Here is a 107,821-nt window from a genome sequence, read left to right on the forward strand (position 1 = left end):
ATAGAAAAACAAAGGAAAACCCTAACAAAAGCAGAACATGAAGATAGTGGCTCAAGCCAAACAGCTCCAAAGCAGTATTACTACTCTCAGAATCCTTTGAACATGGGGGGGGGGGCAAAGAAAAAAAAAAAAAAAGCATTAATTCAAATTAATCAATTGTATTTTAAAGGAGCTAAGGTAGCACTCTGACTATTAGCTGATTTTTAGAGTGTATCTCAAATGTGTCATTCAGACTTCCGAAGACAGGAAAGATACAAATGAATCACCTTGTTTCAAATTAATCACCCTGGGATTAGGAGTAAAAATTTCAAAAGCACCTTAAAATGACATAAAAATCTAATTCCCATTTTCTGAATTGACTTAGGCAGTTACATCCTGAATCTAGTCAAAAGTCAATGGGATGATAGCTCCTAAATCACTTTAATGCATCCAAAAATGTAACACAACACTGAGCCCCTCTGTAGTCCTATTTGCCCTTCATTGGAGCATCCCAGGCTTCTGCATTTTCATCACTGATTTCAGTCCACATTTACCATATGTTGTGCTTTAATTTTCATTAAATATTTTGAAAGATAGAGGTTTCAAGCAGCGAGCTACTTGTTCATTCATCTTTCCTCACAGAAATCTAGTATAACTAAAACAGCAATTTTAGACTATTATTTTTAACTAATGAGAAGGGAAATGTTTTTCCTGATACTGACAGCAAAATCTGTCTGTCCATTTTTTATATTTTACATAATGATATAACAGGTCCCTTCTCTGACACATCTCAGACTAAATGTATGTTTTGGTCTCCTTCCATTTACATAGGCTTCTCATAAGTTATTAAGCAAAGGACAGACCAAATATCTTCTGAGTGCTACGGAGGTAGAGCAGTAGTTGAGCTATGTGGATACTACTACTCTTCTATCAACCAGATTATGGTAATGTCACCTTTCCACATCAGGGAAATCTTTAAACTTCTCCGTCCCCTTCCAGCCTGCATCTGTATTGCCCACTGCTGTCTTGTCCAACATGCAACACCATGCTGGTAGAGCTTCTATCAGTGTCAGATGCCACTGTGATACAAGCTATAGGAAATAAACTAGGCAATATGCATGGTTAGATTACACCTATTCACAAGAGGACGTGAATATAAGATCTGGCTCTCTGATACAAAAAAGATTAACTTTCTAGTGGTAGTGAATGACCACTTAGATAAGGTATTAAGATGGGGCAGGGAAGCAGTGAACAAAAGCAAAAATCACATTCAGATCTGAAGGAAAATGATATTCACGGTAAGTCAGCAGTAACCCTGGCTTTCAGTTCTTTTTACAATTTTTTTCCTTTGTATTGCTTACTTTTTAGTTCTTTTGCCCAAGACTGGATATTTTTTTATCCTTTTGTCATCTTACTCCAGCAAACACAGAGAACTTAGGGAAAAGGATCAGGGAAAGGGAAATTCCTATCCTGACATTTATTTCTTTAGTGACCTTGACAAAAGTCACTTAATTTATTGTTTCCCTGACTATAACAACTAAAACAGCAATGAAAATTCAGTCTTTTTCTAACATGCATGGCTGCCCTGTGATTCAGCCCTATCTAGTGAGCTACACTGGAAATCCTAGACAAAGTCAGCACAGATGCGAGCCCTAATTGTTACCGGCAATGCTCGCCCCTATTCTGCACACACTTTCTGCAGCGGTCAATACCTGTCCAGCAGCCAGCCATGGTGGGCGAACAGCAATCGCCAGAATAAATGCTGTGCCCTTTCTCCCGAGCCTGTTGCATCTCAATAAACTGCAGCATCTCTGGCAAATGGAGAATTCAAAGGGTGGTCCCAAAACAAGGCTCTGAAGGGCTTTGCATTCAGAATAAGACACTATGGGAGTATCATGATGACAGCTGCACTTACATCACTGAAAATAATTATTCTGAGCCGTGAACACAAGCTAAGCCGTAAGAATGGTCTTGTAAGCAAGGTCTGTTTTAATAGAAACATAAGTATTATGCATTGCAGTCTATTATAAATTGGTTGTAATTTTCTCCTGACACTCTGTGAATTAAACTAGTTAGGATACCAAAAAAAAATAACAAATGCCACAAAGCAGAAAGCAAGCTCAGTGTCTGAAGGTTAATGATTGCTCATGAAAGCTACAGAAATAAATTATCTGCCTAGGGACACTGTCACATGATCGGCACAAAAGCTGCAACAGCCGAAAATGTTTATGTAGAGAAAAAAAACACTGTCAGCATCAGAGGGCCCTTCCCCCACTGCTGTAGCGGAGTCCCGAGCCAAACAGCTGCTCCTGACTGCTTACATTAAACTAATTTGTGCTGCAACATTGCAGCTGCTTAATTTTTAGACTGAACTTTATCACCAATAAGTGTTACAATAACAAGTGATGCAGCCCTATCTCTGAAGAAATATCGAGTTCTTCAACAACAAAGGCAGTTCAATGTCCTGAAATTTGAGGAAGAATTGAAAAAAAGACAATGGCCAAAACAATATTTTAAATCATGGTGACCTACTCTTGCTTTTACTGGGAAAGGCTAATAATGCTGCCTCGTTTCTAAATTAATCCAAGGTCATACTGTGATCCCAGGTGCCAAGACATGTCCCAGTCCACCAGTGGTGAAGAACCAAATCCATGGCTGGTGGTAGCAAAGTAGTGGCCAGGTGAGGAGCTGGGGCTCCAGGGTTGCCCACCCTCCTGGCAGGCTTCCCCCAGCATTTTTGGATGGCATTGCAGGGCTGGGTCACTCACAGCCTTGCTTCAGACCACCCTCTTCCTTCTCTGGGGGCCTACTGGGCCTCCCACCCTTGGTCTGGTGCCTCAGCGCCTGCATTTCGCTCCCACCATAGGTTCACTAGTGTCTCCTTAAAACATTTTTTAACACTCAACATTTAAAAAGAAAAAAAAAAAAAGCCTCTCTCATTCATATCCTAACAGCTTGAAAGCCCTGACCTCCTCCTCACCCCTTCTTCTGCCTCCCCCCATGAAAAAATTTGTTCAAACACAGTCACATAGGAGGAAGTGTTTACAAAGAGGCAGCAGAGTGGTGTTCCTTGGGTAACAGAAGTGCTGCAATTACAGAATGTCACATGTTGTTCCTCCCGTTTTCCTCCAAATTATTTTTCTTCTGTTACATGCAGGGCTTCGTCTTTTGCAGAAGCAGACACTGACCTGGACTGGTTGTAACTTCTGCCAAATATGCAGGCACTGTTTTGCTACATTTTGGAATTCAGCAAAGTCCATGTGTCAGGCATTTGCTTGCACTCAGGAAACGCCAGTGCTCAGCCTGAGACCTCCCCGCCCCCCTCCCACCCCCAGTGTTTGGAATGCACCGAAACTTTGCAGTTTTTAATTAGTTTTAATATGATTAATGTTTTGAACCTCATATCTTGTTACATCCACTATGTTTGTTATTTTATTTTTTTTTTAAAGAAAAGACAAATGTACTGGTCTTAGTATCAAGGAAACAAATTGAGACAAAAACAAAAAACAAAAACCAAAAAACCACCACCAAAACACATCACCCAGAGAGCAGTTATTCAGTTAAGTAGAAAGCTGTGGTTGCTTGCAGTGCTAAAGGGAGTCACAGATGGGCTGTTTGCCTGCGTCCATGTGTGCCTGGGGAAAAGGAGCAGCAAAGGAATTTGGTAGTGCAAAGCAAGGGGTGCTCCAGCAGCACACCCCATTTTCAGTCTTTCAAACACCAGCTAGAAGAAGGAGATGCTCAATGAAACGATGGCTTCTTCCTTTTAAATGTAAAAGTATATAATAAATCCAGAATTCCTGGGGGAAGTGGTTTGGGGGGAGTGCATAGCTTTTTAGTTTTTATCAAAATAACATTAGTCAGACTTCTGCCCACTTGCAGGAGTTCATGGTATCTGGTATCTTTCATTCCACCCCAAATGTTTGAGAATAGGGGTGATCAGATAAACAGGTCTCAGGGGACTCTCACTGCTATTAATGGAACAAAGCTGCAAATGGAAAAATATTTTAAGAAGAAAAAAGTAAAGAAAAGAATAGCAAAGCCCTTGCACCCTTACCAGATCTTCCTCACAAGTTTGGCCTTTAGACCTTTAAAACTTTATGGATTTCTTAAAAGAAAACCTCTGAAGGTGTAATGTAGATGATAAGACTCAGCTACAAAATTGGAACTCTCATCTGTACAACACTGTGGATCAGTGTGAGGGAACAATTGCAAGTAATGTGAAAGAAAAAGAAGGAAAAACTACAAGAGGGAGCGGTTTGGACCAGGAGTTGTAGGACAGCCAAGGTCATTAGAAAGGGAGACAAACTTGTGTTTAAAGACTCTGTGGCCAAAGTCACAAATTAACAGGAAAACAAAGGAGGAATCAAGGGGGGAAAAAAAAGCATCTACCAAAGGGTATAGGTAGAGACTTATGAGTTTGGTTTCTTCAGTGGGAAAGAGCTTAAATATTCAATGAGACCAAAGGAAAATACAGGCATGCAAAGATAACCTGCAGAAAAATAGAGTTTTCTCTTTCTGAAATATAATAATCTCAGAATTTCTTTTTATTTTGGGACCAAAAACAAAACAAAAGTATTCACTTCACTCACATTCATTCTGGGGCCTCAGTCAGTGAATTAGTGCAAGGAAAGGCTGCTGTTCTCCTGTCCTCCAAATTCTCTCCTAAAACCTGAAAATGTTCCCAAGCCAAACACATATGTGTCTATTAAAAAATCTGGTTTCACTGAATCAACATCTCCCAAAACTGTTCAAAAAAAAATTCCAGACCAGCATAATATTCATGAGAACAATGAATACTCAGTCAAATCTGAGCACATATACACATTTATACAAATCACTTATGATTATACAGGGTGACCTTTAACTCATTTCTTTACCCTTTTTCATCCAGATGCATTCACACACTGACAAACTATTTTCTTTGTAAGTCAATCAGCCAGGAAAACTGTTTCCTCTATTTGCAGAAATTCCTATGCTCACCATCCAATAAACTTGTCATTCTGGAGTGACAGGGCAAAACAGCACATTCAGTAAAAGTCGTATGAGAAATTAACAGTGTAAAAACTAACTTTATCATGCATCTTTGACCTCTGCATATTAGTCCTGCTCCCTGGGACTTAGTTTAATATTTCAGGGTCATAAGAAGTTCCAGAAATCTTTGTTTTTCTTCCTCCACAAATTGCTTCTAAGGACCAAGACAGACAAAATCTATCCCAGAGAGAATTCACATTAATAAAAATCATAACTTAAAGCAGAAATGTTCCAGCCTTGTAAAGTACAAAAGGTAATGGAAAGGAGAAACCCCTACTTTCTCAACAGGTCCTTGTGCTTGCATCTAGCTCTTAAAACTTCTTAAAATATCAAATTTCAAATTCCCAATATTTAAAAATTTTCAAGGATATTTATGGCTCCCTCAGAGGCCTTGGATAGATATACAGGTGGAAACTAACACAGCATTTACAAGCAGAAATACGTACTTTTTTTTAAGCTAACTACTTTGAAACTATTTTTTCTGTTGGCACAGTACATATATCACAAGCAGTATATAAAGTGCTGTTAAATAACAGTACTATTGATATAAGCATGAAATGCTCTGCTGTATTTAAATCATTAATAATGTATCTGTACCAAATTCACACTCAATATAGACTGTATCATGATATAATGTATCCTCTCTTTATATATATGATAAGCATACAACTCTAGTGCTAGCCACCTAACACCAAGAAATTACTCTTTCCATTTAGATCCTGCACAAAATGTACCATATTTATTTTCCCCTTTAGCAAGAAAGCATGCCATTTTATTTCTTATCATCACATAAGATTAAGCAATTAATAGAATATGCAGTGATTTCTAATTCAGAGCATTAATGGTCATAATTAAATCACTTAAATGTGTTATCTTTTAGAAAGACAAGATGAAAACTACCATATGTAAAGATCTAATGCTGTAAAGTTCTTGTTTTGTACAAAGCTGAATGAATTTCAGCCATTAATTTTGCACTCAAGCTACTTCAAAATGTTTAGCAATAAAGAAGTAGTAAGGTTTAAGGATAAAGGAGTAGTAGGTCTTGACTTTACTTCTTTATCTCCTGAAAGAAAAAAGTATTAAGGAATAAAATTATCCACATAGACCTGTCTGTTTCAGCCTTTTGGACAGAGATGGAGCATTTCAACTACAGCTAAGCCATGCTAACAGAAGTAATTTTTCTTAATGGTCAAATATTTTCTGGGTCCTTTACTCAGAATCTGGAGAAGGTATGGCTCACTTTGTGCTACCCATCTCATCTGTGCCTAACTAGCCCAAGCCAGGTCCATTTCCTGAGGCAGACATGTGGGACAGCCAATTGATTCAAATCACAGCAACTATACTGAGGTTCACATTCTTGCCTCTACATTTCTGCACTTCATCTCAATTTATTTTTAAAAGCATCAAAGTTATGCGGCAGTTGTATCTTCCCTCTATTGTCAACAGAGAAGGAGAAATGTGCAATTCCAGTGTGCAATTCGGCCCATACAAAGCTGTGTTACAATCCTCCTAGATTTGCCCTTCTTGCTCCCTTTACTGACGAGGAAATCTAGAAAAATTAAGTTCTGATCTTTGACAGCTTAGTTAAGAGATAGATCTAATCTCTTCCTCTAAGAAATCTTAGTTGGAAAGAAAGCATTCATGGAAAATGGAAATTAACTTCTATAAGATTTTTCTTGAGGTCTTCTTCCTTTTATTCAAATCACATCTAACTAAAAAACAGTAATGTCACCTTTAGTCAGAAGTTTTGAGCTGTCAGTAACAGGATGTCACAGAATCTCTTGAAGAAACTCTCTTCAACAATCCAAGAAACCTTACTAGGCTCATTTTGGGATCTCAAGATACTGCTTCACGGAGGTACATTTTGATCAGCCATTCAGAAGATAATAAGGACGTACACAGTGATTTGAGGCAGGGATTGAAATATATACACGTATTTGTCTTAGGAGGTAAAGAACAAATGAGTGAATATATGTTATAACAGCTTCCTGAGTAGACAGAACAAGACAAGGTCAGGCAAGCACCTTCCACTGCAGACTGCAGCCTGTCCTTAGACATAGCATCTTTTTTTATACATAAGTTGGAATTGAAGAATTTCTAAACAGGTCACTTTTTCACCCCAGTAACAAAAGTACTGGAAGTGTGACACCCAACAGTGCCTTTTGAGACCTCCCAAGAAGGAAAAAAAAGCACCTTGGGGCAATCATTTTCACATCTGCTATGCACCAGGGTGGTTCAGCTGGGTGAACTAGGTAAAGCTATGCCTAAAAGTTGAACCGACCATTCACCTGTACTTTATCAATAGCCTCTAACTCCAAAACTAATAACGAGTAATGTTTGGACAGCTGGTAAGATTATTGGAGTTCTGCCATTGATTCTGGAAAAATGTTAGACCCACATCAGAGTGGGGTAACAAAATACCTCTTCATAGCAGTTCTTCAGAGTGTTAACCACAGAAGGGCTGCAGACAACCAGCCATGGCTTTCATTAGTCAGAAAAAACTAAAGTCCAAACATACAGCATCCCTGAAATGGACTCAACAAGCCCAGAACCTCAGTGACTGCCAGTGATCAGAACTGAGGAAGTGAAGACACTGACATCAGAGATAGTTACATTCTAATGCTCCTTTTCATTCTGAATGCAGTAAATGAAAACTACTAATCACAAAGATGAAGTGACGCATTTTCAAACTGTTTTTTCATCACAGGAGACCATCGTTTCTGAAGAAAGATGCCTTTAGACACTTGAATGCCTTTGCTGAAGGAAGCTTTCAAAAAGAAGAAGAAGAGACAAAACAGGGATGAGGAGGGGTGTTTTAAAAAAGCCAAATCACATATATGTACACAAAACCTGAAAAATCATTTTAGAAAGATTTCAAGACAGAAAACCATTACAATTTTTAATATATTTTTTTTTATTTCTCATGTAAGTGGCTATAATTTGGAGTCTATAATAATGCCAGGAAGAACGATCTACGATGTGAATAAGAAAAGTAAAAGATCTTCTCTCTATTTAGAAAATCCAACAAATCACAGTAAGTCAATGAAACAAGGAATGCAAAAAGAGGAAATGAACACCAGAACAGTCTGAGAGTGAATGTTATCACTATTACATTTAGCTACTTAGAAGAAAGGGGTTATGAAAAGTGCTCTTCAATGATTTTTTGCACTAGCATTTTTGAACAAAATCTGGACCTCATTCTCAAATTATTTATGAGGAAAACCTAACAATGAAATAAATATGTATAAAAGATAAAAAGGGATCCTCTGAAGTTTTATCATTTAAAATAGAAAGCAAGGGTATGTCCAGGTCTGGAAGAGGACATATAACAAACTACGTACATGTGAGAAAATTATATTTTGCCACAAATTTCATAATGGAATCTATTTTTCAGAAATACTGACTGATCAAAACTGAAGTATTTTTTGGCTACAATAAGGGCAAATACTGGCACTCTCTCAAATCAAAAAGTTGTAGAAAAAAATACTTTAACATCTGGTTCCTTTTTTTTTTTTTTTTTAATTACAAACTGTATTTTATCTTTTAAAATAGTTATCTTATTTAAAATTATTCACCATATTTTTAAAAACTTATTAAAATCAAAATGCTGTCTGTCACAATTTCCCTGCTATCCATCTTGCAGCTCAGGCCTGTCTAGTCCAACATGATGTGGGCACACAACTTTAAAATGATAATTTCAAAAAGAGGTTTGTGCCCTCAAAATGCATTATTTACCAAAATAAAGCATAACACATAAATATGACCCAGGCTCTGCTCTTTAATCCAGAAAAAAAATCTACTGAATCCAAAGTCTCATTTTCTGGATGCATAAGATCCCTCACTTCCAGACTCATCCTTAACCCGTATTACTGCATGCTTTTTCATCGATCAAGACACGTACCATGAGGAAGGAGTGTATACATTATACATATCCAAGCAACTAATATCTCGGAACGGGCTATGGGTATATGGTGCCTGGAGTCTATGGAAACACTGAGTCTACAAATGCTTTATACCATCCTTATGACAGCACATAAAATTCTCTCAGAAATGATGAGTATCAGCTATGAAAATGCATTTTAATATGCCAGGCTATAACTGAGAAAAGCAGAGGAGGGGAAAAAATTTTGCATACAGTACATTTTTCAGAAAAAAAGAATAGAGTGGTTTTCTACAATCTCATAAGTTTTCAAAGTATAAAGCATATTCCAAGTAATGTGTTTTCTCTTTGGGTCAAAATTGTTTATAAGGAGCACCTTTGTCTAAGAGTAGGTTGCTGACTTGGTAACACTGCTCAGAAGAAAATTCCTTCCCTTGCAAGTGCAGTAGAAACTGGCCTTCACCACAAATTGCCACCATTCCTAATGAAAGTGGCTAGCTGAATGGCTAACGAGACCTCTCATCAGGGAATGTTAATGGAGAGGAATCAACCTTATATGCAATAAGTGAACAATCAGGTAATGGAGTCAAGGAACCTTATAGGCAAGGTGGAAAATAAATGCCAGGGACTTGAGAAATCTAATCAATGCCTGATTAAGCTAATTGAAGCCTGGCCACTGAAAATTAATGATTCAGAAAATTGCTCCCAGAAAAGAAAAAAAGCAAAGATTGCTGGATCTCACATAAGAAACAGAAGGTTCAAATGTGAAAGCAGTTATCAAGAGATTAATACCTGATACCCAGGGTACATAAAAGTTTGCTATCTCACCTTTCGCCACATTAAATATATTGCTTCCCTGCTGCTTCTTCAAGCCCATGCACCCACCAAGTCTTTGAAGTCCATTATTTTGATTTTTTTTTTTTAACTGTAAGAATAAAGAGAGCACTAAAACAAAATGAAGAGAGCAGTAATGTTTTAATTACTCCAAAGTGCCTTCCTTTCCAACTTCAGTGCAAACAAAGGGCTTGTGTTCAAATTGCAAAACATAAAGTAGGGATGCTAAAAATAACCATGGCATGAAAAACAAAATATGCTCTAGAATGTCCTTAGATGCAATTGTCCTGATCCTAACCGCCAGAGTTTTCGTAAGTAAAACCGAATGTTCTTTTATACATTCTTACTGAACTTTATTTATTTTTTTAAACCTATAGCTGTATCTATTGATAGATCTATGGCCTCCTGGGTTTCACAACTACTAAGGAATCTGCAAGGGGTAATTCTTAAAGAGAAAGTCTAGTATCAGAAAACTTGCATTTATTACACAGGAGTCTGCGCCTCTACTAGGAAATTTTTCAAGGCAGTACAAATCAAAGAAAGGTTGAAAATTATTAGGCAGACCTTTGGCACAGGGAACTGCATGAGCTAGTGGGTAGGCAGGCAGGCAGCTTTAGTTCTGTTCCAGGCACTTGTAATCCAGGCACTTTGCTGAGCAATGAGCAGTGATACTCCAGTTTAAAACCATTAAGATGTAAAAATAGTTAGAAGTATACTTTTCACTAAATTGTGCTTTTCTTAGGCCCTGAGATCCCGAACCAAATTCTTGTGGTTTCCATGAAGTTCTGCTAAGCCATGAAAAGTAGATTGTGGACAATCTGCAAGAGCAACAGTACTACAACTCATCCATTAAAAGTCTGATGCAAAGAAAATGCATGCTTTTACTACTAGCCTTAGCATTCTTAAATGTATTCTGAACTCTTCAGATTATATGATCTGCAGTTTATTACCCATTTGAGATTTTTCACTTCTTTGCACTTACCTTTTTAAAAGCCACCCATGACAAAATTGAAGGTGTGACAGTATCTTTTGGAAGAGAAAGATTTAAGAATCACAACTGTAAGGCAATTCTGATTTCAGTCTGCCTCCATGGTGACATTGCTGCCAGCTTTGTTAATTCCTGCTGAAGTGCGTCCTCATTTCTTTGACCTTGATTAAATGACTTTGGAGTATGATTTTATACCTCACTGGTCCTCCATTAATAGACATACTTTCTCCCACATGTGTAATCCTGAGATACCCCAAATGTTATTTGTCCCCCCTGAAAAAAAAATACTTATTTATACTGAAGATGAAATTCCTTGACCTGTCAGTTGCTAAAATGCAATCCCTTGAAAAAAAGATCTTTTCAGCAGGATCTTCCTTAACTTAATCTGTCAGCTACCACTGCTCCCTCATTTGGGACATTCAAAGAATAATAGAAATTGAAACCATACATAAAAATCATAAATAAAAATCCTTTAAAATTAGAATAATTTGAGTTACGTCTCCAAAAAATATTTACTTTTTTTCTCATTTTGTACTTCTTTATCAACACATGATGCTTCTTTCTCACAAAATGACTTCGCTCAGAACAAAGATCCTAATGTGTTACTATGCCTAACTCAGCCATGCCCTGATGTGTGATGGCATACTTGCACACAATTAATATGCAGCTACAGAGATTCCCAAAGCTAGCTGAAAGTGACACTGCTAAGCAAGTCAGCAGTGAAACAGAGGAAATGGGTGGGGTTTAGGCATCATTGCAGCTGAGAGAGGCATTTTGCCAGGAATTGTAAATCCTATCAGAACAAAGGGAATGAAAAATTCACTCCTTGGAATCTTGGAAATCTACCGATTTGAACAGATATTTTGAATACTGAGGATATAAAATCTAATCTGTCTTCTGTGCTGATTCAGAATGAAGATCTGAATCTCAGACTTCTTCCTCCTCTAGATGTCTTTTTCAGGAAATTTACATGCTTTCATTTTCTTAGTTCACGCTTTGAAAAATATATCCATGATTATGTATGCAAACATATAAACTTGTTTTAATTGATCTTGTATTTCATTTACACATTTAAAGAGTTAGTGAAGTGCAATATTCCTTTAAGAAAATCATGCCAAATCTTGCCTGCCATATTGTCAAGTGTTATTTTTCTAGATTATTCTTTTTTTAATAACTGCATTTTTAATTATCCTGTTGGTTAAGTTGCCAAGAGCTGAAGTAAACCTCACTGGTCTGTGTTCTCCAGGATGTTATCAGGACTTTTTGTAAATACAAGAGTTGCTGTCCTCCAACTTCTGACTTTAATAAGAGAATGCGTAGTTTTATTAGCAGCCATTTTACCCTTAAGTTCATTAACATGTCCACTTATGATACGTCCAGCTGGATCTTTGTCCAACTTACTATTTTGCTCTCATCGGACTATTCAGTAATTCAGACTGTCCCCTTCCTGTCTGAGTGGAAATAAATCCCAAGTCTCCATCATACTGAAAATGAAATTCCTTGACCTGTCAGTTGCTAAAATGCCATCCCTTGAAAAAAAATTTTTCAGCAGGATCTGCCTTGACTTAATCTGTCAGCTACCACTGCTCCCTCATTTGGGACAATCAAAGAATAAATGAAATTGAAACTATACATAAAAATCATACATAAAAATCCTTTAAAATTGCAATACTTTGTGTTATGCCTCTAAAATTTTATGTTATTATTTGAACAGATACTACTGAAGTGAGTCTGCAGGGAAAACAATGCAGAACTGAGAACTAAATCAGCCTTCCCTCCTTAGTATATAAAGTACTGTAATTTAGAGATGTGGAGCTCAAAGGTTATTGAAGTAGCCCAGGAAAAGCTCTTCCATCTATTTGCATCTGCCCATTTGCATTCTTCATTTCCCTTAAGTTACTGCCCTGATTCAGGATATCTTCTTAATTATCAGTGCATCAGGTTTCTCTTATATAGCTGTCCAGCGTTTTCTGTTGATTTAGGAGGACATCAGGTCAAAAGCCAACTAAACATCCTGTTCCAAAGTAACTAAGAAAAGCATTGGCTGCTGAGCTGCTATCAACTCCTTCTTCCAGACTGCACAGTTCTCCTTTCCAATCTGCCAAGTGCTATTGCACAAGAAACTGTTTCCTGAAAATATTGGTAGTTTCAAACAAGCACTACGTCAGTTTGTAACAGTCCTATGGAAAAACATCAGTTTCAGTTATGAGGTATGGTTGCCTTCCCCAGCTGGCGTAAGTCTCCAAAGTTAATCAAGAAAGGCCATTTTCCAGATCAAGTTCGACATCAACAAGCTCGCAAAAATAACCATAGGAATCTCACCCTAATAGCATGTTGATGATTTATTCTCATGAAATCTTCAGTCTTAAAAATTCCTGGGACAGTTTCAGCAGGAAGAATTGACTGTTCAAAGAGAGCGAGTATAAAAGGACAGTAGATATGATCAAATTAAAATTTGCACTTGAATTCAAATGACTGCATACCATTTTTTTCCCACTATTTAGTCAACTTTAGTCAGATTTAACATTAATGTAGCAGCCTACAGAAATATTTACATTGTGCAGGTACTGATTGAGTATCGCACAGTAAGACATTTACATGAAGAAGAAAAAAACCACTTTAAGAAAAAAACACTTTAAAAACTGGAAAAACACCATATAAATACAGCTGAAATAAATATTTCTGTTCACTATAGAAAAATTAAACACTGCATCAGAACTATACAATGAATACACACATCAATGCTGTGATATATAACACTTTTTTTTTTTTTTTTTTTTTTACAATGAATTTTTCTTAGTCTTTACACACAACTACATTGAATGAAGTGGACAAGTTGCAGATTAAGAGTTAAAAAAAAAAAACACTTCCAAATTTATTATATATCTTCACTTTTATTCCATGCAGCAATTAAAAATGCCATTCATGCATGAAATGCCATCTCAGAACTGACTGATAAGATCACTTCCTTATCTCATTTTAGCTCGTCATTCCCCTTTGCTATACTCATTAAAAAAAAAAAAAAAAGAAAGAAAGAAAAAGAAAAAGACCAAGGAGAGGTGGGAATAAGTAACATTTAATAAATATATATTTTTTAAAAAGCATGTATATGTACATATATATATATATATTAAAATAATATATATCCAATGGTGTTTTTGCCTAGCTTCACCAGGCTTGTCAAAAAACATATTCATGTTTATTTGTAAACATCTGAATAGTTAAAATGAGCTGGCTCTGCATATGTAAGCAGCCTCATCAGGGTCCAATGAGATAAGTTCTGGGGGTGGATTATATTTTCATGTGCTGGTACACATTGGAGACAATTTCTCCGATAAGAATTTCAGTGATCTAGTAGAATATGCACGGGAACTGAAATATAAAATAATTACTAAGAATGCATTTCGCCTCAATCAGTAAAAGATAAGTCTCCAGTCTGAATTCATCTATTCCCAGCAAAGAACAGACTGATTCTCTGAACAATTTCATGGTGTATCCCAATGTTACCGCAAGTCTCTTGAGAGATAAGGATTTTCTTCTGTTAAGGAAATCAAGTTATTAAATTGGTCAAAGATGACTCTACCAGAAACGTATTCAAGTCTCCTTTAGTAATTACCTTAGGAATTTGTTTGAGAATCACATACAACATTTTGCTCAGTTTTCACAGATAAAATATACTGTGTACTAAAATTCCTAGGATTTTAATTTAATAAAACCCCAATAGTACTTAATTGAACAAGTTACTCTCTGTGCAGAAAAGAGCTCTGCAGGACCGACTCATTCTTTTACAGTGCATTAGTTAAATCACCTAGGAGATTTTTAACAGATGATGAAATCTAAACAGAAGCAGGAACTTCAGTTATCTTTGGATGAACATATTTAGTTTCACATTCTATCCTAGCACCAAGGAAAATAAAATAGTCTAAACACACTTCAGTTTCATCCGCGCAATTCAGTTGACATTTTTTGGATTTAAAGGAGCAGTACTGAACGTTTTTTATTAAAGCTGCAGTTATTTTCATGTTTCCCTGTTCATAACCTCCTTGAAATACAAGTCTGTATAATTTCTTCTTTTGCTGTCTTCTGACATAAACTAACTGCAGTTAGAATTTTGATTAGAATAGACAAATGAGTCGAAGTTATAATTACAACAAATTATAGAGCAATCTTCTGTTATACCCAATATCTTTTTTTTAATCATTTCCTGTGTTGTAGTCTCCCAATTATCAAGAGACTCCAGAAAGACTCTCAAGACATTGTGACAGATCTTCGTTTGAGCTGTTAACACTGAACTCTAATGAGCCAACAAAAATCAACACACAAAAAGGACAAAATCATATTTTTTCCTTTTCAAAGAATATTCCTTCCTTGTAAGAAGAAAACACAATGGATCATGACCAAACCTTCAAAAAATAAAATAGAGAGCTGATAATAAAATACACATAATGACAAGCTGGTAGGGAAAACATGCACGGAAATGGAAGTGAATGTTCAAGGCAATATTTCCTATGCCCAGTTTTTCAGTGCCTTTAGCAGTTACATTTTATTCTATAAAATTCCCTATTTTTTCAAATCTTGTCCAGCTTTACATTTAAAAAATGACAAGATTTTTTTAAAAAAATTGAATTTTAAAGAACAAATCTTGTCCAAGTTCACATTTTAAAAATGACCTTTCTTTATTTTCTTTCTTTTTTCCCTGATTTTTAATTGCAGAATTTTTCATAATCTATAAACTCAGTGGTTAAAATTATTTACTGTGCACTACCTAGCTTTAAGATCTGAGTACATAACAAGAAACTAACATTCAGAAATATACCAAGTGGAGCTAACATGCAAGCAAACTCTCCTCACAAAAAAAACATTCTGTTGTAAAGCTCAGAAAGTTCTTGACATCTACTGGAACTTTGAAGTAGTAAATGAATATCTCCTACACCTTCCTTCCCATTCCACATGATGTTAATGGTGTGACTTGCAAAGGACACATTCTGTGATTCTATGTGATTCTGTGACATCTGAATCCAGAGGCAGTAGAAGTTAGACTAACACGTGGAAAGCATTCAGATGTCTTCATTCCCAGGATTGGTATACTGATTTATTGTTCTATACAACTTTGTTAATTTGAGTCCAATATCGCTTTTCTTTATTGGCAAATATTGGCTTTGCCATCAACACTTTATGGAAGTCAACCTGCAACTAGAAAATATAAGGACAGATCTGTTCATCCCCTGGTAAAATAGGATAGAGTAGGTCAAACTTGCTTGTATTCTGCATGCATACATGGTAAAGTCTGGATTTAGATTATGATGGCAGCAATAATAAAGAATTGGTGCAATATTTACCAAAGGGCACTGTGAGGAAAATGGGAAAGACATGCTAGTGTTTCAGCATATATAGTTCTCAGATGTACCTTCCAAAAAACTGAAAAATAAATTGCTTGGTAGTGAGTATATTCAGAATGGAACCTCCGTGTAGAAATATGAACACAGTGTAGAAGGGAAGGAAGAAATATACCGCCACAAACATAATAACAGACACACAGTAAATAAATCTCCATCTGGAGCTCTAGTTTTAGGAAGTGGATAGTGAACTGTGGAAGAACAAATTACACTTACTTCCAAATATTTTCATAGACAATTTTCACACTAATATAAGAACAATGTAAATATTTGCTAAAATAAATCACTGTTACTTAGATTGCAGGCTCTCTGTAGTTTCTTTAACTTTCTGCCGCATGCCATGTTCACGTCGTCTATCTTAGTGTCTGTTTCTCTGTAGCACTCAGTGGAAATGGGGTCCCAGTGCACAAGTCCCTAAAACGCTTACAAATATTTTAAGAAATTAGTCTTGTCAGAAGAACTTGCACAATAATTAGGCATATTAAAGTACAAGAGAAGTTATGATTTCCATTGCATAGTCAGAGAACTAACACCCAGATGCTAGCTAGTTAAGTAGTCAAGTCAAGGGTTCCTTGACATCTGTCACAAAACCATTTATCCAACTAGCAATACAGATAAGCTCTTGTATTGTGGTTCTCAGTGCAAATCATGATGGGGAACAAAAAGATACATACTCTAGAACATCTGTTTAAGATTTCTTTTTAGTTGAAAAGAGGTCTTATTCAAAGATTAGCACCAGGAAATGAGTGCTATGGCTACCAGATTTCGGTTCCCAGTATTCCTATCTACATGCACCTTTACATTTCTGATCCCAGCACTGAAGGCATCATTTGAACATTCAATATTTCTACTGATAAAGTCAACAAAGGTAGTTGTGTAGCAGACACAACTAACTAAATTATGACCAAGCATAACATTTTTATTTTTTTAATTGAGAAAAAAAAAAATCACAGAGTTGTTATATTTCCATCTCTTCCGTTCAGGAAAACAAGTAAATAGCAACATGATTCTAGTTGCTCTGATGCTTAACAGCTATGGAAGTCTTCTTTGCTTCTCAGATTTAAATTTACCTGTTACTTGTCCATCATAATTTCCAAACGTAGGTCACATCTCCATTCCTCTCACTGCTGCTCTTATATTTAATTTTTTTAAAAAATGTGTATAATTTATCTGAGTAGAAACTAGAATGCTACACCCCATCTCCCCAGGTGAAAAAAAAAATCCATTATCAGGTTCCTGCGTAATGTTTAGGCATTCCTTTCAAGCATGCCTCTGAGGATGAATGAGAGGACAGGTCACAGATACGCATTTTAAGAGTCTCATTTACATCTAAGTTCCACATATAGAAAACTGGACTGATCTGACATGGTCTTGGGAGTGACTTAAAGGACTTAAATGAGACACAAAACAGAGAGCTGCCTACAAACAGCCAATAGGAAATATCAAGCTTGGGAACTTCAGTGGAATTCACACTAAATATGATCCATAGTCTTCCTGTACTTACAATAGGTGTTTCTATCATGTGGTGAATCCAAACTCCTAGTATATCTGTGCCAAGCTAGACTGCACTGCACATAGATTCCTGCTCAGGTCCCAAGATCACATAATCAGATTAGTAGAGAATGTGATTCTTGTTAATAATTCCTGTTTTCAGCAAGGCAAGCATCATACATGGAATCACATTACGACTGTTACAAAAATATAGCTATAAGACTATAGCTATAAGAATAGGGTTATACTATACAGGAACCTCCACACTGCATTCCATTCTGAAATGTAGATAAATGTTAGCCTATCTGACTTTCTTTCCCTCTTTGTTTATTTTAACGCCTCTTGTTACTCTAGCAAGAACTCACACTCTACTGCCCACAGAGCACTTCAAGAGTGAATACACTTTGTTTTAAAATATTGGGGCCTGACTCTAGGAAATTTTTTCAATCCAAATACACTTTGCTGAGTGCAAATTCAAAGCTTGGAGCATGGCCCATGGGGTAATGAACTCAGGGGCTATTAATCCACAGCCTACAATTTGTAAATGTGCAGATATTGAGTCGGTAGAAAAAAAAATAATTTTAAACATCTGTGGTATTCTTTCAATCCCAGATTAATTACACTGCTCAGATTGTAATGTTAGACAGAAATTTCAAGTCTCTACACTGCTATGTTGAGAATGCTATATTTCCTTTTGTGTTTATCACTGCTCTGCTGCAGTAGGTTTCCTGCAAAACACAAACTTGCATTCAGTTCTGTCCTACATTTATTCCACTGCTCACCTTGCCTGCCTTTTCTTTCTCTCTTTGTCTGAAGTCCTTCTGAAACTCTTTGTTACACAGCATTAATTATTATTATTACTCTTAAGACAAAGGCTGTGTACATACCCCCACATCACTCCATCAAAATGGTGATATAAATGAAAAACTAAACAGGCTGTTTAATCCTTTTCAGAAGCTAATAATTATTTTCAATCAGCAAAGACTATTCTGCCATTTCAAAGAATGATTAATGAGAGCAAATGTGTTTGTAATTTATTAGCAGCAGCTTGGGGGGGCACACGGGGGAAGGAGGGGAACAACTTAGAAATGGCAACCATAGCATCAACATCTGATGATGTGAAGGCACTTCTGCTCTATATTATAAAGTCAAACATGAGGCTGCCTCTTTTTTGATTTATGCTCTGTACAGTGATACCGAGTGCCTGGGTTTTATTCATGAATGGCTTTGTAGTTATTTTTTGTGGAACTTTCTTGGAAAAAAGAATTCCTTAGTATGTACCTCTTCCACAAGTCATTCAGACTTCAGTATTCATCAGAGTGTGTTTTTCTAAGAACAGAAGTATATCTATCACAATAAAACTGGAGGGAAAATGCAAACAAGAAAAACATAAGATCTATCAGATGGAAATATAAGCAGCATAGAATCCCTATATCATAACACCTGGTGAAATAACTTTATGGCCTGCACACAACACATTGTCTGAATACCGCAGAGATTCAAATGCAAGAAGAGAATATACCTGTGTTATGAGTGAGGAAACAGAGGTACAGCAAGGCTAAAAATTCCCTAAAACCTATCATGTTCCTACTTGCTCAGTTAGTTACCTAAGTACTTCTAAAATATGACTTCTAAGATTAGACACCCCTCAAAAAGGTCTCTGATGACTAAGATGGAACCTAGACAGAATCTTAAGTGCCTACACTGAAAACGAACTCATCTGGCAGTTGCCAGACTCAGGAGTCATTTTGCCATGAAAGCACCCTCAGGCACAGAACTTTCCCAGCCTAAGATGCAGTGACACCTAGAAACAAGAAAGGCAATTCCTACATCAAAATCAGTCAGAAGCTGGATTTCCCTAATAAGAAACACACAGCATTCCCGAGGGTACAAAAATTCAGCCTATAATATTGCATATATTCTTCTTAGAACAAAGAAACCATGGATTGTCTGCCATATGGACAAATACAGAAAAGCCTCATGATCCAAAACAACATTTTTGCATGCAAATAATACATGTTGGGAGCACTGACCATACCTTATACATTCAAACATCACCTCTAACTTAACCCATCCTTAGCTCCTGATCAGACTTTCTTGTAGCCTGAAAAATTAAGAAGGTGCAAGTTTGAGCTGATGTCAGAAGGATATGAGAGATCTGACACAAAGGTTGACCTTCAGTGTTCAACACAACATCCGCATTTTGAGGAAGTAATGTCCCAGCTGGTGAACTGTGTTTTAACAACTTAAGCAATATTTACTTTACAAAGGAGAAATGAATTAAATACCATGACCACTTTCTGAGAAATAAAAAAAAAAAAACCAACATTCTAAATAAATTCAAATTTATTTCTATTAGATTTGCAAAATAAACAGTTTCCATTCAAGTCAGCCATAGCTCATATAGGCACTGAATTTGCCAATGTTATATGGGTTATATTTTCCTAAGGATTAACTATTCTTGCAGCATTTTGCCTGTATGTTAGACACAGATACACTTCCTTCCCCAAATATAGCTGGAATGCAAAAAGGTTATTGTTCCACTTCACTCTTATTTATCAATTTATAAACAGTAAAGTTCTTAGAAATTTCTGTATGATTGGTTATGAATCACGGATTTCTGGTCCTTCTTTTATACCACAAGGTAATGTCCACAGCTGGAAGCAGAACGCAGTCCTCCTCAGATCAACATTCTGCTCTGATATGACAAATTTTGTGTTTTCATTCTGTTCCCTTTGATGCCTCTCTTTTCTCAAGCTTCATCTTGTTTTTATTCTATACATTGTATTTGGTTGAATTAGACTACAAAGTCTTGCAAAAGACATTGGTTTGAACAAGACTTCAAAAAATGGCTTAGTACATCTGGATAGCTCAGAGTTTGAGTGACACTTTAATATAACTGGATTTTTACAAAATGATGGACACCTGCTCTTTGAAAATCAGGCTTCTCTTAAGTTGTATGAAGATAAGCACCACAGAAGCGATGCACCTGAAACTAATAGACACTTCTGAAAAATCCTGTGCCTTTACCATGACTGATAGAGAACCATGTGCAGCATTCTTTTAAGAGCCACATTTCTGATTCAAGGGTAACAGCATCCCCAGTTTCATGTGCAACTACCTCATAGCGCACAGCTATATTAATCTATTCTGAATAAATGAGAAGAGTGCTAAATTTTTAATGAACAGTGTTTCCACCTGTGTCAAGATAATGAAAGAATATAAAGCTGTTCTTAGAACTTCACAGAAAGCAAGAGTAATTAGGTGCTAGCAGCACCTATAACCTTGGGCTGATTGCATCCCCACATTTTGTGCAGAGAGGATTTTTTTTTTTTTTTTGTATGACTCTATTCTTCTGAAAAGAAAATGATACATCACTGTTATATTGTTCAGGGGAACGGTGTCAGGAAAAAATGAAGCTCTAGTCCACAGATCACTCTGTACTCCCACTGTTCCAAAGGAACACTAAGGTTTACAGAACAAGGGACAACAGCTATAGAATGCCTATTCGGGCTTACACTCATCTCCCACCAAAAATAATCTCTCTGCTACAAAAGAAAGTGACCAGTTTCTGAATATTCATGTAATTATCACTTGAACTTCTGCATCTCATAACATAAAAATCTGAAGTGCTTTCCTTACCTCACTGCTAACGTATTGGCAGGGGAATGACAAACAATTCTCATGTCCACCTTGGCAAAAGCAGACTATCCTTCAACAAGTCTCTTGATCTGCCTTATCGTTCCAAACAGCTTGTGCGCAGTGTGGGTGACATGGTAACTCCTTGCTAATAAACAAAGTACAGCATCCTGCCTGTGACAGGACACTTGCATGCTTCTCTCAAGTCAACATGGTGTCAAATTTCTTTTGTCCAACTTTGAAATGCAACATGCTCCAGGAGAAAGTGTGTGTGAGCAACGATCATGTAACTCACACCAGACCACGACACTAGGGTGACACAAGTCACATTTATGAGGCAGAATGAATGTGCACCATCCTGCTGCCTAATGAAATTGAGTACATGAGTAAATCTAATGCTAATGAAGAATACCATTTATCAGAACATGGTTTATTAAGAGAGTGTTTCCATTTCTCTGAATTGTGAGAAAAGACCTTTACCTTGCAAGTCTGCAGGTGTCCTGGGACTGTTTAATTGACCCTTGAAAACTGCTGTGGATACTGAATTTGGAGGGCCTGCTGGCAGCATCAGCACTGTCCGTGATGATGTGGCTCTCTGACAGCTGGACAGGCCAGATGAAACTCTTCAAATGTGAAGTAATGTAATGATCTTTCTCTGCACACTCAAAATGCTCAACTGGACTACAGTGCAGTATTTTAATGGTGAGGGAATGAAGATATGAGAGGACATATTGAAATAGGTTCTACTTATCACTCAGAGCAGGTTTATCCTGGTTTTCAGGAATGCAAGAAGGAACACAAACCAGCTATCTCAGCTTACCACAGAGATGAAAATAATGTTATCAAAAAGAAAAATTCTCTCTAAAAAGTGAGGGGTAGTGACAGAGAGGTGAAAGGATGAAATGGAAACTGATCTCAATTAGTTATGTAGGGCATGTATAAGAAGAATCACTGAGACAAAAATGGGTAAAGGGCACAGCAGTGCAAAATACTGTGGTGTAGGAATACTTAAAACCGAACAAGCAGAGACCTTGACAGAGGACATAAGAATGTCTGAAGACCTGAATTAGGTTTTTACGCAATCTAGCATTAAAATAAGTAGATAGTGAATATATTCTAAAATGTGGTTTAAGCAAATCAGTGAATGAGAAAGAAAGATGCTGATCTAGCATCCACCTCTTCCAGGCTCAAACAATAAAGACATACATAGACTTAAATGGGCAAGAGTCTGGAATGCTGTTGATTCTAAATGGCTGACACCTGACAAGATTCAGTGATTATGAAAAATAAATTACTGAAAAATAAGGACAAAAAAATGCATGTCATCATAAGGTGTGTATCATAATTATAGAAAGATTCCTGCTTTAGCCTTACCTGTAAAAAGCAAACAAACAAACAATGGAACTGTGAAAATATGGAGCCTCAAGGCAACACAGAGGAGAAAAATCTTTGGCTGGTGTCAAAAGACAAAGGATTTGTAAGAGTGTGTGTGGCATTATTGTAGCTGTACAGTGATTTCACACTGATAAAAATCACTCGTGTTTTATCTGACAGATTTTAAATATAGAAACCTCAGACAGTATAGAGAAAAAGTTACATACACATTTTACTTGATTTGGAGGGAAGTTACTCTGCACATCAATCAACTGTACTAATGAACGAGGAATCAGACAAACTATACACAAGTAATTTTCTATATTCAGAAAATCTGTTTTTATGGATAGCTATTGTGGCAGCTGCTCTGGGGTTAATTCAATGTATATTTCATAAAAGACTCGAGTTTGACCATGTATTTCAGCACAACTTGTATTGTATGGGACAACTGTGCCAACACTACCTAGTGCAGACAAACTACCTTAGTTAAAACAAACAAACATTATGTCTGCAGTTTACTCAGAGTTATCTGCCTACCTTGGTGCAGTTAGAAGTTCTCACTGCAGATTAAACATGACTGCAAATACATCAATTCATAACTCATCACAAAAAGAGCCTGAGTCAGTCCTAGATAAAACTGTGGAGTCTTCCATAAAGGCAGAAGTGATAGGCAGGTTTATAAATAAAACAAAGACACACTGTTTTACAAAAACATACAATGCCAACTTAAAGAGGGAGATGGAATCAAACTGCAACAGAAAGAGACTAGCGATGTACACTCCTGTCTTCCCAAAGCTTTTGTCAAAAATACTTTTTCTTAAGCTTTAGACAAAGCACGTTACATTTGATACACTCTAAACTCACTCTTTTAAACCCTCACAGGGAACATAGACTCTACCAGGTTAGCATGGGTTAAAGTTGTTTTCACATCTTAACATCACACCTTTAAGTCTTTGTCTAGACAGAGCATTAGAATAGATAACTTGTTTGAGGGATGCAAGTATACAGCATTAGATAACAAACTGTTCCAGTAGGCATAAAGAAAAGGTAATGGTCTGACAATGAATTGCAGAAGACAGAAGTAACAAGCTGGGTTCCTTGGGGATGCCTGTCTAGCTCTCCGTTCTTCATTAAATGACCTTGAACAGTGCTGTCTGAATGTGACCAAAAATATGTGAAAACTGGAAACATCATGAACGTCTTGCATACTTAGAGAATGTTTCAGTTATTCACATTTAAGTTAGAGGAGACATGCTACAAAGCAGCATTCAAGCACCTGCACTGACAAAGGCAATGCCATCATGCAATGCATTTGAAAAGACTTTTGGGAGCACATCCCCTGCACCATTAGCTTGTATTAATCTGAGCTTCTCTGTACATTCTTCTCCTGTGCTCAGTGGGAATGCACAGACAATTTGTCTAAGCATCTGTAGGATCCAATTTACCTAAACATCATGGGAAAAGATAGAGGGAATGTATAAGACTCTGGAAGAACAGAAGCTGTTGAGCGTAGCTAGATTGCTAAGAAGTTGCATTTACATGTCTGATCTTCAGATCAGATCTCAACTGACATCAACCAATCTAGTAAAAGAGATGCATTCCTAAATTTTGGAATCATAGAATAACTTGGATTGGAAAGGACCTTTAAAGACCACATCATTCCAAACTTTCAGTCAAGAAAGCCTTAGGTATTAATGTTTTCTTTCCTGATAATACTAGTGGGCATACAGATTCACTGAACTGTTTGTTGCATGGCAATAACTATAACCCTGGCTAAACCCAATCAAACAGTGTCTGATTTGCATGCCAAAGGTGATTCAATCATATGAAAATACATTTCTTACTCTTTTTCTTCCTTTTTTTTTTTTTTTTTTTTTTTTTTTTTTTTGTTAAATTCATCTAAGGCAACATCTAAATTTTGCCTGTTATGTCTCACACATAAAACTAAACTAATCAGCAAATCATAATTTAGGAAAGTATTTCCTCATGGTTCTGAGCTAACAATGCAGCGAAAGCTAACCTGTGCAGCCTGGTTCCAAACTTGCAGTTTTTCCTTTGCTAAAACTATCAGGGCTTAGTATTGGATCTGCTGGATTTTGTTGTACCTTTCTGTATAAGTGACCATTTGGGCCCTAAGTAGTTTAACCACTCAAAGTATATAATAGCAACATACTCCCCAGGTTAATCATGTCAAATCATGTTCTGTGACACCCATGGTACCAAAACAGTATCACTGGAGATGTGGCAGATAATTGGGTGTTCACCTGCTACTTCAGTACCCTTACGTCCATCTGAAACAACATATGAGAGGTGAGATAAATGAATAGTGAAAGCTGATATTTCTTTTGTCCCTGAAGAAAAAAAAACCCACAGTCATATATATTTAAAACAGTCAGGAGTGAAAACATACACATATAAATTTCTCATGGTCTGAAAATCACCTGTAGGATTCTCCGTGCTTCAGAGATAGACAGGAAGGCCTGGAAAACCGTTCAAATACAAAGGGAGTTTCCCCATAATGATCCATGTTTGAGATCCAGCTTATTAATTGCGGCACAGTTTATCTGACTGTACCTCCCTCTGATTCTAAAAATAGGACTGTCAAAAGGCATTGCTGTATCAGCTGGTTCCTCTCTGCAAGTTAATCTATTATACAAGAAAGGACTTTACAAATGACTACATTAAAGACATCTAATGAAGTCAAAGCAGCTGTTTTAAAACATATTCAAACAAAATCCAGTCAATGAGATTTGGCCTCTGAATTTCATGTTGTACTATTAGGTATGTAAAAATGGAGCTTTTCAGGGAAATGAATTCTTCAATTTAAGTGAAAAGTCAGCCTATTTGAGCACCTCATTATACTCTGTATTGAAGATCTTTCTCATCCATATTATCCTATTAAGGATTGCAGTGATACCCACAACTGCATTCACTGGTGTAATAAAGGACATAAGCAGCACTTGTACCAGTGCTTTTGATGCTTCTGTCTTTATTCAAGCTTAGTTCCTATTTATCTCATCAGAAATTTTGTTACAGGATACAGAATTAAGCCACGTGTTTTTAACCCAACAGTATACTGCGTTCTGTAAAAACATAATTTTCTGTGCCTTATAAAATATCAAAGCTTCAGATCGTTATTAATTACTGATGCATGCATATTATTCCTCCTACCTACTGACAGATCTTCTTTGAAGCAGAATGGGTGCATTTCCTTCAGGCTATTCTGCCTTAAAAGGGTCAGCTGGAAAACTGCATCTTTGTTACGCCTATCAAATGCGGTATCCACAACAGTAAAAATAACACTTAAGGCTACAGTAACTGAAAGAAGCAATGAAGAAATATACACCATCTCTTTGACATCTGATTACGTGTGCCTATACCAGCTTGTTTAGGATGGACGTCTTCTACGTTCAAGCTCGCTTTTCTCCTTCATTCAACAATCTTCTGCATTTCATCATGGAATTAAAAGCTTCCTTAATTTTTATTTTATTTTATTTTTAATAACTGTGAGTATATTACTTCAGCACACTTCACCAGAAAGTGCACGTCTAACCAGAAAGTTGAACACTGCAGGAGGGTCCCTTTGGTCATCCAGAATAAAAAAGAAAAGAAAAAAAGGCAGTCTGGTGTTTCTGGGTAGGTTTTACTCCAAGGTGATAAAATGGGGGCATATACATTCCATTCCCAGTTATGAAAGGGATATCCATTGCATTGAATAGAAGACATAATGCTTAGGAAATCATTTCTGTAAGGGCACAAGCCTGCTTTAATTGCAGACAATTTGAAATCTGATATTAAAATCAGTGGGAGTAAGTGCAAATACTTCTTCTTGCAGGAATTGTTTTAAGACATTGTATTTCAGCTAGCAATTCTGACAACTATATTACTAATGGAAGGCCTGGGATATTATTCCCAGCTAGAAATACTTACATACCAGAAGAAAATGGGAGGCCTCCACAATTTACCTTTATTTATCCCTTCTAATTATCACTACTGCCTTTTACAAAAGTTATGGCATTGGATCTGGTGAACCCTGTTAACTGCGGCATGACTCACCTTGAGTAACAGTAGTTGCAACATGTAAGAGTGTCAGAGGTGATCACTAGTAAGTATAAAGAGGAGGAAGAAGCCTGCCATAAAGCAGTTAGTTACAATCTATCATAAACTGCAACACTAACCTTGTTAAATCCAAAACATCAAATTACCCATGGCTAGAAAGCTCCTTTCCGTCTACTGTAGAATAAATCCCTATTTAAAAGTGGCACTGTCATGACAAATAAAAAAATTAGCAGATGGATACATATAACGGGTGCTTTGTCAAACCATAAGATGTGACATAAATTAGCACAATTTTTGTTTAACTAACTCCATGATCTCTTTCCATCCCTTTTTGCTTTTTTCTCTCATACTCCTCCCATTTCCTTTTCCTCCCACTCCCATCCTACCACACTCTCCCTCTTCTCAATGTTCCCTCCCTACATCCACTGTGTTCATCTTGTTCCAACTCATGTTCACTGAACAAAAATACTGCCACAGCAGCATACCAAACAGTACATCTCATCCTCTAGCCGTGGCCTTCAGAGCCTTTTATTCACTGCTTTTTTGCTTCCATACAGCGCAAAGAAGCACATAAGTACAAGTATCAATTTGTTTATTCACATACCAAGTCAAAGAACATAAATAACTTCCAGGTAATCTCTTGGCAGAATGAGTTACCCTGCAGATATCTTCATTCCAGCAAGGTGACAAAGTGAGTTGCACATATGACTGAAAACAAAGAAACTTTGTGCAAAAGTGCACACTGCAAGAAATGGCTTTAATGAATTATTCTCTCAATGGATCCTGACAATTCATTAGTCCTCTTTGTCTCAGATTATCCACAAAAATTGGTGTAATAAAGATTTGCTTGCCTTCCTCACTGGATTTGTGAGAGACACTGATATCTATATTTTTTTTTTTTAGACATATACACACTTGAATTTCATTCATTTCAATGGGAGTTACGCCGCTTCCACCTGGATGGATAACTCAGCCCTTCTCATTCAAGATTAGGTTGTTCTCTGAAGATGTAGAACTCAAGTTTTTTTTATTATTATTATTTTTTTTTTATTAAGAGACATATGCACAATCAAAATTTGAACAGAATGCCGTTACTCCTATTAAGTAGAGACATGACAGGAAAAGGCAAATAAGAAAAATGAAAAGCAATGCTCCCCTTAAATAAGAATAAATCTGTGTCCTGGAATAGAACATGGAACCAGAAGATGTGTGCTTTCAAGGGAAAGTATGTTAAGTGCTGAAGACATTGACTAAATTGTTCAAGAACACTTCATGCTTACTTAATGACTGATTACTCAGTAATGTTCCCAAGGTCAGCAAAACCTTGAGTATCTGTCATCCGAATGCCAGTTCCATGAGTTAAAGAGACCAAAATTACCACAACTTTGGACAGCTGACATTTTTAAAGGTTGTATCCCTTTCTTATATTGTTTATTTAAGTTTAAAAAAAAAAAAAAAATCAGTATTCCACCCATACCAATCTATGTTCTAATAAACAGCACTCATCTCCACTTAGACCTACTTTAACTCCCCAAAATTTAAAAAAAAAAAAATCTTCAAGAATGAGAGTCTTTAATCCTCTCATTTCTCCTCCCAGAGAATATGTACTAGAAGAGGCTACATGACCCAAAGGTCAACAGATTCATGCTCTGGCAATAAATGGAGGGAGCAAATTCCACGGTAATAGATTCCTGACTTAGATTTGCCCTCCCTCCAGCCCTTCATCTGACCATTAGCTCAAGCTTCTCAGGTATCCCCAGTTCAGTATTATCACAGATGGAGAGGGGACATTCTTTTTGTTAACTAGGAAAAACGTATTTATGACTTCAGGATATAAATCTAATTCTTTATCTCGTAATCCTAAACATATCAAAAGGCAGCACAGATCACAGAACAAGAGCTTTTCACTGTTTGGCATAGGAAACAGGAGAACATGCACATTTTGTTCCAGCAGGAGCTCTAGACAGCCTCTAAGGTGTGGCAACATGAAGATCATTTTGCCATGATCTAATGATGAGGTTTCAATGCACAAATCTACTGAAAGGAAAGGTTACAAGTGACGAGTCACTATTTTCCAACTTTTTGGACATCTAGAATCAGCTTAAGTAAGAATCTATAAAAACAGCACACACTCCTTCAACTGACTTCAATTTTATATGGTTCAGTAAAAATGTAACATGAAAAGAAAAAAAAAAAAAAAACTGTTCATACCATAAATGCTATTTCTAGAATTACACTGGAACATCATGACATTACAGTATAAATTATATCCTCACAGGAGTATTAGAAAAATGGGTAGTTAAAAATGCCAATTTATATATACATGAAACACATTTTTATTGCTAAAATGAAGCGCTTATTGTAGAATTAATTAAGCTATACCACGGTTTAGATTTTATTAACTAGATCTACAAATTATTTGGATGTCTAACTCAGCCTTTAGGTACCCTAGGTTAATATTTCAGCATTACCTTAACCCATGAATCCCTTTCAATTGCTACTGACATTTGAGGGTATAGTAGAAGATAAACAATTATCCACAAGCCAGAACGTGAAGCAGCTCACAGCTCTACCCTCATGTACAATCTGTACTGAAAATCTCACTTCCAACATTTTTGGAGGAGGTAAGAGGGAGCATCAAGGTCAGGGCACACGCACATACATTGGGAAATAGATTCTGAAGTCTCTCTACACAGTTCATTGAATGAACTTGAACCCATTCTCCTGTTTTTCTGGGAAGTGGCCAAATGTCAAAGCTACTCAGTATTTTGAAAAAAATCTATCTCAATCTGTCCTGCAATAGCCACTCCACTTTGTATAAACATTTATACAGTTGTTGGAATGCATGTGAAACTGAGTCTCCCATATGACCACTGTAACCAGTAGGTTAGTCTCACTGGCTGTCTTTCCCAATGGAAAGAAACAGCCTTCAGTAGGAGATGCTTATCCAAGCATAATGGAAACCTGTATTCACATATTGCTCCAAATCAAACCAAATACAGATCTGAGTATTGGCCTACTATTTTGTATCTTCCCCCACAATACAATATAAGAAAACTGTGATACACTGCCTATCAAGGGATTTTGTATTGTTTCATGAAAGAAATATATATATACTGGAATGAACTCTACTCAAAATTCCAAGTACAAAAAGCAAATCATTCCAGCAGAGTGCATCCAGGGCTCTATCAACCCAGTCAGTTGCAGAGTCAGAGCAGTGACTTCTTGGTCTGAGCACCAAAAGGCAGGGAGAAGAAATAGAGAAAGGTATTGGTCACATCCACAGTGGGCTATCAACTTCCCTCAAAACAGTACAGAGAAGACCTTACATAAAAACAGCACGACAGATAATTTAGCAGGCAGCTCAGTTACTGGAAAAATCCCTAAACACACCAATCAATTTCCAGAATATTCTTGTTTCCTATCAGCCCCAACTCAGGAGACCTTAATGATTATAACAGGAAGAGGTTATCCTGTGGTGCATAGAGCCATCCCAATTTTTAAAAGCTGCCTATGTAAGTATCTGTCAACAGCCTTAAACTAACAATATTTTGCTTTTAATCAAGAAAATTTAACTCAAATTTATCCTGAGCAAATAAAGCCATTTAGTGACAAGTTCTTAGGCTCTGGAAGATTACCCTTTCTTAAGATAAAGAAGTAAGTGTACTCCCTCCCACTTTTAGCAAGTAAAGTCAGTATCCAGAAACATATACAAAGCCTAATGCCAAACTTACCAGTCAGCAACAGGGAGAGATACCCATTTTAGTGACCCACTCTTGTTTTCATAGGACTGCATATTGTTGATGACGGAAGATAGGGAGGTGTTGTACCTGGCAGTGAAAAATTAAGTCATTCTCAACCATCTATTTGTTCCCTGCCAAGAGAGTATTATTATCCACATGGAAATGGCAAGCAATTATTCATCTACTCTGAGATCTCTCTTCCACAGAGCACCATCCTGTGACCACCCTCACATTAAGTTTGGGCTTGTCTACACATGGACTTGTTCCTGATAAATTGTTCTTGATTAATGTCATGTGTGGCCAGAGCATTCACATGTGGCATTAATCAGAAATAGCTTTATGTGTAGACAAGACCTACACACTAGTAGTTACAGGCTAGTAGTCCTAACAAGATCAGCAGGATTGGCCCATACTCAGCACTTCTTGGGGCCGATAGTTCTTTTATAACACAAAGTAACATGCTCCTCACTCAGCCTGAGGTTCCAGCTGTAAGGTATCCTCAGAATATTTACCTAACCCCGTGTGAAGAGCCATTCCAACTGCTTTTCTTAGGGATAATGGTACTTGCCTTTAACAGAGTGCTCTGGGTAGTTGCTCAATTTGGAGACAAAAGTGCAAATATTCTTTAATTGCTCTTTTTATGTACGTTCTTGCCCTCATGGAACTAGAGGACTGAATCAGTCCTAAGCCTGTTCAAGCTTGGATGATTTTTGCTCAGACAGTAAAGAAAGGGGGTTTTGAGTTTGCTTAGCTGACTCTGTAGAAAGCAGACTAAGAGAGCACTTTTCCCACCACCAACCTATAAACTCATTTCTTTCTAGGTAACCACCAAATCTTGCATACTTCTTCCTTCTGTGTCCTGGTGTTAAATTTCTCATTCCCTCGAGTTCTTTTTACCCACATATTTCTGATGTATGGACACATCCTTCTTTCTCAGCAAGATTTTTTACTTTTTTTTTTTTTTTTTTTCCACTCCAAGCTGGTTCAATTCTTTATTGTATTATAGCAAGCCAAGATGTTATTACTCCAAGTGCCACAATTCAAAACTACTTTCTTGAACAATTATTTACTGTTTTGTTTTTGGTTTTGGTCTGCTGGGCACCTACACTCAGTTCTGGCAGCAAACAGAATTTAAAGAATAATTCTCAGCAGAAGTTATTAAACCAATGTCATCTGAGCACTCCAGTTTTCTTATTTATATACACAAACTAAAGCAGTACTTAAATTTACTGGCCATGATAAAACACACTTATTTTGATGGAGACTATCCCATGAATGTTTATTGTCCTGGTTTCATACTAACTTGTTTCTGGTTTTATGATGATTCAGAAACTGAAAATTGATTTTTACAAACATTAACTAAAAAAGAGAACAGTTCTGTAAACACACACTGTTCTGCTCTTACCTACATTTTCTTCATTTTTGTAAATCTTCTTTATAAAGTTTTGAGATCTGAGGTTTTCTGGAGGGTTGGGGGGGCGGATGGGTTTAACTGCCTGTTTATTTCATACTGTAACTTATACCTCTGTGTGTTAGATGTGGCTTTGGAATTCTCTTTTAACAGTATATCACTTGTTTTAGACCAGGTGTCGACTGGTCAAATTACAGGAACATAAAGTATAATTTGTACTTGTCAGGCAGGCAGCTGTTTCTTAAAGGTATTAAGTACTATCTTTTTCACCTGATTCAGTGAAAAGAGATCTAAATGTGTGCTGGGCAGTTACACCCTCCCAATGTGCCTCCACCTGCATCACCCTGTGGATGGTACTTTGTTATCTGAGCACTGGAATTGTGATGGACCCAGCTGGAAAAGAAGAAAAAAAAAACAATGTGGGAGGAGCAGAGCTCTTAGAAACCATTCCTGGTTTTGTAAATAGGAAAAAAAACAATTTTAATTTGAGGTGATGTCGTTTCCAAGTGATTAAGCCAGAGAGAAATATTAACTTATTCTTCCACTGACTTGGAAGAGGCATGCAGAAAGTCCCTAATGCACACAAGAGGCCAAACTGCCAGATAGGGGAGCCAAAATTATATTTCAAAAATCTTTTGCTATGTTTATAATTAGCCAGTAATTTGGTAGGTAATCTGGTAGGTGCAGGTCAGTCAGTCAGAGTTGCTGGTACTTAGGTCCTCTACATCTGCAATTCAAGCAGCCAGAGATATTTCAGACTAGGTTTAGACCTGTCACCTGAATCAAATCATTCAAAGGACCGCTTACGGGGGTGGACTGTCACTGGCTGTCAAAGTGTTGTTGGCATACAAGCAGAGGGAAGCTTCTGGTTTAGTTTCTCTGCGAGGAAACAAAATTTAGTTAGCACGTATCAAAACCACTTTGCAAACAAAAACAGAGCATGGTAAGCAGGAGCAATAAGGGAATTAACTTCAAAACTGCATCACTGCTCCAGTCTGGAACAATACACACAGCTTCAGGCACCTAAAAAAAAATCTTTATTTCCAAAGCAGCCAAGTACCAAAAGTACCAATAGACCATTTATTTTCAGAAACAAAGCTACATTAAAATGACCAATTAATTAAAGGAAAAAAAATAAAAAAAAGGACCTTCATCCATTCTTTCTAATGACTCACATGATAAATCACTGAATTAGAATGTTCCTAAGCAGTTGTAAGAGCAGAGAACAGGAGGCTAAATATTCAGACCAAAAGCTACAAAGGTGTAAGGATCCCAGCAGCTGAGCAGATGGTCAGTGCACACTGAAATTACTTGATCTCAATGAGGTGCCTAAGTAACTTTGTGCATCATGTTCTCTTTTCCACCAAATAAACTAGGACAAATAATTTTATAATCTCTGGGTTAGATTAATTGATCTCTGCTTAGGTTGTCATATAGTAATTTTGTACTTCATCATTTCAAAGAGAGACTTTCAGACTGTAGATAAACCAATACTACATACACTTTTTTTATATTCAATAGATGCTGTATAAGCTGGGATTGATTTTGCAGCTCTGCACTTGTACAGCCCTTAACTTAAGCAATGGGTGCTTGTATGGGAACAATTACTGTGGAAGCAGTCCTTATAATGTGCTTATTGACAAGATTAAGTCTCAATTTTCCTTCAAAGCCATTACAAGCTGCATCACCATTTCATTGTTCTTGGATGGCTTCTGTACATTGCCCATTGTGGTATTAACAAGAAGTTTTAAAAACATGTACAGCAAAAGTTTAATTTTATTTAAAATAAATAACTAAATCCCATCAACTGTCCTGTATGTAGGACATTCCTCTTGCTGATCTCCCCAGTATTATACAGCTGCCTCCAAATTTAAACTGAAGTCAACACAGTTTTAAAAATTGGTTTGGTTAAAACACTAAGGAATATATTACAATCATCAGGCAGTGCAGATGCCTGTTATGAATGATATAACTTCTTATTTGTGTCTTGAATCTTTTCGATATAATCGCCACTCCAGTTTACAATTATTAGAAAAATAAGTTAATTTCTTTGCTTTGAGGAGGTTGTAAGAGGAACAGAGGAATGAAAAGAGAAAAACAAATTTTGTAGAACCACAGTTCCAAAAATAATTCAGAAATGTATGTGGGAGAAAAGGGTAAAGGTCTGTGGAAAAAAAAAATTAAGCATTCAGTTAAAGAAAAAATTTACATTGCTAGAAAAGTGGCAACAAATTCCATTCCAACTTGCTTGTTGTGTTTCACTATTGTTGCCTTTTTAAAAAATATACATTTACTGTTCCACGCACCAATTATGAATTCTTAGCAGGCCTTCCAAGGAGTAGAAATTTAAATTAGATTACAAAAATAACCTCAAAAGCAGAGAGAGATTTTAAATAGATCATTGAAACTAACTGCAAAATTCCTTCATAGCAAGGGGGATGGGTAATGCTTTTTAAAAGTGCCTTAAAATTAACCCAAGTACCATTTACTTTCAGCATGTTGGATTTGGCAGCTCTAGTATGAAGTTAATGTGGAAGTGAATGTAAAAAGTTTTAAAGCTTTTTATTTGCCAAACTGGAATCCCATGAACTAAAAGCTACAGATTATGTATAATGCTCCAAGATATGTGCTATTGAGGGAAGAGAATCAGGGCAGGAGTTGCTGTATCTCTTCTTTCTGCTACCTGGAATAATGAAAGAGTTCTCAGAATAGGTGTTACTTGGAGGGATCAGCAATCCTGCCATGCAGCTGTTCCATTTGGTTTGAGTCGGCAAAATAAGTGATCCAACCTTGCTCCAAACAAGAAGACTCCCATTTCCCTCCTGCCTTTGCTGTCACAATGGTCACATCTTGACCAGAATCACAGCTGGTCTTGCATATTTAAACCTCTTATCTTTTGCTAGCAAAAGCCAACAAGTAGTAAACAAGACAACCTTCAAAACTGCAACATCTGCCAGTTGGGGCAGAGTGGCCTTGTCTATACAAGTGTATTTTCTGGCGTCTCACAGGACTGACAAGGCCAGCATAACCCCATCTGAATCAACGGTGAATGGAGTACAGTGTTAGATGAAGATCTCTGGCTGCACATATTTTAAAACTTGCCACTGAGTCTTTGTGGCCTGACACTGTGGTGCTAAATTTTCTAGCGACTGTTTTATCTCCACCAGCAGAACAGAGCCCCCACCCACTACCAGCACTTAAAAACAGAACAAAAAAAAAAAAAAAAGGAAAACCACTCAGAAAAAAAACAAAAAAACAAAAAAAAAAAAAAAAAAAAAAAAAAAAAAACACCCCCTACTTCAAAATCCCATAGGGAAGAAATATTGTCCCCTCATGTAAGGCCCAAATTTTCAAACAGCTTTGCTCTTCAGTTGCTGTATATGTTGTGACATATTGTCACAGGTTTACAATACTTTCTGCTATTACTTTTTCCTGCCTCTTTAAAAAATAATTTTCCATTCTTAATATGCATGAAGAAGAGTTTGGAAAAACAATAACACAAAGCAGCACAAATTGCGATGTAAGTGTATAATCCCAAGACTTCTTTTAGCCAAACCTATCAGTGTAGTGAAACCAATTCCTAGATTTGTGAGTGCAAGAAAGAGCATGCATTCATTTTGCACAACACCAGTGTGAAAAAGGATCCTTCACAAATAAAATAATCATAGAACCATGGAATGGTATGTGTTGGAAGGGATCTTTAAGATCACCTAGTTCCAACCCCCTGCTATAGGCAAGGACACCTCCCTCCAGACCAGGTTGCTCAAAGCCCCATCCAGCCTGGCCTTGAACGCCTCCATGGTAGGCACATTCACAGTCTCTCTGGGCAACCTCTTCCAGCATCTCACCAGCCTCACAGTAAATGATAAATAATATTGTCTGATTAAACCAAGACTCCAAGTGGGTGCTTTATTGAGCACCTAGCATGGAGAGGGAGTTCAACAACCCATGGGTGACCAGTCCAGCCTGGCATGGCCCAGGGTCGGTCTGGCCACTTCCCACGGGACACCCGCCAGCCCCAGTTGTGCCTCCTCTGCCCTCTGAGGCACAGCTACTCAGCAAGGAGAGAGGGAGGTTGCGGGCAGCCACCATGCTGCTGAGAACTGTGGAGTCAGGAGACGACACATCTCGCCTGCCCACACAAAGCAGTAGCTGCTAGTGATAGATGCTGAGAGGGCTGTGTCAAAATTAGTTGTACAAGCATGAGATCTTTGGGTTAAAAGCAAAACCTCAGCCAGCCCTGGGATGTGAGTACTTGGATGTATCCTTGCTGAGAAAGTGTGGTTTCTCCATTTTATTTCTGATGCTCTCAAGTGCATGAGAAAATTGTTTCTGAAGATATTGCTACTTGCACAGAAACAATCAGCCCTTTGGATGATTTTGGTTTATAAAGTAGCTTCCTTCCAAAGCAGCACTGCACTGAAATGTGCTTGGAGCTCACCTGCCTTGGTGGGACATGGAAATAATAGCGTCCTTAGCAGTGAGAACTTCTGGGTGAACAAATAGTTTGTAAAGACAAAGAGGGTTTAGAGTCCGAGCAATTTTGTGCAGTGATAGCAAAATGCAAGATAATGGGTAACCAAAGGAACCTACTTAAGCAGTTCAAAAGGCTCTGAATAAGACATTTCACAGAGGGCTACCAAGGGAAGCTATGTCCCAGGAGGAAAAGAGGCAACATCCTGCCTGTGGTGGACAAAAATCTAGCACATAGAGCCCTATGATGATGGCTAGAGTAGGAATAACCATTCAGTTCTCTTTGAAAACTTCACCCTCCTGGATCAAAACATACAGCAATAATTTTCACTACACTTGCTGAGAATATACCAGAAAGGATGGCTGTGCAGGAGTGACAGGAGAGAGGAGGCTGGTGGGTGGGGAGACACCTAAGAAAGCCTTGACAAAAACAAGTAATTGAGGAATGCCATGGCAGATGGGATGCAGAGCAGATAAGCACAGAGTAATGTGCCTTGGAAGACATGATTTAACTACTTGTATACACAGATGGGTTCTGAATTAATTGTAACCTTTCAGCAAAAAGATTGAGGCATCAGTGTGGACAACTTAATGAAGATGTCTGCTCAGTGTGCTGCAGTGGTCAAACTCAGAAAATAAGCTGCAATTAAAAAATGGAAGACAGAAAATACTGCAATGAGGTTATGTAAAGTATTGACAAAAAGTTTCTTTTAAGTACCCTTGGAGGAAAGTGGAAGAGAAATATTCTTCTCTACAGAGTAAACCAAAAGACCTTGCAGAGGGCAGCCCTGAGCAAGTCCTGAGTTATTTGCCCTGCTTCTGACTACAGGTCATCTCAGCATTTTTTACACAGCAAAATAGCCATTTTTGAAGAAAGAACACAAGAAGTTTATACACTGAGTTGAAACAGACATAGTATGCCTATGTATGTTGTCCAATAATAATGAAAAAACAAACCAACCAAAAAACAGCACACAAATGGACATAGTTTAACAATCCATGGAAAACTAGTCATAAACTTTTAATATGGCAAAGAGCTTAGTTTACAACCAAAACAGAGAAGACTTAAACATACAGAAAGTAAATAAATAAAAATGCTGGAAACAGTCTTTCAGCTGATGTAAATCGAGTTAGCCCATTAACTGCTGTAATCAGTAAAACTGATTATACGAGTCAGGGAGGTACCACATTGTTGTACAGAAAATAACACGAGTTTTCAAGTTATGAAGTTCAGACTCAGCAGTGTTAAGACAGAAATCCTTCAGGTTTACATTGGTGATGATATGACTGTCTAGGTGCATTGCATTAAAGGTTTGTCCTCTCAGTTGTATGAGCACAAGGAAGTCCTTCTCAAAGTATGGTATTGTTCAGTGCTGGATGCTTTCTGAGTTCTCTGGAAGATATTATTGTTGGCATCGCTAGTAGGCAAATGCCAAATGTACTGTACCAGCAGTTTTTCTGTGCTCTAAGTACCTACATTCAGGCATAATATGTGTGACTGAATTTCAGATATCCTTTCAGCTATTTGTTCTTTCTCAAATCAAGTTCCCTTGTGCTGTGCTAACAAAAAATTGAGCCAGGGATAGCTAGCCATAATACATGAGCTGCAATGAACCTAACATTACAGTTAAAAATAGCATTAATCAGAGCTATACAATCAATTTAAGCCAGTATTAGTCACTGAGCTGTTTGTTTTATTCTGCAAGCTACATAAATATTCCCAAGCAATCAACTAGCCTTGAGAATTTATGCACTGAAGACAATGAATGAAATGTTCATAAAACATTGTAAACTGGCAGGAGTTTTATCCTCAAATATGATGACTTTTAGAAAATCTCTAAATGAAAATGCAGAGTAGGGAATATTTCTCACACTCTTAGAGGAATGTAAGTTAAATGTACACAGTTAGTAGTCTTCCTGCCATGACATCAGAGTGGCAAGGAGGGATATGAAGAGCAGGCAAACGCAGGAGGTAGAAAAATAGACCAAGCACTTTGAGGAAATATTTCACCAAAGATGTTGAAGACAATTTCAGACAAGTGTAAGAGCCCTAACAAATATTCCTTCTATTGTTACACAGCTTTCATACTAGAGAAAAATGTAGGATATTTGTTTCATTGTATGTGGATCTGTAGTCAGGTAAGTTGTTGGATTTAACACTTTCTGTACGAATGGAAATTGGTTATTGGGATATCAGAGTCTGGAGGGAAGAAAGAGGCTATGGATGAGATTATGCAAAGAATTTATCAAAGGACATAACTTCACTATAATGGGTCATAGTTGTTAGACTGTTGCAACTCACTGGATGATGGTTTGTTTTTTTTTTTCAAGAGAGGCAATGTTGCATATAGCTGCAGGATATGGGCTATTTGGAAGGAAAATTGCAGTGATCTTCCTGGGCAAGAGCTATGAGGATTGAAAGTTTGTAAGAATAATTCATCCTGGAGCAGAAAGGAAGCAAGTGCCTCCAAAGAGTCTTGCAGGGGTAATTGGTAAGAGGCACTGGGAGTGGAATATTTAGGGCACAGAAAAGGCAATAGAAGAGAGGGGAGAGTTTTTCTTGGGCAGGAATGAGAGCTTAAGGAGCTGTTGCTGAGAGGTTGTTGGAAAGGAACTTTATTTGGTGTGACATTGAACGTTCCTGGGTGGACCTTGCCTCCGTCGAAGTTGATGGTGATAGCGACTTTCTAAGCGAGATCAAGGGATCAAGGTGGCCAGGGTCGTGAATGGAAAATAGAGCAGAAAACTAAAATATCTTTAAAATATTTTGACATAAATTATCTATGGCCACAGTAATAATACTCATGTATTCACACCAAAAAGGTCGCCGCAAGGCATTTTTTAGGAGGGGGATATTACTTTTCCCATTTTATAGAAAGAAAAAACTAGGCTCTGTTTGAGACTTTCACAATGAAAAAGGAATTTGGGTGCTTAAGACAGAATTTCATTACACTGACAGAAGTGGGAAGGTGGGGGAGAGGAGGGAGAACAAATACTCTGGCTCCTAATCTGTTGATGAAACCACTAACTAGGCTGTTAAAGGTCTTGTTTTCTTTTCTGATTACATATCACCATTTGAATCCATCAGCTTCTCATTTAAAAGGAAAAGAGTGCATGCTCAATTCTAGAGTAATTAGGTAGTGTTGGTGTTATGCACTGAAGCTGTAAAGTGCTAATTTATGTAAAAAGCAACTAGTAATATTATTAGTGCTTGAGTGTGATATCATCAGGCTGACGCACAAGAACAACAGTGTGTGAAAAATCACGTACATCTCCCGTGCCGTCCTAAAAACAACTTCAAGCAAAATTAATCATTTGAAAAAATCACTGTATCATAATTTTACAGAACTCGCATAGCTATGCTTGATCAGAAAACAGCGTTTATCTTTGTGTTTCCAAACGAGGGGCTACAAAACGTGAGTTTTAACTAACTTAAGGAAATCTGAACTATTTTGAACTGTTTTGTTTATGTTTACTTTTCTGGGTCTTCGTTGTTTCTTAGGCATCCGGATGTACACTTTTCGGAGCAAAACGTGAAACATTTCAAAATTAGGTCTGTCATTTTTGAATCCCACAGCCCCCTCCGCCCTCTTCTTCACCCCCCCCCCCCCCCCAAGAAAAAAAAAAAAAAAAAAAGCTTCTTACACAAGTGGAAACAGCATAGGCTGGTGCCAGCCAAAATGAAAGGCTGAGGGAGAACAAGAAGTAATCCACATAGAAAGTGTGTAACTAATCTTGAGAAGAATAACAGCAAGCCTTGTCTGCAGCTAGCACTCAGGGAGGGAGAAGCCTAGATAGGTATCTTACACACCGAGAATGGCCTGTCTGTGTGAGATTAACCCTTGCCACAAAAAAGCCAGCCAGATAAGATACCGCAGCTCCAAAGAAAGACGATGTGAAGTACTGGATTGAGATGAGACCCAACTTGAAACATAAAGCCTCAAAATAGAAGTTTGGATTACAGGCTTTCAACTAAAGAAGTGCAGTGAAAATCCACTGAAAAGATGGGTCCGTGGTGGAATGATTCGTGATCCTTCATGTTTGAAAAGCTTGTAAAAGTAAGCAAAATGGAGAAGGCATATGCAAAAATGCTGAATGCATTGGGAAGGTTTACTTCTTATAAATTCCCCATGAACCGCAGCATATTCTTAAAGGCCTGGAATGAATGTTGCTGCCATCACCACACAGTACACACATTGCAATTATTTAATTTAGGAGAAAAACATAATCAAATCAAAGGAGAAAGTGTAACTGAAACTGCAACTGTCTGCTGACTGTGTGTGACACATGACCAACACCACAGCTGCCTGTAACCCTTTATCATCATCAAGAGGATTGAACTACTTCCCCATTTATTTAAGAAAAATTAAAAGTGCCAAGGATGCTGGAGAAACCTTAGCAACCACGGTGATTATATTATGGAACAAGTTTGCTACATAATACAACACTGTTTCAGCACATACTTGTTTGCTGTTCAGTGAACCCTTGAAGAGCCCCATGGGAGTCAGTATTTCTCCTGTGATTTAGAAAGATTCTGCTGCATGAGGTCCAATGAGCATGCCTAAAGTATGCACTTACTCAAATTGAAATTGTAGCTCAGTACAGTAACAGAACATTTCCATTATAAACATTATGTTAATTTCGCTAACCTTTTATTCATATCAGAAATATTAGAGCCGTGAAGGGAAAACATGGACTTAATCAATGGAATAATACAATCAGATTTCAGATTGGATACTATTAAATTCCAAGCTAGACACTCACACAGCTCAGTGTCTCAAGTGGACTGTCACGCTGTAAAGATGCAACCACCTGGAAACGCGGCCCCATCGTTGTGTTTAAGTTGAATCAATTTGCTCAGTTGGTGGTCTGAGAAGTCAGATTTTGTCACCCTTACTCATACTGAGAAGCATTTTACTTCCTGCTTAGACTCATTGATTTGAAATAAAATATTTGTACACAGATGCAAGAAAATAGGATAACTGTGTGAAATGATCTGCCTAAAAAATGTGACTGGTAATCATATGTATAAATGAACCCTGGACTGGAATTCATATTTGTAATCATAAATCTTTTTTTTTTTTTTTTTTTTTTTTAGAACTCCAATTCATTCTAATAACAAACTTCAATTATTCTGTGGACTTTAAATAAATTACTTGTTAACTACCAGTTCAATTAATTACAGAATGTATGCAATGAACACTTGGGGTGTAATCATCCAGGTCTAATACATACTTAGAAGTATGTACTCTACTTTCTAACAGTTTTTAATTAAATAAAACATTTCATTCTACTTGAACATTTTTAAGAAGCCTTTGTTGACTTAAAGTAATATTATTATTACTTGCCTCAGTGGACAAACGGAACAAAATTATGTTCATACAGCCTCACTTATGACTGCTTTTAATCTCTGTGCTAAATCTGAACCTGGTGTCATTTGGTTTGCTGCAGAAGCTACTACCTACCACTTCCCCAAAGTTACATGAATGTTTTTCTTTTGTAATATCTTTTTATCATTGATGCCTGAAAGTAAAGAGGGTCCAAAAATGTCCAAGCTGGGATTTTGTGTGATAGAATACATTGGGATGATGCTTGATCAGTGATCTGTGCATTTATGAGTTCATTTTTGTACAATTACATCCTCCTGAATCTCTTCATAAAATAATGTTCTTAGTAAGAGTTCTTATTTTTTACAAAACTTTATTTCAAAAAGAATACTTTGCAATAAAATTACACTTATGGATGAACCTCATAGTTAAGTAATCTTGAAGTACTGCACCAAGAGCACATAACAGCAAAATGATGGAACTTGTCATCTTTCCCAAGACTTTCTCACACATATAAGACAATATAGATGAAAGGTGCAAAGCCACATTCATTATCACCATTACAAAAAACCAGCATATTACTATCTTGAGCCATCTAAACAAACAGGAAAAGGTGGGTGGGAGAGAGCAACACAATTTGCATAGCCCGTGTTCCTTAATTTAGAAGACCATTTCGATTCATACATCTTCTGTTCCTGGCACACAAAGATGGATGTAAGACAAGGAAATCTTCAAAGGCATTTCCAAATGGCTCAAAAAGTTCCTTGCTCTGAGTAATTCTTTGTTTTTCGTAAAGATTTGTTGCTAACAAATAGACTGCTAACCACTGTTCTTAGCAGAATAACTACTACCAGTAAACACAGCAATCAATGACATTGTGAAGCCTAGCAAAGGAAAAACGAGCCCCGTGCTGACTGATGGAGATCACACACACTCTGTCTCCTTACATTTCCACCCACTTTTCACACACTACAAGGAACATGGGAACAGATTTTCTTTTGCTTGGACATCTTTCCAGTAATTCCTTCAAATGTGACCCACCACTGGGGTCACCTCCTCCACACCTGTGCTGCTGACCAGTATGCCAGGCACATCACCTCACCTGCAGCATTCCCAAGGAGAGAGGACTGTTGAAACAGGAGGGCTTAAGCTGAGCTCTGTGGAACACCTGGCCAGTGTCTGGAACCAGCTGTGGAGAGCTGTGATGGTTTTAGGATGCTTGTACTGAATGAATTGAACAAAGTTAATTCTATTCATTCTGCCACAGTTTTGGTGCTAGTCAAGCAGCAGATCATTCCTTCCCACCTGGATTCTTGGAGGATCTCATGCCCAGGCCTACAGATAACCTTGTGTCCATCCCAAACCATTAAAGAATAACTGGTCTCTCAATAAATACGTCAGAAAAAGAAATACCTCCTCTAGTCAAAAACTTTGCATTTTTTCCCATAGGCAATAAACTCACTGTTCTGAAAAAAAGGGGGAAAGGCATGCTGACAGACCAAAAAGGATCTCTGTGCTTCCTGGGGACCTATTTGGAACAAAGATGCCGAGTTCATTGTTTTTCCTAGGGATGGGCTGTGAAACAGGCAGCAGCCATGCAGCTGGTGGAGCCTGAGCTGGAGCCGTCCTGCACCACAGTTGCGTCTTCCCTTCCAAGTGCCAAGTGCCCAGGGAAGGGTGGGATTGAAGGAAGCAGTGATGAGGACAGAAGTGAGAGGTGCCAGAAAGTAATGGCTTGTCTTCCAATACAATAGCTTAATCATTTCTACAGAAAGGGCATTTCTTCCAGGATATCATTCTAATATAAAATTTCCTATCAGATAACCCTAGCAGATGTCCTGAATTGGGTTTTCCTGACTGCTTTGTGTCAGCGTGGGAGGGAACACATAGAAACTCACTTCCAGGGGTGATGTGGGAGAAACAAGTCACAGGGAGTTACAGATTACATTTGGAGTTGGAAAGAAAAAAAGAAAAGAAAAGAAAAGAAAAGAAAAGAAAAGAAAAGAAAAGAAAAGAAAAGAAAAGAAAAGAAAAGAAAAGAAAAGAAAAGAAAAGAAAAGAAAAGAAAAGAAAAGAAAAGAAAAGAAAAGAAAAGAAAAGAAAAGAAAAGAAAAGAAAAGAAAAGAAAAGAAAAGAAAAGAAAAGAAAAGAAAAGAAAAGAAAAGAAAAGAAAAGAAAAGAAAAGAAAAGAAAAGGAGAGAGAAGAGAAAGAAGAGAAGAGAAGAGAAGAGAAGAGAAGAGAAGAGAAGAGAAGAGAAGAGAAGAGAAGAGAAGAGAAGAGAAGAGAAGAGAAGAGAAGAGAAGAGAAGAGAAGAGAAGAGAAGAGAAGAGAAGAGAAGAGAAATTAAAAAAAAAAAGAAAAAAAGAAAAAGAAAAAAGAAAAAGGACTTAGAGATCCAAATCTCCCAGAAATTCATTGTTTATTTGGTTCCAGAGGCAGATCCCTAGAACCATATTTATTCAGTTGACTTGAACATTTCCAACGAATATCTGGAAAGACACTGTCTGGGATTATCCTTCTTAATTTTCCTTTTAGTTCCAGCAGTGTTCCAAACTGGAAGGAGTGAGCAGGGCTACAGCCAGAAACCAGGCTCTGTTCCCCTGTGACTTTCTGATATAAAATGTTAACACCCGAGCGAGGACGGTTTTTCCTTGCTTTTCTATTGCTGTGTTTAATCGTTCTCAGTGGTTCTTCCAGAATGGGCACAGCAATCGCTTTCTGATTTCAGCTGTACTCGAGGTCCTCGCTGAGGAGTACATCTGTGAGCTCTGCTGCTCCATCCTCACCCTGCCCACTTCCTGCATTCTCCAGCCATGCACTGCCTTTCTTGTTATTTGACTGAAGAGCCAATTCAGGTATGCAGATGCCTTTGTAGACTATGGGTGACAGGATAGCTTTAAATAAACTTGGCTCAAATCAGGAGTGGCATGCATGAGATCCAGCTTGCTACCAGCTCCATGATGATGGTCTCATGCTTTGTCCTGCATTCCCTTAGCTGCCTGTCACCAAGTCTTCCAGCCATTTCCTGGAAAGCAACCAGTTGATTGTTCCTATTGTGCTACGGCCACAAACCAGTAACAATGAAAACATGTCTTGTATCACCCTGCTGAGCTTTATCTCGACACACTGCAGCCCCTGATGAAGAAAGCTCCATCATGCCTGCTTCACTGCACGTGGGCTGTAAATACCTGAAGATGTGTTTTGTATGAGTGAGGTGTCACAAAGGCTCTGACATGCCTTCTATTGCTTCTGGCAGTCTCTTGCCAATTCTCCATAACTCACTTTGGCATCTGATACCAGCTTCCAACATCTGACAGCTGAAAATAGGAAAGGGCATTTGCAGGGCTGTGATATGATGTGTGCTTGGCTTTAAAAAGGATCCAAAACTCAAAGCAAGGGAGAGCAAAAAGGCATACCGATATCACCATGGATATGTGACATTAAACAAACCACTTGTCATGATACACAGCTGACAACTTGCCAAATGGAGCAGGATCCTCTTATTATTCATTGTTTTGCCCTGTAAAACCTACACAACTATGAGAAAGAAAAACCTCCAGAAAGGTAGTGTCACTCTTCTGACCTCCCTGGGCCAGACTGGAGGTCCCGCTGAACAGCTTCTCCCAAAAGTGTACCTACTCAACATGCATCAGAAGAGCAAAACACAACTTTGTGATGACATCCTAAGTAATCCCTGCAGGAAAGAGATCTGCAGGGTGAGGTCACTTCCTCAAGGTAACTTTGGAACTCAAGGCACTCCCTTTCCTCCCAGGGCTTTAATTCCATCCTTGCCATGCATCTCAGCTGGGGTTTGAGTGGAATATTCTTCTGGCGCCTTGTATGTGTGAGGACTGCAACAGCCATGCAGGGATTTACTCTTCACAGAATCGTGGAACTGTAGAATTATAGAATATCCTGAATTGGAAGGGACCCATAAGAATAATCGAGTGGAATTCCTTCCTCTGTCTCCATCACAGAAAAGAGAGGTGGAGCTGCTGCTCTTCCTTAATTTGCTGTGGCCAGGTGAGGGTCTCATCCACACAAAAGGTGGTAGGAGGGCTGCCATATGGCCCGAACTTCCTAGTGATCCCTGTGGCCTTTGCTGACATCCCCTCCCCAGAAGTACTTGTGCACCTCTTAGACTGCTGTGTCCTTGTATAGTACATGGAGGAGCAGAAGCTCCAGCTCAGCCTCCACGATGGCTGCTATGACTTCAAAAGAGGAGCGAATGATCCCTCCTGTCTGGGAAAGGGTGTTCATGTGGGCACCCAAGAAGGAAAAGCAGAGAGGAGAAAGTCGGGTGAAAGCTGAAATCAAGTCAACGTCCAGCTCTCCCCTGCAGCAGGCCACCCACATCCCACAGCATCTGTGTACTCCTCCAGCACAACAGCCCTCCAGAGCAGGGTGGGTTTGGAGCAGAGGTGCCCCGTGCAGGACTGCTGCTCTAGAGGCAGTTGGGGCACACTTGTCCCTCTAGGGTGGCACGGGGCAACCTGTGACAGGAGGGGCAGAGGACATGCTAGCCAGGACGGTCATATTCACAAAGCATTCACCCGCATTATCTACGTTCTTTTTTCCTTCTCCATTCTACGAACATGGATCGTAAGCAAGAAAATGGGCATCACCAGATGGGCACCCGCCCCGCACACCCAAGGTGGCTGCTACACTGTGGGGCTACGCGGGTACGGAGGGAAGCCGGGAGGGAGAGATGCGGCACCGCGGCTATGAAAAAAGGTGGATCTCGGATCTCGCCGCCGGGAGAGGCGCCGGCCCGTGGGAGCGCCCACGCGCGTCCGCGTCCGGGGTCGGACACCTGCACGGCGGAGGCCCGGGAGGGTCGCGGAGCGGGGCCTCTTTGAGAGCGGGCGGCGCTGCCTTAGCGGTCGGGCCCACGCGTGTCCGCGGCCGTGCGGTGCCGGTGGGCAGCGCCCTCCTCTGTGGCACTGCCGGGGCTGCGCTCCCCGCCGCGGAGCCCCGCTTTGTTCCCGGGGGAGCCCACAAACACACGTGTCGGCCGGGCAGGGGGAGTGGGGCCTCTGGATGCTGTCCTGCGTGGCTCTGCGCGTGTATGTGTCCCTGCGTGTGTGTGTATGTGTGCGCGCTGGGTGTTGGTTGGTTTTCGTTGGTTTTTGTTTTTTTTTTTTTTTCCCCTCGCTTGCTCCAGGTTTTACTTCTGGTTGCCTGTAAGGGTTTTGCTCCTCCCTTCTGAAATCCTATATTAGCTGTGGCCAAAGCTGGGTAAGAAACACAGCTCATTGTTGGCAAGTGCCGATGAGCCTCGCAGAGGAGTGAGGAGCGGCGCTGGGGCTGCGGCAGAGGCAGAGCCCCGCCGTCACGTCAGCCCGGGAGAGGAGGGCAGCGCGCTCTATGCGGGGTGACTGCTGCTGACTGATTTCACCGCCACTTTTGAAGGGAAAGAAGAAAGCAGCCGGGAGGTGAGTGCGGAGGTTGGGCAGCTGCTGCGCTGCGTCCCTTTTGTGTACGGCAGCAAAAATGCGACCGCTTAAACACGCGAGAAAAGGTGCTCCTCGACTGCGCGGCTTAATCTCCTTATCTGTGCCTCGCGGTGTCTGAATTTATTTCTTTTTAATTGGGACTTAATTCCAAAAGTTGCTGACAGCGGCGGGGTGGGACTTCCCGGTTCTTTGCTCGCTCTCCGCAAGTTGGTGGAGCGCCTTAGAACCAACGCCGCTTGTGACACACGGGGGGCTCGGGAGGCGCGGGGCCGCCGTCCGGGAGGAGGCGGCTGTGCCGGGTGCCGCACTCCGCCGATGGTGCGCACAAGTTGGAGCGGGCGGGCGCGCCGCGCCGCGCACCGGCTGAGCGGAGGGGAGAGGGGCGTTCGCAGGGCGGGCGCCGCTCGCGGTTCTCCCTTTGTACTCCACGGTAGAGACGCGGTAGGGAGATTCCCCCTGGAAGGAGGACGGCGAGCGGCGCGGTGGCTTTCCTCGGGCCGGTGGTCGAGGGGCGTTCTCTTTAACACGCTCGCTTTCCAGGTGGGAGATGGCGGAACACATGATGGCCATGAACCACGGGCGATTCCCCGACGGCGCCGGCGGGCTCCACCACCACCCCGCGCACCGGCTGGGCATGGGGCAGTTCGCCGCCCCCCATCACCACCAGCAGCAGCAACAGCAGCCGCACGCCTTCAGCGCCCTGATGGGAGACCATATACATTACGGAGCGGGCAATATGAACGCGAGCGGCGGGGTCCGGCACGCCATGGGGCCGGGCGGCGTGGGCGGGGGGCACCCGGCCGGCAACATGCCGCCCCCCGCCCGCTTCAGCGGCTCCCAGTTCATGGCCCCCCCCGTGGGCAGCCCGGGAGGGCAGCTGAGCGCCAGCATGCAGCTGCAGAAGCTCAACAACCAGTACTTCAGCCACCACCCGTACCCGCACGGCCACTACGTGCCGGACTTGCACCCCGGCGGCCACCCGCTGAGCGGCGGCGGACAGCATTTCAGGGACTGCAACCCCAAGCACGGCGGCGGAGGCAGCGGCTTGCCGCCCGCCGTGCCCCACGTCCCCGCGGCGATGCTGCCGCCCAATGTCATAGACACTGACTTCATCGACGAGGAGGTCCTCATGTCCTTAGTCATCGAAATGGGGCTGGATCGCATCAAGGAGCTGCCCGAGCTGTGGTTGGGACAGAACGAGTTTGACTTCATGACGGACTTCGTTTGCAAACAGCAGCCCAGCAGGGTGAGCTGCTGATTCATTTCCAACAAACAAAGGACTTTCTAGCGGTGCGAGTGAAAACATTCCCCCCGACGCGGTGTCTCACTTTTCGCTGCCCGAAAAGGTGAGAATCTGGAAAGCAGAGTAAACTATGCGCTTGCGTAAACTCTTTTTTTTTTTTTTTTTTTTTTAAATTGCTGCCACTTCTTATTTTTGTAGCCTCGACATTCACGTGTCCTCCCCCCCCCCCCCCCCCCCCCCTCGCCCCTCCCTCCCATCCTTCCCCCGTCCCCCCGGGGATCATTCCCATCGAACTGTGCCTTTGGGCGCTGTTTGCCCCCTTCCACTCTCCTGGTTTCCTCGCAGGAACGTGCCCATCACTCCCACCGTGCTGAACAGATAGATGTTAATCTCGGCAAACTGCTTGATCTTGGGGATTTTGGTAAACGACGGTTTCCAATGACTCGAGCTGCATTTAAATTCTGAGGGAACAGGGAAAAAGGCATTCGTTGGTTGCATGAACTTTGAAGGGCAGATACTACTGCACAAATGCTGCCATCTTGCTTAATTTTTAACTATGCATCGCAGTGCAGGCTAATGAATACATTATTTTCTTTTATTTTTCGGATATGCTAAACTGGAAGCTTAGCAGATGTGGGCCAAACCTTTCCGGATCAGAACAAGTAATACTGTTACTTAGAGTCTGCTGCCCATTCCCCCTCCCCCATATGTACAGACAATAATATGGTGTGGATGGAATGCTGACTAGTGGCAAACATTTCACAGGTCTTCTTTCTCTTTTTTTTTTTTTTTTTTTTTTTTTTTTTTAGTTCTAATTATTTTCTGTCTTCAGCATTTTGACACTGTGCTAATATAGTTTATTCCGTACATGAAAAGATACTACTGTGTTGAAAGCTTTTCAGGAAATTTTGACAGTATTTTTGTACAAAACATTTTTTTGAGAAAATATTGTTAATTTATTCTATTTTAATTTGCCAATGTCAATAAAAAGTTAAGAAATGCTTTAGTTTTTCTAGAAGTCATTTACCACTATTTTTCTTTAAAACTCCCCCCACTGTCCCTGGTAAGTAGAGCATCTCTCTGTAGTACCATGTCGGTGTTCAAAAAGACATTCCAGGATATAAGGTACACTGCACCTCTATGTATGTCATGGTGAACTCGGTAGGTGAGCGGGATTTAAACATACTTACAGCATACAGCCTCATACGTAGCATTGTAATATGCCTGTCAGTGTGGTTTTATGAAATACAAAGTTGCTGAGATGCGACTTTTTTTGTGACTTGCCAACATACTTGCTTTAAATGTAGTTGTCCAGAGTTATGATGCATAAAGTATTTATTATATTTATCTATTAAACTTGTAATTTTATAAATCCGCTTTCATTTATATAGTAGACTTTTTTTTTTTCTTTTTGTATATTTATTATCTCATCTGAAGGAACTACTTTGAAAGATTGTTTGACAGATAATAACTTGTTGTAACTTGGGGAAGGAGGGTGGTGGGCTTCCTCCTCTCCCAGAGAGGGTTAACAGAGGGGAGCGCAGCTCAGATCTGCATCACGTCAGCACTGACCTCATTCCATTCCTAGAGACTTAGGAAGAAGCTAGTGTATTTTAAATACCATGGGATATCTGTCACCCTTTCTCCCATAGAATTGCTACTGCCTAACCCCACTGAGACAAATCCATAAGTATCCACTTTAAATATTTGGGAGAGAAAAAAGGCCCCTTTTTGTAGGGCAGATGACATCTTGCTCCTCCATTGCCAACTGTTGCAGACTTCTGCCCTCACTCCACCTTTGGCAAAGCTGACCTGTAAGTTATTGCTTCAGAGAGGACTGCAAGACCAGGCCTTGGTAATACACACATTCCCATTAACTTCCCAAATTCAATACAGGTATGATGCCTCCATGCTTTCTTCTTGTTTAACTTTTTCAACTTTTTGTTCTGAGTTTATTAGGAAGAAGAGCAATGTGGTGGAGGTGGTCAAAGTTTAAACTTGGGCACATAAACAGGGGAGGACATCACTGCACCACAGGAGTGCAAACAGCAGAGTTTTTAATCCAGTGGGGAAAATAAACTGATTACTACTGATAAAAACTGTCCCAGCTGGCAAGTAAAGTGCTATTTGGTTTTCTTTGCCCTATATGGACAAGAAGGAGTTAATATGTTTTATGATGGTAAGGGGGGGAAAAAAAAAAAGTGCTATAATATTAACAAAAGTAGATATAAGGAAGTGAACACTTCTGGGAAAATCTGATGATAACATGGTCCTAGCAGTTGATAACAGCTCACTGTTAGACAACCCAAGAGCTTAAAAATGAAGGCCGGTTCCAGCCAGCACTTGCTCATGTTGTGCTGCAGCAAACTGAACATCAAATGGGGGTATTTAAAATAACATGAGTGTTTAAAAGAATACAGGTGTACTTCACCCAACTTGCCACTATATAAATCCCTTTTCTATGCTAAGGCTGTTTGATCTGCACACATTGCATTGCGTTCTTCTGTAGAGCTCTGGAGAGTATCTTCTGATTCTGATCAACTTCTTACAGAGCAGATCATCAAATTATGGGCATATCAACCAGCATCAATGTTTAAATCCCCTACATTCTCCCAAAATAAAAAGAGATATTCCCACTTATATTATGAAGTACTTTTGCTTCATAATGTTGGTTAAGCAAAAGATTCTTCACAGTTGAGACATCATTACTTAAGTCGTAGAATCACTGAATGGCTTAGGTTAGAAGAAACCTTAAAGGTTATCCAGTTCCAACCTCCTTCACCATGGGTAGGGCTGCCCCCCACCAGCTCAGCAGGCCAGGGCTCCATCCAACCAGGCCTTGAGTGTTTCCAGGGATGGGGCACCACAACTTGTCTGGGCAGTAATGCCAGCATCTCACCGCTCTGAGTTGAGAATCTCAACATCTAATCTAAATCCTTTTCCAGGAACAGGCAGTTTCACAGGCATACTGGCAAAGCCTATTGGTGTACAACTCCGTAAAACTCCCGAGAGCTGCTGAAGCCACTGAAGGCTCTGGTGTTGGGCTAGGCATTGCCAAGGATTTTTGCAAATTCTCAAAAGTAGACCTCGGGGAAATATGCAAAACAATCATTTTGCCTATATTGTCCCTTAATTTCTAATGAAGAATCACATCCCAGGGGATATCACAGTTCTGTATATTCTTATGCATAATACCATCTTCTGAGCAATATTGGGGGCCTGACCCTCATCTTCCTGAGCTGAACCCCGTGGTAATGCTCCCAAAGGCAAATGCAGCTGAAACAGCAATGGGCCTTCGATTTGATCCTATATGGCTTACAAATAAGTTAAAATAATTTATATTTTGAGCAGAGTGATCAGTGAAAAACACACAATGACCCAGTTCTCCAGCTACCGTCAGACACTGGCCAATGACGCTGCAGCCCTGTGTCCCATTAGGTTGCTTTTAGCACAGGAAACTTGACCTCTGTACTTTGGCTGTTTTTCAAGAACTTCGAACATGGTACATGAGATCTGCTCCTCTTTAAGCCACGTCCATAAATAGCCACACTGCTTTATTCGGTACGGAGATCAGCCTTAAGCCTCCCCGCCACGCAAGACACGCTGGTTGGAAAAAGAGGTGCTGATGTACGCCATCCTCAGCCTTATTCCGCCGGGTCTGAAGAAAGTACGGAAAGCTGCCGGGCAGGGTGAGGAAGCACCGTTCCCACTGCGGCCACAGCTGGACGTCGGGCCCGGGGATACTGGGGGCACAGAGCACGGCCCCGCCAGAGCACCTGCGCGGGGCGGCGCGGCGGCACTATGGCGCCCCCCTGTGGGAGACCGCCGGCCCTGCGGGCGCTGCCCGGCTCAGCGCTACGCAGCCCGAGGGGATGCGGGGCCTCACGAAATTTCTTATTGTGGCTTTTAGAAGAAGAGCAAACCAACCTCGGGGGGAAAAAAAAAAAAAAAAAAAAAAAAAAAGCCTGTTGGTCGCAGGTTTTATTTAAAAACAAACAAGCAAAACCGGAAAAACAAAACAAAACAAAAAAACCAACACCGTTATATAAACAAGGATTATTCCCTGCTTATCTTGTCGTGCAAAGGGGATTGGAAAATTCCAACATCTGGATTTGTAGAGTTCCTTTCATTTGTTTCTTTTTTTTTACTTTTTTTTTTTTTTTTTTTTTTCCCCTAGAGATGTTTTCCACACACCAGATTCAACAGAGAACTTGGGTGCAAAAGCTCTGTGGATCACTGGTGATGGGCTAAAGGTGTGGCACGTATCAGTGGTGCCACATGTTAATACTTCCTGATGGCATGAAGCATTTCTGCAGCTCCTCCTGGCTGTGTGGCCCAGTGGGACCTAACATGGGGCTGGTACCAAATGGCCCATTTCCCCCTTGAACTGGAAATTTTGCAGGACCTAGAATGGGCAGGGGCATGGAGAGAGTGGAGGTGGTGCCAGAAAAAGCAGTTCTCATCCATGATCTTACTGCTATCCTTCTTGAAGCCTTCATTTCCTCCAAAATGCTTTACTGAGGGGCTATCACAGACAGGAATAAGAAGTGTCTGTGTTACAGATTTGGACTATGTGTACTGACCTTAACATGATCTATTTCTATATCATCACTCTTAGGCATAGAAGTGTGAACAAGGACTATGTGACATTGGCAGGAACTGTTTAAGTGACAATTTATATTTATTTTTTTAATATTCAGGCAAGTATATTAGATAAAACTGTGTGTGCATTAAAGCTAAGCTGAGGAATCAATGAGGAACTCATGGCAGCAGCATTTTCTCAGGGTTTCCTGGATTCCAAGTGAATCATGTTGTCAGTACAGAGGAGGTGTTTCATATCTCTTCTTCAAATATATTTACACATTTCAATATGGTGCCACTATTGTGCTCACGCACAAGAGAAAGCTGAGTCCCAGTAACTGCAACGATAATGAGATACATCAAATGACTGAACAGATGAGCCACTGTTATGGTAGGTTCTCTGTTATTTGCCTCATTTTAGAAGGAAATTTGCAGCAGCAGGTTTTTAATAGAGAAGGATCAGGTATTTCAGTCCCAGTCCATCTGCTGTGCCCTCCCCCTCTTAAAAAATTACACAGGGGCAATCTGATCACAAACCTGAAGCAGACTTTTTCAGACACATCTTTAGCATACTTAAAACAAGTAAAGTTTTTTTTCCAGCTGATCACTTCTCTCACCTTTTTCTTTCAGCAGGACATTTTGTTATTTTGATATACCACAAAGTTCATCTGGCAATATATTCCCTATTTTATCAAGAATAAAGTAAAATAAAATAAACTTTCAGAACTGTTAAGCTCCTAAAACTCTAGTTGAAGACAATAGAACAAGTACAAAGCACCTCTTGATCACAGAAGCTAAATATTTAGCAGATGCTCTACACAAGGAGATCTTGGAGCTGCACCTACTTATCTGCAGTTCTGACACTGAGCCTCCTAACAATTGCTCTCTGCATGTGATCCCACAGCCTGCTTAGCAAACATGAGTACACTGCCGGGGAGAGGGTGGAGTTGTTGAAAGTCTTTACAACGTCTTATCTGCTGCTATTTAAACAGAAGTAACAGAGAGGATTTCAGATTTCTCACTCGCTTTACCAGAATAAGTACTTAAAGGCTTGCAACTCAAAATGTTTTTTCTTCCAGCAGCATTATTTAGTCTAGTAATCAATATTATCTCTGTCTACAAACACGTCTTCCATCAGCTTTGAATAAAGTAATGTATGTATTTTGAAGGCAGGAGTGGATTCCTGGAATTTTCCAAAGACAAATCATTGCACCAAGCCTCTGCACGCACCTGTTTTGTACAGAAGCTAAATAGTGATAATTTGGGTTGCTCTGAGGTAGGGTGCTGGGCTGCTTCTCTGCAGGCTGCACTAAGGCTATTGTGTGATCCACCAAGGAGGTGAAGGACAAGGCATATGCATGGTGTGGAGATGAGTGATTCACACATTTCTAAGTGGTAAGGAAAAAATAATTTAAAAAAAAGTTACAGTCACTACAAAGTTTTAGGGATTAGATGTCAGGGGAACAGTCCCATTCCCAGTCCAACAGCATTCTATAAGCTGTTTTAGCCAAAACACAGACTTGGAGCCTGTGCTTAGGCCTCCTTCAAGCCAACTTCTCCATTTTTAAAACCTCTATAATCCAATAATTTGGACTCACACAGCGTAGTTCTTTAGTGGCCAGGAGGTATCACAGACCCCATGTTTTCTCTTCTCCTCACCTAGGTTTAATCAGGGCAAAACCAAGTCATTGAAAGAAGCCTGATCTAGCTGTGGTATCCCTGACCATTGCAGGTGAGTTGAACAAGATGGCCCTCACCAGTCCATTCCAACTCTAAGGATTCTATGATTCTATGAAGGTGTTCTGAGGGGGTGGTGTGTTTGCCTTTGGGATGCATGCTGACCTCATGCGGTTGCAACTGTGCAGGGGAGGGTGACAGCTGATCCCACACATCACCTCGTGTATGACTTTACCCTACAAGGCCAACAGAAGCTTCTGACAGGCATCTCATCCCATGTCCTGCTTTGTGGAATGGGACCAGCTGCACTGCACTGGAAGCCAGCAGTGCCCATGGTGGGACTGCTGCTCCTCTTCCCTCACTCTTACCTTCTGAGACAACATCCTCTTGCCAGACCATTTAATCAAGCACTTTACATTAAAGATAACACAGAGATAATCATACAGAATTTTCAAAGCCTCTGTTTAAATGGCTGAAATGTGCTTGGAGGCGTTTTGGTTCAAATCACAGTTTAAATATTGAAACGGAGAAGGAACAATTTAACGTGACGAATGACTCCAGAAAGGCTGCAGTACTGGGCGTTTGTCCACTAGGTGTAGCTGAAACCCTGCAGTTCTTATTGATTAAAGTCGAAAAGAGAAGCATTTACTTCATGGCATACATTTACACTGAATGGAAAGTAATCAGAATGAAAAGTGGTAAATGCTTATGGAGCAGAGCCTTCACCTAATGCAAGAACCGCACGACAGCACCATCACAAAAATAGATTAATTTGTACTGGGACTCTGTCCTAACTTTCTAATCTAGAAGTCTTTTGGACATGATTCATTCCACACGTAAATATCACAGGTAATGAAACGCCCTCCAGAGAAAGCTATTAGTAACTTCAGTTTTGGTTACATGTTTTTTCCCCAAACATTATTACCAGAAGCTCTATTTAAACAAAGAGATTGGCTCCACTCAACAAAACAGAAAATAACAACAGTGAAGTGAAGCACTTCTAAAACCCATATCTAATACTTCATTACTTCATTTTTATTTCGGCCTAAAGAAGAGAAGTGTGATACTTTGTTTCCTTGATCCTCTTTCTTGACTCTCTACCATTTTTAAATTATTATTATTATTTTTTTTTTTTCAACCTGCACATAACAGCTTAGTCCTGATATCCTCATTCCTCTGCTTAGAGAGAAGGCAAAACAAGAACAGTCCTGGTGTATAAGACAAATTCAGGAGTCCAAGTATCAGTGAGCTTGAAAGTGCTCTGAGAGCATTATTATTTAAAGACGACGATTCACAGCTCAGCCATGGCACACTGTGTTGGTGTAAGCCACACTTCAATCTCACGAATCCTCCTTGAAACTCTGAAATGGTAACACTAAACCAAGTTAAACCATTCCAGAAGCATAGTACCATAGGTACAAATATTAACCATCCCCTGTAACTCCAGATCTCTTATTAAGATCATGATTTAAGGTTACATTAAGTCAGAGTTCACAACCACTGTGACAACCGGGGTCCAAGGTTCTAATTAACTGAATTCACGTATTAAATATTTGAGCGTACTCTTATTGTGGCATTTGGAGCAGGATGGATTCATATATTTTCAATCCATGTTGGCATCACCCTGGTAGCAGTCAGCCTTTACCTACTGAAAAGGAAAGGAAGGTAGACGGAAAGCTGTTATGACGTTTCTTGCTAAATCTGATCAACTAACTTTTTCCTAAAATGTCTGTGGCTTTGTTTATTTTTTTCCCCTCAACAAAAGTGAAGAGCTCCATAGTGCTTCTGGTCAGTGGCTCGTGCCAGCCTCTTTCGTTCTGAGGAAATTGCATATTACTTTTTCTGGAAACTTAAGTATACGCATGCTGATGTCCTCACTTTCACATATGTCACATCTAAGGAGGATAAGTACTTTTCTCTTCCTGCTTGTTCTGCTAAAATAATGAAGTAGGTATCTTACTTAATATTCCAACCAGTTCAAGTTTCCAGTAAAATGTTTGTTGTTATCCAGTGGATTTCATAGTCTGCTTTAGAAAGGCAAGTTGCCAGCTTATGCTTCCTTGTGCAGCAGTTACTGGGTTCATGAATTCCTCAGCATGTGTTGCCTGAGATGGATGATCATGCTGAAATGCTGTATTCCACCTTTTAATCAAGGTCACCTGGAAAACTGATGACCTGTGCATATCCTTGAGAGCTGACAGTCTAGGAAGGAACAGAATGACAGAACAGGACTGTGAGATTGATAAAGTGTTAGAAGAACCCAGCTTGTCAAACGTCTTGTTGGTGACATAAAAGGAAATAAAAGAGAGAGCAAGCCAGCTGTAAAGCAACCATGCATTCTCCTTGTTTATTCACAGCTGACACAAGTATTTGGTACTTCCTCAGCAACTTCTTGCCTGACATGCCCTCCAATGGCTTTTTCCTTTTTGTAATTGTTTGGCAAATAATTTAGAAAGAAGAACAGGATTAAAGACAGATAATTTCTTTTTCCATGCTTTGGCTGATGAAACAGTCTCCAGCCTTACAAACAGTAGTTATTCTTGCTTACTCTGCTGGATGATCTTGCTGTGTTCAAAGATCGCACCATTTTTTAACTCTGCCATATTTAGCCTGTGTAGATACAAGGAGAACTCTCATGTTCCACATGAATTCCTAATACCAAGAAAACTCCCCACTTGGTACTGCTGGCTACCGGGAGACTTCATACTACTTATATTGCACAAAATTTGTCCTAAGGTCTGTGTGAAACACACCAAGGTAGAGAAACAGTCACCACTGATCTCTTTCCAACAGAATGATTAGACAAAATAGCTCTGGGTAAACGTATTCCTTACCTTAAGAATCTTCTCAAATGCAATGCTTATGGTGCCAGGCAAGTTTGTAGAAAAAGATGCTGAGATGTAAATCCAGTGTCACGCAGTATGGCTAGTGTGGTCCTTCTCAGTGCACAAAAGAGATCAGGAGGCATTTTGAGAGAAACAGACCTTGTCCAGACAGCATGGAAGAAGTACTGGTGGAATGAACATAGGTCCAAACGCAACTTTGTATGATTCCAATCCTTTTTCTTCATAATTTAACTGGCTTTAAGAATTTTACAGGACCCTCTTCCCTGAGAAATAGAAGATTCACAGAAGAGAGTGAGTACCTTGTGTCAGTTGTTGCTATTTTGTGCTGGCGTGGTAGCTTGAAGTGCAAATATGGAGCAGGAGATCCATGCTAGCAGAGCACAAAGAAAAGTGTCCCTGGCATTGGGTAACTTACTCTCTGGCTATCCTATAAGGCAAGTGGGAGAACAAATGATGAGGAGAAAAAGAATATGAGAATCTTAGTTATTAGAACAAAAATATGATAATGTGTAATTTTAATTACCTTGTGCTGGATACATTTTTGTGAGGTGGACTGCCCCTCCATTCTAAGCAAGCAACTCCAGTCTTCTTGTATAAAGTAAGCACATCTCAATTAACATAGAAAAGCATCTGAACACATTTTGTTTCCATCAACATGACCTTCAGCAAGCCTTTATTTATTGTGAATTAACATCTAACACTGTATGTCTCAGTTTACTCTTTCAGGTAATGAGTACAGTGTGCTTTTTGCTGCTCAAAGTTGAACTTGCTTAATAGATTACATTAGATGCTTGCAGGCAAGCTACTGCACAACTGGAAACCACTGCCACAAAAGTCTGCTCCTAAATTTCAATTCAAAATATTTGTTTTAAATATTTCAATCATAGATAACCGTGACCTTCAGTAAAACACATTTTAGCTTCAGAAAACAATTACTAGCAACCAAAAAAAAAGATAAAAGGGACTACAAGTGTGTCTTCTAATGCTATAGAAACACAGCTCTATTGCAGACAGCTGATGGTGGTTTCAGAGTGTCAGCATGAAATAGAATTATTGTCTCTGATTCCAAAAAGGGTGCTAAACAGCTGATTTTTCCCTGGTTCAGCAATTCCCAATACTCCAACTGCTATGGGAGTATCCAATTTACATAGTCACTCTGAAGTAACTGAGAGTCAAGATCTATACCATACTACCTTTCAAAGTGCTTTAAGAGGAAAAAAAATATATTAAAAAAGAATGCATATCAGTGGAGTTTTAGAGACATACCTGAAGGTTTCTGAGACTGAATTTTACAAATATGTCTTTCCATACCTCCCTATTCAAGCCTATGATCTAAGTTAGGGACCAAATTTGCCTCTCGCAATAAATACAATGTGCATACCTGCATTTTTTATGTACACAAAATGAAGGTTTGCTATATTCTAGCAAAGTCATTGACACCTCTGTCATACTTGTCTTTCAGCTCAGAATAACATAAAAGTTACTCTCCTTCAATCATTTCTTTGTTCATCCTTCTGTCTGTTAGGATTTATTTTCCTCCTTTGTTTTTACTCATTTGGTCCCTCAAAAGATGGCATGTCTAAGAAGGAAATTCTTCCTGGACTACTAGTAAAACCTTATCCACACACACATCTAGAACTGTTTTACTGTTTTGATCTATTAACACCAATATACCTTTTTCACCCTTTTGCATTTCCCCTGCAGTGATTCTTTTTCCATGCATGTCTTAAAATAGGTCATTGGTGTTTACATCAGCAGCCATTTTAGACACTGCACAGTAGTACTGCCAGCTCTGTGAGCCACTGTGCAGTTCCTCCTGAACTAACAGTTCATCAGCCACTCTAAATAAAATTAAACAATAAAATTAGGATCTCATTACAACTCATTTCACTATTGTTGCCTCTATTATTTCTCTTTCTGCACGTCTTTAACTTCCAGCACAAATGTCTCCATTACTTCCAAGTTTCATTTAAGTATTATGCCAAACCACATCCTTCCCATTGTATCAATCACTGCTCTTCAACCTGTGTTCTTAGCTAAGTTAGTCATTGCCTTAGCATTACTCAGCCCCTTATGTCCTCAGATTCTTTTGGATTGTCAGCAGAATTTGGATCTCATCTTTTTCAGAGAAAGATATTTGGCTCCTATTCTGAGATGCTTTACTGCCCATGCTGAACTCCTATAACTGAGAGAGCTAGTCTTCAATTTCTAATTTGCTTTATTCTCCATCCTGCTCACCAGCAGGTGTTCCTCATGAAATCTGCTCCGCATACAGAGCAGCTGCAGGACCAAGCTCTTAATGAGGCTTTTCCTTTCCTAATTTTTTGCAAACCAGATCAAGCAGGAGTCTTTATATATATATATACATGTATATATTTATCTATAACAAAGCTGGTGCAAGTGAATGTTACTAGAAAATTGAAGGGGCTAGAAAAGGGAAGGAAAGAGGAAAAGCACCTTTATACAAGTCAGTTTACACTATCTTACTGGGATAGTTAACTTTCTTCTCTGTAAGTCATCCTTGACTGATGTACTGTCTGATATGTGATTTACAGCATGATTGCATCTGAATTGGGCCCAGAGATCCGGTAGGATCACAGAATGTCCAGGGTAGGCGATCGACTGGGCACAACTCTACTCCCAAAAGGTTGCTTCTAGCTGGAGGGACATCACTTTTAGATTAGATTAAAAATAGACAGTTTTGGTATGAAGTATGTTTTAGAAGTTTCAGACTTGATTTTATGTTAGCTTAAAATGATGTAACTTAGCAGTAACTTCACTGCAGTACCAGTATAACTGGAATCAGATAACACTGCTCTTTTCCTTCCTAATAAATTATCCGAATATAGTGGAGGAAGGTTATTTCCAAACTGCAGAGATGCATTCAGGTGTGACTGTATGTCTTACCTGAGGGATTCCTTTACCTCATGTGTCATTTTTCAAGTGAATCTCTTCTCCATTTTGCCAAATTCTTCAAACAGAACATAGCATAATGTATTTATGGAGAGTCTATCTCTTGGGCAAGCTGAAGCAGTGAAAATTGCCTGTAGAAAATTGAAACCCTGATAATTGATTTTGCTTGCTCTTAAGATTTCAAAAGCCTTGAATCTTTCCAGGAATAAATCAAAAACTGTTTAGTAGCAAACCACGGGGGATTCCTCCAGTTTCTTAGACTGGTTTCTTCACTAAAACTCAGAAATTATATTCTTACTGATGTAGATTAAGAATTAAATTATTTGCTTAAATTAGTTATGTCTAATGCCTATTGGGATTTTCTGTGTCAGCCAATTTGGCTGTGTTATTAACTGCCATTTGTAGCCAGGATCTTTGAGTTGTAAAGATGAAACCTGGCAAACCTTAGGCATATGACAAACCCTTCAGGCCATAAAATCTTATTAGAAGGCAAATCATAACCTCTCAGCCCTTTTGAGATTGATTTGGAGCTAGGAAATCTGCAGAAAATTGATGCTGTATGGAGCACCTGCTTTGTGCATGCAAATAAATGTAAATATCTTTTTTTTTTTTTTACATCGAACTCAGCAGGAGAGAAATGATTCTCAAGAGGTCACCATGCAAAATGTCTGCCGGGTACAGATGTTTACAACACTTCTATAGAACTAAATTAAACCCAGTGGAGATCAGTCTTGACAGACCTGGCATTGGGTCCTCATAAGATTCTTCTCATGACACTCTGTTCCCACAGCAGGGGAACGCTGCTTGACTCAGCAAGCTTCTGAGTTCTAGAGACCACTGCATACATAACAATGTGCTTTTGTGACTCAAGACCTTTGTGAGAGCTATATCTGAACCACATTATTCATATATGTTATACTTTTGTCATGTATCTTACATATATGCTTGTTACTATACTATGTGGTTATATTACGGTATAAGAGTGTTATGCAAATGTACAGAAGCACAGAGATATTATGGCACATAATGGTTTACACAGAATGGAATTTTATTTCCAATATAATTAGGAGAAGCAGTAGTGTAAAAGGAATTGACTCAGCCCAGGTATAATATAATATGAAAGACTTGCATCTGCCCAAAAATAGATGAAAAACTGCTAAGCAGGAAAACTGTGAAGAACATCAAATTGTTAGCAAGTTTTCTTTGCTAACATCTGGAAATTACTCTCACCCTTGCTACAGACCTGGCAGTGAAGTGTCAGGCCATGGTGGTTCTGCTGCAGTCCACATCCACATGAATGACATGAGCAGGAGCAGTTGTCTCCAGATTTTCTTGTACTGCTGGCAAGCAGGAGCATGTGGAGCAGTGCAGCTACTATTTGCAGAGGGTTGCAAAATGCATACTTGTTTCTATAGGCCAAGATCCAGTAGATCCCTTACAGTCTTTGGGATCTGCATATACATGCTACTCACATGCTCAGGACCAAGGATTTTATTTTTCCATTTCCTGACTTCCTTATTGCATTAATGAGAACAATTCAGAACATGTAGCTTTGGATTTATCGTAGCTAATATTTATAAGAATAGCCCCAACTAATTTCCTGTTAACAGTACTCTCCAGCGTCTCCAGCACACAACCAATTGTCACTGTCCACGAATCCTTGCAAGCTATTGAGGTGTGACAACAGTTCATGTGCATGCTATTTGTTGCAAAAAATGAGTGAATACATAATAGTCTTACCATGGTGAAAGAAAAGGTGATGCGGAACTTGTCTTACCTTCTGTTTACCAAGGAGTTGGCAACTTTCTGCAACTCAGCTGTTGCTTAGCTCCTTGGTAGATCAGTTATTCACTTTGATCACAGAAACGAAAATGAAGAAGGGGCTGGAGCAGAATTCTCCATTCTAAGCAGAAGAAGCACAAGAAGCCTGTACATTCTTATCTTCTCTTATATTCAGTTTGCTCACTCTGCTGTATCAAAACAACCACAGTTTTATCTTCTCTCAAAACATGCCCAGCCACTTTCAAGTCCCTCCAAAAGATTCCCAACATTTCAAGCACCTTTTCTTTCTCCTTAAATCTGTGACTTCCTTAAGAGCACTGATGAGCTACCATCAGTTTCTGAAGAAGGTTTACTGGAACAGGCTGCCCAGAGAGGTTGTGGATGCCCCGTCCCTGGAAGTGTTCAAGGCCAGATTGGATGGGGCCCTGGGCAGCCTGATCTAGCATTAAATAGGGAGGTTAGTGGCCCTGCTGTGGCTGGGGGGTTGGAGATTCATGATTCTTGAGGTCCCTTCCAACCCTGGCCATTCTGTGATTCTGTTTAAAGAACCTGTTTTTTCTTTAAGCAACATAGCCCATATATCTTCAGATCATACGAGCTGCCTTTTCCAAGCAAGCAGATAACTATCTCCACAAAGGAAGACCTTTTGTCCGCTGAAGAGAAAGACCAGGATGCTCTCAACATCTCAAATACCTCCAAGCCAGTACTTTTGGATATTGAGCTGCCCAGTGCTGTTTTCTCACATTCTCATGAATCAGATATTGCTACAAAACATTTCTAGATCATCCTGTGTCACACAATGTTCAGTTTAAGAAATTACTCCAAATTGTTGTAGTATATACTTATTTTTCCTCCTATTGTTGCTCTGAGCTTTATTATTTTCCACTGGAGCCAAAGTCCTATTTCTCTTCTCATAGCACTGCCTGCCACTTCCAGCACCAGCCTATTGCTTCCCAGTTGTTTGCATTTTTATGCATTAAACTGACCTACATCTCTCCCTTGGGAGTAAGCAGCAGATGGTCCTTAGGCCATCTGGCATCTCAAGATGCTGCCTGAGTGACTTGTGGGCCACAGCAGTGGGAGATACTGGTTGCTGAATAAACAGCATGCAGCTGAACTCCCTGGAGAATGCTTGGCTGTTTATACAAACAACTTCAGGCCAGAGCGAGCCTGCATGGTAACACGAAGGAAGTAGGTCAGGCAGGTTACCTTGGCAGCAACAAAAACATTTATTTGAGAGCTCCTCGATCCAAAGGGAGGACTACACCAGCCATCTCTCCTAGCAATCCAATCACTGAAATGTGGTGGCTGGGGTTGGATTATTTGCCCCATGAGGTGGCTAGAGAAGGTGAGATGTTCAGCCTGGAGAAGGGAGAGCTTTGAGAGCTCCAAACTGCAGCTCCAAAGAACCTATGAGATTAACAAGAAAAACAGATAGAGGCTCTGCATAGGGGTGTAGGTTGGAGGACAGGAAGCTGAAACAAGAAGGTTCAACCTAGATATGAGGAGAAACCTTTTCACACTGAGGACAGTCAAGCAGCACGACAGGTTGCCCAGAGAGGTCACGCAGTCTCTTAATACTAATACTTAATACAGGCCTTGAGAGACCTGGTCTGAATTCATAGCTAAGCTTGCTTTGAGCAAGAGGTTGGATAAGAGACCTCCAGTGGTCCTCCTGTGAGTCTATGACCATAAATCAATCAGGTTTATAACAAATCCAGCCCAGATCCCAGGTTGCAAAGGGCAGTCACAAGTATGAGCTCACATTGTTGAAAGCCACTCCAGTCTTCCTGGTGTAGACAGAAGACTTAGACAGAGTTTGACCAGACCATGTTTAATAAAGATAAATTTCACAGAGCACAACACATCAAATCCTTGATGGACTAAGATTTAGCTTTCAAGAGTAGCAGCTGTATTTGAATCCTTCCCGTATCTCTTCTTTCTAAGGGCCTGATTCTCTGACCTCTCATGCTATCTCTGTCAGAGAAGGGAATAGCCAACATAGCTGGGTTATGCTGCCAACTAGCAGGCAGCCAACCTGCTCGCCTATCACAGCCAGTCCCCCGCACAGTATGCAGTTGGGCTCTGCAGTGGTTGTTCCTGCTGTGTCACTCTGTCCTTCCCCCTTGCTTGGTCTTCTTGGTGGCAGGATTATAATCCAGTGTCCTGCTGCTGTCGTGCCCTGGTTTGAGCTTTCTGCCTGACTTCTGCCTGCACTTCTCTTTGTCTGGTAAGTCTGACAAACAGCTTCCCTGCTGTTACTGCTGGTGGCATGGCACAAGGACTTTAATCTAAGTGCTTCTCTTTGAGACAGTCAGCCCACTTTCCTTGGAATAGCCTTAAAAGCCTAGGCACTGTGTAGCATGTGAGCTATCAAAAAAAAAATGTAAGCTGGCTTGGGAGAACTGGATTTTGGGTGCAAATAGAGGCTATGGCTGTGACAACAAAAACTGATGAAGACTCAGATGCCACATGAAACATAAGAAGGCGACATCAGAAAGTTTCTGGGTCTGGGGTTTCTCCTGTAAGAAAACATGCCACCAAATGACCAGTTTTGTTTGATTTTGTACTAGAAAATCGTGCATAAATCACAGTGCTATTCAACTGCAGCACATAGTTGATAAAACTGATTTTGTCATAGTGTTCTGAAGTAATATATAGAACAGACTTTAGGCTATAAGAAGGCACTTCTGTATTTCTGGAGGGTAATTGGAGCTACACTACTGCTGGCCATTTCAGAGTTTAATGTTTGCTGCTTTGAGGTGCTATGTAGTTCAGTCTGGTGATACGCTGAAGTAAAGCTTTAGGTTTTATTGGCATATGCTGCCTGGTGTAATTATATGGAACACTTTGTTTTAGGGAACTTACATGTGTGAGTATGTGAATTTTGAGCAAAAAGTGCGAAATACTATTCCCCATTTTAGAAGTGCTTAAAATAACTCCTGGCTGCAGAGCAGGTGCCATGTGTCTTTCTGCTGGGTACATGGGGAGGCAGGTGCTAAATATAGGCGAATTAGTAAACCCTCCAGAAGTTCAGATTGCAAGAAGGGAAGGACAAAGAAATTCCTGTGAGAAGGAAGGGTGGAAGTTCTGTTCAAAATAATAATAAAAAAATTGTGATAGCATGCAAGCCCAAGCTCAAGACCTGTGTTTTATGTTCAGTTTGTGCTGGACTAAAGCCTCCAGTTACAGCAGCAGCTCCCAGCAGTGCAAGGAGGGCTGGCACCGTGTGGGGTGGTTTGTCCAGCAGCAGCAACACAGCTCGTGCATCTCTGTTAAATCAGGCATGGGCTTTTGCTTCACAAGCCTTTTGCTTTGGAAGCACTGACGGATGTCTAAGCACAGTGAATGCGGATTGTGCCATACATGTGAAATACTAAGGGATACAGTCAGATCTAAACCAACTCAGCACATTACCCAACTGAACTTGCACACTTTTTTTCTGTTGCCTCTGGTTATGCTGTGTGTTTGCCCCATTTGTGCATCATCTCGCCCAACATGCTGACAGCGTCAGCCCCAGGCACCAGTCTCACTGCAGGACAGGTCTGGCCAGGAGTCCTCCTACAGAAAGGCATCAGCCTGTGCCTGGCATCTGTCACCTCCCATCCAAAGCTGGGGCAGTGTTCCAAGGAGGTCTGTCCTTCTCTTTGGTTATGCTGAGAGTCTACTGAGGGAGGAGAGGAGTGGAGAAGAGGCTCTGCTGCAGCCAGCATGGGTAGGCAGTGGGCTCTCAGGGTGCTTCCTAGTGGAGGAAGACCATCCCTACAGCTAGGCCCTGGGTCTTCCTGGCTAGGCAGCCAAGAGCTCCATTGCCATCACCTCCTCCCAGACGTGACTTGCAATGCTGTCCCCACAGACTCCAGCCTGGTTTTCTCTAATTTTGCTGATGACGAGGACAAGCTTAGGGTTTCACACTTAAATTCAGAATCAAAGTGAAACACATACACACCTAGGGTCTGAGCTTGAAAGTTAGACTGGCTATCTCAAGCAGACACAGAGCTAAAAACTGCAAGGCTGATGTAGAAATAATATTGTATGGTTGTATTATTTTCTCAACCAAAGTACTATCTTAGGGAGCAACTATGACTGTCTGGAATCAAACTTGTATGCAAAATGTCAGGGCTGAGAGAGATACTGATCTCAGGGTTGTGAAATGAGTCTGGGGTTTGGGAGTGCAGGAGGACAAGAGTAAACAAGACCAAACACTCAGAGTCAATCAAATGACTGGCCAGTCCTACTCCTCACCATAAAATTAGCTAAGGCCTCGCGTGTGTAGAAACAAGATTGATGGCAGTAGGAGTCACAGAAGCCAGGAGGCAGAGAGTCAAAAATTGGACTCTGTCTCCTTTGCCTCAGTCTGTTGGAAGTTAAGGAACTGAAGAATTTCTCTGCTGGAATCAGTCACCTACTTTTTAGACATTACTGTGTCTGAGGCAGCAGTAACGTAAATACTTTGGGATTTTGTTAGATTGGCATTCTAAGTCTTTTATGGCCTGAAAAGACAGAACTCCTGATGCATATCAAGGTTAAACAGGTTGGAGCAAGAGCAGGACTGGGATTACTGCAGTAAAATTTCCCATTGCCAAAGGCTATTTTCAGAGAGCTGCTCTGTCTTCCTGAATATAAACTCTCTCACACTGTGGAATCCATTACACAAAACAAGGTGCTAAGTCTTAACAGACATTGTGTTTGTGCTGAATGCAGTTATCAGATCTCTGATTTAGCCTAAAGGAGAATGAAAGAAAATGGTAAAATATTTGCTTGTCTGTGTAAACATGATCCCCAGTATGATACAGCAAGTGACAACCCTTGAGTCACTGGGTATTTCTGAGGTTCCTGTCTGCTTACCGTTTCAGGCTAGTGACCTTAACCTCAGTACATGTAAATTGCTGTGGTTTCAGAAACTTATAACTAATCCCCTTGTAGTCAGGAATGATATAGATTATACTAGGGAAGATTTCCTGTGAGGTCAACTTTTGTTTTGTTTCTCTCAGTTCACCCACGTGTTTCACTTATAACTGAGAAACACTGTTTATAACTCAATCATTGTTGCTGATTTAAAGCCTACTGTGTTTGTAGGCAGACTTAGTGATTCTCTTAGGAGGAAAACCTTAGCTAGATGGCGCTGCTTCATGAGTGACACTGTTAAGACTTGGAAGAGAGCCATGAGCCAGCATGATGATATGGCTGATGGGAGTAGGGACTTCACCCTAAGGAGCCATGATATGAGTTAGGGTTGGGACTAGATCTGTGGTGCACTCAGGGATAGATTATAGCCTGCAAATCTACCAGCACTTTTCCAGTGATAGGGCAGGTCCATGGGCAAGCAGGGAAGTCCTGCTGATGCATTCAGGTCTGGGACAAAGCAAACAGAGGCTGAAGATGTGCATGAATGTGTCTGGAATCTTGCTGTGATGGAGGGGGCTAATGGTATGCCCAAAGCTGAAAAGCAGCTCCCAAGAGAAAACAGGGCCAGGTTCTGGCTTCCAGCACTCTTCACAAGAGCTCCTAGTGAGAAGAGCTGACATGGGACAGAGCCAGCCCATTTCATGTCTTCAGCAAGACTTCAGGAGTGCACTAAGAGTCCTGACAGCAGGAACATCAACATGTGCTTTCTTACAGAGAGAGGGAGCTAGGCAGAAAAGAAATTCATGTTTGGGAGTGAAACGTCTGTGATCTGATTATCTTTCTGTGTTGAACATATTACAAAACAACTTGGCTTAAACTGGGGATATATTTCACAAAAAATTTTTTTCCTGTCTAGACAAGAGCTGATGATCCTGGATTTTCTAGCTGATTGATCATCAACTGCCAATTATCTCAAATTAATGAATACAATTGTAAATACCAGTCTGAACATGTCAGAATAAAAGATATTTTGCAGAGCTTCTAATTTAGCATTTACAATAATATTAATGAAGCTTATTTATAATATTACTGGAATTAATTGTCTGCCAATTAATTCTAGTTAAAGCAAGATTGCAAACTTGCTCCTAGCCTGAAATTGCACATGTAAGGTCTTATCTTTCAATATAAATTAAAGTCAATAGAACACCAAAACTGACTGATATAAGTTTACAATCACTTTTCAGACCATGCCAAATGAAGGAAGGAAAGAATCAGATGCATTTGCCTGATGGGGTCCATAAGACCATGTCCAACTGTCTTTCCAAGTCATTGCTGTTGTGGTTGGAGGACTGCTGGGGCATGGTTCTGTAGTTTTCAGGCACATCCTGAGCCCTGCTCAAAGATTTCAAATATAGTCTCACTAGTGAATTGCTTTAGAGATGATGAAATGTAATACTTGAGTACTGTATCCATAAGCCTGATCAAATAGCTCACTAATCAAATCTTGAAAAATATTAGCCTTAGTAGTGACAGTCACTGCAGTACTGAGAACCACTTTAACTGGGAAGATTTTAACAACAAACACCATGTTATATATTACAGTAAATTACAACTCTGTTATCATATATTGCCTTTGGCCAAGTTTGTTTATGATTCTGAAAGCTACAGAAATTTAGACACCATAGAAAATATACATTACAGCCAACTGAACAGAAAACAAAATACTTCTCAGTTAGCTCCATATTTTCAAAACAAGTTATCTTTTCAAAAGTAAGAAAGCAGCCTCCTTAGATCTGACAAAGCGATATTCTTCCTGTCCTTTGTCCCCACTAAGTACCTGACTGACATTACTGTGAATCATATCATTACAAGAAGGAATGCTGAAACACATCTGGATCACTGGAACCTCTAATGTTGTGGGAAAACATGATTAAATAGAAGGCTACTTCTAAAGCAGCCCTTGTAAGATATATAATATAGTTAGTGTATATAAACTAACAAACCTTATTTTAATTTTTTATGTTAATTATTAATGTATATTAAAAAAAGAAAGCAACAGAGCCATAAAACTAGTGGAATATGTGACCTTGTTTTCGTGAAACTAATGCATCAGTCCGGTGGCTCCCGTTATCAGAGAGCTCTCAAGTGTTCATCACAGATTTTTGATGAAATGTTATTCTTCCTGTGTTTCATCCTTGAAAATAGTTGTTGACAAATTTATGTACCACCAGAAAGCAATGATACGAACAAGGCATGACTGCAAAGTGATTTCTCTCTGGTCAAAGAAGGATTATGAAAGTCTGGTAAAGAGACATGATCAAATTTTGAATTGCAACTCTATATGTTTCATGTGAAAATTCACAAGTAATATATTTACGTTGACTAAAAATAGAGTCACGAATGAACCAAAAAAAGATTTTTTTTTTCTTTTTTTTTACAGTTTTAAAATTCCTTTATCAAAACGAAAAGCACAACTGCATATTCTTGCTGTTCACAGGACTGTGTGTAGCCAGTGTATCAAAATCCATAAACGTATCTGCCATCACTATGAGCTGGCACTCTGATGTTCGCTCTGATGTTCGGTTGGTGCTGAGGGGCCGGGCCGCCGCCATGATGGCGTGGGGCAGGGGGAGGCAGCAGTGCCAGCTGTGCCAGGCGGCATGCGGCCTGTGGGCTGCGGGTTGGATGTGTCTGGAAAAACACAAAGTCTCTGCTGCAAGTTGGGAGCCAGTTACGTGACATTCAAACCAGAAACCACCATCGAATATCAATTTGTGTTACACCTGGTTGATTTTACAACGCTCTGATTTATTCCATGCTTTGTACTTTATCAAACAAGCTGTCAGCAACGCACTGCAAGTACAAGAGAAAGGTGGTTTGTAGTTGTTTATCTTATTATGAACTGTTTGTTGCTGTTACTATGTCACTGCCAGGCACGGCCATTCACATATCAAGCACCATGCTGGGCTCTCCAAGAGCACAATTTTCAGTTCTCCAGCTTCTTCTAAAAACTTCCTGATTATCGACTTAAGATGTGCTGATGGGTGAGAAACAGGAAATGAAAGTGATGCAAATCTGAAGTGAAGCTGCCCGTGTCAGTAGCCAGCGTTGCAGGTGAAACTAATCGAGAAAAACAAGCAAGTGGCAAACTGTGTTCAGGGAAGGAAGTAGTATGGATGGCTCTGGTGCCGTTTTGTGCTTTGTCACTTACAACAAGAGCAAGAGGTCATGTTTTGTCACTGTTATCTTTCTGCAGGCTTCTCCTCCTGGCAGATGTAAAATTCACTTTTCTCCCAACAGGTAAATCAACTTGGTGGTTTGTTTCAGCGTGTTGTATTCATCAAGCCAAAGTTAGAGGATGACCTGCCACGCTAAATCCCACACCAGATCACTCACATTCTGGTCAAACCTTGTGATCATTGAGAAGACTAATCTCTCTGCTTTTAAATTAACTCTATTATTTTGCTGTCAGGTACTGCACCAAGCATGGAGAATGACCAGTTCACTGAGAATCAGCAGCAGGTTCCCACCTCACCTAGGCAGGACATCCAGGGGCAAAGCAAGGAGGAACCTGTCCCCAGCTCGCAGCCCCTGTCCCCCACAGACCAAACCTGCTCCCATCCTGAGGTGGCCACGTGTGACATCTCGGAGGAGCTGAACCGGCAACTGGAGGACATTATTAAAACCTATGGGTCTGCAACCAGTCTGATGGAGAAGGAAGGCACTACAGCAGGAACTGACAAGCCGGAGAAGGGAGATGTGGGCAGTATGGAGGATGCAGAGTGTGAGGATGCAAATGAAGAAAGTGAGAAAGACAAACCAGCTCCTGGAGATGCTTCAAGAGCAAAGGAGCCCAGCGCCAGCAAGGAACAAAAGCTGGAAAAGAAAATCCTGAAAGGACTAGGCAAGTGCTTATGTACTTACATAGTTGCTCTGCTAACAGAGGTAAAACCTCCCTGGACTTCACTCTTTCCCTTGTTAGGCCTCTGCTATGGCTGATAGGGACCACTAAAAACTACAGTGACTGTTATAACTTTATCTAATTGACAAAAATTGTCAGCAGTTACTCAAAAAATACAGTAGGCTTTATCAGACATTAATCCTTGTACAGGGATGATAGCTTAGTATTTTATCACATGGCTGATAGACTAGTGGTCCACCCAAACAAGTGGCCAAAGCTGCGAGTCTGAAGACACACTGAAGAATACTGCTTCTTAGACAAAGGGACATCTGATCTCTTGTTTATGCCCCTGCACATTCATTTATTTTCCTACTTCCTCAGGTATGACTTCTCACTGGTCATAACTGCGCTAATGGTGCTACTATGTGAAGTGGCCAAGAGGGAAACTGCAGAACAAATTCACTGCTATGGTCTCGTTATATTTTATTCAGCAGACTCATCACAAACTGTTTGCTATAAATCAATAAGCTTGTTCTCTCTAAGCATAGTCATTGGTCCTCTTGGCCACTGCAGGATACTCTTAGCTGAGCTTAAAATCCTTTCTACTGGACAGCCACTAGAGAGCAATGTAGCTGCATCCCAGTCTAGCAAACGTAGTTTATTTCCACTTATACATAACTTCCACTTACCCGTCATGCCTCTTTTCTGCGTGAGAACTCAAACCCAACAGTATTCTAATCCTACAGAAAAATCACTGCAGAGTGTGCTTAGAGAAACAGGGCTCTTTTCCCTTGGATTCCTTGGACATCCACGTAAAATACAGCTCTCCTGTTCTAATACCTTTGGCTGTGGTGCACTTGGTATGTCTCCAAGACGAGTGGAAACACTACTAAAGTACAGTTTTCCAGCTGCACTTGCAACAGTTTTTACTCCATGATTGATAGGTCCCTTGAATTTTTTTATACCAGTGCTATAGGGGTAACTTAGTCTAAAATAGTGGATTTTCTCCACAAGTAGTACTTCTGGGCTGTACTAGAATTGAAGTAGAAAGAATCTGTCCTAAAGATGAAGGTGAATTTTCCCTCCTAGCCTTTTGGAAAGAGGCACATATGGAAAAGTATGTCCAAGCCCATTATACCACAGACATCCTCAGCTCCAGGGAAACCAGGGACATTTTGTATTCTAAGAACAAGCAGTATTCAAGCTCTAGCTCATACTGAGGGCTGAAATGAACACCAAGAAGTATCAGCATGGAAGCAACACATGACTGTCTACACAGTGATTTAGTGATGTATGCCAAGATAATTATTAGACTGTCTCTGGTATCTATATTCATTGCACCAAGTCAGGGAAATGATTTACACCACTCTCATATAGCCCAAACCTGGACATCTGAGTATGGGTTGAACAGCAGAAGAGTATCCCAGTTTCCATCAGTTCACTCCTGCAAAGGAGTTACGTATGTGACCCAGTCATGTTACAAAAACATTAAATGCAAATAAAAGATTATACAGGAAAAAGTCATTTCACTTGCTGATAATTTTTGCTGGAAGAAAATACATTACCGAGATATGACATGGGAGAAAATTCAAGCATGCTTGTTCTTACTGGGAGAAAACAAACAAGAGGAATTCACAGTAAAGATGGTCCCCTTCCTTCAAAAAAACACCCCTCTCCTCCCTGAGTTCATTCATAAAAATCAAACATACTGATTCATACATAAAAACAAACACACACAACAATTTCATAACAGTTTGTCAGCTACAGACTATCTCTACCATCAAATCTCTGCTTCTTTTTAAGGAAAGGAAGCCACCCTGCTGATGCAAAGCCTGAACAAGCTGAATACTCCAGAAGAGAAGCTGGACCTGTTATTTAAGAAGTATGCTGAGCTGGTGAGTGCAGCTCAGGTTCTCTCCTAACTGTTTAGTGAGGAACGCATAAGCACACACCATTCAGCATAGCCCAACCTCACCTAGTAGAAGCATCTGTCCTGTCAACTTATAAAAAAAGTAATTGTCAGGGTTAAATAATGAATAATGAGTGAGAGAAGGGGGGGGGGGGAGAGTAAAAAGTCAGGAAAACAATCTGGAATTTGAGTTAAATTTGGAAAGGGCTAAAAAATTGATAAGACAATATTTGTACTTAAAGATAAATCTGTGTAAATATTTCTGGCATAAGGAGGTATAACTGAAAGCATGGATTCACTGGGATGCTATATAGTCATAGCAACAAAAAATGTCTTTATTAAATCTGTTTATTCACTTTTATTCTTAACATGTCTTTCATACATTCCTACATACATTTTAATACTGTGAGCATAATTCCATTTTTCAGGGAGAAGATGATTTTATTCTAATCCTCTAAACATTTCTCCCTTCTTCAAGGAATGTATGTTTCTTCTCTTGTAAAAACCGCTTTCGCTAGGAGATTATTCACAACTATTTAAGACTAAATACCCATTTTATGCATCCCTAGAGTATTCACTGGTGTTCATCAGATCTTCATGCAACAGATATTGGAGTAGTGTGATTAATTTTTAATCCATAGTTACTTAACAGATCTGTTTAGTTAGGTAAGTTAAAGAAGATGCATGGGAAAAAAAAAAAGAAAAAGAAAAAGAAAAAAAAAGCCTTTTCTCTGGTGGCATCTTTTGAAAAAAGCAGTCCTTTTCTTTGCACATACATCGATCCTCACAGTAAATCTGCCTTTCTTGTTCAGGCCATAGGGATGCAACAGGCTCAAGTCCTCCACAACCTTCATTTTGGCACTCAGGCATTGCCAATGTGTCCAGATAGTTAAAAAAGACAGGATAGATTCCTTCAACGGGTTGAAAAGAGCTGTTGAGAGCTACGGAGCTGTTTTACACTACCACACCAGGCCATGCACTGGAGATGAGCTCAAGCCCACAGCAGCTCAGAGTGGCAGGCACTCCTGCTTTCCTTTTCTGCAAGGAGCCCTGCATACCTCTGCATTTGGGCGTTCCTCCACCTTGCATATAAGGGATCTAATCAAAGTGGAAACAACATGCAGTATGAAGTGTCAGAGTATAGAAAAGCAAAAGCAGAGAACTGAAGCCAATCATCAGAGAAACCATAGTGAAATGAATAGTAAAGTCCCCTGAACCACAATGTTACACCTGTAATGACGACCTGACTCCCCTTCTCTGTTCTCTCCACAATGCAGATGGGTTAGTTTCAGAGAAAGGATTTTCTTCTCAGTAGTTAAAGGACTCTATGTCCTTAAGCAGTGCAAATCTCACAAGTGAAATGGCTGCAGCATTTTACAGCTTACAGAGACTGAAAAATGTGCCAAGCAGAACATTGACTTTGTAATTGGTTTTATGCACAGATGTGTCCATGTCTCATCGTAATGTGATGTTCAGCTTTCCTTTTTTTCCATGTAAAATTCTCTGATTTCATAAATTGGGCTCTGGCAGTTTATAATTGAGCCCTTGCCTAAAGGGACTTTGTGCCCACAGATTAACTGAAACAGGATTTCTCTGATGTGCTCTCCATTGCATTCGGGCATTGTTGGAGCACTGAACATGGCCCACATTGCCAATAACCCATGAAGGAGAAAGGAACTAAAGCAAAAATGCATTCACTTTTGACATCCTGTGCAATGTCACTAAAATAAATCCTTTAATTAATACAACTCAAGGCTTGTGGGAAAAACCCTTACACTACTCACTCAGCACAGCTTGTTAGCAGTTACCATTCTGTCTGCTCCCTGTTGCCCATCTCCATCACACACTTCAGGTCACTTTTTGCTTTTGCTGAGTTATTTTCCAGCTGGATCAGTTCCCTGGTCCAGTTAATCATGTGGTGATGTGAGCACTTCTGCAGCACAGCTCTGGGGAGAGTGCAGCACTGTGCCAGGCTGAGTGAGCTGGGTGCTGGCCATGGCTTCAGAGCATGAGGTGATGCTGCTGGCTCTGACTGAAGATGCTGCTCATATGTAGGGACACAACATAGTACTATGTCCCCACAGTCACTCAGCTATATGCTATTTAAGTATTAGCACATGCTCTGGCACAGCCTATCATGCAAAAATGGATGGCATCAGAAAATACTGTGGGATGCATCCGTGCTGGTATGAATGAGGCCATGCCTACAGGGAGGAAAGCAACTGAACCATTTGGACATAAGCTGTGCCCTACTACTTGCCACCAGAGAGCATTTTATCTGCTCATTCTGATGTAGCCAGAGTAGCTGGAACTAATAGAGAAGACTGTGCTTTATTTTAGTTTTTGCCTACAAACAGTCATTATGGAATTCTGTGTGAATGGTTTATTTTCAGAAATTCTGAGTGTCTCTCAAGTTCTGGGTGCAACTATACACTGATACATTGACATGAGTATTGCCAGGATACAGTGGGGTCACAATAAAACTGCTTTTTTCTTTTTCTTAAATTGAGAGTTTGTCTAACTAGGTCAGCCATCAAAAATCATAATTCCTTCTACCTGAAGTGAATTTTAGCTGATATTTCATTACATGTTTTTAAAAATTCATCTCTGGTGGTCTTTTGTCATTCCTATTTATCAGTGAATTTCCTTCTTCAGTACAAAAGTAATGCCACATCCTAGATATTTCTAAGAACTTTCAAACCTAAGTTTCTAGAGAAAGGCATTTTTAATGAAAATAACAACAAAAAAAAAACAAACCAAAAGATGCTTGAAAGCCTTCTGGTATCATGACTAAGAGCTATTTCATTCTGAACCCCCTACCTCAAACACAGCTTGAGCAAATCATCTTAAATTTGGACAAAGCATTATCTACTAAGCACTGGCTATACGTGAAAAATGTGAAGAAAAAGAACATTTTTTGTGTTTTAAAGGGGAAGAAAAAGGGGACAAAATCAAGCTTATAAAGGAAAACAAGTCTTTAATTACAGAGAGGCTATTTTTCCCTACAAAAGTAGAAGAATTATTCCAACTTGATTAGATGTAGAGGCCTTTATTCCAGGGTAAAAATACACAGAACACATGCTGAAAGTTGAGCATAAATTGTAAATATCCTCCAAGCTAGTGATTGCTTTGGTTTGTGGTATGACTAGCAGTGATGTGATTGATAATACGCAGAGCTCCATACTATAAGCATAAATCACAGAACATCTGCAGAAAACAGATCCTTGGGCAGAGAAAGTGCTAAATTTTATTCCTGCCATCTGTCTTGTCTGAGCTCCACATCACTCCTCCACACTCATAAACTTTCCCAGTCATACTGGGGTTAATAATCAGTACCAGCAGTATCATATTGTTAAATAATGTGCCCTAATAGCAACTATTATTATTAAGGTTTTCATATTGCAGCTCATGAATAACTGAAAAACATCTGGACTTTAGGAACGTCTCATAATGCATACATGCCTGTAATAGAGAGGAGGGTTGCTTCAGGTTTGGGTGGAAGAAGAGATCATCAAAAGCTTCAGAGGTGAAATGCTTCTTGGACATTTCTGTTACAGTGTTAATTTGCAGTACAGCAAATTTGTCCAACCGCCAGTAACAGGCATGTGTCAGAGGAAATGACCAATCTTTGTGGAGCTGCTATCAGTAGTTCTGATGCCTCCTCTCCTCCCACCTCCAGCGTGATGCTCCCCTCCAGCCCTTCGGGCAACACAGGTCCTACACATCTGCAGAAACAATTGCCAGGCTTTATACTCTTCAGAACTTAGGTGGAGCCAAAGAGCCAGAAAGAGGTTTGATTCCCTGTAACCCATCGCCATGACAGGGGCCTTCAGAAACACGATTGATGGACACTCCATGAATGAGGGGAGCCTGGCAAAGAGGAGGTGCCTACTGGACGTTCAGGGGAATTCTTCCCTGAAAAGCCTTGTCCTAGTTTGGCTGGGGTCAAGTAAATTTTCTTCCTAGTAGCTCATAAGACACTGAGTTTTGCTTTTAGGGTGAGAATAGCATTGATAACATACCAGTGTTTTCAGTTGAACAGCGCTTGCAGAAAGTGAAGGCCTTTTCAGCTTCCCGTACTGCCCTGCCAGTGAGGAGGCTGTGGTGCAACAAGAAACTGTCCCTATTTCAACCCACGAGTTCTGGCACTTTTCAGTTTTCTTCCCCATCCCACTGTGGGGTTAGTGAGTGAACAGCTGTGTGGTATGTAGCTCCCCACAGCATTAGACCACAACAGGTCTTCTGCTTCCAACAGCAGCTAAGTTTTCACACAAGCTCTTTCCTTGGTCTCCCGTGCTTTTTCTGCTGTTGTTGTTTTTTTAAACAGTTTTCTAGGTTTCTAGGAAATCTGGGGAGTTCTTTTTCATGAAGCTGTAAAACAGAATGAGCTATTATTGAGTTATCTCATGATCTGGAGAAATCTCACTGTGCAAAGAGCTACCGACTGCTCCAGTTCTTAAAATTACAACAAAAATAAAATCTCACAGCTGCCCTTCAGATAAATTCACTTTCTTTTCTTTCCTTCTCCTCTCCACTTGTTTTAATTCCCATTTCCTGCCCAGCTTGAGGAGCATCGTGCTGAGCAGAAGCAGCTCAAGTACCTGCAGAAGAGGCAGGCCCAGATCACCAAGGAGAAGGACCAGCTGCAGAGTGAGCACAGCAGAGCCATCCTTGCTCGCAGCAAGCTTGAGAGCTTGTGCCGCGAGCTCCAGAGGCACAACAAAACCCTCAAGGTGAGTGCTGGCTACATCAAGGTACCCAGCAGAGACTGAAGAAGGTATCAATGCCCCCTCACCTTGCTTCAATACCAAATTGTAAGCGATATTTGAATCTACACAAATAATATATGCTCAAGCCTTTATGTCTGTTTACATCGAGGCCCTTCTTTTCTCCCTTTGGAAGTGTCCAGGTGCTTCTGAGTGTTGAATGTGTTGTAGTTGTTTTTTGAGCATTGAGTTCAACTGGGGCTGTTCAACCTGGGGGAGGTTCAGGAGGGATCTCATTAATATCTATAAATACCTCAATGGAAGGTGCAAAGATGATGGAGCCATGCTCTTTTCCATAGTTCCTGGTGCCAGGACAAGAATTCATGGGCACAAACCAGAACACGGGTGGGGCCTGCACAAAAACCCCAGAAGGGCTGTGCAGTCACCACCTTGGAGATCTTCAAAAGCTGCCTGGACAACCTGCTCTGGGTGGCCCTGCTTGAACAGGCAAATGGGATCAGGTGGTCTCCTGAGGTCTCTTCCAACCTCAGCCAGTGATCCTGTGATTCCAGTTTAGCTGTAAGTCCTTGTCATGTTACCAGGTAGATCAGCAATGAGAAAACTAGTAGTGCCAGCAGGCCAGTTCTGGCCCATTTGCCCAAAGGGGTCACATTCACCCAGATCCAGGCCTGGCTGCCACACCAGCTTTCAGCTTCAACATGCTGGCATGGAGGTGCCAAGAGTGGAGAAGACCAGTGGGGAAGGGTGTTTTTTAAGGTGCATCAGAAGGTATCTTCTCAGATTCCCAAGACTGCAAATGTGAATACATGTGTATTGTCAGAGAAATATGAACACCAGATTTGCTATACAGGACTCATAGAAATCTGGCAGCTGTTTTTGCATTATTTTCAAGTGATCTGTGATATCTGTCAATCAGGACACTTGTTTCAAGACATCAGTCTTCAAGACAGGAAGGATGCTGACACTGCTTGTGAAAGCTGTCTGGATTATGAACACAAATGGAAATTTTCAGCAGTGCCAAAAGGCTAGGATCCATATATCACATCTGCCTGTCCCTTGGTGCATCATGCCATTTAAACGTGAAATTTATAATATGACTATTCTTGAAAAATCTTATATTCAGGAAACACGTTTCTGTTGTTGTCTTACTTTTTTATTTTGAGTGAATGTCAGGGACAGTGATGATATACAAAAAGCTTCTACTTTGGTCTATTAAAAATCCTTCTTAAAGGGAATATAATTATCTGTAGATTACACACATGAATTCTCAGAGCAAGAATCACACCTCATATAACCTTTATTAACAGATTTCTATTCAGTTTTACCAACTCAGGAGCAGGTCTTTAGGATCTAACCTCAACTTTTATTGTATGTTGATAAGAATGTATCTGTGAGAGGGAATGGCAATGTCTAAACAGAAGCAGTGCATGAGTAGGTGGATGGCAGTTTAATGGGTAGGAAAACTAGAAGCAAATCTCCAGGCACTCAGTCATGGTAGCTCGAAACCATCAGTTAAATTTGTGCCTGCCGTTCGTACAAAACCTGGCGTGTATTGAGCTCAGTATCAATCCACACTGATCTACCAAACATTCTTTGGCAAAATCTCTCAGTAGAAATAAAAACTAACTTTGAAGTGATCTAAGACTTATGATTTATGACTTAACATTTATGTCCAAGACAGTGGAAAACAGAGGATAAACTAATTATATTCAGACAACATATTTGGAACTGGTTTTGTTGAATGACTTATACTATCTTCCCAGCTGCCATATGCTTATAAATCACACTATTAGAGAATATCATCTTTCATTTCAACTTGCATATAAATAGTTTATAATGTACTTCATCTTTACATTTAGAAAAGTCTTTTTCCAACATCTTCACATCTGTGAGGCTGTTTTGCTTTGTGACAGTGTCTCTGAAATAAAATCATCAATTTCTCATTCTGTTCTGATTTTTCCCCCTGTAGCTATGCCAGGGAGGCAGGAAATGCCCAAACCAATCTTTCAGTAAGAAGTGTTCAAATTTTGGCCACTTCTTTCTAAGGAGCCAGAAAACTTTTAGGAAACACTGAATATTTTCTTTCCTCTGGTTCCCATGTTTTTAGCATTTAAAAAATAAAATAAAATAAAATAAAATAAAATAAAATAAGAATTAAATAAGTCAGTATGAATATATATATATATATTTGCAGAATGGATTAGGATTGAATTAATAAATGAAGACATTTGATGTTTTTATCTGTTTTTGTCTCTAACAATTTTAAGACAATTAATGGAATATTTACCTTTAGGCTTTACCTTCTGGAGATCTGTGAGATCCAGAATCTCATCTTCAGTTTATTTGAGTGTAATTTTGTTTTGTTTATGATTGTACTGAGAGGGCCTAAAACAGGAGAATCCACAGTGTGTTATTCTTACAACTTCATGCTTAAGTAATTTTTATTTTGGCTTTGGCAGAATAGAGAAACTGATTCATAATTTTTTTTTAGCTCTTGGGATTAGCACTTCTGATTATGTTCCAAAGACTGGAAAATAGAAAATTGTCAGAGATTGTGTCATTTTAATAGCAAAGGAGAAACCTGGCTTGCCCGGATCATGAACGTCCTCTGACTTGCCATGTGGTACATTATATGCACATCACGTCATGTAAATGTCATCTTTACTCATCTGCTGTGTGGAGCTCCCATTAACTGGAGATTGGTGCAGCCAAGTGGTGATGAATATGCAATGCAGAGCTGCACTGAAAATCCACAGTACATCAGAGAAGATAATTTCTGGCTAGTGTTGGATACTGGCCTCAAAATTTCACTTACTTACAGTCCAGCTATTCAGATTATTTCCTTGCTGCTACATTTCACAGCAGAAAACAGATGTTTAATTTTCCCTCCAAGAAAAGCAAAATAAATGTTCATGAAATAACAGAACATATTCCCACTGCAATGGAGAACAGCTCTGCTAAGAGCAATAGCAACTCATTTCTCTGCATTGTATTCATGTTCTGCCAATTATCTAACAGTCTGGTGGCTACTTAGTGTCTTGTAGTGACATAAATATCTCCTGTCCTTCCTGCTGCAGACATTAAGCAATGACTTTCATACAAATGTCACAGCAGTCAACAGTTCTGATCATGGGCTTGGCTCTAAACTGCAGACCTGAGGCTCAGACCAGGCTGCCTGGGAGTGAGGAGAGCTCACTGACAATGAGGAGCCTGCAGTAACATGGTTTCTGCTGATAGGGCTTCAGCAGATTAACAGTTGTTTTGATTTGTCCTGGAGAGAGATAAGGACTAGAGATAAGGTTGCACTTTTATTTGCAGATTATTTCAAATTCCAGTGCTAAATCCCAAACTACAGAATACCTTTGTCTTAGTTTTACAAGATTTAATTCAACGCATTTTTACATTTTTTGCAGTAAAACACAGAAGAGTGATAGCAGTACTGCAGTAGGACACAAGAGTATACCTTCTGTAGGGCAGATAGTACAAAGATTAAGGGCAGAGGAAAGGGAATAATAGTTTAAGGCTGGATTTTAGTCTTCCACAAATGGAAATCAAAAAAGAATTTACAATGTTGTTTTTATTTATTTGTTTTTCTCATTATAAGTGCAAGCCTAATTTCAAAGTGTTTAAAGATTAAACAGAGAGTGCAATAATGTGGTTCTCGCATCGTTATGAATTCACCATGGTGATGCCAAGAACTCACTGCCCCAAACACACTCTGCCCTGCTCCCACAACCAGGCGAGGCAGGGGCACTGGGCTCCACACAGCTACTAGGGCTGTAACAGCAGTAACACAGAAATGAGGGCGGTCTTCAGTCCTCCAAGATGGGGACAAACTTCCTTTTAAAGGAACTTATTTACAGTATGGAGTCTTGAAATGGGAGAGATTAAGGCACCTACTGGAAAAAAAAGGACCACATTATGGGGCCAGGTCTAAAGGAAGAGCTGGGGCTGTAGCCTTGTGATAATAGTCTGGGTGATGCTGATGGCTTGAGGCTATCAGACTGTGTCTGCCCAGGTGAGGAGATGAAGAGGAGAAGACTCTTGAGACAGAGCCCATATTATCTTAAGGTAATAGGATCTAGAGTCAGACAGGAGTGGCAGTGTTGCAGGCAGCTCAATGGTACAGCACAGCATTGGGCATAGAGAACTCGTTTCTCTTGCACAGGGACTCCAAGGAGCCTTGTGGGGCACACCCTAGCTCCCACAGACAGATATCTTTTGGCTCCTTCTCCAAAGGAGAAGAAGTCAAGATAAATATTCTGCCATGCATCAAGAGGTTTCTTGGTTTTTGGTATCCTTGACCGTGAATTTTTGCATTCTGCATGTGCTCTTTATAGTTATTCAACTCAGAAGGAAGGATGAGCAGGATGCAAGATTCTCTGTGTAAAACATTCCCTTTTCTTAAAAAAAAATATATATATATATATATATATATATTTGCGTGATTACTACTCTCAAGATATCTAATTTCACCTCATAACAGAGTTGTTCAGCGTGACTTACATGCAAGACACCAGTTTTTCATTTTATATTCAGCTGGATTTATTACTTCAGTGAGCTTTAAATCACAGCAATGACATTATGCTATGACACTGTTTGGTCCATTAAAACAAAAAAAATATTTTTGAGGAAGGGTGTTTCAAAGCCATGGAAATAAGATTCCAGACATACAAGTTTAGTTTCTCAGTCTGCCTTTGACTTCTTGAAGTGAGAGCACCTTGTTGCTCTTCTCCCTGCTCAGGGCTGCGCCTATGCCATGGAGAAGAAAGAGCCATGAGCAGTTTTTAAACAGCATATGAGAGGTAAAACAAAGTTCTGATTTAACTAAATCTATGAAGGAACTCAAGTTTTTGTGTTCAATTCTGACACCAGGTTTTGAAGCAGGAATCTCCTACCCCTGAGCCATTGCCCAGCTCCCCTATAATTCCACTTCTTCTGAGTGGAAGCCCTTCTGGAGTCACATTTCTTTCTATTCTGTTTGTGAGCACACACACATGTTCTTGTGTAAAGTGCAGAGCACAAACAGGATTTTGGAGTGATTTCTGATTCATTAGCAGATGGCTCCAACAGTTTTCCTCCTGTCATCCAAGGCACTGTCATCTCTATAACATCCTGGCAGGAAAAGGACAAATGTCCTCTACCTTGAGCAGCAGTTGTTCAAGATCAGTCTTGTGATTTGCATGCTAAGTAGAGCTGGGGCACTTGGTATTCAACTTGCTGTAAGAATAGGACCTGAATCAACACCCTTTCTGTCACATTTATGATATAAATTATACCTCATTTGAGTCAGCAAAAGCTTTATTCAGATGTATTTACAGAAAATGTGCATATGCAGTGTTATCAGAGATTTTTATGTAAATGAATAGTTGAAATAGTTGAAACCTTACTAGAGTATGCCATTTGCATGCTGTGGAGAGATTTCTTAAAATGGTTCTGGCATGATTTGTAACAACAGTAGATATGATACCAGCCATTTTATATGAGGATTGCATTCCCCATCAGGGCAGGCTGCCCTGGAAGTAAACAAGCGGGAAATAAAATTGTCCGTACTTCGTGATTGAAAGCAATGAATCTAAATTATTTCCCTATTCTCTTTCATAAATAAAATGAAATCCAAAACAGAATTGCAGTAACTGGTGAAAACATAATCCATCAATCTTTCTCCAAGCCAGGTTCTGATTCTGTGCTTTGATTCTTTAAGAGCCAGCCCACGATCTTTCCTTGATTCTACCCATTCCAATATCTGTCAGTTAGAAGGCAAGGGAAGGAAACTTGAGGAATGCAAAGGGATTCTACAGAAAATGATCCCTCTTGAAAAGTGGAAATCTCAAATTCCATAAACTTGATATGAGAATTTCTAGTTAAAAGGATGCATTTTAAAAGAGTGAATTTTAAATTAAATCAAAAGGAAATTTGATAAAAGGGCTTTTGACGACTTGCACTAAATACCTTATTCCAAAGCAAAAGCTGTGCTGCAGTTTCATGAATTAAGGCATGCATGAACATTCCCTTTCCAGGGATTACTTTGATCTGCAACTCTGCTTTACATCCATCTTTATACATGCAAATTCTTAGTTCTGTAATTTTTTCAAGACCACTGTATAATTTGCTCTGTAAATTTAGCATCATGCCTAATGTTGGAGCACATGAAAGCAAGAAAATCTCTGAAGAGGAATACAAACACAGATAATCCTTCAAAGAGTAGCCTTGTGCTACTCTGAAACAGTTCTTTTTGGAACCGCTTTTATTATGCATCTTACTTACCCTGTCTTCTCTCCTATTTGACTACAGGAGGAAACAATTCAGCGGGCACGGGAGGAAGATGAGAAGAGGAAAGAAATAACAAATCATTTCCAGGGCACGCTGAGTGAAATCCAGGCTCAGATTGAGCAGCAAAGTGAGAGGAACATGAAGCTCTGCCAGGAGAACACAGAGCTGGCAGAGAAACTGAAAAGCATTATTGACCAGTACGAGCTGCGGGAAGAGGTGAGCATTGCAATGCCCATGGGGACCAGCAGCAAACCCAGCGCCATGGAGGGAAGTGGAAAGCATGTCATCCCCACTGACTATCATTTGGGTATCTCATGGGTAGCTTCTGCTGTGCTTTGCTGTCCAACTGGGGCTCTACATGCATCAAGCCAGCAGGATGCCACATGGAAAATGTGGGTGAAAAGCTGACCTCATGGCACCCTGCATGCAGTACTCATGGCAGCTCTAACGGTGGTGGGGAAAGGGACTGAGGTTCCCATGCAGCAAGATGGCAAGCTACCTGCTAATCTCTACCCGCATTCACTCACTGCTCCCCCCAAATCCCAAAGGACTCCAGAGTGCTCACTGAGCACTTCCCAGTTCTATCTTTTTGGGCAGCCCAGCCCACTGCCACATGTACTTCTGATCCCCCCAGACACAGGTTGCTGAGGTGACCCTTCCCCAGAAACAAAGCTAGTAACGAGGGTAAAGCAGGCCTTTTGCATTGGAATAGACTCTTCTTTGCAGGAATAACGTTTACAGTAAAATCAAGTAGATAATAGATGAATTGAAAATTACATCTTTAAATATAAACATTAGAGCAGTTCAGAAAATTCCCAAACTCCCATTTCTGCGATTTTATGACAAACACTAGCACATATTGCAGTGGGTCTTTTTATTGTTTCCAAATGTGCTTATTGTGTGGCTCAGTGCAACCAGACAACATTATCATACTGAATAAAACATGAGTAACCTGTCCTCACAATCTGGAATGCCCAATACAATACACTAATTTCTAAATCTGTTGCATCTTGTATGAAGTCTTGCGCTGAATGAAGGGAACGTGCATTCCTGTCTTGTGGTTTCTATGAAAGGAAAATGTAAAGCAGAAAGATGTGCTCAGAATATTGAGCTCTATCTAAATGCAGCAGCAGTGAGGAGTGCAATCAGCAACACTCACTTCTGAAAGTCACTGTGGAGCCAGAAGTTTTACAGGCCATAGGAGACCTCTGGCACATCTGTCCCACATCCCCTCTCATTTACCCAAGCACTCCAAGCCCACATTATCTATGTGAAGCCAGATCAAATGGGGTGTACTAGACATATATATACAGTAGCAGCTGCACACACGCTCCCTAAGTATTGGAAGTGCAGTCTGTCATCACACATTTACCCACACGATGGCTTAGAACCACAGGCCACTTAGCAGCTCCAAAAAAAAGCGCATCCCCCACATGTTTGTAATTGATGGGCAGTTTTATGATCTACAATTATATTGGATTATACAGATGACTTTATACATAATTTGTGGAACTGGAAAAGATGCTAAGGGTTTGTTGTTGATGGGTTGTTTTGTTTTGTTACACATCAAAATAGATGATGTAAACACATTTCCTTTCCTATGCAAATTCTGGCACAGTTTGTTCTTATCAGCACCATGGCTTTTTTGTAACTGCAATGGGTTGGGAAACTTCCTGTTTTGCAATATTTTTGTCTTATATGCTTCCCAGCAGATAGCTGTGCATGCATGAGCATGAAGGTCTGTGTACATAACTAAACCTGCACATTCAGCAGAATTTATTCTCTTGCAGCACCTTGACAAAATATTTAAGCACAGAGAACTTCAACAGAAATTGGTGGATGCCAAGTTGGAGCAGTCTCAGGAAATGATGAAGGAAGCAGAGGAGCGACATCAGAAGGAAAAGGAATATGTACTTATCATGCTAATCTATCTGTCTTTTACCTAACTTAAGGACAAGATGAGAGCTGCATAATATTTCAGTAATATATTGGTTATTCTGGTCCAAGCCACGACACAGAAGCAGAGTAGCATAAGAGAAGGATTTATTACTTCTGCCAGTGCTTGATGCAAAGCAGTAGCATCTGAAAGGCTACTTTCAGGAGCATTTATAGATTTTGAAGATTGTGAGCAGTAGGTTATAGCACAGACTCCTCCAGCAAACTCACCACTACTGCTCTGTTGATTTGTCACGATGTGTCAGATGATGCCATCAGTTTTTTTAAAGGCTCTGATATTTGATACTCCATCTCTTCACATGGTAAATGATCACATTTAAACAAGCAGGGAGGGGAACAAGGTCTTGTGATTGAATCAGCTGAAGGCCAATATCTCCCCAGGCTCAGAGTCTCCCCAGTCATCCTTCTTTTATGAATGGAGGAGACCAGGAGCTGCTGCAGTCAAGTCCACCTTTTGGGTGGTCCTGTGTGAAACCAGGATTGGACATGATGATCCTTGTGGGTGCCTTCCAATTCTAGATATATATTCTGTGATTCTCTTCTGCAGAGCCTCCCTCTCCACATTGGTTCAAAATGTACTTCCTCAGGCTGCCTAGCATTTTCAAACTGCCTAGCATCTACCAACATTCCCCACTGGCACACAGATCCTTTTCTCAGCAGTGGCTGAAGCCAAGGCTATGTATAGGGAAGTTCCTAGCTCTCCACAGCTGAAAGAAAGCTGTAGTCCCTAGCAGTCCTCTGACTAGCTCAGGAGTTGCATCAGAGAACTCTGAGAGGATTTTTATTCTATCCCCATGTCTGGAAAGAAATGTGTTAGCACCAGCATAGCCTAAATATCACAAGATCATAGAATCACCAAGGTTGGAAAAGACCTACAAGATTATCCAGTCCAAATGCCCACCTACCACCAGTATTTTCCCACTAAACCATGTCCCTCAGTACAACATTTAAACGTTTCTTGAACACCTTCAGGGATGGTGACTGTGGATGAAACTATGGGAACACAGCAAACACCTCTCACCTAAAATTGTTCATAAAAGCATTTATCCTATGTGTGGATGAAACTATGGGAACACAGCAAACACCTCTCACCTAAAATTGTTCATAAAAGCATTTATCCTATTTCTTCACATTGGCCTTGTGGCTCAGACACCCACTCCCACTTAATCACAGAGGTTGAAAGGCACCTCTGGAGATCACCTAGACCAAAACCCTGACAAAGCAAGTTCCCTAAAGTAGGTTACAAATCTTTTCTGCCAGCTAAAAACTGAGGGGGAAGAGCAGCTGGGACTTCTCCAAGTGCACATCTGCGTGTCTTCTGTATGACAGTGCATGCTCTGGCTGTGCCTGCCCGTTCACTGTGGGATCTGTGTAAAGCCAAAACCCCAAATTTTATTCATGGCAGTAGATACTCAGCAGATTTAGCAGATTCAAAGTCCAGGAAACATTCCCAATAAATCCCTTATAACAAAAATCAAATTTGAGCTTATTTTACTGCTGCCACTGTGAGTCTTCTTACCAAGTCCAAGATTTCAGACACTGAAAAAACAAAAAAATATATATAAGGCAGGGCACTGGCTCTGTAGAAAACTCACATACAGCCACGTATCAGTGACTCTTCTTCCTCTGCTCAGAGAATCTTAGCCTTGGGGCTGCGTGCTACTGTGACTGGCCCAGTTTGTAGCCAACGTTTCTCATTACAATTCATTCAGCACAGATATGCATAGTTCAGTTATTTTCATTTCTTATAAAGCAACAAAAATCATCTCCATCTACATACATACAGGAGTGGGAGATTTCCTTTGTGGCTTTGCTGAACGTATGACTAGCATCTATGAAATAGCAGATTCAGAAACAAGCTACAAAGCCTTTAAGCTGTGGGTGTATAATGAGATGTACTGTGTTCAAAGACTTTTTTCACACTATTGAAGCTAATGTTCAAAAAGACTTGCTTTAGAGGGAGTCAGGTGATATATTAGTAACATCACTTTGGAGCAAGGTAGCTTTAGCTGGAGAATATAAGTGATTAGCCAAAAGCCATGCAATGAGTCAAGGCATAATCAGCACATCTCAATTCATCACAGTCAGCCCAGCACCCAGAGAGCTGGCCTAAACTCATCTCCCACCTCACTCATAATGCCAAGCTCTTACTCCCACCCACTCAGCTACTGTGTGAGAGTATGTATATGTATATATATATATATGTATATGTACATATTTGAAATCAAGATGTTTTTGACCGAGTCCTTTCATTTAGGGTTACTTCTCATCAGCTCAATTGCACAGAGTCAGAGCCCTACCACATTTCAGCATCCTGTCCATACCAATTCTCTGCATACAAATTTTTTACATCCTTGTGCATGAGTTTTGCTGCAGGACTTTTCAGATGTCTTTAAATGAAAATTTCTGTATTCTTTATCTATTTGATTACTCCTTGGAGGCTCACTTTGATGTTTTCCTATGCAGTTATTCCATACAGGAATCTTTGCTCCTATACAAAATTTCTTTATCTCATTTAGGGAGAGATGTCCTCTCCTGCAGAGCCTGCAAACCACAACTCAATAGGCAGAATCTCTTACAAAATTGTCTTATTGCTTGCACAATTCACTCTACACATACAGCAAGAATGTGCAACTAGCAATCATCCATACTGCATAGCAGCATGATGACCCCCAAAGGGTCAGCCTGATCTAAGGATGCAGTTTTACCATCATCCCATAACTGCTCAGCACTATTTGTGACTCCCCCAACATACCATATGTTTTTAGCACTCATAAAGCAAACTCTGAACTGTAGTTAATTGCAGTTTAAAGCCTCTGTGACTTTCAAGTGTGTGACTGAAAGGTAATGATCAGATGTCTACATAATTGGAATATGCAAAGTATGGCAGCAAAAAAGAGAGAAACCTAATTTTCACAAAGCCATTCCCTAGGTCTATGTCATTAAATGGAATGAGTGTTCTTATTCCTTTAGCCATGAGCATGATATGACTGCCTGGGCCTCCAGCAGCCATCATAGCTCTAATTATATTGTATAACATCACCACACTTCACTGAAGTGCTGTTTTGTAAACACCACATTCAGTATTTATTCATTTTGTTATACTACAAGCTCCTTGTTACTGCTTCATAGCCAATTAATAAATGTATCGGTTCTCCTGATGCAGTTTCTCTCAGCTTGGTGTTTGCAGATGACCCCAGGCTGTACGTTAATTTGGGCAAACCTCTCTGAGGCTTGCTTCCCTTACAGAATAGTTTATTAACTCTTAGATTATCAATGGCTACAGAAGTGATATGGGTTAATAGTACAGAACAATTTCATTAGCAGGCAAAAGAAGTGACTTTTCGTTGCCTTCTTTGCCTATCTTACATCTTTCATACTGTAGCAGAAGACATGGCAGTGCAGGTGTGACCTCTTCATTACTTCAGACATCCTGGAAAAGAAGGTAACCCTAGACAAGATTTAAGGAGTACAGATAAAACCCCGGTTCTTGGAAGTAATGACTGGCCTGGGGTTGAGTAACTCAGGATGTTTTCAAAGCACTTTTCATTAAATCATTTGATCCAGACACCCTTCAAATCCTCGAAACAAAATAAATCACCAAGTAGAAATCAAATCATTCCCGCCCAGGAAACTGTAGATGTGAATAATTCAGTGGATTTGCATCAAAGGGCCAAATGGATGGAAGAAATGTTTTTCTAGTTTATATATAAATATATATACACATAAGTATATAGTACTGTGTAGAGATTGTATAGTTTATATACAATAAATCTTATTTTCTCTCTTTGCCATAAATAGCTGGAGATGGAGAAAATTCATTATATTGTTCAATCAGCATTTGTAAGGTGTATCCTCTTCCCTTTTGCCAGGTGGCATTAAAGTAGTTTGAATTTGTTATTTCTAACTAAATGTTTAGAATCAAAGTTTTTACTACAATCAAATACTTTTTCTACATGTAGTTCTACTCACCTTTCACTTCCAATCCAAGTGGGTTCTACTGACTTATACTGTACTTTTCTGAAAATACTTCAGAGTCCAGCTTTGCCATTTCAAATGGTACAATTTAGTCCAACAGAAGAAATTCTGCGGCAGACTAAATTATTTATATCTTATATCATCATTTCACAAGTTATCACTTGCATTTTTTTTCTGAAATACATTTGGCCTAACCAGTAAAAGTAACACTTGTTACATGTTTGGCAGACAATAGACATTTCTTTAACGCTTCAATAAATATTTCATTTCCTGCTTTCAGATCAAACCAATTGCTAGACTATTACTAAGCACTTTGAAAGTGCTGATTTCAAACTGCACTGTGTAGCAGTGCATCTCTTTCCTACAATTCCCCACCCTCAGCTGATCTTCCAATGTGCAGTCCACATGTCCAAATGTCATTTTGCTCATACCCTGAAAAAGGGATAACATCTTCCCAGGAGCAGCCAGGAATGAAACTGCAATCAAGCTGTTCCTGGGCTGCCTTCTTGATCTAAGTGAGGCATTTATCACCCTGAGCTGGGTGTCTCCTCTGATGGCACATCAGTGCAAAAGGAGCTCTAAGATAACAAGACACCAGAGCTTGTTTTTGTATGACACTTACTATGCATTCCCTTCCTGGAAGCTTGCAGATTTTTTTTACACAAGTCTGATTGTGAACACATCTGTAGGCTAAGTAATGATCATTAATGCAAAAGAAAACATACCGTTCACAGGAAATCAGGAATTTAATCTGAGCTGCATTGAAATGACAGTACCAGAAGGTGCTGTCACTATTCTCCACAAGTCACACGAACATATGGTTAAATATCATACTTCTTAGAGCATACTGTACTGCATGTTTCATTCTAAACAGGTTTTGAACTATTATTCAAGTATCCTTCTCCTTAGGATAGCAATAAATATTCTATCTTGCCTAACTTCTCCAGCTACATTTATATGAGTTAAATCACTACTTACTAAGTCAGCAGCAACACAAGCATATGAAGCTAGAGGTTGAGGGTTTCCAGCTGATAGAACAGGATCTAACAATTTTCTCTCTGTTGCTCCAAACACAGCTCCTGAATCAAGCTGCAGAATGGAAGCTACAGGCCAAAATGTTAAAGGAACAGGAGACAGTCCTGCAGGCACAGGTGATGTAGGAGAGGTGATTGCATGGTGTGCCTTTGTTTGCCCACTTTTAGTCCATTGCACATATTGCAGATAAAGTCTTCAAACTATTTTTTGTGAATCCTTTCTAGCTACGTTCTTCATCACACAAACTAATGTGAAGCCAACACAGTGTCCCATACTGCACATCACACTGTGGTATTTATGAGTGCCTACAGCGCTAAACCACAAAACAGCATGAGTGTCTTGGCTTGATTAATTAGCAGAAATAGCCTGCATGCATGCCTCTAATCCAGCAAAGTGCTGAGGTACAAACATGAAACGCATACACCAAATTGGAACTAATGTGCTATCCAGTTTTCTAGTTTGGGGTGTAACAACAGAGATTTTATCAACTTTATCTTGATTTTTACCAACTGAGGGTTTACAGAAGGGATCTCTAGGATTTCAGTATTAAGGTTAGATTCTGAAATATTCTATAAAATAAAATGATTTCCCCAAATTATATTAAAAGTAAGGCTGTAGCAAAAGACAGTAAAAGCAAGAAACAGGCAATGGATAAAAAAATTACCTCCTACGCTTTGAACGCAATGCAATAATCGACCTTAAATGCAAGTGAGAAATCTAAATGATATGACAGACTTTCACATCAAAAAGAGACAGCATCAGTAGATTTTCCTACACTTAAAAACTAGTCATGTAAATTCATCTTTTTCTACTTGTCTGTGAGAATGGTCCCTCCCCACAGAATTTAGGGGCACTTAGTCCTGCAGCCATTCAGCTCCTCACCCATCAGTAGGGGTATTCACTGCCCTTGCTTATGGCTTGGCATACTACGAAGTTGTTCCAGTTCTGCTCTTGCACACAATCCAACTTCTATCTGTTGTGTAGTCAAGAAGGGCTGTAGTTAAAATGACAACCTGGAGACATGGTAAGAGAGCTGCTGTCCTTCACATGTTTTTTCAAAGACTGAGATAAGCAGGTAGCACACTAAAGAACATCACGTGAACTGCTGTGGATACTTGTTTGACAGGTTCTGTGATCAAACCTCAAAGGACTCCAGCTGAGTTAGTCCCAAATGCAGGTCAATTTTCTGAGTGGTTTTAGTTACACTTCTATGTTCAGCTAGGAAGAGTTTTGTATGCAGGCAGACCTCTACAGCCAGTGAAATGAAAGTGAAGGTACTGATAAGAACCAGAATATATTAAGCACACATCTGAAATGGAAAAAAAATGCTTTTAGAGAAAATCCAGTCAAACAAGCCTGCAAAGGCACTGATAATATATGTGCCCCTTGCAGACTTGCTTAGATTAAAATTAAGGGGTTCACGTGCTGAAGTGAAACATGCAGTTAGGTGTTCTTCTCAAGTATGTGAACTCTGGCACCTACACAGCAGCCTCCATTTGGAATTACTGAAAATAATAATAATAATTAGTAGCATGATAGCATTGATGGATCTCCCTCACAGACCAGATACCACTGTGCAAGCACAAAACTGAAAGAGCGCAAAAAGCTCCCTGATGCATGAAATAACCAATAAATAATTGCAGAAGGACAACTGCATGGACATTATGACAACATGCTGGCCAGTGAGACAAGGAGGAGCAGTAACACAGTTCTTAACCAGAAGGCCTTGGGATGCGGGCACCACCCCAAGCTGCCGGAGTTCAAGGAGCATTTGGACAGCTCTCTCAGACACAGGGTTTGGATTTTGGGTGGTGCTGTGTGGAGCCAGGGGTTGGGCTCCATGATCTTTATGGGACCCTTCCAATCCAAGATATGTTGTGATTGTAAGACAAGGTCTCTGTCCAGGCTCTCATGCCAGCCTCCTCACCTCGCAGCTGATGGCTCTACAGAGCCATCAAGTTGACTGAAAAAGCCCATTTGGCATCAGGGTCCCATCTATATGGTGGCACTTGGGCTGCTAAAGCTTTCCAAGTTTCCGTTTGTGTATGAGTCACAGCCCTGGCTGCAGCCTAACATAAATACACAGGCGTATGTTGTTTGTCAGCGAGCTCCAATATCAGCAGCCCAGAGCTCTGCAGGGATTAACCTGCCATGCATTTACCAGCTTAGCAGGGAAGGGCTGCAACCAGTGGTGCATTCACAGCCACCAAGGCCCTAACTGCATCATTTAAACTTAGCTTGGGCAAATCCACACTACACTGCAATTATGGCAATGACACATTCCCAGAGGCACCATAACAGCTAATCAGAATGAAAATAAATCATAATATAACTATATCCAATTTGAAAATCAGGATTAAACCTACCCCATTATTAGTGACATTTTCTACATCCTCTTTTCCTCAGTGCAGTGTCAGGCACCATGGGAAATAAAAGCTCCTGGTTAATCATTTTTTCAGCTCCACACAGGTGTGGGAGAGGGCAGCTGGTCTCATCAGCTGCTCGGAGCCTCTAACTCTTCTGCACCCACCATACAGCCTGCCAATTGCTCTAACAAGAGCTAGGCTGGGCTGATGAACTGTCAAACCATATCAGCATTGTTGGAGTGCCAAGAGACCAGAAAACATCAGATTATTTCAGAACAGTTAATATCTGTACTTTATAGAGAGAGCATCCTTCATAGTTTTGGAGCTTTGGAAGCACTTTCCCCACATGGGATGAGGGGAGGAAAAATAAAAAATAAAAAAAAAAGGAAAAGGAGAAACCGAGGGAATTTGATATAAAAACCTCGGATCTTTAGAACAGATTTCTTAAAAACATTCACAGATTTTATGTGGAAAAACAGGGAAATATGGCTTACCAACAAAGTGCAGCTACAGATGAACATTCATGTGACTACCAGAGGTAAACTGATAGCAAAATACAGACCCTGCCTAGTCTTAAATGCTGGCACACTGCAAAAGATCTTTTTTCTGTTCCTCACGAAGTGAAGTGAAGCTGGCAGAAGAGGATGCCAGGAGATTATTTTCTCTGTCTTTACTGGCCTTGCCTGTAGCTGTAGAACACACAGGCTGCAAAATAGAGCTGACAGTGCCCACTCAACTCTCTTAAGCTACTGCATGGGGATGCATGCAGGTTGGCCTCATGCAGAGGCTGGGCTTTGCTCAGCAGCAGGGCTGCCCCCATGTGAAATAATACAGGGGAAGAGTAGAGATGCTCCTATTCAGTGGTGGCATAAAGTGAAGCATGGAGTGTTGCCTGATGCTATGGACCCAAGACACAGGGATGGGGTTGCAATGATAGGAGAGGGGAAGTGGTTACAGTACGATGTGATGATTGTAGAGTCATAGAATCAGTAAGATTGGAAAAGACCTCTAAGATCATCTGAACTCTAACCTCTAAGATCATCTATTAACTCATCACCACCATGCCCACTAAGCCATGTCTCTCAGTGCCACATCCATGTGTCTCTTGAACACCTCCAGAGTTTTCACAATGCCTTTTCCCCAGGTCTCTCAGAAGCAAGGTAATCAGGGAATAACCTAACTCTTATCCTGGCTTGCTGGATATCTGATAAGCCAGGTGAACAGCTAGATGAATCAAGGCTTAGTGCTAGCTCAGACACACTTCTGAGTCTTACCTAGAGCTGACCCCATTGCCCAGTCCTACCCCGCATCAGTGGTCAAACCAACTCAGGATAGTCCCTGCCACGCTCCAGTAGCCCAGTGCACTAACAGAGATGGCTCACTTAACCCATTACTGATTTCTGTTCTATAGGTCACCCTAAAGAAGTCAGCCTCTATTGTATACAGAGCTTGTGAAGAAAGCAGGGGGCTGGAAATCTAGTCAGATTTTAATGTTGTTCTCCTGAAGCCTCTGTGGAGTTACTTAGGGAGATGTTTCCACTAACCTTCCACTTCTAGAGAATTCTTTCATTTCTGGGCAACCAGCACAGACATCCTAGCTGCAGCATTCATGAACTCAGCATCCATAATTCCCAGATCTTTTTAAAAGGCACTAGCCCAGGTCTTCCTATTCTTCATTTTATCTTTCTGCAACAGACAAATGATAATAGTTTGCAATCTTAAAAATATACACAGAATTTTAAGTCACTTATGTTGGTGCTTCATAGTATCCAAACACATGTTCAAAAAAAAACACCTATTGTATTATCTTCTACTAAAGTAAGGTATTATCATTCAGTTCACTGCTCTGGAAACTCTGAAATCATTGTTTTTCTTTTTCTTGTTAATGTAGATCACTCTCTACTCTGAGAGATTTGAAGAATTTCAGAAAACATTGACAAAAAGCAATGAAGTGTTTTCTACCTTCAAACAGGAGATGGAGAAAGTAAGTAGCAGCTTATATCTGAACTCTGTTCTTGACACTCTTTCATTTTGATATGTCACACTACAGTAATTTTATCTGGGATTAGGACATTTCTGCATATTTTGGAGAACCGAGTTATGACTACAGACAAAGACCTGAGTAAAGAGGCTATCCTAATTCCATCTGCAGAATGGGATTGCTGTTGTGATTCAGCTTTTCTTCTTGATTTTGTAGATGACAAAGAAAATGAAGAAGTTGGAAAAGGATACTGCTACATGGAAATCCAGGTTTGAGAACTGTAACAGAGCATTACTGGACATGATTGAAGAGGTGAGTGAGCTTTTTGATGCACCCCTTCCACCACATAACAGTTTAAGTGGGAGATGCAATGAACTGAATATGTCAAAAGTAAAAAAATACATATATGTTGAACCTAAGAGTCATTTTTTTTCAAGTTACCTTGGTTATTGGATCTTTTAAAAGAAACAAAAGACAAACATCACAAACATCACAACTATTGGGACTTTTAGATTATGCTGAAATATTCATTATGTCCACAACGAACTGAATTATGTAACTGTGAATTTTAAGCGCTCTAAAAATGCATGATAGTGAATGCTCTCACAGAGAAGCAAATGGCATTAGTTCACTTCAAGATGCTTTCTTTCTGCATAAGAGCATTCACTCAGAGAGTAAATGTGCTGTAGCGAATGAATTTTAAATTTACTCCTTTTGTTAACTTCTTGTGCAGGCAAACTCAAAGAGCCAAAAGCAAGCATTGTGTCTCACTATAGTTTTAACCACGCTGTCAGAGAAGCAGTGCAGAGGAAATTAGTAAGCATGTTGGAACGCATTCAGACAAGATAAGAACCTGCCTGAAGTTTCAGCCCAGACTTACAATGAACTTGGACTGGGTCTTTCTGGCTAGTTTTGTAGTTCTGTCCGTTTCTATGGATTTTGATATTTCTTGATTCCTCACTCGGTGTAGAAGCAAGAAAATGTTCAAAGTCAGGCAACTCTCACAGAATCTAGAAGGAAAGTTAAAAAAAAAAAAAAGTAACAGATTTTTTTTCTCCCCAGAAAAACACACACACACAAAAACCCAACCAAAAAAAAACCCCAAAAAACGAACAAAAAAAAACCACCACACACTCAGCCTCACTGAAACTGAGGGTCAGGTAGGATTTTGGATCCATTTCTGTATAAAGATACAGTATGTTCTTCTATCTCTACAGATTGTTGACAGGTGTTCCTGCAAATATTTCTTGGTGAAATCTTTATGGCTGATGTTAACGCAATACAAAAACAAGGGCAAATTTCCTCTTGCAGCCTCAGTACCAAAGATCATGGTAATTGCAGAGCAGTTTGAGAAAGCCAGACACCTTGCAGAGTCCTGTAAGGACTGCCTAGATCTCAAATTATTTCCTAATTGCTAATTCCACAAATGAACTGCATGCACACGAACTCAGTCTGTGTCTTTGTCTAATGTCTCTGACCACAGAAAGCCATGAGGACCAAGGAATATGAGTGCTTTGTGCTGAAAATCCAGAGGCTAGAGAACCTTTGCCGAGCTCTGCAGGAAGAGAGGAATGAACTGTACAGAAAAATAAAACAAGCACAGCTCCCTGAAGAGGTGAATGGAAATGATATCTTAGAAGAAGACGACGACGCCAATACAAACCCTTCCTCCAGTGAGCAGGCAAACATTGAGCTATGTGCTGCTGACAAGAACATGCTGCAGGAGCTAGCTGAAGCTTTCAGGGTGTCCCACACAGCAGAGGAGACCTTTCCAAGCAACAGCAGCAATCCAGAGACATGTGATGTTCAAATGTGTAAAGCCATCTCTGTGCCAGAATTCCCCTGTCATCTTACCTCACAGTTAGAGGCTGGGAACCACTGTGAGCAGTTCAGCATGAGCACATCAGGACCCCCTGAACACATGCCAGCATCCTCTGAAAATATGACAACACCCATTGAGAACATGCCAGAGCCCACTAAAAGCATGCCCATGCCCCCAGAAATGATGCCAACACCTACAGAATGTGTGCCAACATCTCCCAAAATCATGCCAGCAACCCCTGAAGGTGTGCCAACACCTATGCAAATCACATCTGCTCCCCTGGGAAATATGCCAGCATCCACCAAAAGCACACCAAAAGCTGTAGAACATGTGGATGATACAGCAGAGCTGTTTGTCCAGGATCAGCCTGCAGAGCAAAAAGGGGATACAGATATGGAAGCAGTAGATTGAAGACAAAGAAGAGTTCAGGCTCATATTAAACAAACCACAGTTCTACTTTGTTTCTCAAATTTGTTTGTTTAAAGAAAAAAAAGTGAGTGCTAAAAAACAATCATACATACCTGTAGACAAACATAATGCACTTCTCTTTGATACCATTATCCAGTTTTACTCGGTCTGCATGTTTTGCTGTCCTTCATCCAATTAAAGCATAATATTTTCATAATGATAGGAAAATTCAACAAAATTACAGTATCTTTTTTCCCAGTCATGAGTCATCTCCTTCAACAAAATAATTTTGAAATGCAGAAGTTACATATTTCAAAAGTCATTGCTATTTTCATACATATACTTTAAGTCTCATAATTAATTACATCTGTTTGATATATTGCATAAAAGATGGCCTACTTGGAAATGCAGAGATCTCAATAAATGAAGAGAAAGGAATTTGTGATTATAAAGTAAAATAGTGAAATCATCAATGTGGTGAGCCATATCCAAAGTGAGCTGTAATAACAAAAGGTGATGTTTTTAAGAGTAAACTACCACTGAGCACTATATGGACTGAATACTCACCAACTTTTAGCCTTACTGTGAATTTGTCTTTTCTACTTTGTACTTGACAAGAGGTTCTGTTTTCAACAGAACAATGGAAGAAGGGAGATCTTTTCTAGATTCCTCATAAAATGACTGAAAAGAACACTAACTCCTAAGCTGATGGTAATTCCCAAGGTAGGGATCACAAACTTCCTTCTGCATCTAAAATAAGCCTGATTGTTTGTCATACCATTTGGGATCATGATACCAATAGAGAGACTCCTGCCTGCTGCCAGCTAGCAAATGAGCTCAGAAGCCTGGAAGTTCAGAAGCTGAGTGCAGATTCCAGCACTTAAGCCAGGGGCAAAAGGCAGAGACTACACCAGGAGATATCCCTGTGATGATGCTTCAGGATGGTGTGATCTCTCCCAGGCACAGCCACATGAACCTCTGTTCACTGAAGGTTCTTTCTGACTCTGTTGCACATGCTGATGCAACCACATTTATAGTAGCCCAGAAGCAAAGATGTATCAGGAAAGCAGGAATCTCTGTTCTTTCTGGGGACCAGCTGTATTTCCACTTCTTTTCTAAACAACTCTTCCTATCTGCTTGTCAACACACCATTGCCTAGTAGTTTCTCCCCCATGTCGGAATTGCCAAGCCAGAAGTACTGATTTTGACATGAAGAACAAGGATGAGGAAGGAAGCAGGTAAGGGTATAGCCACCAAGACAGCTGGCTGGTCTCAAGCAAGGAGAGTAAGATGGCCCTAGGGAAGAACGCTGAAACAAAAATCCTGTTGGCACATTTCCTGTTTTTCATCTCCTTCCTCTGAATGCACTCTAGTCTTTTGGATCGCGATCTGAAAAGCTTAAGAATCTGAAAAAGGCAGTAACATGAGATATATAGATGCTGGAAAGCTAAATATTACAATCAAACAAACTCATGGCTAGAGACAACTCGCAAGCAGCCCCTAAGGGGAATCTGATCATTTAAGCCAAAATTGAAATACAGTTGAATTAAGAGAAAAGATGCCACCTTTGGCAGAATGTGGGAGGCTGTGGTCACACATTCTTTCCTGCACGTCACCCTCCAAAAGTGAGGTTTGAATCTTTGCTTCCTGCTAGCATGTCAGCAACTTGGCTGAGTACATCTGCATCTGCACTGCTCGTTCAGCCTTTGAGAGCTAACTCAAATATACAGAGCACAATTTGCAAAAGTTGGTTGTTCTAATATAGATCAACAAGTAGCTATTAGAGCTACAGATTCCAAAGGTAGATGCCTTTTTAAGCTGACAGGACTTATTTCATGCCTTTAATCACCTGAAAGTGGATCATTTAAGTCTTAAGCTCCTTTTATAAGTAATAGAGATAATAGGCGTTTCTTGAGGACAAGTCATCCCCTGGTAAAACAGACATCTCAGATTGAAGAAAATGTCTTTCACTTCACTGCTTCTGAATCAGCCCAAGATAACCATCTTAAATTTAAAATGACAAATATTAGGTGTCTATATTAGTTAGGTAAGAAGAATCCCACCACACACTCAGAATCAAGATCCTAAGCAAGTCAACCAAGACACTCTGAAAACCAAGACTCTTATGTGCCTGTGAAAATGTTAGCTTATAACAAAATTTTATCCTAAGAAAACAAGCGGTATTCACTTGATTTACTTTTCGTTTCCATTGCCTTGAATCTGTAGAAATCTGGTTTCCATAACAAGCTCTGTTTTTGTTTTGTTTTGTTTTTAAGAGTGGTTTTAAAATTAATGTAATTTATATACCTTTTCTTTTTCTTCTCTTTCTTGATCTCATTTGATTCTGTTGTCAGTTTTGGAATTTCCTGCATGTAGCCAACTCTAATTTTTTTTAAAGTAGGCCTTTAGAATACCTTTAATTGCTGTAGTTGTCTTATACAGTCAAATACTCAATTACATAATAATAATGATTGACATGTCCTTGTAACTCGGTTCCATTTTGCATAAGCATTATGGTCACATCTTCAGTTACATAATAGTTGCCTCATACTTTCCAACTTCAGCAGGGAGACAAGGATCCTACAGATAAAAAGTTTCTACATAGTTATGATTGATTCCTACAGCCTCTTTCCTCATGAATAATTACACAACCTCCAGGGAAAGATCACTCCCACTCCTTCCTCATTTTGGCCTTCTTTAATTTTTGCATCTAAAACTGCACTCACATTCTTGCAATTCTCATCATTCTAAGAACTTCTACCCACATGCCAGTTCCTTCTGCTCTTCCATGCTCTCTATCAACTTGCACTTCATCCCAGCAGATTCTTTCTCATTCCCACTACTTACGTACAATGCTGAAAGCTTTTAGTATGGGACTTGGCCTCACGTGTTTGCAAGAGATGGAAGAACAAAAGCATAGGGAAGATTCTGGCTGGTCCCAGGCTGGATGGAGCATTTACAGTCACACCATGGGGGTGGCTTACATGTAACCTCATGGCCTGTAAGAGGCAGCACCCTCAGCAAGGGCAGAAAATTTAGAAAACTTAGTTGTGTACCCATTCACCATCCATAATGTCAGACTGCCAATTTAAGCTGACATTACCATTCCTGTGTTATTTAATTTTCCCTCATTCATCTTCACCATAAGCTGCTGGCCTCCTCTTGCTGTCTTCCAGTACTGGTGCCCTATGCAAAACTGCCTCTGTACATAGCAGTATCCTCACGAAAAGCCTTTGGGATTGCAGTCTGCACAATCCGAGGCACTTGCCTCAGTTACCACTCAAGAGGCAGAAACCCAGCACCCTTCTGTGGTCACTGAAATGCAGTAAGAAGCAGAGATGCATGCTACTTCCCTACAGTTTTACTACCATTCTCTTCCTGACATTGCCAGTCTCATCAGTCCGTCTGCTGTGGTTGCTCCTTCAACCTTGCTTATATTTCATATACTTTTTTCCCATACCGTCAGGCACAGATAAGGGGGAAGGAAAGGTGGTGATGGTAGCTGTATACTTCTGTACCCTTATTAAAACCAATTAATTGCTGTACTGCTTCCAAACCAGCAACAGCCTTTGATTTGCAAAAGCTGCAAAAGAAGAAACAAAGTATGTGTTTTCCTGTTCTGCATGTCTGATCTTAGTCAACTCAAATATTTAACAACTCCCCTGCTGAACATGTAAAACAATCTTTTTCAGCAACCCATAATTTATCCACATCTGAGAGGATTTTCAGGATGACAGCTAAAATCATGTTCATGACACTATCATGACATTCTCACCTAATTCCTGTGGCAAACTACAGATATTTTTGCCATCTTGATACATCTTATTGCTGAGAGATTGGTAGGAAACATTAAAGCCCAGGAAAAAGTAGATTTTAGCTGTGGTCAGTGAAAAAGCTGATCCGTTTCAGCTTAACTTTTCCCACAAAAACTGAAAAGAGGTAGAAACAGGAACAGAAGTATATAAACCAGATGACAGAACTTCAGCAACAGAACAGCACAAAACAAGGACACACATACTATGGGGCAGCATTTTTATAAACTTTACTGTTAAGGTCATCTTTAAGTTCTCTTTATCAATCAGACTGTAACCAACCATGGATGATACTCTCACCAGCTCTCTTTGCTATGAGCAGAGTTGTACTCATCAGTATGGAACTGAGACTTCTTTATTGGGGAATTACAATAGGACTTGCTTCTCTCCTGGGTCTACAAGATATCCCTGCATTGCCATTCCCATTAACCTTCAACCATCAGCTGTGTTTAGCCAAAGGGCAATCACAAAGAGCAGACAAAGCATGAAAGAGGGCAGGAAAGGGTGTGAGAAGTGGCATTTGCAGTGTTTGTGAACTCCCCATCAACTGCTGGCACTAACACGGTTCACCACTCTGCAATGCTGTCTTTCCTACTGAGAAAATGCTTTCCATATCCCTTTCAAAGATGAAGCAGGAGACATTGGTTGTGACCCTGATGGTTCACAGCTTCACTTGGATGACAGCTGTGGCTGACCAGCAGCCCCAGTCACTCATGGCACTTGACCCAACACGATGTGTCAAATTGTCATTGCTGGTAGGCTGCAGATGACCAAGTGTGGCATAGGTCAGCTTGTTTCACAGGCACATGGCAGCAAGTCTTGCACATCAGGACCCAGCCTTGGGGGAGGAACAGCAGCAAAAGGGGAAAAAAAAGAAAAGAGACAAGAAGGGAGAGGCTTAACTGCCTGTCAGTCTCTGACAAAGTTACTAGGATTCACCTTTGAGATGCAGGTGAAGCACTTGCAATCCAGCCTGAAAGAAGGGCAGCTTTGGCAAAACATGCTGCAGTCAGCACGAAAAAAAAAATAAAAATACTGAAGTTGGACTTAGACATCACACCTTGCAGCCATGAGTTACAAGACAAGAAAGAGATGAAGAAAAATATCTCACATTTGCTGAAAACTAAAACATAAGTTTAAATTCAACAAAATAAGCTCAGAATTAGTAAAATATTCTCTTTCTCATGACAGAAAGCAAAAAAATGTTCAAGAAACCCTCTTACTTGCATGAATTGCTCTATGCATCGATTAGCAAAACACATAGCATACAATGCTTTTTACCTCAGAGGATCCTAAAATGCTTTTTGAGCTATAAGTGTTGAGGAATGACTTCACTCCAGACTGGTGGGCCACCCGCTCTGCTATAAGGCAGCAGCAATGCACAGCAGAAATAAAGAGATGAGCAGAGGCTTTCACCAAATACAAATCTTCAGAGCAGAACCAAACCTCTACATATCTCGTAATAAAAAGAAACCATTTCAATGACTAATTTATTCCCTAATTGCCTATTTTCTGTATTTTGCCCTGATAATTCTGGCACTGCCATCAGCAGAAAATAAAGGTCAAACTCTCTGCGAGTATAAATCAGAGGAGGTCCTCTGGAGCCAGTTGAGCTACACATATTAACATCAAATGAGAATCCACTCCAAGGGGCTGAATTACTGTTCCATTAGCAAGTTCTCTCTTCCTGTGCAACAAATATTATACCCAGCCGATACTTCAGGAGTCCTGAGAGAGGCAGAATGGATTTACTCAATTAGAATTTGGCCAACACATTACACTTAATAAACCTACTCCTAGGAAGAATGCAATTTTTATTGACCACAAATGGCCACAGCCTCAGCCTTGCAGCTTATCCACACACCAAGTGCTGCCATGTTCCCACTAACATCCTCTCCTTAAAGATGATCAAGGATACGGTGCAATTTCTTGAACCACTCTGCCCACTTCCTACAGCTCTTTGCTCTTTCTCACACTTCCCCCATCTGATGACTACACTAATGCCATTCAGTTCACTGCAGCTTGCTGGAGGTGCCTTGTTAAAAATAGAACAAAATATGATGAGTTTTAGGTTTCATTTCACACCAAATCTAGGTCATGTCTGACAAGATGGTTGGAGCTTGTAGTTGTCACAGCTCACATCACCATGAAAAGGGAAGTCCTGTCCCAGCACTGTGTTACAGCTCCACATTACTGAAACAAAAACAACCACATTTTTTTTTCCTACGCAGTTGCCATACTGGCTTACAATAGGGCTAGAGTGCTAGCACTTCACAAAGTTAGGACACTGAGAGGAGCCAAGAGCTTTCAAGAATCCATGTGCCCCTGCACACCAGAAGCTGTTCATGAATTGCTCACCCGCAAATCACTTCCAGTTTCTGAAGCCAGCACTTTTCTAGACCAAAAAGAGTTACCTCAAATGAAAGGCTGCAGCAATGACTGCCTTCACAGCCCATAGGAAAAGGTTGCACAATAGCTTTTTTAAAAATCAGCTCTTGTTGAGATTCATCAGTTTTCTGGAATTTCTCTTTTCTCTGTCAGCATGGTCCCTGTGTCCTACAGCAAACACCAGAAAGTTTCATCCTACTAACTGCCAGGTAGTTCAGTTTCTGAGAAAGCTGCAAGCTGAATACCTACAATGTCACAGCAACTGTACAGAGAAAATACCTTAAGCAAGTCCCAGTGGGAGAGTCAAGTTGTTGTAGTCATGTTTCACAGCTGCTATCTCTTCTCTGGAGTTGCCACTCCTTTCCGCAGAGCTTAAAATGCAATGTTAGCATTAGCAGCAGCATGACTTACAGCTTACTGCCCCATTCAAGGCATCACTCCTGCACTGAACTCCCTGCCCTCTCCAGCATGAGGCTGTGCTATAACTAGGTCACTCAAAAAATCTGGGAAAAGAAAAATCATCCTCCATATAAAGAACAACTATTTCTTCTTTTTTAAACTCAGATCACTCCAATGATCCTTTAAATAAATAAAGTATCTCATGAAACTATGATCTTAATTCTAGTCACAATAACAGCTAACTGAACTTCATAAATTATTTGCTTTTAAAGCAAAGGAGGCAAATGCACACAGATGTGCATTCTTTGGCTGTTAACTCCAGAGCATAATGCTGTTTTCAGAGATAACGCTAGCATTTCCACTGATTATTTTGCAAAGATCTCCTCTACTTGGGACTGAAAATTGAACTTGTAGAGGGAAATTTGTATTTTAAGTACTGATCACCCTCTGTACAAAAGATAAGGAAGATACAATAAGCATTTCTTTATGATAACAACCAATTCCACACTTTGGATTACATTGTGCATTACATCTGTTGACAAAGGAAATAAAAGCTTTGATATAGAAACCTTTAGTTCTCATACCTGAGAACAGATCATATCCCAGCAGCATGGTGATTGCTTCTCTGTGTACCTAATCATTCTGGTAGATCCTAACTGGCAGATTACCCCAGCTGAATGTACTGAGTTTCTTTCTTTCTTTATCATACTACAAATGTTATTTAATCAACATCTGTAGACTACAGAACACAAAAGACTCACCTTCCTCTTGTTCAGAGGCTGAAGGAAATGAAAAGGAAACATTTGTTTCAAAGAAAGGGACACACACACACACACAAAAGAAAAAAAAACACCAAAAACAATGATCTGGTTCATGAAATCTTTATTAGAAAAAGTCTTGTACTGTGGGTTGGTAGTGCAGTGTTACCTCCTGAAACCAGGATTATACCTGAATTACCTCAATTGGAGACTATTTTGGCTTTAAACTTTTGTTGCCAAACTACTGCTAGACCACCAGACCACTGCAGCAAACCATGCTTGACTAGTTCTATCCAGGCTCTTTGGAATAGCAATGTCCTGACAACAAGGATAGCAGCATGATGTTGGGTTGGGAAGAGAGGCACCTGCCAGCACAAGAGATGTCTTAGCAGCAGCATTTTGTGCATGCCTAGGTCAACTAACTTTTCTTCACCTATCACTTTCAATACATTCACATCACTTTAAATTATAAATCAAAATAATCCCAACTGACAAGGGTGGTACACATTGGCATAGCATGTTCAGATACCTCCCACAAAGAGGAGATTGAGCTTTTCCTTTTATGAAGGACCTCATTTACTTTGTGAGTGCACAAAACAGTAGCTTCTGTAACCCATCCAGGTCCTCCACACCTACAGCTTGTCTGCCATTATCTATCTTCAACCTGATAAAAATGCATCAGGTGGCTTTAGATTTAGCAAGAAAATGCTCAAGCAAAGTAGATCATTGTCATCTGGCTTTGCTTGAGAAAGATGGGGAGCAGCCTTTGGAAAATGGATGGGTTTGTCCAGATACACTGGGAACGCAAAATCTTCACCTCCTGCAACTCCACCAGGACATGTGACACAGCACCACTTGAGTTGTCTTCCACAAGTTCAGATTCCTACTGAGAATCATAGAATAATTATGATTGGAAAAGATCACTAAGATCACGTGGTCCAACTATCAACCTATCCCCACCATGCCCACTAACTACCACACTACTATTTACCCTTTTCTTCAAAACCTGCACGGTCAGCAATTCCACCACCTCCTTGGACAGCCTGTTCTGTTCTGCAGAACTAAAATTGCCCACCAAGCAGATCCTACCAGTGCCCAGAGCACATAGGAGTGAGCCTGGTCATAGAGACTTGGGGCACACAAGGCATATCAGGTGTTCAGCATTGCAATGCTGGAGAAAAAAAAACAAACAAAAAAACCCACCATATTCTGCATGCATTCATGGTTACCACTGCAGTCACAAATACGGCTGTTTATAGAAGAAAGGTTTAGGAAGTTCCCTTTTGGGGAAAGCATACAGCGTGTCCATGGGCTGATCACACACTCATGTTGCTCTCTGGGATCTTGTCATTCCTGTGGTCATTTTTGCTTATTTACACGTTATATGATCTGGGAGGAGGAACAAATCGTGTTCCTTTATTAGCAAAACAGAATTTGTAGGAAAAAAAATTGTGTTCACTAATTTGGTTTAAACAAGAAACAGCTGAACTTTTCCTGATTCTGACTTTTCCAGATTAAAGCCTGAAGACTTCCCAAGAGCTGGCAGTCCTAATATTCAAACAGTAAGCACTCCTATAATGCTGACATAAGGTGCCAGTCCTCCTCTGAAAAAAGCACTCAATGAAGTTCTCCTGAGTCTTCAACAAATCTTTCCAAGTTCTGAGCAGAGAAGTAATTGTTAACAATATTGACATGTATGAAAGTCCCACGTTTCTACTTGCCATGCAAAATATTACAAGTGTTAGTACTAAAAAAACTGCTGCATCACCCAGAACTCAGATAGAGCTCACCCATGTATGATGCCTTCATCGAGAGAAAACAAAGCAAGTTTTTTAGAATCCTTAAAGGTTAAGAAACTCAAGTCGGTCTTGTAAAGACTGCTTTGTCACACCCACCTAGCATAAAGAAGCCATTTTTGGAAGTGCTCTCTAATAGGCATTTGCCATGGCTATTGCAACCAGCAAAGTTTGAACAGTAAACATGTAGTGGCCTTTTTGAAGTTCACCGGGTACACATTTCTGTTTTGAAAACTTCTGCTGAAATAACTTAGCCAAAAAGCATCAGTCAATCAGTCAGCATCAGCTGAAGAATAACAAATGATTAATTAATACTTCGCTTGAACATTTGGTGAGATGTCTGTGACTTGGTCCCAAAAGCCAGGAGCAAGGGTAAGACACTGGGTAAGTTCTTACACTTTGTGCCCTTGCACTAGTGATTTCAGGAGTCAAAACTTGCCCAAAGCACCTTCCCCTATGCCAGTACAGTGTGTACCACGTCAGACAGAGGGAGTCATGGTGCTATGGAGGAAAGTCAGGCTTTTCCTTTGAGGTCTTTGCTGCCACACCACAGGTTTTCAAAAGCGCAAACACAGAGGCTTCTGGGTCTTGTTCATGATGCAGCTAAATGAGGTGTCTTCATGCATACAGGTTTATCATGAGATAAATGTGAAGAAAATGAGAGTTTGCAGTTGCACACCCACTTCAGAGTTTGGCCCGCTTTCTCTGGCTTGGCTCCCAAAGCAGTATTTCCACTAATAAGCTGCTGAGTGCAGGAAAGAAAGGATCCAGCAGGAGTCCAGCTGCTCCAGGGATAGGTGTGTTTGCAGACTTGGCGGCTGTGTGGAGAGCGGCACAGCAGTCACGCCATCAACCTGGGAGCACAGCAGGGCTGGGCTATCCAGCACTCCTCACTTGCCAGTATATTTTCATTGGAGAAAGTCAGGCTCAGAGCGTGCCAAAATCCACATAAATAACAAACTTTCAGCAAGGCTTTGACAAAAGACTCTCTTTTGTCAGAGATGGAAAGGAGATGGAAAGCAGTCACCTTCCTGTGCAATATGGGAGTGAAACCCAGATGCTCTCCTCCCTTCTTGAGGCACTCTTGCAATGGGCTGTGTCAAGTACTGTGCTATTAACCCATACTGGCTCTAATAATAATGACAGGAAGGAAAGATCAAAGTAAGCTCTTTGTACTTGAAGAGAGTTTCTCCTAAGCCAAATTTTATATTGCATGCAAACTAAACTAGACATCAAACACCTTGTTTGAACATCTCCTAGTCTTCCACAAAATCCTAATTCCATCATTTTTCCCCAGTCTATTGTGTTAGGACACCCATTCCTCTCACTATGCTCTG

General features: G+C 40.1%; 2 protein-coding genes and 1 long non-coding RNA gene across 6 annotated transcripts; 2 read left to right on the top strand and 1 right to left on the bottom strand.

The window, feature by feature from the left end:
- The first annotated feature begins 46,785 nt into the window (after positions 1–46,785).
- On the top strand, positions 46,786–48,562 carry CITED2 (Cbp/p300 interacting transactivator with ED-rich tail 2). Of its 3 annotated transcripts, none has more exons than XM_031614003.2 (2): positions 46,786–47,064; positions 47,626–48,562. In XM_031614003.2, the coding sequence occupies exon 2, from the start codon at positions 47,633–47,635 to the stop codon at positions 48,341–48,343; it is 711 nt and encodes a 236-aa protein (XP_031469863.1). In that variant the 5' UTR covers positions 46,786–47,064; positions 47,626–47,632; the 3' UTR covers positions 48,344–48,562. The 3 variants fall into 3 exon arrangements, with proteins under 3 accessions (XP_031469863.1, XP_031469881.1, XP_031469872.1); XM_031614021.2 differs by lacking the exon at positions 46,786–47,064 and adding an exon at positions 47,240–47,403; XM_031614012.2 differs by lacking the exon at positions 46,786–47,064 and adding an exon at positions 47,439–47,526.
- Positions 48,563–55,617: 7,055 nt separating this feature from the next.
- On the bottom strand, positions 55,618–61,148 carry LOC116242954 (uncharacterized). The gene is made up of 4 exons (XR_004169849.2): positions 61,086–61,148; positions 60,340–60,476; positions 57,421–57,695; positions 55,618–56,788 (listed from the first exon to the last, which is right to left on the bottom strand). It is a non-coding gene; the product is annotated as an uncharacterized LOC116242954 (long non-coding RNA).
- Positions 61,149–64,172: 3,024 nt separating this feature from the next.
- On the top strand, positions 64,173–97,572 carry TXLNB (taxilin beta). 2 transcript variants are annotated; one of them, XM_090135701.1, is made up of 10 exons: positions 64,173–64,357; positions 70,448–70,879; positions 72,680–72,771; positions 77,348–77,518; positions 83,807–84,001; positions 85,576–85,695; positions 90,796–90,870; positions 95,012–95,104; positions 95,318–95,413; positions 96,585–97,568. In XM_090135701.1, the coding sequence occupies exons 2-10, from the start codon at positions 70,462–70,464 to the stop codon at positions 97,332–97,334; spliced, it is 2,010 nt and encodes a 669-aa protein (XP_089991827.1). In that variant the 5' UTR covers positions 64,173–64,357; positions 70,448–70,461; the 3' UTR covers positions 97,335–97,568. The 2 variants fall into 2 exon arrangements, with proteins under 2 accessions (XP_089991827.1, XP_031467093.2); XM_031611233.2 differs by lacking the exon at positions 64,173–64,357 and having other exon boundaries at positions 96,585–97,572.
- The last annotated feature ends 10,249 nt before the right edge of the window (positions 97,573–107,821 follow it).

This window comes from Phasianus colchicus, chromosome 2, assembly GCF_987193195.1.
Source record: "Phasianus colchicus chromosome 2, bPhaCol1.hap1.1, whole genome shotgun sequence".
NCBI classification, from domain to species: Eukaryota; Metazoa; Chordata; class Aves; order Galliformes; family Phasianidae; genus Phasianus; species Phasianus colchicus.

Coding starts and splice junctions, on each gene's coding strand:
- CITED2 (XM_031614003.2), top strand. CDS start 47,633: ATGGCGGAACACATGATGGCCATGAACCACGGGCGATTCCCCGACGGC.
- TXLNB (XM_090135701.1), top strand. CDS start 70,462: ATGGAGAATGACCAGTTCACTGAGAATCAGCAGCAGGTTCCCACCTCA. Junction 84,002..85,575: donor AGTACGAGCTGCGGGAAGAG/GTGAGCATTGCA, acceptor ATTCTCTTGCAG/CACCTTGACAAAATATTTAA. Junction 85,696..90,795: donor ATCAGAAGGAAAAGGAATAT/GTACTTATCATG, acceptor CTCCAAACACAG/CTCCTGAATCAAGCTGCAGA.